A 144,179-nucleotide genomic window follows, 5' to 3' on the forward strand; every position below is an offset into this window, starting at 1 on the left:
CATAAGATCATCATTTATATATACCTGTAACATTTGTTTGATAAGTACCGTAAAAAATATACAAGAGTATAATGTAGGGTTTACAATAAGCTTTAGTAAAATGAATTCCTAGGGTTTTTGAGCACAAAACATAGACATCATTAAATTTATTTCTTGCCAAGGATTTCCATACTACTTACAAACCTTAGACATTATGAGACAGGGTTTCTAAAGGGGAACAAGCGGATGGGATTTTCATATGTACGATTTACAATCCCTAGATATAATCTTGTAAACCCTAGTATCATACAAACAACCAAACCTTAAGACATTAAATTTAACAAATGAATGTGTTATACATACCTCAAGGATTACATACCTCAGTGTTCTATTGAATTTATTTTTCTCCTTGCAAAATGAAGACATATTAGATGATTGATACATAAAGAACAAAACAATACTTAAATGACTTTTTATACGATCCTCAAAGCTTCTTCCACAAGCTAGTGCAAGACAAACAAGTTAGTAATTGTTGTAGACTTCTTCCTTCTTTGATACTAGGATGCTAAGATTTATCTTTCTTCAATGATAGGTTATGTACTAAATACTATTTTTATTGTTCCTTCTCAATTTCTGATTAAGGTAAGTCCTCAGATTCTTCTTTGTGTTTAACAAGAGGGTTTGATCCTTTAAGGCTTTTAATACTCCTTCAAAAGGATGCGAACTTGATCTTTTTCATAGTGATTTAGACCTTGTCAAATAATGATATGTCTAAGTATGACCATTTGATTAGAGTTTCTTGGTACCTTCAATTGTGAGGTGATTGTAGATTTGTAGAAAACCTACAATGTCTTTAAATAATTCGATCTTGATCCTTTTCTTTACTAGTTATAAGGACTAACTCTAGATCATAGAAGGTGCCTAAGATTATAATTCGGTCATCCACATAAAATTTATGCACAAAAATTTGATTGAGGTGATAAGTTCAAACCCTAAATTTTATGTATATATTTTTTCTCTTCTCTTCAAGGGTCTCGATCTTGACTAGGCATGCATCCTAGCTTCTTAGATTTATCAAGAATATGCTTTTTCTTTTCTTTAACTTCTTCACTCCACTATTCCAAGTCTGTGATCCTAATTGCAGAGGTATATACTAATATTCATGTGCAGAAATTTGACACTTCTTCTGGATAGCTCAAATTTTAGGACTAATTACAAATAATGCCTCTTTCTTCATACACTTTTGATCTTCAAGCTTCAATCATGATTTTGACCTTTGCTCTGATACCATGTTGAGAAATTATTTAGGGAAACATTATGACATATTATTCTCGATTTCTCTTACTTGACATTTACCTATGATATTATATTTGTGTTTTGTTGATTATGTCAGTGTTCTTATCATCAAATAAATTCCAAAAACATGAAGATCACAACCATACAAAATGAACACCAGATGTAGGCACTCAGCTAGGGAAATTTTTTTTTTGGGGAAAACCCAAAGAAATTATTCTCTTCTTTAGAATTATATCAAATGAGATAACAAAGACCTTTAGACCAAGACAATGACCTCCTCCAATCCATAAAGTCAACATATTCAAACTTTAGTCAACATCAACAAAAATCAAAGTGAAAGTCTTCATGATTGAGGTCTCGTCATTCCTTCTACTTCAGAGATTTTTAGCCTGTAATAATTGGGTCCTGTAATAGCATTATCTTCGCATAAGAACGTATAGAAATTTGTTTCCTTTTGCTTGGCAATAGTCTCTTCTTCCGTTGTTGTGAAACTTCTTGATCTTCCAATGAAATAGGCTCCTTATACTTCCTTTTTGCATTATAAACTTTAGATTGAGTTCTTATAAAGAGCTATAGATCAAATTTCTTGCTTATATGGTCGAGGGAGGAGGGATTCTAAAAATTTGGAAATTAGAAATGAAAACAACAGTATATAGACAATGAGGTTTCAAGTAATCAAAAATTTTTGAATAGTAATGAATAAAGTTGCTTAATTCCTAAACCTAATTCATTTTTCTTATTCATGGAATAATTTGACTACGAAATTAATTTTCATAACATAAAACAACCCTATGATAGTTTAACTAATCATATTCAAGGTCAATTTCCACAAAGCTATATCATTAATTATATTCCACCAGAAAAAGCTCTTGAATCTCCTCATCTTGATATATCTAATAATATGTTTTTTCCTTCATTTTTTTATTACTTGAACATGATGACATTTTAAATAATGTTTCCTATTCATATTTATTAGAAGAGAATGGATGGAAGTTGATCAATTGACTATTAGAGAAGAAAAATTTAAATCAGATTTGAAGGGTAACGATTCAAGAGATGTATTTCATTTTATTTGATCTTGCACCCATTATTCATTATATCTTGATTTATTTAATGATTACGATTATCAAGAAAATATTTTAAATCCTGTAGTTTTTTATTCTATTGAATCATAATTTAATCAAGTGTAAAATGACATTAATGAAATCTTTTCTTCCTCTCAATTTAAAATCTCTCAACCTTCTAGACGGAAAGAAGTAATTTCTGTAACAAATAAATTTTCCAAATATTTTCTAATGATTCATTTTCTTTTCCAATTAATGAAGTCTTGTGATTTAAATAATTAGTTTAGTGATATAATTTTTTAACTAATCAGATAATGTTAATAGTTTTCATTCTACTAATAACAATTTGTCTTCTACATTGAAGGATGGAAATCCATATACAATATTTGATTCTACTAAATCACCACTAGATGATTGTTTAACATTTCATTTTTCAGAGACATGTCAAGATGAGACACTTCAGTTGCAACCTATCGTTGTGACAAATTCTCATGATCTTGCCAACATATCTGATGGTAGTCAAAACAAGATTTTTCCAGTAATATTCGATCATAGTAACTTTACACATAATCCATATTCATTTGTAAATTGTTTTCCATTTGTTCATACCAGTCATTGTATATATCAGGAAAGAATAAAAGATTATTTAGAAGAATATTTCCATTAAAATTTCCTTTAAATATTCACATATTTTCTTATACATGTTTGATTTAGTTCTACATTTGTTAATTTTTCATTGTTTATTATTGTTTCAATTTTTGTTTTTGGTATCAAGTATATATTTGACTCTATGATTTATTTTTCCCAACAAACTTTATTGTTATGTGAGTGCTAACAGTTTAGTGGGAAGGGATGAATTATTGATTCAACCAATTTCCTTCAAAATGATGAAATATAATTACAATTTCTAATCATGGTAATACTTCATCATCTTCTTGTTTCTTTTAGAATCCATTTTCATGATTCCACACATAATCTGATACTTGAAATCAGTCCTAGTTATTCCTACCAGCCAAATTCTTCATCCATAAGCTTTTCCCAATCTCTAATATGATCTAGGTGGATATTGGTGGTCACCCGGCTATTCCACTTGGATTCCCACCATTGTTTATTTCAATTTCCTTAATTGTAGCACATTTTACTATTTTTGGTAGTTTTTCGGGTCTTGAACATATGAAGCCTTTTTGAGGCCCTAAACGATGTTATTTTTGGAAAACAAGCAAACCAAAAGTCTCCAATAAGGATTTACAAGCAACATTTTTATTTCTCGAATATATATTTATAACTAGGTATCATACATGTGAAACAAAGATCGTATGCCAAAGTTATGAACTTGGGAAGTTGATGTACCAATTTACCCCAATGGAGCCCACAAACTTTTGGCGCTTCATCTCCTAGGGTTAGGTTTTTGGATGTTCATTGGTTTCCATTCTTTCTAAATAATAAATAGGACTCCAAGCCTCATTGTAACACAATTTAGAAGGCTTGTAGCCACCACATTTCTTCTCAGAGATAAGCTACCACCGCTTGAGCTAGTTTATTTCTATTCTACATGTAAACAATTTTTCAGTACTTTTTTATTAATGAATTGAAGTTATATTTTCGTTGTATCTCTCTATTTTTATTTATATATGTATTCCATTTCGTTCCTTCATAAATATGGATTAGTGGTGTCAAAGCGATTTTCTCTTTCTTTGTTTTTCTGTGCATGTCTCCAACGAGGTCAGGGTATAAGGAGTTGGGACTTGAACTGGTTGAGCCTTTGCAAGATCGTCCCCAATGACACTGATGACCTTCCACGGTGGCAGAAAATAAATATGAGGTAGAAAGAGATCCTATCAAACTATTGCTTGAAGAAGCCCTCGAGTGGAAAAGGAATGCGATGATGGAAAACTTTTCCCAGATCCTTCAGGGAATGCTGACCAATGATGCATCTTCATCCAACAGTCACTTTGGATGCATCACCCCCTTCAAGGTACATGTGACCTTTGATATCCCTATATTCGAAGGTAAAATAGATATGTTGTAGATAAATGGTTGAATATGTTAGAATGTTATTTTTCGATCCATAGTTTCTCCGATAGGGAAAATATTACTTTTGCACTGCTTAAAGTGGCCCCCATGTAAAGGATTGGTGGGAGACTTACTATGAGAAAAGGGCCAAGGAACCCTCTCTATTTATAGTTTCCCCCTCTTGGAACTCTTTCTAAGACACTGTTAAGGAATAATATTAACCCGTGGGGAGCTATGAGGACAAGTACATACAATGGACCACATTACAACAACAAAGAGACCAAGATGTGCATGAGTTCACAAATATTTTTCATTCTCTATGCACAAAGTTGGGTATCAAATATTGAACAACATATGGTGCTCAAGTAACACGGCTGTTTGCACAAACACATTCAAGAATAAATGGAGTTCCTGGACATATCCTCACTTGGTGCAACATACCGATATGTTGCCAAGATTGAAAAAAAATTTAAACAAAAGAAGCACGACTTTGGATATATGAATCAAAAGTAGGGGAAGAGTGCCGCCAAACCACACAACAAAGGAAAAAGCCAAGTTGAAGTGGCCTAGGACAACCCATTAAAGCCACAAGAAAATATTGGCACCATGAAGACAAAGAAGGACACAGGAAAGTGGTGTGAGTTCCACAAGAGCCTCACTCACAACAAAAATGAGTGTCACACCAAGAAGTCATTGGCGGTCGAGCTGAAAGCTTTAGTGTTTGGTGGCTGGTTTGATTCTAAGCTAGAACCCAACAAGGGGAACAAAAAGGTGAAGCATATTATTAACACAGAAACCAGTGCCATCATTGCCACCACCAAGTTCTAGAAGACTAAGCCCGATGATCCAAAGGAGGGGGAGTGTCTCTTCCACTCACAAATGTGGGTGAAAGATTCTCCGTTGCAATTCATTGTCGACAGTGGGAGCCAAAAGAGCCTCATTTCAGCAGAGGTCATGAAGTGGTTGGACCTACTGACCACACCATGCTCACAGTTGTACATCATCGGGTGGCTCCACCGAGGACGAGATCTTCGTGTTAGCCAATAGTGCTACCTTCCCTATAGCATCAAACCCTTCACATATGAGGTATTATGTGATGTTGCTCCTCTTGAAGTTTGTGATGTGTTATTAGGCCAACCATACTTGTGGAAGTGTCATGTTGTGTATGAGTCCAAGCCTCACACTATTATTATCACTTTGGGCAATAAGTTATATAGGATTCCAGAGGTAGCCTTGTCTACCACCATCTCTTTTATCTCTACTAAGGTATGCAGTAAGATCATCTCCCAGACCAATAATTTTGTTTTATTTCTAATTTTCTCTCAAAGAAAGGGGAAGATAGTGGCCACATCCATGGCCCCCGAGAAGGGTTCCCTCACGTAGCAGAAGTAGGTGGATAAGGTCATGGAAGAATACAAGGATATCTTCTCCTCATCCACATGGGTACCTTTGCATTATCAGGTCAAGCATTTGATCTATATGATTCCTGGATCACCTCTACGCAATGGGCCAATATACCGCTGCTCCATTTTGGAAAATGAAGAAACCAACTGACAGATCCAAGAATTTCTGCAAAAAGGGCACATTCGACCAAGTTCCTCACCTTGTGGGAGCTAAATTGTACTTGTACATAAAAAAGATGAAACCTGGAGGCTCTGCATTGATTATCAAGCATTACAAAAAATCACTATCAGGAATAGGTATGCAATCCCACAAATTGATGACCTTCTTGACCAACTCAAAGGGGCCAAGTATTTCAACAATATCGATTTGAAGTTCGGCTATCACTAGGTGCCAATAGAATCGAAAAATGTATGGAATACCACCTTCAAATCTAAGGAGGGATTTTTCGAGTGGTTGGTCATGCCTTTCAGGTTGACAAATCCCCCTGCAACTTTTATGAGGCTGATGGATGACATCTTGCAACCCTTCACCAACTCGTTCATGGTGTATAACTGGACGACATCCTCCTCTTTAGCAAGAGTTGGGAAGAGCACTTGCAACACATTCGAAAGGTCCTTCAAACCCTACAGCAACACAAACTATGTTCCATCTTAGATAAATGCACTTTTTGCATGAGCTAGGTCCAATATATGAGCTATGTCATTTATGAGCAAGGTGTGCATGTGGATATGACTAATATCCAAGTCTTTCAGGATTGGCCAACCCTGACCACTCTAACAGAGTTTTGTAAATTTTCGGGCCTTGCAATTTTTTATTGGAGGTTCATGTTAGGATTCTCTCATATAACTTGGCCTCTAAGTCAAGTTGCCATGGGGGGGAGAAAGCAAAGTTTTTCTCATCCGAGTCCCAACAAAAAGATTTCGTTGAGCTGAAGCATCGCCTCTGATCTGCACCTGTACTCACATTGCTAGACCTACAACAACGATTTGAAATTGATATAGACACCTACAACTATGCTATTGGTGCAGTTCTCACCCAGAAAGGGCATTCGATGGCCTATCACAGTGAGACACTTTCTGATACAATTTGGAAATACAAAACCTATGATAAAGAGATGTATTTTATCGTGTAGGCATACAGAAAATTTAAACATTACATTATGTGGAATGAGATGATTATCCACATAGATCATCGACCGCTTTAGTTTATCCAAACACAAGGGAAGTTGCAGAATGATCGACATCAGAAGTGGTCTACATATCTGCAAAAATTCCACTTGAATATTAAATTCAAGAAGGGAAACAATAATCATGTTGCAAATTGCCTCAGTCAGCCGCCTATTGCATCACTAACCACTGTTCTCAAATTTTGTGGCCACGAGACCTCCAGATGGATACAACTGTACAAAAATGATCTAGAGTTCGCAACCACATACTAGATGATAGTGGATGACAAAAAAATTCTTGATTTCCACCTCCAGGACACATTATTATGCTACTTTGACCACCTTTGTGTTCTTTCAAGCGAGTGTGCCAAGTTGATTTGGGAGGCATACTACAATCGGGTCGGAGGACACTTTGGTGTGGAGAAAATCGTGGCCGTATTATAAAAGTATTTTTATTCGCCAAAAAGCTGATAGGATGTTGGAAAATATATCAGATCTTGCACTGCATGTGCCATCGCCAAGCCAACCATCAAGAAGCAAGGCTTATACACTCCTCTGCCTACTCCCAACTAGCCCTAGCAATCTATCTCCATGGACTATCTATTAGGCCTCCTTTCTACCAAGCATGGTAATGACTATGTGTTTGTGGTCACAGACATATTTTGTAATATGGATATATTGGTGGCTTGCAAGAAGAGTGTCGCAGTAGAGGACACTGCCAAACTATTGTTTGAATGAGTATGGGTGCATTTTGGAATCCTGCAAACCATTATATCTGATCAAGATAGAAGGTTCTTGAGCACATTCTGGTCGAGCCTTTGGACATTGTTAAACACCAAGCTCACCAATTTGGTCACAGAATGATGGCCAAACAAAGGTCGTCAACAGGATGATAATTAACATACTACACATGTACAAATCCAAGCATCCACAAACCTGGGATAAGCGCCTTCCTTATGTGCATCACAATTATAACAAATATCTCCATTCCTCAGCTGGTCGCAATCCTTTTCAAGTGGGTATGGGATTTCAACCATTGTATCTAATTAATGTTTCCATGCCTCATGCGACTACACAGAAAAAATCCACACATGTACAGAGGAGTTTGATAAAGAAACCCTATTTATTGAATGCATCCAACACATCCACCAACAGGTGCAAGACATCGTGGATAACTCCAATGCCAGGTACAAGCAACGACCTGATCAACATTAGGTGCCACATAAGTCTTAGGTGGGTGATACACATGGGTGATAAAGTTTGGTTGCATTTGTAGAAAGAACTCCTTATTGGAGCCCATCAAAAGATTAAACCAATCCACTATGGGCTTTACACCATCACCAAGGCTACGGGAGACAATTCTTTTGAGATGAACATTCCCCCATTCCTTAGCCCGCATCCAGTGTTCAATTGGAGTGCTTTCGACCATACTTTCCACCATTGATGGACACATCGAACATCACAGAGAAACTAACACAACCAAAGCTAAACCCAGATTGCATGGAATGAGCCACAACTGATTAGATCATGGACATGCATATCAAGAACATTCACCAACAAAAGATCCAACTATATCGAGTTGTCAAAGTTGGCTAACTCTTGCACCAAGGAAAGTGGCTCACTAGGGACTAAGTTCAATAGAAGTTTCCCCATCTCATAGAGGCACTCAACCCAATGGGGACCATTGATTTCTAAGGGGGGAGGATTGATCTAGGTGGATGTTGGTGGCCACCCTCATATTCCATGTGGACCCCCACCATTTTTTCTTTTAGTTTCCTTAATTGTAGCACATTTTACTATTTTTTACAGTTTTTCAGGTCCTGAACTTCTGGATTGTTTTGAGGACCTAAACGACGTTATTTTGGAAAACGATTAAACCCATAGACAACAACAAGGGTTTTTAGTTGAAATTTGTAGTCCTCAGATAAATATTTTTAACATGGTATCGACGTGTAAAACAAAGACCGTATGCCAAAGTTATGACCCCGGGAAGTTGATGTACCAATTTACCCCAATCGGGCCCACATACTTTTGACGCTTCATCTCCTAGGGTTATCTTTTTGGATGTTTAGGGTTTTCCAATGTTTCTCAATAATAAATAGGCCTCAGAGCCTCATTGTAACACAATTCAGAAGACGTGTAGCGATCACATATATTCTCAAAGATAAGCTACCATTGCCTGAGATTGTTTATCAATTTTTCAGTGCTTTGTTATTAATGAATTGAAGTTTTGTTTTCACTGTATCTATGTGTTTCTATTTATATTTGTATTCGATTTCACTCCTTCATAAATCCAAATCATAATATCTCTTTAACTTCATTCTAGAAACATAACTAATTTTCGGTTGGAAGAACTATTTATGAAGGAATGCTTATTACATAATGATTTTCATGGTAGAATTGAATCATGGTTGGAGGAATCCTTTCAAGCAAAGTTTTTTATAAATAGAAATGAGGTTCTATTAAATGTAATGCATACAATTGTAAATAGTTCAATTCTTTTTTTCCTCTTATTATTTTAATTTTTCTTCTAACACTAATTTTTAATGTACATATTTTTCCAGACTTAAAACAACTTGAATGACTAAACTGGCATTATGATTTCATCTAATTATTTTTCAAGAAGTATAATGTAGAGTAGGGTTATGAATAGATTAGTTACTCTTGTTTTTAAATAGTTTTTGCACAATTGAGTTTTAATATTTTTTAATTTATGAATATGCATGTATGAATTATTTTGTTAAATCTTCATAACATGTTCAAGACCTTTGAAAGGAAGAAGATGAATTGACTAAGGATTTTCATATATATATTCATTAATTAATAAGAATTCTCTAATTCGACTTGTTGAGAATTTTTTTTTACATCTTAATTATCTTTCTTCTGGACAAGATTTTCTAGAAACTATTGAGTTAATATCATATTCATATGTTATTCACAAGAAAATTCCTATCTTGTTTGTCCATATACATTTCTTTTGATAAACCATAGATCTCTTGCACATAAAGTTTGAGATACTTGATTATTCAAATCCCTCAGGCATAACTAGTTTTGGAAATTAATTCATTTTGATGATGGGGCATTTCATTCCCAACCAATCATTATGTTGGGCTCTCATCATACACATTTATCTATAAACTATAATGAAAACAGGAGGAGGATAAATATCTATCTAAAGAACTAAGAATCGATGTCATCCCTGTGAAGGTTTGACAATTACTTGGAAGATTTTTGAGGGAAAATCATTCTCTTGTAATCAAAATTCTTTATTATAATATTATTATTTTGTTCTAATTCTAGTAAGTGAAGATGATTTTTTTTGAAATTACAGTGATGGACCTCTCTAATGACTGTCTCTTCAAAACATTTCTTGAGCCTTATTATTTTGGAAATTTTGATGATATGCCTCTATGCTCTTCAACTACTTGTGAATAAAATCTTTACTTAGATAATCTTTTGAATTTTAATGTATTAAAACAACATGGGGAAAAATGTTTAATTAGGAGAAGAAGTTATTATAGATGTACATGATATTAAACATTTTTTATCTTGTCTAGGAGAAAGTAGAATTGATTTTGATAAGATTGACAATGCTAAAATATTTCCTAGATCAAAGTGTTATGATGATACAACTAATAATCGTGTAGGAAATGATATTTATTTTGAAGAGGTATTTTGTAGGAAAAGTCATATTACTTTGATCTCCAATAGCAATTACTATTCATATCATGATATGTTTGATGCTTCTCATGCACAAATAATTGTACTAAATATTCTTATGAGAAGCTCACTGTCTGTGATATGCAATTTGTAAAAGGGAAGGATGAAATGGTGACATTGGAATCATTTCAACTCATGATCATTAGAAATAGTAATTGCAAGATAATAAGGAACATTGGTGTCATGTCAATTCCTTATTTTCTCATTTCAGAAACAAATGGCATTCTTGAGAAAGATGTATCAAGTTGAACATGAAACATCATCAGGATGCTTTCATGGAAGTTTACTTCACCTTTTCATCTCTCTTAGTTATTCATCATCTTGCTCATGATTACATTCATTAAATATCTTATGTTTAAGTCCTACTTTTCACTTTTCATTATCAAGGACTTGGTTATGAAATGTCTAGTTGGATCAAATTTATGATTGTGAAGCAAGAATCATTTTGAGAGAATTGATGAAGATTTTAGTAGTTGATATCATAGCTGTGCCTTTAATTTGGAATTTATTTTCAGGATGAATTAAATTTTTATTTTCGACGCATTTGTCTTATTTGATTTTAATAAATACATCCTTGATTATCTCAACATTCACAACATTAGTACTATAATTTTTATCTAACTCAATCTTAACAATAAGGAAGCAAAGTAATTCAAGGATTTAATAGGGAAAATGCTTCAAATTTACAATTCAAATTCTCCTTTAGGATATAATTTCTCCTTTCTTTTTTGAACAATGGTTATGATATTTGTTTACATTTATTGGATTTGGACATTTCGGGGTCCTACTTTAGTTCATTTTTTAACAAATAAAATTTTGAGTTTGTTTGAACTTGCTTGGTTTCTCTCTTTTATACTTTATGTTTCTAATTTTAGATGTATATATATTTGCAAGTTTACATCCACATGGATGACATCATTGGAAGTTTATTTTTTCTTAATTATGGTCATCCCTATAGAATAAAATAGGTTTAAGAGTAGTTTAATCTATTTTTGTTATCTTTTACTTCAATAATGCAATTATGAGGACACTCAAGCAGAGAATGAGTCATTATTAGGGAAGACACTCAACTGTCCTTTAGCTTTTATTTATCATCTTGCTCATGTTTAATTTCGTTAAACATTTCTCTTAAGTCTTATCCTTAATTGCTAATTATTAAAGACTTACTTAATGTTTAATTTTATCAATTTGATCATGAAGCAAAGAAATCTAAAAGAGTATCTGATGAAGCTTTAAAACTTGTAGTCATAGCTGCATATCTAGTTTAGAAATTTATTTTATTCGTTTCTTAAAATAAAAGCTTGATTAACAATTACTAAGATTGGACAAAATTATCATGAGTTGAGCATAAAAGGACATACCAAAATCAAAATAATGTGTTTTTACTTTTATGTTAACATATTTCTTCATAAATATTGTCTTGCGGTAATTTATTTTATTCATGGCCTTCATTTTAAATTTTTCCCTTCTTTCGAGATTCTTGTTTGCAAGGCTTCCTATAGCTTGAGCTTATGTCAATAATCGTGCACAATTTCTTGCTTTACTTTAATTTCATTTTTAAATTTCAATTTCATGATGTTTTCTAAGTTTATATGGGGAATAGGTTTAAAGCACTACCATTTGGCAGCCCGGGGAATCTATAATCTATCATTTGAATGGGATTTTTATTTATCTAAGAACATATTTATCAAATTTCCATTGTTTTGCATTGGCTAGTAACTATGGAGGAATACTAGGACATGTTTTAAATACTATGATTCTATTTTGTAAAGGAAAGAGTCCACTTTAGTATTTCTCTTTGAATCCCAACCCTTATCTCACCACACTAAATCCTCTACAATGATAATTAAGGGAAGGATTTTAGAGTTAAACTCATAAAGTATTACATCTATTTTCTTTTAAATAAAAACATCTCTCGTACCATCCTGCTCTCTTCACCCAGTTGCTAAACTCTAAATTGCAATTCTCAATCAATCAAACCTAAATGGTGGAACTAAAAATAAGATAGTTGGAAACACTACAAAGTGTGGGAAGTACAAGTAAACCCGTCAGAGCTATGGATGCTCGTTGGCAACGAGGCTATGCTTGTATGGTACCGAGACATCTTTGTCAGAGCACTGAACAAGCTTGTGGACAACGAAGCAATGCTGGAAAAAGTGACAAACTATATATACATACTAGATATTTGCTAATCATAAAACTACACAACTCTAGCTTTTCTATTCAACCATATGAGAATAATATAATATAAATCTCCCTATTTTTTGTATTCATTGATTAGATATTGAATAGATATTGAGTACTCTTATATTTAAAATTATTTTAGTTTGAGAATATCATGGAACTTATCATTTACTTTTTAAATAAATTCAAGCTCCATTATTATTTAAAAAGAAAAGAAAACAAAGATATCTACTTCGTCCTAGTATGTCACGATTTGTTGTTGTCCAAACGACCCCCTTTATTTTTTAAAGAAAAATAAAGAGCCCCTCATATAAAATTTTGAAAATATGGCTTTGCTTTGCATTTGGATTAATATTTTTAAGGATTTTTGGTTTTCTTATTTTTTCATTTTTTATATGTGCATCGTCTTCCCCTCATTGAGATGTTTCAAACGATATAAAACTTGCAAAATTTCAACTCCCTGAGCGAAAGTTATTGTTGTTTGAAGTTTTGAGTTTTTTTTTTAACTATTTTGATAAAGTGACATTACACATGGCAACCTACTGGCCTATCACGTGAAAATCTCACTGTTTTACTTGTATATTGCATTCTAGATTTATTTTTATTTTATATATATATATATATATATATATATTATTTTATTTTTTTAATTTAAATAATTTTTTATCCACCACAGTCGGAGTTAGGGATGATATATTGAATTTTCATTTATTATTATTTACTTTAATTTATTATTATTATTTCATTATTAATTAATTTGTTATTTTTAATTAAATAATTTATTATTATTTTATCTTTAATTATTTTATTATTTTAATGGTCAGAGGAGATGTTTCTATTTAAATTTCCTTATTTTCCTCGTACATTATTTAATTTTAGGCATAGTCTAACTTGTAGACGAAATGACCTTTTTTCACGACATTTTTTCTGGTTATCTTTAATCAAAATCCAGCACAAGTTTTTAAAAACTTGAGTTTAAATTGTTTAATCTGCATAATTCGAATGCCTCGAGGGTTTTTCGTGGTGCTGAATCCATTTATGCATTCAAAAATACATTCTAAAGAACACAAATATTGAAATTGTATTGCCTTTAATCTATATAATTTGAATGCCTCGGGGGTTTTTCATGGTGTTGAATCCATTTATGTATTCAAAAATACATTTTAAAGAACACAAAATCTTGAAATTGTATTGCCAGATTTTGGTGAATTTGTGTGAAAAAAGCTATTTCATCTATATATTAGACTATTTTTTTTATTTTGTTTATTTATTTATATTAATTAATTAATTTTGCTATTATTTTAGTCCAATGATTGGATGTACGATGATTTATTCATGTTCAAATTTTATTTTTACTCTCAACTTCTGAATTAATTGGGATTTAATTTGGGTTTAATTTTGTTATATTAAAAAATATTCCATGGGTCCCTCCATTAAAATTTATTTTTTACTTTACACATTAAAGTGAACTAAGAAAATTATACATACACTTCACTTTTTGTGCACCTGTGCACATGGGATAATCATTTTAGCATTTAAACCAACATATGAAGTTTGCCCACAAATTAAATCAACAATTACTGAGCGTAAAATTCCGGGAACCATATTTTGAGTTCTACATTTCCAAATTAAGTGCTAGATAGCTCGTTGGAAAGAGGAAATTGAGAACAACAATGTGGGAATATTTATTTCAAAAAAAATTAAATCTAAATATCTTAAAAATTCAGTATAAAAAAAGGTTACATTTTTTTTTTATCAAATCGAGATTTCTGAGTTATTCTTAGAAGTGAAATTGGATACCAAAACATTTTGTTGATTTGATATCATCAGTATATTGATCATCTTTCAAAATTGAAACAACAAAAAATTATTTGGCTCAGATTTTGGAATTTGTTGCCAATTTGCAGGAATCAAAATTTTCTTTGAATAATTAGTTTCGATTATTTTAAATTGGGGTTTTGCTTTAAAGTTTAAATGGATTTTTTAATGATAATTTTGTGAATGTTTTTGGTATAATTTATAGAAGGTTGTTACCACTTGGATATTTAGGATTTATGAATGGAGTAGTCTACCTAGGTGGAGGAATGGCCCAGTTTCCGTCGTCGCCTGGAAAAACCTCCGGCTCCGGCCGCTGGCAATTCCTCCGCCCAGCTCTGCCACCCTCCGTGAGCTCCGCCCAGCTCCGCCGCGAGCTCCGCCCAGCTCGATTCCGTGAACTTCCAAAGACTAATAAACAGGGATCCGTGGCGCAATGGTAGTGCGTCTGACTCCAGATCAGAAGGTTGCGTGTTCGATTCACGTCGGGTTCAATGTTGCCAGTTCGTTTATTCTTCGCCCAGATGTTCTTTGTCGGCTGCGTCCCAGTCCGGAAGTCCTTTTGGCACTTCGCCTTTCCACTGAAAGATCTCTGACAGCTCGCCTACCTCCCCTACCTGCGACAAAGGAACAAGGTACATCAGTTAACCAGAAAATAATCTTTAGGAACAGTTGCGATAACAAATTTGGAGGAACAAGGTAGGCAACGTTACACTTAAATATTTGCAGAAGAAAATGGCCGAGTTCTTAAGGGGGCGAGATTGGGATCAATTTCACAGCCCTCGCAACCTAGGCAACATTACACTTAAAGATTTGCAGAAGAAAATGGCCGAGTTCTCAAGGGAGCGAGATTGGGATCAATTTCACAGCCCTCGCAACCTTCTCTTGGCTCTCGTATGTTATTTTTGCTTTGCACTCCGCAGTTCGTAAAGAACTTTGAGTTAGAGATAATCCTCTGCTAAAATTAGCGGAGGCTCCAAATTTGTTATCGCAACTGTTCCTAAAGATTATTTTCCGGTTAACTGATGTACCTTGTTCCTTTGTCGCAGGTAGGGGAGGTAGGCGAGCTGTCAGAGATCTTTCAGTGGAAAGGCGAAGTGCCAAAAGGACTTCCAGACTGGGACGCAGCCGACAAAGAACATCTGGGTGAAGAATAAACTAACTGGCAACATTGAACCCGACGTGAATTGAACACGCAACCTTCTGATCTGGAGTTAGACGCGCTACCATTGCGCCATGGATCCCTGTTTATTAGTCTTTGGAAGTTCATGGAATCGAGTTGGGCGGAGCTCGCGGAGGGTGGCGGAGCTGGGCGGAGGAATTGCCGGCGGCCGGAGCCAGAGGTTTTTCCGGGCGGCGACGGAAACCGGGCCATTCCTCTGCCTAGGTAGACTACTCCTTTATGAATTGATATTGTAGATGAGAAAAAAGGATTATTCATATCTTAAGAAATCAGAAAACAAATTTTCTTGAAGCTATTAGGAAACAAACTTCTGTTTTTAAATTGAACTCTGTGATTATAAATAAAGGGTTTGTAGAAGAATTGAAGGAGGCTGAACCAAAGCAAGAAGGAACTTATATTCTTTTTGGATCTTTCTTATCAAATCACAATCCCAAGATGGTTGGAAATTGTTGCACTTTAAGACTTCGGTTTTGTAATCATCCTTTTTTATAGTGAATTTTTGAAGACCAATTATGCATTGATGTTTATTGAATGAAGTGATCTAAGTAGCGTATGATCTTTTAATTATTTAAAAGACATTGATGGTATTTTCCTCTTATTGTTTTTCTTTATATTGATGCCTGTTGAATGTTGGAATGCTCTTCTATCATTTCTTTTGAAATGATAAAGTATATGCAACTTTGACTTATTTTATTAACACAAATTTATCATTTGTTTAATTTGAGTGAATCGACATTCATTTTCTGATATTCGAAAAGATAGTTAGCATTATTTCTCTGGTTATCGAGATAGATTTATTGTCTACCATTTAGATTAACTTCATTATTTGCAAATAAACATAAAAAAGCATAAAAAATATAATGAAATTTTCATAAGCTCTTTAAAATAGAACCCAAAAATCAATTTAAGTGGCTGATTTGACCCACATTCCAGTAAGGTTTATCACCAATTTAAACACCCACAATGTTTTCTAAAAATACTGTGTTTGGGTGATCCTCCATCCCATGTTGTTCAAATTGTTCAAGCCAGATTCAATCATACACAACAATTTCTATTTTTTTTTAATATTTACTTGTAAATATTTAAGATGATTAGATTAGGTTAATTTTCTTTTTAATTAGATTTTATGCACATATTTTTAGGTTATATCACTACAGGAAATCGAGCTATTGTTCGGAGAGTATATAGCCACACCAATTGAATAAGAGTTTAATTGGGACCCTGATCGGGCCATTACTCACTTGTTGCAGGAGGAATTCTTTCGCCTATCAACAATAGGTTAATGGCTTAAAATCTTAGTGGAATATTTGAAATTTAGGGATTGATCTCCTTGATTTGGGTTGATTTGAGAATTTTAGGATTGAGCGATTTGAGCCCCAACCCCTAGTCATATGGGTTGGTAAGGGGTTGTGATTATGCACTAACCATGAGAGGGATTAAGTGAAAAGGGGGTAATTGGATTAGGTGAGCATCGTGAGTGGAGTTATTGTGTTCCTAGTGGGAACGTGGGGCAGTTAATCAAGGCTCCTTAGTTGTTGGTTAACGAATCATTAATTAATTAAGAATGTTTTGTTAAATGTTGTCTAACAACCAGATCAGGCTAACCCTTATGGAGTCCTTTGTTATCTTTAAGTGGCATGGTGGTTCGATGATTTGTCCACAAACTGAACACGGGAGAAGGATTAGATTATGTTAAGAGTGGTAAATGGTTTAGTAGATCTGTCAAGTAGCAGAGTCTGGGATTAAGAATCTATCGAGATCTAGATATTGAAGCATCTAAAATATTTGGTAAATTGATTCTAACAAAAACATGAATACTTAATGCTAATGTAGCAAGCCACATAGATATTACATATAGTCCATGTCAGCACTATTAGGCACTATGGGTAGGCAAGAACTGATGTGGAATGATGATGTGTCATGCTAACATGGGACATAGGCTAAATTTGGATGACATGGGAAATTTGGTACGAAAAAGCTGACGTGGTGGCTAACATGTTGTGTGCCATGGCAAGGGAAGTGGAATCTGAAAATCTAGAATTATGGAGATATGTGAAAATAATATTTTTTGGGTTTTCTAGATCTATATGGGTTCTAATCTCCATTATTTGAAAAAGATGTTTTTATCGGTTGATTTCCATCAAATAAACAAGGAAAAGGTGAAAGGATCATTTATAAGGTTTTTTGGTGGCCAGATTGACAAACATTTGAATTGACAAGCATTTGGGTTCTAATGAAAGATGAGAATGGATATCCAAGATCTATAGAGATCTAAAAGACCAGGAATCCAAAAAAGTACTACAATGGAAATTATTGGAAAACCCAAATTTGGATGGATGCCTCAGGTTTATGTGTCACTTTAGGGTGTGGCCCTATGCGATGCTAACACGTAGATAACGATTACATGCTTATGCTATGTGGAAATGTAGGATCCTAACATGGTGCTTGGAAAGGGTATATCTTCAAAAGGCCATAACTTTGCATGAAAATCTTGGATTTTGATGAAACTTGTCTCGTTGGGAATATCTTAATAAGAAGAAGATGATGATGGTTATTAAAAATGAGTTTCAAGGTGAGTAAAAGAAGGAAAAAATTTACAACCTCACCTCTTTATAATGACTTAGGGGGTTGGGTATGTTACAAATCATATTCCTCCTCATTTAGCTCTCTCTTAAACTTGATCCTTAGGTATATTCATTGTAAACACATTTTGACCTCCTAGTCTTGGTGAGATTTCTGCACTCATGTTGCCTTCTCGCTAAACCCTTCAATATTTTCATCTTTAAATTAAGTATGTGTTTATTAAGCATTGAAATTATCACACATAAATTCAACCTAGGAAAATAAAAATTACATATTGGTACATAAATTCACATTAATCACATGAATATCAAAGTGACCATAATGAGAATATATAAATAACATGGTCCATAAATAGATAACTAGCCGTCACAAATTCAAGAGGGATTTTAGGTCACAAAACTGATAAACATCTAAAATACTTTTCTAATGCCACAAAATTATGTGCTAAGCCACCCAATGTTACCTGAATCTTGCATGTGTAATGCTTGTGGGTTCATTCATGTCCTCTTCTTATAAAAGAAATTATAAGTGATATAGAAGTGGCTCACTTGCTTCATGCATTTCCTATCCTTTATAGTGTTTGATAAGCTCTACTGCCATGTGGGCTACCCAAGTTTCCATGTCTCTATTTACCTCTATGTATGAAGCTGTATGTCTTATAATGGGAACCCTCAGTGGTCTGTATATGCCATCTAGAGTGATCATCATGTGCAAAGGTGGGACTTAGTTTCCTACTCACTAATCAAAGCTTGAAATAGATCTTAATTACTCAAACCACCATAGCCCTAGCATGCTTAATTTTTCTAGTGTTGCTACCCATTCACCTCTCACTTTGTTGTTGATACTTGACATACCAACTCCCCCAAAAATGTGTTAACTACTTTTAGTTTGTTACCTATATTATGTGTCTCATTTGGAATCTCTTTAGGGTTTCTTCAACCTACTTTAGCCCCTACAGAAGCACACAAAAATATCCATCAATAAAGGCATCAATTAAGCTAATGCAAATCATCATCAATTTTAAATACTTTATTAAATTCTCATCCCTTTCCCCAGGGAAAATTTTAAGAACCCCCCCTAAATTTATAAATATAATAAATGGGCGAATCTCCATGGTATATAGGAAAAATGGAAGGCGATTTTATCAATAATATAATATGTATATATAATTTTTTGGCGAATCTCTCACCAGGCATGGCGAATATTTTACTCAATTATAAAATCTTGTAAGATCTTGGCCAGTCTTTCACTAAATAATAAAACTTTGTAAAGTCCTAGTGAATCTTAGCATAGGCTACATGCTGGTTTAATTCCCCCATTTAAATAGGCTACATTCCAGGTGAATACCATGGGTCAATACCATGTTCCATTTTGGTGAATACCATGGGTCAATACCATGTGCCATTTTTATTTTTATTAATTCTAATATTAGGGTTAATAATGGTTTTTTGCATGGTATTAATAACAATCTAGTCCATGGTATTTGTCCCATAGTATTTTGGCCATAGGTTTCACCTAAATATAACCCATTTTTTGAGTGTTCGTAAATATAAGGTGACTTATGGAGTAAATATAAAAAAAATAAAAAATTATTTGTTTACCATACCTCTCGTTTATTTATATTTTTATTAATTTACCATACCTCTTTTACAAATATGGTATTTGGCCCATAGGATTCACTTAAATAAAACCTCTTTCTTGAGCCTTCATAAATAGAACGAGGGTTATGGACTAAATATAAAAAGAGGTTTTATTTATTTACGATACGTCTAGTTTATTTATATTTTTATTTATTGACCATACCTTTTGAGTAAGTATAAAAAGACATTTTATTTATTTACCATACCTCCACTTACTTATATTTTTATTTGTTTACACCCTTACATGTATATAAGGTGACTTATGGAGTAAATATAAAAAATGTTTTATTTATTTACCATACCTCTCATTTACTTATATTTTTATTAATTTACAATACCTCTTTTATAAATATGGTATTTGGCCCATAGGATTCACTTAAATAAAACCTATTCTTGAAAATGGGCGAATGGATTCACTTAAATAAAACCTATTCTTGAAAATGGGCGAACGGAAGGTTGTAAGTCCTAATTTCAAGGGCTAAATTTACCTTTTTTACCCTCTCCCTTAAAATAAGGTGGGCTATTTGAGGTGATTTGTAAAAATGTACTATGATACAAAATATTCGCCCACTAAAAATTTAAAACTCCTTAATTTCGCCAAAGGGCGAACATTCGCCCCTAAAATTATCCTTGCCTTTCCCCCTATGCTTTGGATTTAAGCTCCATGCCCCATATTATAGAAATGGTAATGCAATTATGTTTCATGATATCATAAACACTCATTGGATCTTCTTTCTGTCTTCAAATTTACTCAAATAACAAGAGTCCAAGTCACTACTTTCTCATCCTTACTTGCTTATTCCTCTTTCTAAAGGCTCTTGGATTATTCCTGCCCTCTCTCATTATATTATAGCTACACAAATAAATCAAAAACATGTCTTGAGCTAATGTCTCCTCCACCACTTTAGTGCTCTTGGGTTGCTTGCACCTACAACCTCCACCTCTTCCACAATCTTGCGTTACTTGCACCTGCTACTTGTAGGACCTCTATAACCACTTCTTATGATTAACTTGGATCCAACTCCAAAGTCTTGTTGATTAATCCTCTCGAATCTTCATTGGAAAATTTATACTCATCTCTTGGATAGTTTAACCACATAAAATCAAATGATGTTTCATCATAGCGAAGGAAATGGAGGTACCATTCCCCTTGAGGGAAGTTGGGTTTATTTTCTCAACAATTTTATTGATTTATATTTTTTGGTAGTCTATCTACTATTAATTGTGCACGTGCACGTGCACACACACACACATACATCACTAAATTGGAGATTGGGTACAAGCTTTCTTTCATAGGAAAATTTCATTGCATGTTTAAGATCATCGATATATGGATCACCCTTGGAGACTTGCCTATCTCTATTTTCATACTAAGAATTTTCATCACCTATAATAATGAATTTTGGGTGAGTTACTTCCATACTTGTGTTTGTATTTTTCATGATTAGAGTTCCATATTACTAAAGGACTCTTCATTTAATTAACCCTACATTATTACTTTACTTTCCTTTTCTAATGTTCTTGTAAAATAAAATATGAAATCTAAGTGAATTACCTTAATAATCTACATACACAGGTTAACATCAGGAAAATTTTAAGAACCCCCCCTAAATTTATAAATATAATAAATGGGCGAATCTCCATGGTATATAGGAAAAATGGAAGGCGATTTTATCAATAATATAATATGTATATATAATTTTTTGGCGAATCTCTCACCACGCATGGCGAATATTTTACTCAATTATAAAATATTGTAAGATCTTAGCGAGTCTTTCACTAAATAATAAAAATTTGTAAAGTCCTAGTGAATCTTAGCATAGGCTAATAGCCTACATTTTAGGTGAATACCATGGGTCAATACTATGTGCCATTTTGGTGAATACCATGGGTCAATACCATGTGCCATTTTTATTTTTATTAATTCTAATATTAGGGTTAATAATGGTTTTTTGCATGGTATTAATAACAATCTAGTCCATGGTATTTGTCCCATAGTATTTTGGCCATAGGTTTCACGTAAATATAACCCATTTTTTTAGTGTTCGTAAATATAAGGTGACTTATGGAGTAAATATAAAAAAATGTTTTATTTGTTTACCATGCCTCTCGTTTATTTATATTTTTATTAATTTACCATACCTCTTTTACAAATATGGTATTTGGCCCATAGGATTCACTTAAATAAAACCTCTTTCTTGAGCCTTCATAAATAGAATGAGGGTTATGGAATAAATATAAAAAGAGGTTTTATTTATTTATGATACGTCTAGTTTATTTATATTTTTATTTATTTACCATACCTTTTGAGTAAGTATAAAAACACGTTTTATTTATTTACCATACCTCCACTTTACTTATATTTTTATTTGTTTACACCCTTACATGTATGTAAGGTGACTTATGGAGTAAATATAAAAAATGTTTTATTTATTTACCATACCTCTCATTTATTTATATTTTTATTAATTTACCATACCTCTTTTATAAATATGGTATTTGGCCCATAGGATTCACTTAAATAAAACCTATTCTTGAAAATGGGCGAATGGATTCACTTAAATAAAACCTATTCTTGAAAATGGGCGAATGGAAGATTGTAAGTCCTAATTTCAAGGGCTAAATTTACCTTTTTTACCCTCTCCCTTAAAATAAGGTGGGCTATTTGAGGTGATTTGTAAAAATGTACTATGATACAAAATATTCGCCCACTAAAAATTTAAAACCCCTTAATTTCCCCAAAGGGCGAACATTCGCCCCTAAAATTATCCTTGGTTAACATAATCAAGATATGAAACCCTATTTAATGTAATGGATTTTCCTCTCTTTTTGGTCATTTCTTTCCTTACCCTAGGGTTTCTCAATTTATCCTAAAATTCATTGGCAACTCCACTCCATCTCTCCTACTCTATAGTAGTGTCTCTTTGATAGGACATTTCTCCATATTGACCTCATGTTGCATGTGGTGTCATGAATCCATTTGTTTACTACATTTTCAATATATTATTAATTCATATAAAGCATTGTTATGAATTAATAGCTTATTGTGGCTAATAAAGCTAATTGGAATAATCAGGGAAAATTTGACAAGTCAGTCAAAGTGGAAAATTAGAAAAATTAGGTATAACTAAGAGAATTTCGAGTTATTATGAAAACTAGGGATAATTGTGTCAATCATGCCAATTGGGGATAAATGGTAGCTTGGTTAATAGTGAAATTAGTGCTACTAGTAACCAATTGGACCAGTTTAAGTAATCGGAAATTGGGGAAAAAATTGGAAAATAATCAAATTTGATTAATAACACTAGTTGAGTTAAATTGGGATAATTGGGAAATTGGGACTTATTATGGAAATTTATGTGTGTAAAGCTAATTATGGCCAATATATCTAATTGGACAAATTGATTAATCATGGAAATTAGGCGAATTTACAAAAATTGGGCTAGTTGATCCAATCACACCATTTGGAAAATTGGGATAGTTGGGTCTAGCCCAGGAAATTAGGGATAATTGGGTCAATTGAGTCAATCATAGTAATCGGGATAATGGGGTTAAATAGGAAATTAAGGATAACTTCAGAAAATTAGGTAATTGAGATTCTTTAACTAATAGAGAAATCAAGCAATCACGGACAATTGAGATAAGCCAAGAAATTAAGGATAATTAAGGGAATTTGAGAAATTGGGGCAAACTAGGAAAAAGTGGGAAATTGAGGTAATAGGGGCCAATAAATGAATCTAACATATTTGAGGCTAGTTAGTAGATGGAAAAATCACGATAAGTATGACCATTCAAGTTAGTTTGGAAATTGGGGTAGCTGAGTAAAATTAGACAAATTAAGATAATTGGACCAATTAAGTTAATTTGGAAATTGGGATTAGTTGGGGAAATTGGGGCTAATTAAAGAAACTTGGAAACGACTCAATCAAGCGAATTGGGTAATTGGGGATATTAGAGAAAATTTAGAAAAAAAATGGAAATTATGTCTATTTGGAATCTTTGGATAGTAACTTTTACAACTATTAAATCTCCTTTTTGCATGGGTGAAATATTTGCCCTAAATCCTTAATAAGCATGTGGAGGTATTTGAAAAGTTGAGACTTTAATTAAATGGCAGATCTCTTGATTTCATATATAAACAAGGTCAAAGGATTAATCTCGTTCTCCAGATTAATATAATAAGGTCAATGGGATAGTTCGTAAGGAGGATATAACCTTTTCTTTCGATATATTGATGATTGGTTCCGCATTGAGTTCACATGTTTAATACCCACAAAGGTCATGGTTATAGAGATTAATTAAAGTTAAGTTTTGAAGGACATAAGGAGACATTCCATACCATGAAGAAATACTAAAACAAATGTCTCATGGCCTTTGTAAATCTCTTGAATTTCAATAAAAAGAGATATGTGGGGCCATGCTATTTGTCCATGGGTTTTCAAGGAAATGTTTATGAAAGTCAAAAATCAAGTCTTACATGTCATTGGATCACCCCAATATTGAATTATTCAAAAGTATGGCGAGACCAAGGTGAAGAAACATGCCCAACTTCTTGAATATGTAACACCCTCATCCCACATCTACCCAAGTAACCGTCCAACCGGGGAAAATATGCGACGAGAGACCACTTTAAAGGGATTCAACCTCCTAGGTGACCTTAAGGAAGTGGAATTGAAGGAAACCCACAACACAGACCTTCTATACCTACTACAGAACTCCCAAAATCCTTCCTAGTCATCCCCATGACCAGTCCCTGGGTCCCACTAACTTTTTAGACCATCAAACCCCTGGAAACTCCCTTGATATGGACAAGGGTGCGTCTGGGAGGCTCCAATCACTCCCACAACAAGGCATGGGTGCGTCTCAGGACATTTCTTCTCAGGCCCGTCAAACTTGACTAGATCCTTACTAGCCATGATAGGAATTTCATCAAACATGTCACAAATATGTAATCTACATGTTTAAACAACATATCTCAGCATAGGGGTCTTAGGCTTGTCTGAGAATCACTAAGAAGCATTGTTCCCTTATATCATTAGCTACAGTATAATCTATTAGATCATAGATACATTGTTCATTCAATAACAAATCAAAACATGAGGAGATCCATACATCATCACTATCATAATACATGCTTATAAATAACTTAATAACAAAAGAAATATCAAGGATACATCAACCATATAATCCACATATAAACCAATACATTTACACATAAGATACCAAGGAAAGAACCTCTTATTAATGAATGTGAAAGAAAACCCGATATGGGACTACCAGTTTCCACCCGACCATAGATTGGCAAAGCCAAATCTCTCTTCAACCAATCAACCCCGTGCCATATTCCAAACATCAATGTGGGACTCAAACCAAAAGAACCAACTAGGGCATCCCGAGGCTAAACCACCTCACTCTCATCAATAGAAACTAGGTTTTACTGCAATCCACACCAGATAACTAGGCCAAAACAATAAATATGTAATAACAGGCTTTACCATGATCTCCACCAGATCACTAGGACAAAAAAAGCATGGATGCCACCATATTTCTCCACCTACACCGCGAGGAATTTTCCTATCTCCTAGTCTCTATGCTTTACTACAATCCACACTGGATCACTAGGCCCTAAGCGAGACTCCATTCTCCAGGATTTATCGCATATAGCATCACAAGATTGCTAGGCCTAATGGAGAGCACCCACCTCTAGGCTTTATCATAAATCCATCCATTAACCGATTGAGGATTCCTAGGCCCACCGAGGCAACACAAAATACAGCTTTACCACAATCCACAGTTTAGTTCAAGGGTTACTAGGCAATGTGTTCTTTTATTTAGAGATCCACCTCACTCAGCTTCAAATCCTCCAACAATCCATCTCAACCAAAACACGAGAATCCTATCAAACCACGACTATTGAGAAATGGCAAGGCTAGGCTAAAAAACACTGTCACAGCTGGAAAAACCCATGCCAATGAAAAAAATAGAACCAAGAAGACACACGCAACACCATGCATGCCAAATATAGTAAGGAAAACACACATGTAATTCGATACCTACAAAGAATACTGATGTAGCTGCTTGATCTTGCTCTTCCTTGCTTTATCTCTGCTTCCTCTTTGCCTCATTTTCCTTTCTTGATCCATTTCAAATGCTCCAAGAAAACTCTAGGTGTCCAAGAGTGAGAGAGAGAGAGAGAATAATGAGAGAGCTACAAAAAGAGTTGACAAAAGGTTACACTAACCAAGCCTGAGAAAAAAACTTGCCAACTGGTCCTCATAAGCCTTTTTATCAATGAGGCCTCTATTGTCTTCATTTTCCATTATTTTCCTTCAATTTCTTGCTCACATGCAACATGTGACCTTTCAACTTCCTTTTCTCCTAATTTCCATTCTTTTCATAAATAAAATGCCAATAAATGCCTCGTGCCTTTCCAAAGCCTTTTCCATTTTCATTATCCATAATAAACCAAATGAATGCCTACTAGGATGTTTTTCCCACCATTCAACTTGGAATACTTGTCCCATGACCGTGGTCTTGCATTTTTATATTTACATGGATTTTTTTAACCAGGGCTATTACAGAACCCTCCCCCTTGGGGGAACATTGTCCTCGGTGTCAATGACACCTATAACCAACAAGACCGCTGAAAAAAAAAACATACTACCATGGAGATTTATAACATAGCTCGTTGCAGTATTTATAATGACCATCTACTAAAACATGACAAACATATCATTTACTAGAGCTTTATAACACAACTCATTACTGTATTTACAATAATAACCACATATACACACATACACATTTGCTTCACCCAAAAAATAATCATACTGTCTATGGAGATTTATAAATCCAGTTCGATACAATATTTACAATAATACACACATATACACATATGCACATTTTCTCAACCAACAAATAAAAGGATACGATTCCTGCATCCGCAACAAGGGAATCCAGAGGCTCACACCTCCACCCTCAAAGTAATACTAGTATTCACCTCCTTCCTAGGAAGTCTAGAATCCATTGCAAGGTCAAATCTACATCTAATGTCTAGCGTTATAATCCTGCGCCACTTGTCATCTTAGTTAACAGTTTCCGTCTCATTGTTCCAAGGCACACTCCCAATGTGCATTTGATTCCATCTAGAAATGCTAATTACCAAAACAAATATATCCCCAACCTTCCCTTCTTTGATACACAGTTGCTCAGGCAATCCGTTCAGCCCCTTCTGTGCAGTGACACACCTTCCAAGTTCCGCTAGCACTCCCATCCTATGCAGTCCATCCCTCGGTAAGGTTTCCTTGCATCGAAAGCTACAAAAACCAAGGAATAACCCTTCCTTAAAACCATCATACTGGTCATAGCATGCTCATGGCAATAAATGGACACTATTGGCTACCAGTGTCCCATAATGGCCATGCTATTGAATGCTTTACCAACATACTACTGCTTGTTCTAATTCCTTTTATTGTTGTTGCAATGCTTGCCATCTGTTTCGACCACCTAATCAGGCATTTCATTCTTTCCTATACCAAGCACATAATTTCCATTAGATTCAAAATACATTGAAATAACTTCAAATCATACCTCAATGGTGACTCATCAACAAGGTACACTTGCAATTCTATTTGCTTCCTATCACAACAAGTCAAACTAGCATCTTTGACCAAATCATCATGTATAAACTTATCACATTAGGTTAGCTCAAAACACAACCATGATAGATCAAAATCATAAATCACATTTAACCATCATAAACCAGAATCATATATCACGTGTAATCATCATAGACCAAAACCATCAATCACATGCATAATAAAATTGAAATAAAATACTGATACTTATCCTTTAATCAATACTTAAATTCTACCTTTTTACTTATTCCCTACGCCAAATGGATCCATTGCTACATTCGAAAAACACCCAATGCCTTCTCCTTGACCATGTGCACATACACATAGTGTGCATCACACACATACAACCACACATGACATACAAAATCATGCAATACATGCACCTACACCTGAAATATCACATATACACCTACACCCAATGTACAACACAATATAATACATACTACTACATCTGGTGTACACCACAACACAATACATACGCTCACACCCAGTGTACAATACAACACAAAGACGTACATAGAGTAAAACACAATGAATACATATGTCATGATACCATGACTACATAATGCACATACATAGTAATGCCTGCCCACAACACAACATGTACGACATGCACACAATACCACATGTACACCAATACCATATGTACAACATGTACCCAGAACCACATGTACACAACACCACCTGCACAACATGTGCATATTATCACATGTACACGACACCACGTGCACAACACGTACACAATGCCACATGTACACCACACCACCTATACAACATGTACACAATAACACATGTACACAGTACCACATGCGCGACATGTACACGACACCACATGTACACAACATCACATGGAGGACATGTACACAACAACCCTTGCACACAAAACCACATGTACAACATGTACACATCACCACATGCACACAACACCATATCTACAATCATGCACACAACACCATATGTAGATAATACCGCTTGTACGACATGCACACAACACCATATGTACATTACATTGCATATACAACATGTACATAGCATCATATGTGCACAAAAATGCATATCCAACATGCACACAACACCATATGCACAGAACACCACATATCCATCATGGCACATTATGATATGTACACAACACCGCATATACAACATGTACTTAACATCATCTATACCCATCATTGCATATGTAATATGCACATAACACCATAGGTACAATCACTGAATATAAAATATGTACAACATATACACAACAATAGCACTGCACATCCAAGACCACACTGCCTCTATCAAGAAACCTTGGTTCCAATGTCTCTCTGCCATCTATGCTTATCCTAGCATGCCGCAAATCACGCTATTTTCATTCCGCTGATGTATCTCTCAACATTTGCCTTTCCAAAACATAAACATAGACATAGTATAATAACATAATATCAATTCATATCCACATGATACCGACCTCAGAGATCTGTCAGCATACTCTTCTCACTTGATTCCTCATTAACCAGGAATCTCTTCATGTCATTCACCTACATAAGCAATGTTTCCTCCACAAGAACGATTCCTGATAACCTTGTCAGACACCAGTATGCATACATACATATATACATACATACATACATACATACATACACACACACACACACACACACACACACACACACACACAAACATATATATATATATATACATAAACACACACACACACACATATATATATATATATATATATATATATCAACATAAAACAATCATGATTCTATCAGACAACAACATACATACATACATATATGCATGCCTATATATAAACATTAGCATAAACATGATCACAACATAATTACCAAATATCATAAGGTAAAGTTTAAGAGAACTCCCTTTATCAATTCACAACATGCATAACATTGAGAACAAATGCTCCCAACATAGCCAAGGAATCAGATGCCTCACATCCATTCACTTTACCTTTCCTATTAGCTTTCTCATGATTGTCCTGCCACCATCCATTTACACTAATGGACCCAACCAACTTAGTTGACTATCATACTCTTACCTTTAGCTGCCCTTACACATGCACCAACTTCATCTAAGTCTTTCATTACCTATTGGGTTCCACACAACTCTCCCAGAGTTCCATCAACTTTATTCTTTCCCAACCAATTCCCAAGGCCCTCAAAACATAAAAGGAAAGAACAAGAAACAAACAAGAAGAAAATCATGAAAACCAATAACAATACGACACCGCAAACAAAGTGGCATGATCATGCACTAGACATAACAAAATTGCAAATCAAGCGCAAGAAAATGACAAGGTACCAAAAGCACAAGACTCTCAACAGACACCATGACTCAATCTCCATGGGTTCCCAATGCTTCCAAGGGAAAGCTCAACCTAATCCTTCTTCAAGATTCCATGGAAATTTCTTTTCCATTCAATTCTCTCTATCATACTGCCATAACACATAATTGTCAGTGCATAAAAAAATGTAACAATATACCAATTATCTTACCTTGTTGTGCCAATCACACTTCCTTGTAACTGAACACACATGTCAACCACATGTTCCAAAGATCATGTCAACATATCTACTAATTTGAAATTAACCTTTACCAACACTAAAAATCATGTCATAATCCATAGTCAACTCGTAGTCATTAGACATAATGATTCAACTGTCACGTACCTACACTCAAGTACATATCATCTATTTTAATACATATGTGTGAGTAAAACTATCTTAAAACAAGATCATTCCTTCAAGCAATATTACATACACATGGTCATATTATGCAATTCATCAAACATTCAACCAACTTGCAAACATACAATGTTAAATAAATCAACTAGATGGCATAATCAAACACTCAAAAATCAAATAGATGACATAGTCAAACTCATATCTTAATATCATAACCCTAACCATCTGCATAGGTCAATCCAATTTAGCATGATACATGTAACATAAAGTTCTTAATGTAATAACCCTAACCATTAACTAATATATAACAACAAGTTAACATATAACATGCTCATCAACAACATATAACATAATCATCAAGTTAACTATCATAAAATGACAATAGCAATGCATACAACCACAGTTTAATATCATTCATAATTATCTGATACATGTGCATATGACTACACTAAGCAACTAGCATTTATCATACATGTAACCATAATAATAATATAATAACAAGCATATCAGTAACCCTAATGCTTATAACAAACATTAACCAACATACCTGCATGCCAACCATACAAACCTGTATGGTGATCTTCTCTTACCCCGAATTCCACTGTTGAAACTTCACTTTAATGATATGCATCTCCTTCTCTATCTCAACCAAGGAATTAGCATCATAACAAACAATATCATCATGATGACCTAGTTGCATACAATGACCTTATGCATAACAACCTTCACCATGAGAATGCATGCATAACAACATATACACACCAACATGCATAACAAATGGATATACAACCATACACTCATGATGATACATCCCACAACAACACCATCAACCTTCACATGATGGCATCACTACAACCATGATCAACACCATGCACATGCAACAAGCACATGGACTACAAGCATAAGGAACACATATGAAACCGACATGAATGCATTACCAACACACCGCCCATCTAGTCCGAGGGCTGAACCATGCTCTTATACCACTTTGTGGTATCAAATATCAGACAAAGAGAACATAAACCAAACACTACCCAAAGAAAACGAAACTCGCTCTGATACCACTATGTGGTATCAAATATGACCCAAAGAGAGCGCAACCCACTCTCATACCACTCTGTGGTATCAGATATGACCCAAAGAGAGCGCTAGTCACTCTGATACCATTGTGTAATACCCTCATCCCACATCTACCCAAGTAATTGTCCAACTAGGGTAAATATGTGATAAGAGGCCACTATAATGGGATTCAACCTCCTATGTGACCTTAAGGAAGTGGAATCAATGGAAACCCACAAAACATACCTTTTATACCTACTACAAGACTCCCAGAAGCCTTCCTAGTCATCCCCATGACTAGTCCCTAGGTCCCACTAAGTTTTTAGATCATTAAACCCCTGGAAGCTCCCTTGATATGGACAAGGGTGCATCTGGGGACTTTTCTCCTCAGTCTTGTGCCCATGATTATGAGATTTGTGCCACTTTTTTAGGCCTAGATCCCAGGTCACTGCCGAGAACTCCATGACACTTTCAAAACTAAAAGATAGCAACAAAATATTAATACAAATACAATTACTTGAACAAGGACTTGAATGGACCCCTACTAGCCATGACAAACATTTCTTCAAACATGTCACAAATATGTAATCTACAGGTTTAAACAATAGATCTGAGCATAGGGGCCTCATACTTATTTGAGAATCACTAAGAAGCATTGTTCCCTTATATCATTAGCAACATTATAATCTATTAGGTCATAGACACATTGTTCATTCATTTACAAATGAAAATATGAGGAGAGTCATACATCATCACTGTCATAATACATGCTTATAACCAACATAATAACAACATAAATATCAAGGATACATCAACCATATAATCAACCTATAAAGCAATACATTTACACATAAGATACCAAGAAATAACCTCTTATTAATGAATGCAAAATCCAACCCAGAATGGGACTACCATGTTCCACCCGACCATAGATTGGATGAGCCAAATCTCTCTTCAGCCAATCACCCCCATGCCATATTCCAAGCATGAATGTGGGACTCAAACCAAAAGACCCAACTAGGGCATCTTGAGGCTAAACCACCTCACCCTCATCAATAGAAACCGGGCTTTACTGCGATCCACATCGAATCACTAGGCCAAAACAATAAACATGTAATAACATGTTTTAAGAAGCATTGTTCCCTTATATCATTAGCTACATTATCATTGATTAGGTCATAGATACATTGTTCATTCATTTACAAATCAAAACATGAGGAGAGCCATACATCATCATTGTCATAATACATGCTTATAACCATCATAATAAAAACAAAAATATCAAGGATACATCAACAATAGAATCCACATATAAACCAGTACATTTACACATAATATACTAATGAAAGAACCTCTTATTGATGAATGCAAAAGCCAACTCGGTATGGGACTACCACGTTCCACCCGACCATATATTGGTTGAGCCAAATCTCTCTTTAGCCAATCATCCCCATGCCATATTCCAAGCATGAATGTGGGACTCAAACCAAAAGAACCAACGAGGGCATCCTGAGGCTAAACCACCTCACCCTCATCAATATAGACTAGGTTTTACTGTAATCCACACTAGATCACTAGGCCAAAATAATAAACATGTAATAACAACATTTACCATGATTTCCACTAGATCACTAGGTTATCCGAATTGGATCCATGAGCAATAATCAAAAGAACCACGACTGTATTAGGTTGGGATAGACATCAAAGAATTCAAAACAGCGATAAAAAACACCTCTAAACCAGTGGTAGTTGGCAGCCAGCGTGGAACGACGAGGACCTCAGTCAAAACGCACTGACCGAGGCCCATGGAGACTACATGGGAGGTGAAATTAGCCCCTGGGAGGCCTAGATCGGGAAACAGAGGGAGTTTTTGATGTGCAATTAGCGCTTAGTGCTACGCTAATCGCACATCGTTGGGTGAAAACCCTCGAAATGGAGAAGCCTCGAGTGCTTGGTCGCATGGAGAGTCGGGAGAATTGTGGGGAAAAAGCTAAAGGACAAGGCGAGACCCGCGCTCTGAAAACCGGCGGTATTGATCGAGGGCACCCTCAAACGGTAAGCGGAATTGGCGAAAATGGAGCGATTCCACTCAGCAGACGACATGTGGCAAGCGAAGGAGAGAGAAAACCACCGCTCATCACGCACTAACAGTCGAGCAAGTCAACTGCGCGAAATGAGCGGATGGCGTTGGATCTGGGGGATCCAGATCTGACGGTTGACATCATGCCCGATGGTAAGACCAGATTTAACGAGGGAATAAGCCACGATTTGGAAGAATTTGAGGTCCACTTTGAACGCCAAGGTGGCAGAAGACTCATTCCACAACGTAATCGAAGAATTGAACCGACGAAGCAGGTTGATTACAGGAGGACATGTGGTCACTCCTTGTGAGTCTGATGATGACGCCGAATAGGGAACTCCAAGCACAACCACAGTAGGCGATTCGACGAAGGTGGAAGAGGAACCGAACAACCATGAGCTCAAATGGCCTTAAAGCCATGAATAGAGAATAGAAGACACAAGGAGAGGAGGAACCAAAGAAAGAAGACAGAGAAGCAATGAAGGCAGTGAAGCAAAAAGGAAAGAAGACAGAGGGCTGAGCTAACCAAAGGTAGCGTCAAGCACCATAGATCTTGAGAGATTCAAGCCATCCCTAAGAGGATCCATCAGACCAGAGAGGTCAAAGAGCTGGTAGGAAAAGAGTCTGTGCACTCTAGTGGCTTGGGGAATCCAAGTACCACCCTGCCAAACAAATCTGCTTCAGGAGACTCATATTGAGCTCCTACATTGTAATTCTCTGCTTAAGACACAATAAAATAAGGCCACCACTGAGAGTTGGACCGGAGATGTAGCCCTGGAGAATAGGGTGAACTCCTTATTAATTTCTTGTGTTCTTGTACTTGCTTACTGTATTTTTCTGTTGTTTCTCATTCCAAGTGTCTGTGTATTTGCAATCTGATTGATCCGTTGCCTAAATAACATAGACACACACCAGCATATGAGTCTGTAACACCTTTATCCAATAAATCTTTAACTGAGGTCACTCATAGGGTGATTATCAGATCAAGTGGTATCAGAGTTTAAGGCTGTAAGGTTAGACAAGCTTGTGTTGGTTTCGCTGTTGAATGCTCACTAGATCAAAGCTTAAATTAGGAGAAGGAGATTTGGTCGAAACTAATCCTGAAATTGGGAGAGTCTATCCTCGGAAGACAATGTCAGAAGAAGGTTCTGTGGGGCCAGACCCTCAATTCATAGAAAGTTTCCTAGCTATAAAGTCTATGGTAGAAGAAATGTATAGGGACTTTAGAAAGCATAAGGATGAAGATTCCTCAGGTTCTAAACAAGATAAAGAAGAAGATGAGTCTCACTTCCATGACCACTCCAAGGGAAAAGGGAAAGAGGAAAGCTTTCTCACACCTCCTAATAGCCCTGTGCATAATAAGAAAGCATCTTTGATCAAGCTAGATGTTAAATTTGACTTGCCTATATATGATGGAGAGTTAAATGCTGAAAAGTTGGACAACTGGATTAGACAAATTGATGTGTATTGCAGAGTACAGAACATAGACTCAGACAAGAGTAAGATTCAGCTGGCAAGCCTACGCCTAGGAGGCACTGCCTTGGTTTGGTGGGAAGGAAGAACCCAAGCTGATATGAAAAGATATGGTAAGACTATCTCTGTCTGGAGTGACTTTGTTTCTGCAATCAAGAAGCAATTCTATCCATTGGCCTACATGCAACAAGCCATGATGAGTTGGCAAACTCTTCAGCAGTTGAAAGGGCAAAGTGTGCAAGGGTACACTCAAGAATTTAGAAAGAGAGCATTGATTATAGGGATCTCATTAGACTCACCAAAGACTCTTTTGAAGTACGTTGGTGGTCTACACAGCTACATGAGGCATACCATCCTCATGTTTAATCCCACTAGTATAGATGAGGTATCTGTACAAGCTACTCATCTAGAAGCTAGAGGAAAGAATGGAAATCCAGAAGTTGGGGGACCATCCCAACCCATTGCAAGCAAGAGCAAGGAGAAAAGAAAGCAGAAGTGGAAAGCAAGGAAGGCTAACACTGCACAGAAAAGCAAAGCTTCATGCACTCACTGTAAAAAGGATGGGCATGATGATGAGCATTGTTGGATTTTGTATCTAGAGCTGAGACCTAAGAAGTTCGAGGGCAAGAAGAAGAAGACTGTTGCAGCTATTCATAAGGTTTTGCGGTCAGACTTGGGAGATGAAACAACCATTGCAGCCACAGGTATAAAAGGTAGGAATTCTGAAGGATCTACTAGTAATTCTGCTCAATCTGTTATTGTTGAAGAAAATGAGAGAAAAAGACATGAGCTTTTCCATATTCGAGTTGTTTCCAAATATCAAAAGATTGATACTTTGTTTGATAGTGGCTCACAAGTAAATCTAATTTCTGAAGCAATTGTAAATAAATTTGGATTAACAACTACACCTCATATGAAACCATACCCATTAGGATGGTTGAATGATAAAGCACAACTACAAGTGACTAGACAGTGCAAAGTCAAGTTTTCATTTGGGTCAGCATTTGTAGATGAGGTTGAGTTAGACATAATTCCTTTGGATATATGTGGAATTGTTTTAGGAAGTCCTTACTTGTATGATAGGAAGGCTATCTTCTATAGAGCTGAGAACAAGTATCTACTTGTTAAAGATGGAATTGAATACTTTGTAAGAGCTCATAAGCTCAAGAATAATTATACTCTCATAAACTCGGGGCAGATGAAAAGAATGATAAATTCATGCAAACAATTCTTATTGATGGTTGTAAAGGAAAAGAAACCTGATAAAACCAATGTATTTGAGGGCTGTAATGCTGGACAACAAGCTGATATAGAAAAGGTTGTTTCAGAGTACGATGTATTATTTCAAGAACCTAAAGGTCTGCCACCCAAAAATGGAATAGTACATGATATTATTTTGTAGCAAGATGTTCCATTGCGTAATATTGGAATGTATAGGTTGTCTGCTTTAGAGAATGTTGAAATCAAGAAGTAGGTGTAGGAGTTGCTCGAGAAGGGGTTCATCAGGCCTAGCACATCACCATGTGGGTCACCAATCGTTTTGGTGAGAAAGAAAGATGGCTCATGGAGAATGTGCATTGATTACCGAGCACTGAATAAGATAACACTAAAAAATCATTATCCCCTTCCTCGCATAGATCATTTTTTAGATCAATTGAAGGAAGTTGTTTATTTCACCAAGCTAGACTTGCACACTGGATACCATCAAGTCAGAGTTGCAGAACAAGATGCATGTAAGACTGCTTTTAAAACAAAGCAGGGATTGTATGAGTGGTTGGTTATGCCTTTTGGCTTAACTAATGCTCCTGCTACTTTCATGATATTAATGAATGATGTACTCAAACCTTTTCTTGATGATTTTGTTATTGTGTACTTGGATGACATTCTGATTTTTAGTAAAACATTGGAAGAACATTTAAAGCATGTTAAGCAGACACTAGATGTTTTGAAAAGAGAAAAACTTTATGTTAAACTCTCAAAATGTGAATTTGGAAAAACATCTCTAAACTACTTGGGACATATAGTAGGGGGTGGTGAATTGAAAATATATCCCTCTAAAGTGGAAGTCATTGTGAACTGGCCTAAACTCAAGTCTGCTACAGAAGTGAGAATCTTCTTAGGAGCAGCACAATATTGGAGGAAGTTCATTTCTAACTTTTCCTCAATTGCATCTCCCTTACATGATTTAATAGGATTGAACAAGGTGTTTCAATGGGGATGCAAACATCAGAAAGCCTTTGACACCTTGAAAGAAAATATTAGTACAACCCCTGTACTAGCACTCCCTGATGTGCAAAGACCATTTGAGATCTAAATAGATGCCAGTGACTATGCCATGGGAGCAGTGTTGACACAGCACAATGAACCCATATTCTATCATTCTGAGAATTTTAATCCTGCAATAGTTAACTATCCTACATATGATAAAGAATTGTGTGCATTAGTTCAGAGTGTGAAAAAGTGGAAACATTACTTAATGGGCAAAGAGATAGTAATACATACTGATCATCAACCACTTCAATATCTGCACTCCCAAACTAAGTTGCAACAATCAAGACACTGCAGATGGATGGGTTTTCTACAACAGTTTCATTTAGTCATCAGATATAAAAAGAGCATACATAACAAAGTTGTAGACATATTATCTAGACCCATTATAAATGCATATACTATACTTAAGCATAATTATGTACTACATGAAAGCTACATTGAACAATATGCTCAGGATATGGACTTTAAAGATGTATATGCAACTTTGAGTCAAGGCAAAAGAGTAGAAGAATTGGATTATCATGTAAAGGACTGACTCTTATATCATTGTGGGAAACTCTGCATTCCACAAACTGAGAGAATAAAGATAATTAGGGAAGCACACACTTCTCTGGTATCAGGTCACTTTGGGGTAAGTAAAACGGTTGCACAACTGCAAAGGTTTTGTTATTGGCCGAAAATGAATGAGACAGTTTCTAGATATGTAAGAGGGTGTGCTATGTGTGCTAAAAGCAAGCCCAGTAACAGAAAACTAGGCTTGTACACTCCATTGCCAGTTCCTTCTCACCCTTGGGAAAGTGTTTCCATAGATTTTGTTGGAGGTCTGCCTAAATCTAGGAAAGGTCATGATTATTTGTATGTTATTGTGGATAGGTTCAACAAAATGTGTATTTTGATACCTGGTAATAAACAGATTATAGCTGAGCAGACTAAAAAATTGTTCTTTGAACATGTATGGGTTCATTTTGGATTACCCACTTCCATTGTATCTGATCGAGACACTCGATTTGTGGGGGAGTTTTGGTCAAGTCTGTGGGAACTGATGGACACCAAACTGAAGAAAAGCATAACTTTTCATCCACAAACTAATGGCCATACAAAAGTAGTTAACAGGACAGTGATCCAATTACTGAGAGGATATTGCAGCGAACATCCTAAACTTTGGGATGAACATTTGTGTTATGTGCAGCATGCTTACAACAAAGAAAATCATTCTTCTACACATAGATCTCCTTTTGAGACCTGTTTTGGTTTCACACCAAGGTCTCCTTTGGATTTTGTCTTTGGTAAAGATACCGTGGTTTATGGACACAGTGATGTGGATAGGGAAACTAGGTTCATTGAACAGATCCAGGAGATCCACCAGGCAGTACAGGAACAACTGGAAAAGAGCCAAGCCAAATACAAGGCTAGGCATGACAAGCATCAGATGGAGCATAGTTTCCAAGTTGGTGACCAGGTCTGGCTGTATATTAGTAAGGACAGGATGCAAGGTGAAGGTAAGAAGCTAAAGCCGATCAGGTATGGACCCTTCAATATACTTGAGAAGATTGGTGAAAATGATTTTCACCTTGATCTACCAGCTTACATGCACATCTACTCAGTCATAAATGTAGATTGCTTCATATTGTTTGAACCTTTGATGATTGAGGACCTTGAAGAGTAGAGTCAATTGCCTTCTATCGATGACCTACTACCTGAATATCTTAATGAATTGTAGGAAGACACAGTGCTGGACAGGAAGGTGAGGACAACATGTAGGGGAGATGTTGAGTACCTCAGGGTTGGGCTCAAGGGTTCAAAGCCAAGCAGTGCAAAGTGGATTGAGATTGGACAAGTGAGACAACAATACCCTCACTTAGTCGATGCTTGAAAACCAACTTTTGGTGGTCCAAAAGCTTTTCAGTGGGAAGGCTGTGATCCGAATTGGATCCATGAAGAATAATCAAAAGAACCATGACTGTATCAGGTCAGGACAGACATCAAAGAATTCAAAACAGCGATCAAAAACACCTCTAAACCAGTGGAAGTTGGCAGCCAGCATGGAACGATGAGGACCTCGGTCAAAGCACGCTGACCGAGGCCCATGGAGACTGCACGAGAGGCGAAATTATTCCCTGGGAGGCCTAGATCAGGAAATAGAGGGAGTTTTTGATGCACGATTAGCACTTAGTCATGCATCACTCAACCAAAACCCTCAAAATGGTGAAGCCCCGAGTGCTCAGTCGCATGGAGAGCTGAGAGAACCGTGGGGAAAAAGCTAATGGACAAGGCGAGACCCGTGCTTTGAAAACCGACAATATTGATCGGGGGCACCCTCAAACGGTAAGTGGAATTGGCGAAAACAGAGCGATTCCACTCAACGGATGACGCATGGCAAGTGGAGGAGAGAGAAAGATGCCGCTCATCGCACCCTAACGGTTGAGCAAGTCAACTGCATGAAATGAGTGGATGGCATTGGATCTGGGGGATCTAGATCTGACGGTTGACATCATGCTTGACGGAAAGATCGGATTTAATGAGGGAATAAGCCATGATTTGGAAGAATTTGAGGTTTTCTTTGACTACCAAGGTGGTGGAAGACTCATTCCATGACGTAACCAAAGAATTGAACTGACGAAGCAGGCTGGCGCAGTTTACAGGAGGACATGTGGCCACTCCCTGTGAGCCTGATGATGACACCAAACAGGGAACTCCAAGCACAGCTGCAGTAGGCGATTCGATGGAGGTGGAAGAGGAACTGAACAACCATGAGCTCGAATGGCCTTAAAGCCATGAACAAAGAACAGAAGACACATGGAGAGGAGGAACCAAAGAAAGAAGACAGAGAAGCAAAGAAGGCAGTGAAGAAAAAAAAAAGTAGAAAGAAGACAGAGGGCCGAGCTGACTAAAGGTAGAGTCGAGCACCAGACAGCTTGAGAGATTCAAGCCATCCCTGAGAAGATTCGTCAGACCAGAGAGGTCAAAGAGTTGGTAGGAAAAGAGTCTGTGCACTCCAGTGGCTTGGGGAATCCAAGTACCACCCTGCCAAGCAAATCTACTTCAGGAGACTCATATTGAGGTCCTGCATTGTAATTCTCTGCTTAAGACACAATAAAATAAGGCCACCACTGAAAGCTGGACCAGATATGTAGCCCTGGAGAAGAGGGTGAAATCCTTATTAATTTCTTGTGTTCTTGTATTTGCTTACTGTTTCTCATTCCAAGTGTTTGTGTATTTGCAATCTGATCAATCCGTTGCCTAAATAACATAGACACACACCAACATATGAGTCTGTAATACCTTTATTCAATAAATCTTTAACTGAGGTCACTCATAGGGTGATTATCAAATCACTAGGCCAAAACAAGCATAGATGCCACCAGATTTCTCCACCTACACCATGAGGAATTTTCTTGTCTCCTAGTCTCTAGGCTTTACTACAATCCACACCAGATCATTAGGCTCTAATCAATACTCCACTCTCCAGGATTTACTGTATATCCCATCACGGGATTACTAGGCCTGATGGAGAGCACCCACCTCTAGAATTTACCGTCTATACCACCATTCACTGGTCGAGGATTCATAGGCTCACCAAGGAAACCAAAAATCCGGCTTTACCACATCCCATAGTCTGGTTCAGGGGTTACTAGGCCATGTGTTCTTTTATTTAGATATCGACTTCACTCAGCTTCAAATCCATCCAACAATCCAACTCAACCAAAACATGAGAACCCCATCACATCATGACTATCTAGAAATGGAAAGGCAAGGCTGAAAAACACTGTCACACCTGGAAAAACACATGCCAATGATAGAAAGAGAACCAAGAACACATATTCAACACCATGCATACCAAATATAGCAAGGAAACCACACATTCAAGTCAATACCTGGAAAGAATCCCACTGTAGCTTCTTGATCTTTCTCTTCCTTGCTTGATCTCTACATTCTCTTTGCCTCCTTTTCCTTTCTTGATCCAATGCTGAAATGATCCAATAAAACTCTAGGTGTCCAAGAGTGAGAGAGAGAGAGAGACTAATGAGAGAGCTCCAAAATTGAATTGATAAAAGGTTACACTAACCAAGCCTGAGCAAAAAATTTTCCAACTGATCCTTAGAAGCCTTTTTGTCAATGAGGCCTATATTTTCTTTATTTTCCATTATTTTCCTTAAATTTCCTCCTCACATGCAACTTGTGACCTTTCACCTTCCTTTTCTCCTAATTTCCATTATTTTCATAAATAAAATGGCAATAAATTTCTCATGCCTTTCCAAAGCCTTTGCCATTTTCCTTAGCCATAATAAACCAAATGAACAGCCACTAGGATGTTTTTCCCACCATTCAAATTGGAATACTTGTCCCATGACCGTGGTCTTATATTTTTATATTTACATGAAATTTTTTAACCAGGGCTAGTACAAAACCCTCCCCCTTGGGGGAACACTATCCTCGGTGTTCAATGACACCCATAACCAGAAAGACGCTGAAAATAACATACTTCCCATGGAGCTTTAGAACATATCTCGTTGCAGTATTTATAATGACCATCTGCTAAAACATGACAAACATACCAATTACTGGAGCTTTATAACACAACCCATTACGATATTTACAATAATAACCACATATACACACATAAACATTTTCTTCAACCCAACAAATAATCATACTATATATGGAGCTTTATAAATCCAGCTTGATACAATATTTACAATAATACACACATATACACATATGCACATTTTCTCAACCAACAAATAAAATGATATGATGTATGCATCTAGAAAAAGGGAGTCCAAAGGCTCACAACTCCACCCTTAAAGTAATACCAGGGTTCAACTTCTTCCCAGGAAGTCCAAAATCTATTGCAAGGTCAAATCTGCATCCAATGTCCAACGCTTTAATCCTGTGCCACTTGTCCTCTCAGTGAACAATTACCAACTCATTTTTCCAGGGCACACTCCCAATGTGCATTTTATTTCATCTGGAAATGCTAATTACCAACACAGGTATACCCTCGGCCTTCCATTTTCTACTACACAGTCCCTCGGCCAATCTGGTCACCCCCTTTTGTGCAATCACATACCTTCCAAGTTCCGCTAGGGCACCCATCCTGAGAAGTCCATCCCTCGACAAGGTTTCCTCATATCAGAATTTCCAAAAACAAGCTATATCCATGCCTTAAAACCATCATACCAGTCATAGCATGCTCATGGAAATCAATGGACACTATTGGGTACCAGTGTCCAATAATGACCTTACTCCAAAATTCTTTACCAACATACTACTTCCCGTTCCAATTCCTTTCGTTGTTGCTGCTAATGCTCGCCATTAGTTTCGACCACCCAACCGGGCATTTCATGCTTTCTTATACCAAGCACATAGTTTCCATGAGATTCAAAATAAATTGAAATAACTTCAAATCATACCTCAGTGGTGGCCTATCAACAAGGTACACTTGCAATTCTATTCACTTCCTATCACAACAAGTCAAACTTGCATCTTTGACCAAATCATCATGTATAAACATATCAAATCAAGTTAGTTCAAAACAAAACCATCTTAGATCAAAATAATAAATCACATGTAACCATCATAAACCAGAATCAGAGATCACATGTATTCATCATATACCAAAATAATAAATCACATGCATAATAAAGTTGAAATAAAATACTGATACTTATATTTTAATCAATCCTTAGCTTCTACCTTTTTCCTTATTCTGTACACACACCAGATCGGTTGCCACACCCAAAAAACACCTAGTGCCTTCTCCTCAACCATGTGCACATACACATAGTGTGCATCACACACATACAACGACACACGACATACAAAACCATGAAATACATGCACCTACACATGACATACCACACATACACCTACACCCAATGTACAACACAACACAATAAATAATACTACATTTGATGTACACCACAACACAATACATACATATACACCCGATGTACAACACAACACAAATACGTACACAAAGTACAACACAATGAATACATATGTCACAATACCACGACTACAAAATGCACATACGTAGTACCGCCTGCCCACAAAACAACACGTGTGACATGCACACAATACCACATGTACACAAGTACCATATGTACAACATGTACATAGTACCACATGTACACAACACCACCTTCACAACATGTGCACAACATCACATGTACACGACACCACTTGCACAATGCATACACAGCGCCACATGTACACCACACCACCTGTACAACATGTACACAATAACACATGTACACAGTACCACATACATGACATGTACATGACACTACATGTACAAAGCATCACATGCACGACATGTACACAACACCCCCTGCACACAGCACCACATGTACAACATGTACACAACACCACATGCACACAACACCATATGTACAATCATGCACACAACACCATATGTACATAGTACCACTTGTACAACATGCACACAACACCATATGTACATAACACTACATATACAACATGTACATAGCATCATATGTACACAACACTACATATCCAACATGGACACAACACCATATGCACACAACATTGCATATCTATCATGCACACTGTACGATGTGTACACAACACTGCATATCCAACATGTACATAGCACCATCTATACCCAGCACTACATATGCAATATGCACACAACACCATAGGTACAATCACTGAATATAAAATATGCACAACATATACACAACAATAGCACTGCACATCCAAGACCACACTGCCTCTACCAAGCAACCTTGCTTCCAGTGTCTCTCCGCCATCCATGCTTATCCTAGCATGTCGCGGATCACGTTGTTTTCATTCCGCTGATGTATCTCTCAACATTAGCCTATCCATAACATAAACATAGACATAGTATAATCACATAATATCAATTCATATCCACATGATACTAACCTCAGATATTTTTCAGGCTACTCTTCCCACTTGATTCCTCATGAACCAAGAATCTCTTCATGCCATTCACCTGCATAAGCAATCATTCCTCCACAAGAACGATTCCTGATGACCCTGTCAGACAACGATATGCACACACACACACATATATACATATAAACATCAACATAAAACAATCATGATCTTGTCAGACAATGACATACATACATACATACATACATATATATGCATATATATAAACATTAGCATAAACATGATCACAACATAATTACCAAATATCATAAGGTCAAGGTTAAGAGAACTCCCTTTATCCATGCACAACATGCACAACATTGAGAACAATCGTTCCCAACATAGCCAAGGAATCATATGCCTCACATCCATTCACTTTACCTTTCCTGTTAGCTTTCTCATGATTGTCCTGCCACCATCCATTTACACTAATGGACCCAACCAACTTAGCCAACTATCATACTCTTACCTTTAGCTTCCCTTACACATGCACCAACTTCATCCGAGTCTTTCATTACCTGTTGGGTTCCACACAACTCTCCCAGAGTTCCATCAAATTTCTTCTCTCCAACCAATTCCCAAGATCCTCAAAACATAAAAGGCAAGAACAAGAAACAAACAAGAATAAAATCATGAAAACCAATAACAATACGACACCACAAACAAAGTGGCATGATCATGCACTAGACATAACAAAATTGCAAATCAAGTGCAAGAAAATGACAAGGTAATGAAAGCACAAGAATTTCAATAGACACCTGACCAAATCCCCATGGGTTCCCAATGCTTCCAAGTGAAAGCTCAACCTAAGCCTTCTTCATTTCTTTGCCATGCAATTATTTGTATAATACTTCCATAACACATAATTGTTAGTGCATAAATAAATGTAACAATATACAAATTATCTTACCTTGTTGTGCCAATCACGTTTCCTTGTAACTGAATAGACATGTCAGCCATATGTTCCAAAGATCAAGACAACATATCTACTAATTTGAAATCAACCTTTACCAAGACTAACAGTCATGTCATAATTCATAGTCATTAGACATAATGCTACAACTGTCACAAACTTACACTCAAGTACATATCAACTATCTCAACACTGTATGTGTGAGCAAAACCATCTTAAAACAAGATCATTCCTTTGAGAAATCTTACATACACATGGTCATATTATGCAATTCATCAAACATTCAACCAACTTGCAAACATACCATGTTAAATAAACCAACTAGATGGCATAATCATACACTCAAACATAAAATAGATGGCATAGTCAAACTAATACCTTAATGTCATAATCCTAACCATTTGCATAGGCCAATCCAATTTAGCATGATACATATAACATCAAGATATTAATGTAATAACCCTAATCATTGACTAACACATAACATGCTCATCAACAACATATAACATAATAATAAAATTAACTATCATAAAACAACAATAGAAATGCATACAACCACATGTTACTATCATTCATGACTATCTGACACATGTGCATATGACTACACTAATCAACTAGCATTTATCATACATGTAACCATAATAAGAATAGAATGAAAAGCATATCAGTAACCCTAATGCCTATAACAAACATTAACCAACATACCTACATGCCCACCATACAAACCTGTATGATGATCTGCTCTTACCCCGAAGTCCATTGTTGCAACTTCACCTTAATGATCTGCATCTCCTACCCTATCTTAGCCAACAAATTAGCATCATAACAACTAATATCATCATGATGACCTAATTGCATAAAATGACCTTATGCACAACAACCTTCACCATGAAAATGCATGCGTAACAACATATAAACACCGACATGCATCACAAATGCATATACAACCATATACTCATGACAACAAATCCCACAACAACACCATCAACCTTCACATGGAGACATCACACAACATGATGAAAACTATGCAAATGCAACAAGAACATTGACTACAAGCATAAGGAACACATATTAAATCGACATCAATGCATGATCAACACACTGCTCATCCAGTCTGAGGGGTGAACCATGCTCTAATACCACTTTGTGGTATCAGATATCACATAAAGAGATCATCAACCAGACACCACCCAAAGAGAACGAAACCTTCTCTTATACCACTATGTGGTATCAGATATGTACCAAAGAGAGCATAACCTGCTCTGATACCACTCTGTGGTATCATATATGACCCAAAGAGAGCGCAACCCACTCTAATACCATTCTGTAACACCCTCATCCCACATCTACCCAAGTAACTAGGGTAAATATGTGACGAGAGGCCACTATAATGGGATTCAACCTCCTAAGTGACCTTAAGGAACTGGAGTCGAAGGAAATCCACTACACGGACCTTCTATACTTGCTATAGGACTCCCAAAATTCTTCCCAGTCATCCCCATGACCAGTTCTTGGATCTCATTGAGTTTTTAGACCATTAAACCCCTGGACACTCCCTTGATATGGAAAAGGGTGCATCTGGGAGGCTCCAATAGCTCCCACAACAAGGAATGGGTGCGTCTAGGGACTTTTCTCCTCAGCCCCATGCAGGCGACTCGAAGATTTCTACCACTTTTTTAGGCCTAGAGCCCATGTCATTGTCCAAAATTCCATGACACTTTCAAAACTAAAAGATAAAAACATAATAATGATACAATTGCAATTACTTGAACAAGGACTTGACTGCACCCCTACTATCCATGACAAGCATTTCTTCAAACATTTCACAAATATGTAATCTATAGGTTTAAACAACATATCCAAGCATAGGGTCCTCATACTTATCTGAGAATCACTAAGAAGCATTGTTTCCATGTATCATTATCTGCATTATCATCTATTAGGTCATAGATACATTGTTCATTCATTTACAAATCAAAACATGAGGAGATCCATACATCATCACTGTCATAATACATGCTTATAACCAACATAATAACAAAAAAAATATCAAGGATAAATCAACCATAGAATCCACATTTAAACCAGTACATTTACACATAATATACCAAGGAAAGAACCTCTTATTAATGAATGAAAAATCCAACCTGGTATGGGACTACCACATTTCACCCGACCATAGATTAGCTGAGCCAAATCTCTTTTTAGCTAATCACCCCCGTGCCATATTCCAAGCATGAATGTGGGTCTCAAACCAAAATAACCAACCAGGGCATCCCGGGGCTAAACCACCTCATCTTGATCAATAGAAACCAGGCTTTACCGCAATCCACACTGGATCACTAGGCCAAAACAATAAAAATGTAATAACATGCTTTACCATGATCTCCACTAGATCATTAGGCCAAAACAAGCATGGATGCCATCATATTTATCCACCTACATCGTGACGAATTTTCATGTCTCCTAGTGTCTAAGATTTACTGAAATCCACACCGGATCAGTAGGCCCTAACCGATACTCCACTCTCCAGTCTTTATCGTATATCCCATCCCAGTATTAATAGGCTTGATGGAGAGAACCCACCCTCTAGGATTTATCGTATATCCTGCCATTCACTGTTCGAGGATTCTTAGGCTCATTGAGGCAACACAAAATATGACTTTATCACAACTCATAGTATGGTTCAGGGGTTACTAGGCCATGTGTTCTTTTATTTAGAGATCCATCTCACTTAGATTCGAATCCATCTGGCAATCTAGATCAACCAAAACATGAGAACCCCATCAAACCATGGCTATCCAGGAATGGCAAGGCTAGGATGAAAAACATTGTCACACCTATAAAAACCGATGCTAGTCACAGAAAGAGAACCAAGGACACACATGCAACACCATTCACACGAAATATAGCAAGGAAACCACACATGCAAGTCGATACCTACAAAGAATCCTGTTGTAGTTTCTTGATCCTGCTCTTCCTTGCTTGATCTTTGCTTCCTCTTTTCCTCCTTTACCTTTCTTGATACAATGTTGAAATGCTCTAAGAAAAAGCTAGGTGTCCAAGAGTGAGAGAGAGAGAGAGAGAATAATGGGAGAGCTTCAAAACTGAACTGACAAAAGGTTACACTGACCAAGCTTGAGAAAAAAACTTGCCAACTGATCCTCAGAAGCCTTTTTATTAATGTAGCCCATATTTTATTCATTTTCCATTATTTTCCTTCAATTTCCTCCTCACATGCAATGTGTGACCTTTCACCTTCCTTTTCTCCTAATTTCCATTATTTTCATAAATAAAATGCCAATAAATGCTTCATGCATTTCCAAAGCCTTTGCCATTTTCCATAGCCATAATAAACCAAATGAACACCCACTAGGATTTTTTTCCCACCATTCAGTTTGGAATACGTGTCCCATGACCATAGTCTTATATTTTTATATTTACAGGGACTTTTTTAACCAGGGCTGTTACAAAATAAATCTAGTATCCAATCCAAGACGTACATGTAGCATGTAAGGAAAGCCCCAAAGGTTGTCAGGTCATGTAAGGTTGGTAGGCTCCAATGTTTATTATTCCCATGAGAAACTATGTGCAATGATTAATAACATGAGATATTTGGTGGATGTGTGGCTTGTGGGCCATATAAACAAATTTATCATCATTTTGAGATATAAATAATAAATTAAAATAAAATGAATAAAAGTCTCATTAAGAATAATGGCTCATATTTTTATGAACGCTAATATACAAATGTACAAACACAAAACCACTACATAAATTTGTTAGCATTCTCTTTTAATGATTCAATAGTGTTACCATCACCATTAAAATAAAAATAAAAATTGTTTTTTTATTTTATTTTTATTTTAATTCAAATTTTAGAAACAAGATTACTGAACTAGAATGGTAAATTATTTGTTTGAAAGTAAAATAAGTGGAAACACAAGGCGTCTAACACCAAATAATTAGGTTATCAACATATTTATTTCATTTCTATGTATTGATAACTTTCAAAACATGGTTTATTTTTGTCAAACAAAGTCCATATGTGAAAGTGATATCCCTGCTAAGGTGAATATCTAATTCTTATAGCATGTTCGAGTTCTATCCATGTTGGATTCCCATAATTCACACAATTAGAGGTAATGATGTATGGGATTTGACTATTTACTTCTAGAAGCATCATGGAATATCTAAGAGAGTTTCAAAATCATAAACCTAACCATGATTCTTTGGATAAAAAATCTAGTTGAAGGAAGGAAATAGGTTCACATTTTAACCAACCTTGCTATTCCATGGTATGGTTAGTGTTTGTGGAGGAAATACTAATAGAATAGGGATGGAGAAGCATACAATATATATTGTAATCTCCATAATATAAGAAAATTAAAGACTTAGTCCTTCATTCTTGCTTGTTTTCATGTATTGGGTTTGATGGTTTTATATTTGTGTTATAGTGTATTTGTACTCAATATTGTAATTTCATTTCATGTCATGGTAGTTAAAGAATTGGGTTGGTCCGTTTTATTTCTGGTTTAAATCACTAAAAATACAAAAAGGAAAGACATGTATTCAAGCATAGTCTCATTATCATCATTGTAATTGTAGGTTTGCTTTGTTGATATGACCATTAGAATATCTAAGGGAATTTATTGATCAACATTTTTTTGTCCTACATTATTTTCTTACTTTTCTAAAAACACTATCTTTTTGACAATTTGTTGGCTCTATTTGGTGGACTAAGGTCCAATAAGGTGCCCAACAAGGTATTGTGTAGTCTAATGTTAGAATATTCAATTTCTACAAGTCAGAAGGTCTTATTTAACGCATAATGCTAAGACTTAAGATAGGGAGATAAGTTGCATGGTAAGGTTTCATCATTCTTCCTAATAATTAACTATTAACCAATTTTTTCCATTATTTTCTATAGATATGTGACTTCCAATCACACATAAACTAGTAAGGTTCAAAACATAAAATATAGAGATTTGGCTACATACCAATCATCCATATATAACATCTTAATGGAAGTCTATATAGCATGGTGTCTTGTAATAATTCTATCCAATACAATCATTAAATAAATCATTTACTCCATAATTAGAATGTATTGTTATAAAATTATATATTACAGAGCAACAGAACACATAAAATATATTGCAGAAATACAAACACAGAAAATGCATAAAATAAGAGAGACACAGATATACGTGGTTCACCCAATTTGGGCTACGTCCACGGAGAAACAACCAGTCCTTCCTTTTATGTTATCCAACAAACTGAAGAGATACAACCTACAACAGATCTGTTGTAATTCCCTCTTCGCTCTCAATCTCCTCTCTCTTTCTCACTCAGAATAAAGATCTACATAGACGTAATACAATTCCCTCATATATAGCAAGGGGTTGCCTTCTAGGGAAAAAACCCTAAATTAAATATAACTTCTACCGCCAGATCTCCTCCTAATGAACGACCCAGATTGACTACGAAATTTAAAAATTTGACAAGGAAATTTTACATCTATTTTACAAGGCAGCTGCACCCCCTAGACCCCCCCTGCAGCGAATATTTTATGGGCAGCGTTGCCCCCCCATTACGAACTGGGGTCCAATGTGATGATATCTTTGAATACAGAAGATAATCAGGCTCCACACCCAACAATCTCCCACTTGGAGACTGATTATATCAACTCCATCGCTGCTTCATTTGTTGGAAAATGACTCCAGTTTGGACCTGGCTGTTTCTCATCTTCTTCATCATACTTGAAGACCAATTAAAATTGAGTAGATTCTCAGTTTCTCCCTGGTTACAACTTTTGTTAACATATCTGCAGGATTCTGGCTAGTGTGTATTTTTTCCGGCTTCAACTGTCCATCTTCAAATGCTGACCAATGAAATGGTACTTGAGTTGTATATGTTTAGTCTTGGAATGAAATGCAGAGTTCTTTGCAAGATGTATAGCACTCTGGCTGTCACTGTATAACCTACCCAATTCCTGCTTCTTACCTAATTCATCCAGAAACCTTTGTAACCAAATCATTTATTTACTAGCCTCTATAGTAGCAACATACTCTGCTTCTATTATTGAGAGTGCAACAACACTTTGCTGTTTTGAGACCCAACTGGCAGTCGTTCCACCTACAGTAAACACATACCCTGTTGTGCTCCTCATGTTATCTCTATCACCTACCATATCTGCATCAACATATTCCTATAGAGCAATGTTTGAACCACCAAAGCATAATGCTTGTTTTGTGGTACCTCTCAAATACCTGAGAATCCACTTCACCGCCATCCAATGTCATTTTCCTGGATTGTTCATGTACCTGCTTACAACTCCCACTGCATGTGCAATATCAGGCCTTGTGCAGACCATTACATACATTAAGCTTCCAAACACTGATGCATATGGAACTTTAGACATACAAGCCATTTCTTCCTGAGTCTTAGGGCACTCTTCCTTACTTAATTTGAAATGGCTAGCCAAAGGTATACTAACTGGTTTTGCATTCTACATATTAAATCTTTTCAACACCGTTTCTATGTACTCACTTTGAGGCAATGTTAATTTGTGATTCTTCCTATCTCTAGTTATTCTCATACCAAGGATTTGTTTTGCAGCACCCAAATCCTTCATTGCAAATGAGTTCGCCAATTTTCTTTTGAGCACATTTATTTCCTGCATGTTAGAACCTACAACAAACATGTCATCTACATACAATAACAATATAATATAGCTTCCATCATTTTTCCTTTTGAGATAAACACAATGATTAGAGTGACATCTAGTATAACCTTGTTCAGACATAAACTTGTCAAATTTTAGATACCACTGCCTTGGAGCCTGTTTTAAGCCATACAAGCTCTTCTTCAACTTGCACACTAGTTTCTTCTTCCCTTTTACCTCATATCTTTGTGGTTGTTGCATATATATCTCTTCCTCCAAATCCCCATGGAGAAAGGCTTTCTTTACATCTAACTGCTCAAGATGCAAATCTTCAGCTGCTACTATACTTAAAATAGTTTTGATTGAAGTCATTTTAACAATAGGAGAAAATATCTCATCAAAGTCTATACCCTTATTCTATGCAAACCCTTTCACCACAAGTCTAGCTTTATACCTTTTTCTACCTCCATCTTCTTCCTTTAACTTGAAAACCCATTTATTCTGCAATGTTGTTTTACCTGCAGGCAACCTGACTAAGTCCCAAGTCTGGTTATGTGCTAAGGAGTCCATCCCTTCTTTCATGGCTTGCTCCCACTTCTTCCTATTTTCTACCTGTACTGCTTCTTCATAACATTTTGGTTCACCAGAATCAGTCAACAATACATAATATAATGAAGGAGAGTATCGTTCAGGGGGTCTACTTATCCTAGTAGATCTTCTAACACCACTTTCAGGTGTTTGAGGTGCTTGTTGCTATTGTGGTTGTTGTTCTGGATATTGATCATTATGATTTTCAGGCACCATCACTTTTTCTGTGATCTCATCAAGCACTGTGTATTCTCTGTTTTCTTTTTCCTGTTTCTTTTCCTGCAACTAATCCTTATACAAAACCTTTTCATTGAATATGACATCTCTGCTCCTAATGATTTTGTGTTTTTCATAATCATAAAAGTGATAACCAAAATCATTAACACCATATCCAATAAAGGTACATTTCTTTGATTTTGCCTCAAGCTTTGTTCTATTTTCTTTATTAATGTGGACAAAGGCTTCACAAACAAAAGTCTTTAAAAAAGAGTAGTTTACCTTTTTACCTATCCATGCCTCCTATGGAATCCCACCATTCAAGGAACTTGAAGGCCCTCTGTTTATTAGATAAACAATAGTATCTACAGCATCTGCCCAAAATTGTAAAGGCAATCCTACATGCAATCTCATGCACCTTGCACGCTCCATGATTGTCTTGTTCATCCTTTCTAACACGCCATTTTCTTGTGGTGTTCCTGGAACTGTCTTCTCTTTGCGAATTCCATTCTCTAAACAGTACCTATCAAACTCTTTGCTGCAATATTCACCTCCATTGTCTGATCTGAGACACTTCAACCTTTTTCCTGTCTCATTTTCAACCAAAGCTTTCCATTTCTTGAAAGTATAAAATACATCAGATTTATTTCAAATACAATAAATCTAGGTTTTTCTGGTTGCATCATCAATAAAAGTAACATAATAATGAGAGCCACCAAGAGATGATACCTGGGCAGGTCCCCATACATTTGCATGCACAAGCTCTAATTTTTCTCTTTTCCTTTCTTTCCCAACTCTGAGGAATCTGACTCTCTTCTATTTTCCATGAACACAATTCTCACAAAATTTTAAATCAACATGCTTCAAACCTGGCAAAAAATTTCTTGAGTGAAGAATCTGCATCCCCTTCTCACTCATGTGCCTGAGCCTATGATGCCATAATGCCGTATCTTCTCCTGTAGAGGTTAAAGCATTAACAAAATTAGAAATATCATTGCATAAATACAATGTACCAACCTTTTCTCTTTTTGCTATTACTAGGGATCCTTTAGTGACCTTCCAAGTTTTATCTGTAAAATTAGTCACAAAGCCTTCACCTCCCAACTGCCCTGTTGAAATCAGATTTTTCTTTAGATATGGAACATGCCTTACCTCCTTCAATAGCCATTGATTTCCATTCTGTTGTTTTATGAAAACTGTACCCATTCCAATGATTTTACAGGGTTTATCATCACCCAATTGAACCTGTCCAAAATCTCCTTGAACATAATCATGAAAATGTTTCCTATCAGGTGTGGCATGGAATGAGGCCCCTGAATCTACCACCTAGGCATCAATAATATTTTCTAAAGAAAGAATCAAAGCATCTTGCAACACATCATCTGTCACATTCGCTTCATAATTATTTTCTTGTTGCGTGTCTCCTTCTTTTCCCTTCTAAGACTTGCCGTCTTTCTTTAGGTGTCCTTTCTTCCCGCATTTACAACACACTATCCCCGATCTAGACTTGGATCTGCCTTTTCTTCACTTACTGCAATATCCATGGCTCTTCCCTCTTTCCATTTTTCTTTCCCTAGTCTCTACAGTCAAAGCATTACCTGATGTCTCACCGGAGCTTTTCCGTCACATTTCCTCGCTAAGGATTGCATCGACAACATCATCAAACTTTAAAGTACTAGATCCAGAGACAAAGTTACTAATGGCCATAACTAAACCATTCCAACTTTTTGGCAATGAGCACAGAAATAATAGAGCCCTAATTGCATCATCAAAAGTTACCCCTACAGAACTTAACTCACTAGTAACTGTATTAAATTCATTTAAATGATCAGCAACAGATCCACCTTTTGAAATTTTCATATTAAATAAATGCTTCATAAGAAATACCTTATTTGAGGCCGAGGGTTTTTCATATAGTTTGGACAATGTCGACATTAAACCCTTTGTTGTCGTTTCCTTTGAAATATTAAATGCTACCGACGCCACTAGGCAGAACCGTATTGTTCTAAGTGCCTTTTTGTCAAGAATATCCCATTTTGTGTCTATCATACTCGTCAGCTTCTTTGCCTTTCCGCTCAATGGTTGGTACAGATCTCTCTGATACAGATAATCTTCCATCTGCATCTTCCACAGATGGTAGTTTGGGTCGTTGAATTTTTCAACCCTAAACCTACCATCTTTCGCCATTGCTCCCACTCGAACCAGGAACCCTTTTCTCTTGCGAGTTTATCAGCAAAATAGATCTTCAGATCTGATACTAGTTGTTAGAAAATTATATATTACAGAGCAACGAAGAACATAAAATATATTGCAGAAATATAAACACAGAAAATGCATAAAACAAGAGAGACATAGATATACGTGGTTCACCCAATTTGGGCTACATCCACGGAGAAACAGCTAGTCCTTCCTTTTATATTATCTTGCAAACTGAAGAGATATAAACTACTGTAATTCCCTCTTCACTCTCAATTTCCTCTCTCTTCATCACTCAGAATACAGATCTACATAGACGCAATACAATTCCCTCATATATAGCGAGGGGTTGCCTTCTAGGGAAAAAAACCCTAAATTAAACATAACTTCTATCGTCAGATCTCCGCCTAATGGATGACCCAGATTGACTACGAAATTACAACATTTTACAAAGCAATTTTACATCTATTTTTAGCTTCAAGGGCGTAGCCCCTCGATCCCCTCGCCAGGGGGGGCTCCCAAAGGTCGCAGCCGCCCCCCTAGACCCCCCCTACAGCGAATATTTTACTATACCTTTGAATACAAAAGATAATCAGGCTCCACACCCAACATGTATAGATACCAAACATAAAAATACCAATTACCATAGCAAAAGTAGCATTGAAAACAATCATTGGAGAACATAACAACTTAGCCACCAAACACCACCATTAACAACCTTTCTGATACTACTTAAAGGGAATTTATACATTTCCAATATATGATCATTTAAGATGATGCCAAAACTATGATTTAAAAAACTTCTTTGGCTATATAAATATGGTCCATCATTTGTTAATAAAGCTAGTCAATATAAACTACAAAAACACAAATTCCTTTTTTTTGTCTTTTTGATATTTTATGTGATTGATTTGGTTTTGTCTTTTGTTCCATGCCATACTTGTAGCTGTCCAATTGTCATGATGAATCTATTTCACCACACTATTCAGCTCTTAAAATTTAGGGGACAACACGCCCTAATCACATGTATTGACTCAACCTCAAGTCAATTCTGTTGTCCTTTACTTCAACCTATTTTTTACTCTTCCCCCCTAAATAAAGAGTCCAACTTTGGTACCAATTCAGAGAATGAGTTCAAATTTACCAAAAATTTTATGCCTCTTTATTCCATTTTCCTAATAAAATGAATATCCTACAATATAGGCATAAGATTGCTCATTATCTAATGTCAAAGGTTGCATATGCATGGCAACCAATCACTCTTAATATACAAAAGGCTTAAACTATTAGATGTATAGATAGGTGCCTTGCACATCTAAGAAATTTTTTCTCAAGGTAGCATTATTCACCAAGGCATTATTGTGGAGGGTTGTTAGCTTGTCATTCACCACTTGAGTCCTATAAAATTTGGTCCTCTTAGTCTAGAGGTTTTATGGTATGAGATTCAATGTTCATATGTTTTATTTGAATTATAACATTATTTATTAGTCTAAATAGTTGGAATGCGAACTTGATCATATCATCTTGAATGATTGGAATTACAACTCCATGACCTTCCTGACTATGTTAGGTTTCTCATACATTCTTGGTTCACCCTTCTTTTGTCCATGCTTTTTGAGCTCCTACAAATCCTTTTTGACATTCTTTCCATCCATGAATATTCCTATAAACATATTTATATCATAGGCATGGATGGGGTATGCCTTGCCTAATCATAGACTATTACGATATACCTAATTGACGAGGGAATGATATGCACTAGGTGACCTCACTAGTCTTAACAAAGGTGGGGATCTTTAGTAAGTCCATAAGCATTAAGTCCCACACAAAATTGAACTTTGGCCTATATTGTGAGGTAACTTCACCATTTTCTATTGCAATTTGCTATTTATATATTGAGTATCGTAGGTTTGGGAATATATCCTGATGCAAGAGAATCCAGACTTAGCCAACAATGTGGTTATATGTTCACATGTTGTGGCTAGCAAGGGATGAATTGCATTGACCTGAGTGGTCAAAATCAGTTTTAGTAGAGAGGGTTGGATCTCTTGAATTAATCTTTATCTCAATTATTGTAATAATTAGAATATTGTATTATTTTTATACTAGAGATAAGTTGTTAGTATAGGTGTGTAACAGAGCTTAAGAATAGAGATTTAATTATTAGATTGATTAAAATAGGGATTGAGTTGTTAATCTAGTTAGGATAGGATTCGATTCATAAAAGAGAAAAAGAATGTAATGATAGAGATTAGACGATTGAGAACAGAGTGAGTAAGCGAGAGTTTGTGTGATAGAGATAAGGTTTGAGATTGAACAGAGGTCAGAACACTGTTGTAATCGAGCCGAGAGGGCCAAGACTTTGTAATTTCCATTTTGTTGAATAAATGATCAAATGTGGTGTTGCGTGTTAATCCTGGTATAGAAATTCATTCGTATTGGTGTATCGGCATTCAGGACTTATTCGGGTATTTTTCTCTATTTAAACACTTTATTCATAAGTCACAGTCAACTAGCATTAAGTGTTAATACTGAGCTTAAATTGTAAAAACCTTTCCTTAAGCGCTTTTTCTTAAAGAATGAAATAAAGCACGTGGGCTATATTTGATAAGCAGGAAGCGGTATCTCGCGTGCTTAAGAAGAGGTAAATGGTATTGTTCCAAGTCTGCACGATTAACCTTAACGGCTGACACGTAGCTGAGGAAAACCACTTTTCTCGTGCGCTCTCGATTTGATATCGACCATGCAAGAATCCGCACAAGATTGCGTGACAATCGTTCAATTGGACGGGTCACTTTGATGGTGGATATTGTCCGACTAGTTTGCGAGCGGATGATGCAATATCTGTTGGATTTGGGGAAGTGAGATGAATGGTGCAGATTGAAGTGCTCGGTTTGTGGAAAAGTCAAGGTGGGACCGACGGTGATTGGTCAAGATAAGTGGGACCCTTAGAAGGAAAACGCACATACATAACTTGTTTGTGCACAACTGATTAGTTATAAAGTTAACCATTAGTCTAATTAAAGACTACCACCTCATTTTCATCAACCTCCTGCATCATTTTGGTATCAGAGCACAGAGATTAAGTTTTGCTACAACAAACATGCCATTGAGGAGAGGAGTTGGCATAGGTCGAGGGAGACCTGTAGCAAATGCAGTTCTGCTGGATGAGATCCGGAGTCTACGTACAAGGATGGAGACAATGGAGACTGCTCAGAGGAGAGCAACTGATGAAGGAGATGCCAGTGCGATAGAAGAATCTTCTAAGGAAGAAGAAGAGGTTGAAAGTGAAGCTGCCAAAGTTCTCAAGGTGTTGGCCAAAGCAAGTGGAAGACCAAAGATGGAAATACCTTTGTATGATGGGAATCTCAATGTAGAAGAGTTGATGGACTGGATCAGTTCATTGGATAAGTATTTTGACTATGAGGAGGAGGTTGATGACAAAAATAAGGTGAAATTTGCAGCTACCAGATTGAAGGGTCATGCAGCTATCTGGTGGGATGAATTACAAACATCCAGAGAAAGAAAAGGGAATTCCAAGATCAAACAATGGGATAAAATGGTAGGTAAATTTAAAGCTAAATTTATGCCAGAAGATTATCAGTTAAAACTTTTCAGGCAGTTACAGAATTTGAGGCAAAAGGGAATGACTGTCAAAGAATATACATAAGAGTTTTATAAGATGAACATTAGAGTAGGACATGTAGAGGATGATGAAGAGAAGGTAGCCAGGTATATTAATGGCTTAAGGTATGACATACAAGATGAAATCAGCTTGCTGAGTCCGAAGACAATTGAAGATGCCTATCAAGTTGCTTTGAAGGCAGAAGAGAAGATGTTGAGGAAGAAAAATCAAAGGAACAGAGGGAAGGGTTCAGCAAGAGGTAGATGAACTACTAGACCAAGATTTCAGCACCATCAAAGTGAAGCAGGAAGTTCAAGTAGTAGACCACCACAAAGAGGATACTTTAGTAGAGGAATATTTGCACCTAGAGGAAGAGGTCGAGGAAGAGAAATTCGGTGTTATACATGCGGAGAATGGGGACATGGATAATGGGATTGTCCTCATAATAAAGCAACAAATCAGAGGAATGTGAATGTGGCTGAGGCAAAGGAAGAAAAACCTCAAATTGCAGACAAGGAAGAATCACTTGAAGTAGGAGAATCCTTGTTGTTGAAAAGAGTATTGCTTAAGGCAGAGAAAGAGAAAGGAGAACCAGCTCAGAGAAAGAGTTTATTCAGAACTTCATGTAAGTCCAAAGGAAAATGTTGTAAAGTGATAATTGATAGTGGAAGCATTGATAACCTTGTTTCTACAGAAATGGTGGATAAGTTGGGACTAGTGAAAACAGTACACCCTACTCCTTACAAAGTATCATGGCTACAAAAAGGACATCAGCTTATTGTAACAGAAGAATGCAAGGTAGAGATATAGATTGGTACTTATAGGGATGTGATATTGTGTGATGTAATGCCAATGGATGTATGCCATGTATTGCTAGTAATACCTTGGAAGTTTGATCAAAAAGCTATTCATGATGGGAGAATAAATACTTACACTCTGGAGAAGGATGGAAATAAACACACACTACTGCTATTGAAGGATGAAGCAGGAAAAGAAGCGTCTGGAAATAGTGTTATGCTGATGAGTGGGAAAGAATCACTGCAAGAAGTCAAGAAGGATGAACAAATGCATTTCGCTGTCATAAGGAGACCTAAGGTAATTTTAACTTCCACAAACTTAGAGGATTTACCTGAAGAAATCAAAACTCTGTTGAATGGTTGTTATGATATTATTGTGGATGAGTTTCCAAATGCATTACCACCCATCAGGAGCATTAGTCATCATATTGATCTAATACTTGGAGCAAGTTTGCCAAACAAAGTAGCATACAGATTAACTCCTCAAGGGAATGTAGAAGTTGGAAGACAAGTGCAGGAACTCATGGATAAGGGATTAATCAGAGAGAGTCTTAGTCCATGTGTTCTACCAACAATACTCAGTCCAAAGAAAGGTGGTGAATGGCGTACGTGTACAGATTCCAGAGCCATAAAAAAGATTACTATCAGGTATAGATTTCCTTTACCACACATGGATGATTTGATGGATTGTTTGAGTGGATCAAAGTATTTTACTAAGATAGACCTGAAGAGTGGATATCATCAAATAAGGATTAGAGAAGGAGATGAATGGAAGATTGCATTTAAAACAAATAGTGGGTTGTATGAGTGGTTAGTGATGCCTTTTGGACTCACTAATGCACCTAGCACATTCATGAGATTAATGAATGAAGTCTTGAAGGAATATGTAGGCAAGTTTGTCATTGTTTATCTTGATGATATTTTAGTTTACAGTAGAATCAAATAAGAACATCTGGAGCATCTTAAGTTGGTTTTAAGAACTCTGCAGAAAGAGAAACTGCTGATAAATATGAAGAAATGTAGTTTCATGAAAGAAGAATTAATCTATTTGGGATTTGTAGTTTCTAAAGAAGGTTTGAAAATGGATCTAGAGAAAGTCCAAGAAATTTGGAACTGGCCTACTCCAAGAAACATATTTGAGGTAAGAAGCTTTCATGGTCTTGCAAGTTTTTATAGAAAATTTATCAGAATTTTTAGTCAAATTTGTGCACCAATTATTGAAACAATCAAAGAGACTAATCAACCATTCAAGTGGACAGAAGCAGCAGACTGAAATTTTAAGTTGCTGAAGAAGAAAATTATAGAGAAACTAGTTTTAGCTTTACCTGATTTTGGGAAAGTTTTCCAAGTTGAAACTGATGCTAGTGGAGTTGCAATTAGAGCAGTTTTGAGCCAGGAACAGAGACCAATAGCTTACTTTAATGAGAAACTAAATGAAGCTAATAAGAAGTATTCTTCTTATGATAAAGAATTCTATGCTATTGTGCTACCAAAGGAGTTTGTATTATATTCTGACAATCATGCATTACAATTCATAAACAACCAACCAAAATTAAACCAGAAGCATGCCAAGTGGGTAGAGTTTTTACAGAGTTTCACTTTTGTGATAAAACACACAAGTGGTAAGTTGAACAAAGTTTTTGATGCTTTGAGCAGGGTAAATTTCATTGTGCAAGAATTAAAAGTTGGCATTGTAGGATTTGAAGAAATGGTTGATATGTATAAAGATGATGCAGAATTCAAAGATATTTATGTAGTTGTACAAAATCCAATAATTCATAACAGAAGTCAGTGGTTAGATTATCTTATCCAAGGAGGTTTACTGTTTAAAGGTAACAAACTGTGTATTCCCAAATGTTCTATGAGGAAAAACACAATCAAGGAGAAACACAATGGAGGATTATCTAGTCACTTTGGACAAGACAAAACCTTTGCTCAGGTAAATGCTTTTTACTATTGGCCAAAGATGCAAATTGATGTTAAGGGATTTGTTGAGAAGTGTAGGATATGTCAGCATGTTAAAGAGAGAAGCCAAAATACAGGATTGTACCAACCATTGCCAATACCGGACCAACCATGGGATGCAGTCAATATGGATTTTGTTTTAGGGTTACCTAGAACTCAAAGAGGGAATGATTCCATTTATGTTTTGGTAGATAGATTTTCCAAAATGGCACATTTCATTGCATGTAAAAAGACTAGTGATGCAACACATATTGTTAATCTGTTTTTTTTAGAAGTTGTAAGGTTACATGGATTGCTTGTAAGTATTGTGTCTGATAGGGATACAAAGTTTGTTGGGAATTTTTGGAGAACTCTTTGGAAGAAACTAGGTGCCAACCTTAGTTTCAGTTCAGCATATCACCCTCAAATAGATGGACAGACCGAATTAGTAAACAGAAGCTTGGGGAACATATTGAGAATTTTAGTGTATAACAATCCTAAGAAGTGGGATTTAGCACTTGCTCAAGCTGAGTTTGCTTATAATGACACTCCAAACTGAAGTAATGGAATGAGTCCATTTCAGATTGTTTTTGGAATGAATCCAAGAGGTGTGTATGAACTCAGAAATTTGGGTAAACAGGAGACAAGAAGTGCAAAAGCTGAAGAGTTTGCAGAGCAAATGCAGAGAATACAAGAAGATGTAAAAGATAGATTGCAGGAAAGCAATGGAAAATACAAACCAAGAGCTGATATGAAAAGGAAAGAAAAATAATTCCAAGTGGGATATCTAGTGATGGTATACTTGAGAAAGGAAAGATTTCCTGTTGGGACTTACAATAAACTAAAGATGAAAAAGATAGGACCATGCAGAATTGTGAGGAAGTTTTCAGCTAATGCTTATGAAATTGAATTGCCAGAAGGAATTGGAATATGACCTATTTTCAATGTTGCAAATTTGTATCCATACAAAGAGATAGAGATATATCTACATAAGGAACCTACAGAAGATGAAGTTCAAACTTTAAACTGGGAAGAACAAATGCCAAAGACAGTCAAGAAACAGGTGGAAGATGTTTTGGAGAAAAGAGTATCCAAAAGAACCAGAGGACAAGTTTATTTTCAGTATCTAGTCAAATGGAAGGGTGATCTGAAAATGGGGCACTTAGGCTTCTTGTCTAATTTTCAAGAACCTCTCCCACTTCCAAAGCTTCAAATATTCCCAAGTCTTCATGATTAACTAATGCGGATTTAAATATGTGCTTGAAATAAGGTGTATGCTTATGTTTATTGTTGACTATTTATGTGTTTTTAAGTATATTTGCTTGAACTGATATAACAACAACTAAAGCAGCAGATATAATGCAACAATAAAACAACACACATAAGACAACAATTTAATTAGGAGTTCACCCAAAACTCTTGGACTATGTCTCCATGAGCTCTAGTCAACTCAACTAGGCTCTCTGGGATTATGGTAAAGTCCTTTTACAAGCTCTTGGCTCAACTCCACTGTTTTACACAGAAACAATGGGTTTAGACACCATTTTATCCCTAGCTCTTGAAGCTCTCAGCTCTCGCTCTAGCTCTCGGCTCTAGCTCTGGCTCTTGTCTCTGGCTCTTGTCTCTGGCTCTTGGCTCTTTGGATTTGACTCTGGCTCTAGCTCTTAGCTCTGGCTCTGGCTCTTTGGCTCTGGCTCTGGCTCTTCGGCTCTAGCTTCTTTGGCTCTCTACAACTCTCTAGCTTTTCACTTGACCTCCAAGTGACTCCCTCGGCTGCTTTGCGCAGTAGCTTTCCGCTCTCTCTACTCTCTCAACTTTGTAACTGCTTTCAGTATTCAGCTCCTCCTCAATTGAGCTCTCTGGGCTCCTTTGAGGCATTTTCCCAGCTTTTCGGCTTCCCTAGCCATTTCCCTGCATTCAATCATTCCCTTGCGGCTCTATGGCCTCTTTGCACTGTCTGTTTGACTGGCCATCTGGCTTTGTGGCTCTGTGGCTTTCAAAATGCCTCATCGTCTGCCAAAACGCTTGCTTGTAGCATGGAATGATGATTAGGAGTTGTTACAGAAGGAATCGAGGCCATTTCATAGGCAAAAACCCAAAAATGGTCGTTCTCTGTTTACATAGAGAAATACGCAAATACACAGGAAAATTCACTCAAATGCGGTCTATCAGACTTCAAAAATTGTTAGTTCCTCCCTATATTCCCTTCGGATCTGTCTTTGGGAACAATCGCAAGTGATGTTGATCAACGATTGTTATTGATTTTGGGTGGCTAACGCACATGGGGATTACCCGCCCGAAAAGGGTGGTTTTCCCTCTCCAGCGCCTAGTCACGTGGCAGCGAGTGTATGGGACGCCCGGAAAAAACCACTTACCGCCTACGGCCTGCCCGAAATCCCACTCATTTCATGGTTTCCCTTTGTATTTGAAAAATACATTAAAACACTGAAAACATCGCAAAATGGCTTTATGGCAGACTTCAAATATTATCAATTCTGCCCTATAATCCTAGCGGGTCCACACTTTTATCGCTATCGCAAGTCGCAACGGCTTGACGCTTCCCCTTTAGGTGTGCCGATCGCTGATCCGCCCATCGACTGAGCGCAATCTCAAATCGCAAGTTGCATGGCCCGGGGGTCCTTCCCCTTTGGGATCGTCGACGCTGATCCGCTGATATCGGCGATCGGCGATATCGCATATCACAATATCGCATCACCTGGGACCTTTGCCTTGGGTATACACTGCCTGCCTCTGATCCAACCCGTCGATTCAATCATCGGAGGTTGCTAATCGGGGGTTCCTTTCGCCTGACCTTAAGTCCTCCTCTTTGCCTCACGCGATGTGATTTTCCCTTATAAGGGTTTTTGCTCATTTTAGAGGATTTTTCCTCTTTTTCTAAAGAACATAGGGCATCTTCTTTTGGTGATAACTTCTGCATCCTAAGTCCATTTTTAACCATTCAAGTTGCATTAGATTCAAAATGAAAATATTTCTACAATGGGCTATGTATAGGAACTTCCTCGGACTTTCATTTTCCTCTGTGATGAACACTTAGACTTAGGAGTCTATCCAAAATCCATTTTGGATCACGCCTTCCCACTAAAATAAATTTTGGTCTCCAAAAGACTGATATACTGATCTGAACAGTACTTGAGAGTAACAACACCCTCTTCTTTTAGGCTCCACACACTTGCCTTGCATGGTGCCTCTGAACCAAATTCTCTGACCACTTGCCTTCCTGGATGGGCTGGTCTTCTTGGGAAGAACTGTCTTCCTCCTTGCCTTCCTGCAGAACTTCTTCTAAAATGGTCATAGAAGGTGGTTTGAACTTCTTTGCCTTGATCATTGATCCAAGGTGGTTCAAACAAATGTGAAGTACATCTGCTCCACAAAACTTTCATTTGTACCTGTTTGAAAATCTATCAACAACAACTGTTAACAACAACAGAAACACAGACAACAACTGGATGGCCTAAACTCCTGCTTCAATAAAAGAAACATATTTTCACATCTTGTGAACACCTCCATGTCTTATATCTGCATACAAATGATGGACTAGATAACAAGCCCACAAAACATGCCTTTAAACAATGACCCTTCAAGTCAAGCATGTAGAAAAAGACCATTAGGACTCTTTTTCAAAAGATGAAACACTTCATCATTATCTCCATTTGGAGACCAAGTTAACTTCTCCCAAGCCAACATGGCATCACATGCATGTCAAAGAAATCAACCCTGCAAGTTAATTACACATACATGTTCAAAAACAAGGAAATCATCAACATCCCTGTGTTCATGCATCTCCTGCTCATGCATGCATTTCATACTTCAACTTTCACTTAAGCACACTGTACTTTCGAAGCTGAAATGAAATATAATGTAGATGCATCAATAGACATGCAATCTTAATCGGATAAGAACTCTAACCGTTTCTTACCAATCCTCTTCAAAGGTACTACCTTTGTCTGCACATCAACATCATCATGTGAATCATCCTGAGACACATCATTCATGGAATCTTCCTTTCCATTTCTGCCATCTTCTCTTTCCACTTTCTTCAGCTTTTGTGGAAGCATTGCTAGATTCAGAGTCCAACATTTTGCAGCAAGATGTCCTTGCTTATGGCAGTAAGTTCATTGCATGTGCATCCTCTTGACAACATGATTTTCCTTGTCCAATGGACCTTTGGCCTCTTGCTTCTTTTCCTTCAAAAGTTTCATGTATGTGGTCATTCTATTCCAACATCTAGAAACATGACGTTATCCAAACCACAAAAGGAACATGCAATTCTTTTCCCATGCTTATGTGGAAATTTACTGTGCTTTGCAAAATAAAAAGGAATATGTTTAGAACCATATTTATACCTTTCTCTTTCACCTTTATGGCCTTCACGAGGAGGTGAAGTAAATGAAGAAGTCGCTCCCTTTGGAACACCATCAATCTCTTCAAGGCTATTAGAGTCTCCCCAACTCTTTGGCTCAAGTGTGTGCTTATGAACACCTGCATGCTGCAAATGATGTTTCAAGCTATTGCATTCCTCCTAAATCCAATCTTCACACTTTGTAATGCAACTCCTTCTTGGAGCTGTTTCAATGGCCTTCATGGCAGCTTTGGAACTGTCTCCATAAGCTTGTCCATAGCCAAGACCCAAATACTTAGGCCTTTCCTCAATCATTATTGGCTCAACAATACCTTGTGCATGCTTACCCAAGCCTTTTCCTTCATATCCCATCTTGGACATTATCTTGGAACCTATGCCTCTAGTATGTTTTTCAAAAGAACCAATAAAGCATCCTTAGAAGAATTTTAAGACAAACTGGAATGGTTTACCTCTTCTTCAAGTTGATACTTGACTAAGGCTTCTTGGGCAACAAAGACCTGCATCTCCAACTCATGCATCCTTTTCAGGTTCATATTTGCAATATGAAGTTGCCTCTCCATTTCCTGCAATTTGTCAAAAAGCAACTGCTTCTCTTCCTTCATGGAATTCAACTTCTCTCTAAGTCTACTGCTCTTCCTTCCATCCTCATACATTTCTCTCACCATATCCATCATGGTGGACAAGTCTTGCTTCATGTCTTCATCAAAGAGTCTTGTGATGAAGAAAGAAGAATTTGAGGACTCACTTGTAGAAGTAGTCATTATACCAATGAACAAAAGAACTTCAAACAAGATTAATAAAGAGCTTATTTAAACAACCTTTAGCAACAAACCTCTTGTGCTTCAAGGATTGCTTTGTGGTCCTTTGGGATAGAAGAATGCCTTCAACCCTTCTTCCTTCTTGTCTTTCCTAGACTGACTATCAATAGCTTTCCTTTCACCTCTGCAAACTCAAACAATAGTCAGTCTGCAATAAGCATAAAATCAACCTCTGACTATTTAAACACCTTTTAGACAAACAATCTTTGCTCTATCAATCAAGCATTCTGATATAACCTCCTTTGAAGGCGTGGTTAATCAATCTCAAGCTCTGATACCACCTGATCTGAAAATGGGGCACTTAGGCTTCTTGTCTAATTTTCAAGAACCTCTCCCACTTCCAAAGCTTCAAATATTCCCAAGTCTTCATGATTAACCAATGCAGAATTAAATATGTGCTTGAAATAAGGTGTATGATTATGTTTATTGTTGACTTTTTATGTGTTTTTAAGTCTATTTTCTTGAACTGATATAACAACAACAAAAGCAGCAGATATAATGCAATAATAAAATAACACACACAAGACAACAATTTAATTAGGATTTCACCCAAAACTCTTGGGCTACGTCTACATGAGCTCTAGTCAACTCAACTAGGCTCTCTGGGATTATGGCGAAGCCCTTTTACAAGCTCTTGGCTCAACTCCACTGTTTTACACAGAAACAATGGGTTTAGACACCATTTTATCCTTGGCTATTGCAGCTCTCGGATCTCGGCTCTGGCTCTGGCTCTTAGCTCTGGATCTTGGCTCTGGCTCTGGCTCTTTGGCTTTGGCTTTGGCTCTGGCTCTTGGCTCTGGCTCTGGCTCTTTTGCTTTGGCTTCTTTGGCTCTGGCTCTGGCTCTGGCTCTTCTGCTTTGGCTTCTTTGGCTCTCTGCAGCTCTCTGGCTTTTCACTTGATCTCCAAGTGACTCCCTCGGCTACTCTGTGTAGTAGCTTTCTGCTCTCTCTGCTCTCTTAGCTCTGTAATTGCTTTCAGTATTCATCTCCTCCTCAATTGAGCTCTCTGGGCTCCTTTGAGGTATTTTCCTGGCTTTTCGGCTTCCCCAACCTTTTCCCTGTGTTCAATCATTCCCCTACGGCTCTGTGGCTTCTCTGCGCTGATTGTTCGACTGGCCATCTGGCTCTGCGTCTCTGTGGCTTTCAAAAAGCCTCGTCATCTACCAAAACACCTGCTTGTAGCATGGAATGATGATTAGGAGCTGTTACAGAAGGAATTGGGGCCATTTCATAAGCAAATGCCAAAAACCCAAAAATGGTCGTTCTCTGTTTACACAGAGAAATACACAAATACACAGGAAAATTTACCCAAACGCGGTCTATCGGACTTCAAAAATCGTTAGTTCTGCCCTATATTCCCTTCGGATCCGTCTTTGGGTGCGATCGCAAGTGATGTTGATCAACGACTGTTATTGATTTCGGGTGGCTAACGCGCACGGGGATTACCCGCCCAAAAAGGGTGGTTTTCCCTCTCTAGCGCCTAGCCACGTGGCAGCCAGTGTATGGGCTCAGGCGGAGCTTGGCCAAAACCACTTACCGCCTACATCCTGCCCGAAATCCCGCTCGTTTTGTGGTTTCCCTTTGTATTTGAAATATGCATTAAAACACTGAAAACATCGCAAAATGGATTTATGGAAGACTTCAAATATTGTCAATTCCGCCCTATAATCCTATCGGGCCCGCGTTTTTATCGCTATCGCAAGTTGCAATGGCCCGGGGCTTCCCCTTTGGGTGTGCCAATTGTCGATCCGTCGATCGCAATCTCAAATTGCAAGTCGCATGGCCTGGGGGTCCTTCCCCTTTGGGATCACTGACGCTAATCCGCCGATATCGGCAATTGGCGATATCGCATATCACAATATCGCATCACCCGGGACCTTTGCCTTGGGTATATCCCGCCTGCCTCCGCTCCGACCCGCCGATCCGATCATCAGAGGTCGCTGATCGGGGGTGCCTTTCGCCCGACCTTAAGTCCTCCTCTTTGCCTCATGAAATGCGATTTTCCATTATAAGGGTTTTTGCTCATTTTAGATGATTTTTCCCCTTTTTCCAAAGAACATAGGGCATCTTCTTTTGGTGATAACTTCTGCATCCTAAGTCCATTTTTACCGATTCAAGTTGTAGTAGATTCAGAATGAAAAGATATCTGCAATGGGGCTATGTCCAGGAACTTCCTTGGACTTTTATTTTCGTCTATGAGGAACACTTAGACTTAGGATTCTATCCAAAATCCATTTTGGATCAAAGGGACAGCCAATGGAGGATGCTAGTTGGTTGACAATAGCAGAGTTGCAGAAGTATGGAGTAAACCCTGAAAGTATGAGGGATGATTCTTTTATTCCCCGGGAGTCTGATGCAGGAGCATCCAGACTTAGCCAACAATGTGATTGTATGTTCACATGTTGTGGCTAGCAAGAGATGAATTTCATTGACCTGAGTGGTCAAAATCAATTTTAGTAGAGAGGGTTGGATCTCTCGAATTAATCTTTATCTCAATTATTGTAATAATTAGAATATTGTATTATTTTTAGACTAAGAGATAAGTTGTTAGTATAGGTGTGTAACAGAGCTTGAGAATAGAGATTTAATTGTTAGATTGATTAAAATAGGGATCGAGTTGTTAATGCAGTTAGGATAGGATTCGATTCATAAAAGAGAAAAAGAATGTAATGATAGAGATTAGATGATTGAGAACAGAGTGAGTAAGCAAGAGTTTGTGTGACAAAGATAAGGTTTGAGATTGAATAGAGGTCAAAAAACTGTTGTAATTGAACCAAGAGGGCCAAGACTCTATAATTTCCATTTTGTTGAATAAATGATCAAGTGTGGTGTTGCATGTTAATCTTGGTATAGAAATCCATTCGTATTGGTGTATCGGCATTCAGGACTTATTCAAGTATTTTTCTCTATTTAAACGATTTATTCATAAATCACAGTCAATTAGTATTAAGTGTTAATAATGAGCTTAAACGCTAAAAACCTTTCCTTAAGCGCTTTTTCTTAAAGAATGAAATAAAGCATGTGGGATGTATTTGATAAGCGGGAAGCGGTATCTCGCACGCTTAAGAAGAGGTAAATGGTATTGTTCCAAGTCCGCGCAATTAACCTTAGCGATCGACACATAGTCGAGGACAACCACTTTTCTCGCGCGCTATCGATTTGATATTGACCGTGCAAGAATCAGTGCGAGATTGCGCGACAACCTTTCGATTGGACGGTTCACTTTGACAGTGGAGATCATCTGGCTAGTTTGTGAGTAGACGATGCGATATCCGTTGGATCTGTGGAAGTGAGATCAACAGTGCAAATTGAAGCGCTCGGTCTGCGGAAAAGTCAAGGTGGGACTGGCGGTGATTGGTCAGGATAAGTGGGACCCTTAGAAGGAAAACACACATACAAAACTTGTTTGCGCACAACTGATTGGTTATAAAGTTAATCATTAGTCTAATTAAAGACTACCACCTCATTTTTGTCAACCTCCTGCGTCATATCCATGTATATTAAGTTGTGATCCACCAACTTGGTATTCATTCTACCCATGAGGTCACCCATGAGCTCCATTTGAGGGTTGACTATTTTCCCAACAAGGGGTCTTTTTCCATTTGGATTCTTGATATTTATGGTTAGTGGCTCTTTAGATACCCTCTTCTAACTAATAATTCCCCCTTGACTGCTAGCTTCTACTTCTTTATGTGTTGGGTACGCTTGAATAGTGGATGGCTAAGGTTGAGAAGCAACTTGTTCATCTTCCATTTATATTTCATTTGCTCCGAACTCTAGTATGTATGAAAATCAATAACCATAAAAAAAAATAAAAATAAAAGTGAAAAATGTAAGTTTTAAACTTTGGCAATGAGCACAAACATAGAAAAACATAGAAAACACATAAATCATGGACAAATAAACACCACATTTTACCCTAGAAATCCTTAATCGGGAAAACCAACAAATGTGTAGAGTCACACCTCTAACTCTCATTACATAAAGTCACCATTTACAATACAATATATTGGATTCTGCATCATCCAAAACCTTTATCAATTTTCCCTTTTATTCTTTAACCAAAATTATATTACAATTGTCCAAAATACCATTCGTTGAAAAATACCAAAAACCAACCAAAAATAGATAATAAAAAAGTAGCCCAATTTTTTGTTTCTTTTTTTGGCGTGGGGGTGGGGGGATGTGTTGCAACTTGGAACCCATGGGCATGGGGGCTTTTCCCCCCCATAACTCACCCAAAACAATATATAATGTGTGGATCTAATTGTGAAAAGAATATAACAAATATCCAAAATCGTCCTACTTGATGTTTTCTTTGCATACAAGGGACCCAAGGATTACACACCCAAAAATTCAAGGCAACAATGCCCATTGCTTCTCTACACTGAGAGAATTTCTCAATACTAACATACTTTATCAATGAGTAACAACATTCTTCAAAGTGTCAACCTTCACTAACAATACCTTCTTGTCTTCAACCATGTCTCTCACAAAGTGATAGTGAAACATTAATACGCTTTGTCTTAGAATGATAAGAAGGGTTCTTTGTGAGAAAAAATTCATGATGGATATCATAATATAACCTTACATGTTTTTGTACGAACCCAATACTTGAACACAACCTCTGTACATATGACCTCCTTTCTTGCATGAGTGGCTACCATGTATTCAACTTTTGTAGTTGAGAGTGCAAGTATAGACTATATATTGTTCGTACAATTGATTTCTCCTCCAAATAGGTTAAACACATAACCATTTGTAGATCTTATGCAATCCATATTTCCATTCTGATATACAACAATAAATCCATGCACATCTAGTACTCTATATGATCTAGGTCTATGTTGGTAGCAAAATCAGATAATCTCTAGTGCCACACAAACACACGAAAACCCTCTTTACAAATGTTTAATTCTCCTTCCCTAGTTTTGACATATACTTGCTAAAAAATCCCACCACATGGGAAATGTATAGTCTAGCATAAAAAATTGCATACATCAAACTACCAACAATACTAGCATAAGGAACATCGAGACATGTCCTTTTTCTTTTCATGTCTCTTGGGACATTGATTTTTAGATAACTTTACACCTATAGGATTATCGACCTTGACTAGTTTACTTTCGTACATATTAAATCTCAACAACAATATCACCACATACTTTGATTTAACCATATATTCTTGTTTACTTGATCTCTTTCAATTTCCATGTCCAAAAAAAATCTATAGCACCAATATCTCTCATATCAAATTTAGAAGAAACTTGCGCTTTGTCCTTGATGATTTCTTTTTTGTTTCTAATACAAAACATATCATCAACATAAAATATCACACAAATGAAATTATCACCAACTAAATTGGAATAAACATAGTGATAAACTTTTCTCCTTGGAAAACCAAGTTTCAATATATAAGTATCAAACTTTTGATATGACATCCTTGGAGACTGTTTAACCCATGCAGGGAATCTTTCATGTTGCAAACTATCTCTTTCTTTTCCTTCATTGAAAAAACTTTTAGGTGTTTCATGTAGAATTCTTCTTTAAGATCCGAATGTAGGAATATTGTCTTTACATTCATCTACTCTACTTCAAGATTAAAACAAACAAGAATAAACAAAAAATATAATAGAAGTTAAATTAGCACAAGATAAAATATTTCACGAAAATCAATTCACTCTACCTAGGAATATCCCTATGTTACTAAGCGATCTTTATACTTCTCTACTTCACCTTCTATTTTCAAGTATTTATTAAACAACATATTGATGCCAACGAGTTTTCTTTTAGCTAGCAACTCAACTAGATTCAAAGCCTCATTCTTATTTAAGGCCTCCATTTCTTTAACCATGATCTTATTCAAGAGTTTATCAACCTCTGAATCAATTGCCTATCTAAAAATTATGGAATCATCATCATTAATAAATAAAGCTAAACTATAATGAAAATCATGTGGATTATACCTTTTTAGTTTCCTTCTTTCTAAAGCTAATCTCCTCAATAGTCGAGTATGGGGTTCTTCTCCCTTTTTTTATTCATGTTCTTGTGTCGAGTTAGATTCTTCATCCTCCAACTCAATCTCTATTATCTCTAGTTGTTTTTCCTTTGGTAGGTCTTCATGTTTGGGAACATATTATACCTATCTAAAGATAATATCGTCTTCGTAAACAACCTTCTTAGCTAATAGTTTCTAGAGTTTAGATTTTATACAATCTTTATAACCAATAGAGATGACATTTTCTAACTTTATTATTTGTCCTATTCCTATTTTTGTTTGGAGAATGTACAAAAGTATCACAACAAAAATATTTGGGATGTTTAAGAGAGGGTATTTTAACCAATCCATGCCACATGGGGATTTTTGTTAATCAATGTCGATGACAATGGTTGACTTACTAGGACACACATAGTATCCAACACCTCTTCCCAAAATTCCTATCCTAACATGGCACCATCAAGCATGGTCCTTGATTTTCCCATTAATGTTGTATTCATTTTTTTTGAAACCCAATACAATTGGATTGTGTATGGAGTAGCCTTATTCCTTTATATACCACAATTTTACAAAATTCCTTAAATTCATTCCTAACATTCCAATAATATCTATCCTCAACACCTTTATTTTATTCTATATTTGATTCTCCACAAGAGCCCTAAAATTTTTAAATTTACCAAAGACTTTAAATTTGTTTCGTAGGAAATAAGTCCATGTATATTTGACCATAAATATTTAGACTCAAAAACATTATTTGAACAAAAGCATGTGTCATAGACTTTACAAAATTTTAAAAAGGAGATAAATGTTGGTAAAACCTAATTCAAGGCTTTGATTGGACAATGTAGAAAAGTAATAAAATAGAAATACACAATTACGGCTAGAAAAGAAAGAAAACCAAAATTTATATGACTTAACCTAAGAAAGTTTGAATAGGAAAAACATATGAATATGAGTTAGAAGGTAAAAAAAAAGTGCTTTAGGTGGGTTTTATTCACCCATATTAGCTAAATAATGCCAATAAACTAAGCCACACATACAACATGAGAATATCTTATGTATACGACCAATAATGGAACCAACAAGTGGATATGTAATATGCCTAGATGCTCCAAATACTTGTTGCATAAAGTAATATTATATCTTCCTTGGCAAAGATTTTGGTCTTTGTGTGTTAATCATACCATGCCCCCATGGCTAGATTTTTTTTATTATTGGAGGGAAATTTGATAAAAAAAGGTTTTCTTCCTTTAGCTACATCGATTTTGTTAGTTTTTGTACAAGTGCCTCTTCCTTGAACATATATGTAACATGAAAAATGAGTAGACTGGGAATTAGAAATTATGCTAAAATAATAACATCCCAACCACACACCAAATGAAAGGAAATTTTTTTGGTCAATTTCTTAGTTGTATTTCTACAATCCTATAGGAGTATGGAAATTGACTTATCCCAATCAGGATGGTTCGTTGAATGTACCTTGGTTAATCAATGTTCCAAATATTTATTGAAGGATTTCATGATACCATTTAGTTCTAGATGATATGGCGAGTCATATGATGTTGGTTCATGAACTTATGATTGAGGGTTGTAATTATAGCACTAATAAATCAGTTGCCCTAATCATTGGTTAATCTCTTAGAATCAGGGAATTGAGTAATTATTTGTTAAAAAATGAAAGAGGTTGTGGTATCGATTAAGTAATATTTAACAAGTCTATATGGCTCACAAGGTTTTTCTTCCCTTTATTTTGTTCAAGAAATGATTCCTTGCTTATCAAGGACACATCCTATAGTTCAAAATCCTTTTTTTTTATTGGGGGGAGTGGATTACAAAACTATTTATCATCACTAGTTGGACTTCAGCCCAATATGGTAAGATATCCTTATGCATGACCCACCAATTGGTTGGAGTACCCCTCAATGCTATGTCTGATGCCAATACCATATGATCCTCCATACATATAGGAAGTCTTAAACACATCTAGTTCCATCATAAATGGGAGAGTCTCTAAGGTTTTCGTTGATCGATCTAGCTATGTTTACTAAAGCGCAAAACTAAGATGAAATATCATGGTTACAGTTCTACCAATTATATAGTTTTTCTTTACAACCAATGTTGAAGGAGTGGATACTATACCAACTAACCAAACCATTTGTTCTAGGGTTCACATTGTCTTCTCTCTTTCCAATTATTAAATTATACCTATTATATATTGTATTCAAAGGTATCTCTAGTAAGCTTATCATACTAGGGGCCTTAGTATGCATCTAATGGTTGGACCGCCTAGGTACCATATGCTTCAAATGACACACCCAACTTTAAACAAATACTAACATAATTATTAAAGGCCTATTAAATCTCTGGAATTAAACGACAAGGACCCTTCCCATCCATTATATCAATTGCATCAAAATATGTAAGTGTTTTCACCCATGCTAAGGTTGGTTAGGGCTAGTAGTTCAACATTTTCCAACCTTTCAAGTAAAAATATGTGATAATAGTTAGCCAATTTCAATAGAGTTGGGGGGTATGCTAGCACAAATATTTTCCATCATCTCCCATGAGTTCTTGGGTTGAATGTTTACTTTTTAAACAAAGTCAAATATTAAATATTTATTGCCATGCCTAAAGACCTATACATTCAATATGATTTATTTTCTTATTCAGACATTATTCTTCTTAATTTGTTGAGAACTCCTTTTAGGTATGTGGGCATTAATTGGCATAGACTCCTCATCCCCACCCTCAAAAAATGTTGGAATAAAGTTTGTAACCTCTTGGCCAATAGTTTGTCCTTCAGGATGTTGGCAAACATAAGAATTTGTAAAAAATTAAACCAAATTCCCCTTTTTCTCAAGTATTTCCATTCTTTTGCAACTATATCCGCTTCATATGGGCCCCAAAATGTGAACTTAGGGTCGAAGAATCCCTTTTGTTTTACTACGTCAAACTTAAGTGCTTTTGTGTCAATGTTATTAATAGTTACTAGTGTTTGATTTTCTATTATCCATATATGCTTGAGTACCATCTCAAATAACCACTTTTATAATGGGGTCAACATCTTCACCTACCTACCTAGGTTTGGAATTAACTAGGCTAGATGTCTGCTATCTTGCTCAGATTTCCCACTTCTCTTTTAGGTTAGGGTAGTTTAAGTAGCATGCTAATTTGAACAATAATAACTAAATCTTGGCCATTAAGGGGGTGGGTGATGTCAAGAGATATGTCCCACCTCCTCACATTTGTAGCACTAAATTGGATGCTATTTTCATCAACTTATCCATTATGGTTACCCCTTCGTCGATCTCTAACTTCAACACCTTTTGGTTGGGAATTCCCTTCAACCCAGGTTGTGGTTTCACTATCCATTCCACCAGGGATTGCAAAGCCCAACATTTTTCTATATTATATTTGCTTGTTATAAAAAACATGCATCACACATGTATATGTACAAAGGAATACTTTTGTAAGATAAGGCAATGTTACGAAGGGTTCTTGTACCCATTGAAAACCTCACAGTACTCTCTTATCCATAGGCATATAATATGGACAAACAAAGGCCCTTATGTAACTCCACCTAAAGGTCTACATGGGAAAGATTTGACTAAAGGGCCATGATCAACACCACCTCTCACTAACAGGAACTTGTTCACATTGTGTCTCTCCATCTTGCAACTAGTATACCAAACTTGCTCTATGCCTATTTTTTTCCTTTTGCCAATTTCTTGATCTAATATGTTCGTACTATCAACTAAGTTTGAAATTTGGCTACGTAGTGTGTTTAGATTGGTGTAACCAGAGGGGAATTCCTTAAGTACCCTTCAAATGGACTCTATATTCATTGCTTGTTCCAATGCTTCTCTCTAAGTAGTGATGCATTGCTACATCAAAAGAACCATAGTAAATGGGAACATGCCCCCTATAAACCATTGCTTATGTTATGTATCATGGATATGATAAATTAAAATGAATCATAAAATATATCAAAACCTATAAACACACTCCCATGAATTTTATCCCACTATATACTTGAATGTCTTTGAGTTTTACATTGATTTTTTGTTCAAATTTTGGCTTCTCAAAATTACTGATGATTTTTTCCTTCAATTCATCTTAAGGTAAGAGTCACCCCATTTGGTGTATAATACAAAATTTAATATACCACTATAAATATCTACCCCATAAAGTTGTATGGATCTCCACTATTTTCAAGCTTGGGGTAGTTCCTTAATGTTCAAGATATCCTCATACAAGAACCAATTATGTTTTACATCTTTATCTCCCTTCCTATAACACTAAGGTAGTATTAATGAGGACCCCTTTAGATTCCCTCTCATATTAGCATTATTAGGATTACAAACCATAATAAAAACTCTTGGACAATGTTGGAATTTAAGGTTTTACATTTGACTATGGGATGTGTTACTGCTCCCTTTGTTTACTCTAGACTAACTACCACCACTACCATTGCTTTGACTTATGTGACCATCATTTTCACCCAATTATTGCTTACTATCGTTTAAAACAAAATAAGAAACGACAAAATTATTTAAAAATATCTAGGTAGTTTTGAAAGGAATTTGGGGTGTGTTTAGAGCTTGGTTGGATTCATTGTTGATCAACAATATCATGTCACTTAGGGGGGTATCCTTTACTTTTAACAAGTAAAATAAATTTTTGAGTACATTCCTTTATTATGCATCTTCTTATTTGTCTCTAATCTCAATTTCTTTAAAATTTGACTCAAACTTGACTTCTTTTTGGTAAATCCACCCTCTATGACTAGTCTTCATCATCCATATCCTATCTTGTCTATGTTTGTCCCTTAGACCTAGTCAATGTCCCCTCATCACTTTATAATTTCACTAAAATCCCATCTATAATTAGTCCTTAATCTCTCAATAATTATCCGACCTACTTCCCTTCTTCTTGAGTTTCTTCAACTCTTGTAAGCTTCCTTTAGTGCTTCTTCAATCATTGATCTCCCTCTACAATTACTCAATCCTCTCCATAGCAACACACATTTAACTAATCCACCACTGATCTTTGATATTTTCCCTTCTTTGAACACATTCAACCATTTCACAACTTAGCTTCCTACTTAATGAAACCTCAAAATTGTGTTTCAAACCACTCCTTCAACTATGATTTTGAAAACCTTTGTCTAATATTACAGTGGTTCCTCTCTCATGCTTGGGTCTTGTTTCACATAGCCATTCTATATCCAAATTGAAATATTTGCTTGATGGCAAGGCCAACAAGTTCATTTGAAAGACATGCACCCATAGACCATCATGCATTTTCAGGGAAACATCTTTCAAAAGTTCCCCATAGGCCATTGGGAATACTTGAAAGAGCATCTTCCAAAAGTCCTTGATGAACTATTGAGCCTCTTCAAAAGAACATCTTCCAAATCTCCTTGATGAATTATTATGCCTCTTTGAAAGATTGACATCACATATTTTGAAAGTTTGCAATGAATTATTAGGTGCCTTAAAAAGATCGTCCTAACATCTTTCAAAAGTCCTTAATAAACTATCAAGTGTCTTTGAAAGACCAACCTCACATATTTCGAAAGTCCCTAATAAACCTTGAGTATCTTCGAAAGAGAAACCTAAAATATTTTGAAAGTCACTAATGAAGTGTCAAGTGCCTTTGAAAGAAAATTTCACATATGGAAATGAAGCCATTAGACCTCTTCCAAAGATGAGCTTGATTGGTCAACTTTGAATATATCACTTCATAGTGAAACATAAAGACTTTTAGTCCATTCAAAAAACGTTTTCACACTTGGTAAACAATCAACTTGACTAAAACTCCTTCAATTATAAATGACTTATTAGTTTGTTTTGATTACATCCTTTAAAATTCAAAAACATGTGTTAGAATGACCATTGTTAAGTTAATACTTTGAAATCTAATTGAATACAAGCATTGGCCTAACTTCAATAATGATACTTTGAGGTATGGCTCTAAGATACATTTTTAGAATACTTTAATTTAAACATCATAGACCCATAGGGTAGAAGGGTCTTGAACTTGTGATGGTGTTTGGCCTATGACCATCCCATTAGGCATGGCAACTCAAATTGTACATGGCCATAGCCACACGAGTTTAAACTCATACATAACATCAAATTCACAAGAAGAACTCAAGCCAAGTAACTCTTAAGGAAAATTTTAATTTGACAATTACATTGAATAAGACATCATAGAAAAGTTGGTAGATAACATCATGCAATAATAATTTAATCCTAATTCATACATGAAATAAATACAACTCAATCAATTGAATTATAAATATGAAATCAAACATAGAGTTGGAACACTTATCTTTAAACAAGTGTGTTTTCTACCTCTCGCATAAAGAAACCATAACCACCTGCCACTTTCCTTGAGAAGTCGAGGGTTCCTTTACCCCTAGGTCTAAGATTATATTTGGAGGATTCTTAGGGACTAAAATCTTGCAAAGGTGTCCATGCCTCGATTCCTTGCATACAAGATGCAAATGTCCCTACTTGGAAATTATCTTTTTCTAAAGGAATAAGAATCATGGAGGTTAGTGATGAGCTCCCAGTTTGGCACATTTTCACCCCTTCTTGTTTGTTTGTTTCTATAATCTCTCCTTATTTTGATGATTAAAGTTACTTGTGGTAATAGGTATTAGTAGGCTGCATTTTGTCATCTTTTATTTATATTAGATAGTAGTTTGAATCATAATAATACTTACCGAAGTTGGTGAATCACTATAACTCTTTGTGTAGTACAAGTGTTCCTACAACTCAATCAATAGCAAGATATTGCAACAAAATTAACAACCGACTGTAAGGAATATGTAATACGCTTGTGGCCTAAGATTGGGAGAAATTTTCAAATAGCTTGCTATCACCAAGTTGCGTGATATGAAGCTAAACATAACAAACTAGAAGAAATATTGTTGGAGTTTGAAGAGAAGGGGATCGAGACCCATGGAAGATTGAGATTCATATACGGAAGGAAATTTGATTGAGCTTGCTAAAATGGTGATTCCAAATAATCAAATGATTATATTCACAAGTTCATACTTTAAATCTAATTATCAATCTGATCTTGAGTTGTTTTCCTTATATGAGATTAGGACAGCCGCATAATCGGTTCTACAATCGTTGTAACTGCCTTTGTATAAGTTTGATTAGTGTAATGAAGGGCCACCATAAAAACGTGTGTTATCCCTAAAATATTAGGAGGGGGGTTGAAGGATTTTGCACTGTAATGCTATTAGGTTGTAAACAGATCTTTGATTAATACAAAACCTATATGAGTTATGTTACCTCCATCGTGGTGTGAATGACGATTTAATCAAGAAGACTCTCTTCGTTTCCCAGTGCCTCGTCTAAAGAGGCAAGGGCCCATCCAAGACAAGGTAACACTTTTTATTAGATTTAATAGTTTCCACTTAATTAAGTTATGTTTCCAGCTTCTAATGCTATGAATGTTTATAAGAACATCATTCATTATTGATTGAGTTTGCTAGGTTTAAAATATATTTTAGTGGGATGTTTTGAGAAAAAGTATTTAATACAATTAAGGAGTCTCATACACCGATGATGTAGAACTTGACTATGATCTTGAAATTAATTATGATCTATAACTTGACCATGATATTGAAATTAATTTTTTATTATATTATATTATTATTAGAATTGTTTTCAATAATTATAGAACTCAAATTCCTTTAATGCCTCTTCATAATACTTACAATATTATATCGATGTATATGCTACTCATTTTTACCCCAAGATTAATATGACTTCCTTTTACTCTCTAAAAAGTTGCTTCATTCGCATAAAAAATTTACACACACACACACACACATATATATATATATTAGCTCCAAGTGTTAGCTCAATTGGTTGGAGTCCCTGTCGTTAAATCACCTTTGCTATTGAGAGGTCATAGGTTCAATTCTCTCGACACCATCAGGGTCAAGCTTTGTGGTTGAGCTAATAAGAAGTGATTCCTTCGAGTGGATCTGCTTGGTACAAATATTTCATGAACATAGTGGTCACCAATCTTTGAGGTCCTTGAACCCCATATATATATATATATATCCCCTATTTTATCCTTGTCTGCATATATATATATATATATATATAGTTGGCAGACAAGAATAAGATAAGGGTAAATGCCATATGACAACAAGACTTTAAGTCATTACAAAAATACAAAAATATATTTGATATGAGTTCAACATATTACTTGTAAGAATTGAATTTAAGTGAAAAAATAACAATCATTCCTACTAACTATTTTAAATAAACCCAATTAACACAAAAATTATTTATATATATATATATATATATATATATACACACACTATACTATACTATACTATATTATAATTGTATACATATTTTATACTTCTTACCAGTATAAAAAATCATCATATATATATATATAGTTGGAAAACAAGAATAAGATAAGGGTAAATGCCATATGACAACAAGACTTTAAGTCATTACAAAAATACAAAAATATATTTGATATGAGTTCAACATATTACTTGTAAGAATTGAATTTAAGTGGAAAAAATAACAATCATTCCTACTAACTACTTTAAATAAACCCAATTAACACAAAAATAATATATATATATATATATATATATATATAAAATTAAGATACTATACTATATTATAACCGTATACATATTTTATACTTCTTACTAGTATAAAAAATCGTACATATTTGTCACTCATCTTAAACTCAAGACTCATACTTTACTATTTAATTTAACATGAGCCAAGAGGGATCAAATTTCTTCATGTGCAAATTTCTTTAGAGTGTAAAATAGACTATGTAATTTTTCATTGTTTAAATTATAATTTTCATTTAAATATTTTTATATACAACATTAAAACATTTTATTTTAACAATTTTTTTTTTCTATATATAGATATATGTGAAGTTGTTATTGATATAAATGAAGTTGATGTCGATATAAATTAGTTAACGTAGATCTTAAAATAATTTATTTAAATTATAAAGTTTAAACATTATTCACACATTTCTTTTTGCAACATATTCATTTTTTTTATTATAGCTGATATTATTTTTCTATTTAAAGCATAATTTATTTTAATTTTAAAGGGGCACATGTGTCAACTTGATAGACAAAATGGCAAAATGACGAACAAAGTTACACATCTTCTCATACCAGACATCTCCTCATACCAGACTGTGATAAACCTCTAAGCACAATCAATCACTTAAACTTAATACTAATATGGCCTCCTCCTCTTAATAAATCACCTTAATTAGGCTTCTTAAACTCTATTCTTTAGAGTGTAAAATAGACTATGTAATTTTTCATTGTTTAAATTATATTTTTTATTTAAATATTTTTATATACAACATTAAAACATTTTATTTTAACAATTTTTTTTCTATATATAGATATATATGAAGTTGATATTGATATAAATGAAGTTGATGTCAATATAAATTAGTTAACATAGATCTTAAAATAATTTAAATTATAAGGTTTAAACATTTATTCACACATTTCTTTTTGCTACATATTCATTTTTTTTAATTATAGCCGACATTATTTTTCTATTTAAAGCATAATTTATTTTAATTTTAAAGGGGCATGTGTGTCAACTCCATAGACAAAATGACGAACAAAGGTACACATCTCCTCATACGAGACTCTAATAATAAAATTCTCAGCTCAATCAATCACTTAAACTTAATACTAATATGGCCTCCTCTTCTTAACAAATCACCTTAATTACGCTTCTTAAACTCTATTCTTATGAAGTTGATGTCGATATAAATTAGTTAACATAGATCTTAAAATAATTTATTTAAATTATAAAGTTTAAACGTTTATTTACACATTTCTTTTTGCAACATATTCTTTTTATTATTATTATTATTATAACTGACATTATTTTTTATTTGGAGCATAGTTTATTTTAATTTTAAAGAGACACGTGTGTCAACTTGATAGATAAAATGACAAACAAAGTTACACATCTACTCAGCACAATCAATCACTTAAACTTAATACTAATATAACCTCCTCCTCTTAATAAATCACCTTAATTACGCTTCTTAAACTCTATTCTTTAATCATGCAAACAAGATCAAAACTCAATGTATTATTAGGCTGAAAGACCTTCTTTTAAATCAATCACTTAAACTTAGTACTAATATGGCCTCCTCCTCTTAATAGATCACCTTAATTACACTTCTTAAACTCTATTCTTTAATCATGCAAACAAGATCAATACTCAATGTATCAATGTATTCTTAGGCCTGTAGGCCTTCTTTTAAATCAGTTAGTCGCCTACACTTTTATTTTCTTATTTGCAAAACATGTCGCTATGGTATCTATGTATTGAAAAAGAGCACTGCAATTAGGGGCTTTAAACAGCCCTGACATCTCCATTTTCGGACGTGCAACTCCATTTTTGGCAACTTCAATCGCTGCGGATTTTCTAGTACACGACCTAAGGAAAACTGGACGCGCAACAAGGTTTGAACGTGCCATACAAAATCAAAATCTTGGAGTGGGACCACCTGCGCCGTGAATGTGCCCTGTAGGAAATCCCGCATTCGGAGGTAAATACTCAAAGACGAATTTTATCTCAGGTAAACCACATGCAGAGGAACCCCTCGCGCCGTGAATGCCTTGTAGGAAATCCCGCATTCGGAGGTAAATACTCAAAGACGAATTTTATCTCAGGTAAACCACATGTAGAGGAACCCCTCCTGATCTATGAGTACATTCCCAACGGGACCTTATTTGAACATCTCTACATGACCTCCGGAGGAAGGTTCTTGGACTAGAGAACTCGCTTGAATATTGCTCTTCAAACTGTAGAAGCACTGGCTTATCGCCATTCCGCTGCCTACCCTCACTGCTTCAGTTTCCAAACCCAATGCCTCTGATATTATCCCCAACCGCTTGCATGCCAAACCCATAGGGGATTCGCTGTATTTCTCCACAATATCCCTGCAAATACACAACTTAAGTGTCTAATCAGATAAAAATCACACTTTGAATTAAATGAAGGAGTTGCAGCTCACAGGTGTGTACGGCACCTGGGAGACTGCACTCAAACAAAGAGGAGACTCTCACTCTTGTTCACTCTGCCTTACATCAAATGAATATTACAATATTAAATACATCACTAAAAAATAGGTAGTTGTAAACAACCTCCTAAACTCTAGGAACTAATCCTAAACTAAGGAGATACGTTACAACCATATAACCATTTCTCCATTATTTTTAACTCCCCCCCTTAATGGAAAAAGGGTTATTCTGCACTCCTAACATCCCTCTAAATAACTCAAACTTTACTCGCCCTAGAGGCTTAGTAAAAATATTAGCTAAATTATCACAAGTGTTACAATAATCCACACATATTTCTTTTGACTGTATCTTTTCTCGAACAAAATGAAACTGAGTGTCAATATGTTTAGTATTTTTGTGGAAAACTGGATTGTATGCAAGCTTTATTGTGCTCTGGTTGTCAGTTTTGATGCTGGTTTCTTCTTTCTGCCCTTCGCCTGCATCACTAAGCAATCTCCTCAACTAGATGGCTTCGCATGTTGCTGCACACAATACCTGGTACTCAGCTTCACATGATGATAATGCTACAGTGCTTTGCTTTTTGCTACTCCACGAAATAACCCCAGATCCAATACTAAATGCATAACCTGTGATGGATCTACGATCATCCAGGTCACTTGCCCAATCAGAATCTGAATAACCTGCTAAAGTAACATCAGAATTGCCAGTGTATAAAATACCATAATTACAAGTACCACTAAGGTACCTCATCACACATTTTGCTGCAATCCGGTGACTTTCAAGTGGTTTGGACATAAACTGGCTCAGCACACTAACAGAATATGCCAGATCAGGTCTAGTTGGCGTGAGATATATCAAACTCCCCACTAGTTTTCTATACAAAGTGGCATCCACCTGTTTTGTGCCATCATCACTACTTAACTTGAGGTTCTACTGCAATGGTGTTGCTGCTGTTTTACACTATTCCATTCTGAATCTTTCCAACAGGGTTCTGGCATACTTTCCTTGAGTTAGAAAAGTTTGACCAGAATCTTTCCACACCTCCAAACCTAGGCAATAATGAAGATCTCCAAGGTCTTTCATTTCAAATACCTATGACATTTGCTGCTTGATTTCTTTGATGAAATTATTTGCATTTCTTGCTATAATCATGTCATCCACATACAAAGAAATCAAAATGATTTGCCTCTGTTTATTTATCTTGGTATACAGGTTTGGGTCGTTGAGGCTCCTATGAAAACCATGCTGTATAAAAAATGAATCAATTTTCTCATACCATGACCTGGGTGCTTGTTTCAAACCATAAAGTGCCTTATGCAATTTACACACTAAATGCTTCTGCCCCTTTTTCACAAAACTAGGAGGTTGTACTAAATAAATTTCTTCCTTTAATTCTCCATTCAGAAATGCAGACTTAACATCTAGCTGGTGTAGCTTCCATTTATGTTTTGTTGCTAAAGAGATTAGCATTCTGATTGTATTTAGTTTAGCTACAGGGGCAAAGGTGTCATCGAAATCTATGCCTTCTTGCTGTGAATAACCCTTTACTACCAGTCTAGCTTTGAACTTTTCTACACTCCCATCTGCATTTATCTTAGGTTTATACAGCCACTTACAACCTATAGGGGTTTTTCCTTCAGGAAACTCAACTAAATCCCAAGTACGATTTCTATATATTGATTCAATTTCCTCATGCATTGCAGCCCTCCATTCATCTGATTTACTTGCTTCTTCATAATTTGAAGGTTCTACAATGTTTAAAATTTTGGACATTAAAGCATAGCCTTTCAATCTTTCAGGTAGTCTAGTCTTCTTACCTGATCTTCTAGGTAGAGGACTTACCTTAACTCTTTCTGTTTCAGCACTTTCCAGGCCTGCATCATCACTTATTACACTATCTACTGCTACTTCTTCCTGTTTCTGCTCCTGCTCCTGCTCTTCATCTTCGTCACTGTTTATCTCTATCAGCAATGGAATGTGGCTGTCACTGTTAGAGTCTTCCTTTCCATCTTCAATCTGTTCATGAAAAATAACATCTTTGCTTGCAAAAACTTTATGAGTCACAGGATTATATAACTTGTATGACTTATACTCTGTGCCATATCCTACAAATATACATTTCAAGGCTTTGGGGTCTAACTTCCTTCTATCTGCTTTTGGTATATGAGCATAAGCTTTAGATCCAAATATTCTTAGATGACTCACTGCTGGTTTGAGTCCAAACAATGCTTCAAAGGGGGTTTTGAAGCCTAGACATTTAGTAGGACTCCTATTCTTTAAATAAATAGCAGTATTAATGGCTTTTGCCCAAAGACCATTTGATAGACCTTTACCTTGAAGCATACTTCTGGCGCACTCCACAAGAGTTCTGTTCTTGCGTTCTGCTACTCCATTCTGCTGTGGAGTGTGTGGCACTGTGAATTGCTGCATAATCCCATGCTGCTTGCAGAAGTTCATGAACTCTCCTAACCTGTATTCTCCCAGTTGGTCCGAGCGGAGAATCTTTATCCTCTTTCCTGTTTGGTTCTCTATCATAGATTTGAATTCTTTAAAGTACCGAAAGGCTTGACTCTTTTTACTTAAAAAATACACCCATGAAAACCTAGTGCAGTCATCTGTAAACAACAGAAAATAATATGCACCTCCTAGGGACCTAGTTTGCATGGGTCCACAAATATCTGTATGCACTAGTTCTAGGATGTCTCTTTCCTTTCTGTTGACATGCAAAGGGAACTCTTCTCTATGCATTTTCCCTAATGCACATCCATCACATTCCAGCTTGACATTATGAAAAACAGGGAGTCCATCGACCATACGTTTCTTCTGAAGTAAGATGAGGTCCTGCAAATTGAGATGTCCAAATCTCTGATGCCAGAGATTTTCGACTGTTGATCCAGTTGCAACCATTGCTTGTCGTGGCATACTATTTGCATCCAATCTATACAAATTCCCCACGCGCACTCCTGTTGCAACTGTTTCCATCTGGCTATCCTTAATGACACAACCATTCTTAAAGAATTGCACCTGCATGTCTTGGTCTGTAATCATTGAGACAGAGATCAGATTTTTCTTAATTCCTGGAACATATAATACATTTTTAAGATGTTTAATGTCGCCACTAGGTAGCTTCACAGGAATATCTCCACATTCTTTGATCTCATACCCACTGTCATCTCCTAGATAAATTTTTGATCCACATGCAGATTCTTCAAGAAATTCAAAACAGTCCTTCTTACCGGTCATGTGCGAGGATGCGCCAGAGTCGACATACCATATGTCGTCCTCATCTCCCTTTGATGCTGAAAGAGCACAATCGACTGTGAATAGTCGAAGATCATGGCTGTGGTCCTCCTCTTCTCCAGCAAAACAGCCCTGATGTTTCCTCTGTTTGCCTTTTCTTTCATCCGCCTTCCTCTTATAGCATTCTTTAATCTGATGACCAGGTTTCCCACAATAAAAACATCTCTTAACATAATTATCAGTCATACCTCTGAATGGTCTCTTTTGAAAAGAGCTGGCCCCCTTCTGCTGCTGCTGCTGCGGTTTCTGGTGCTAATGTTGGTGCTGCTTTCCTCTGTACTGTCGCCTCTTCACCATCAGAGCTAAGTCATTTCTCTGAGTTTTCAGATTCTGTCTTCGCTCCTCCTCCTAGAGCAGAATCGCTGTCAGCTCATCAAATGAAGGGGCTTTCTCCCTCGCTGACAGTCCTGTGATGAATGTCTGATATTCATCAGTCATTCTGTTCAATGTGAGTGTAACTAAATCTGAGTCGGACACCTTTTCTCCAATATCTCCCAATTTGTCTCTCAGATCCTTGACTCTGGCCATGAATCCACCAACGGACTCATTCTCGTCCATCTTCAATGCAAACAACTTTCCCTTGAGTGCCAGAACACGATTTGTATTCTGAGTCTCGTACAGGTTCTTGATCGTTGTCCATAGATCAACGGCTGACTTGGAATCTCTGATATGTAGGATAATATTGTCCTTAATGAACATCTTTAGTATAACTTTTGCTTTCATTTCTCTTTTATCCCAGTCTTGTTCTTGGGTCGCTGTTCCAGATTTCGGCTCATTTCCCTCAACGATTGCCCATGCATTTACGCTTTCCAGCAAAGTTTGCATTTTGAATTTCCAGTTGGAGAAATTTGTTCCATCGAGTTTGCCAGACTCGTGGAGGTATGATTCTATATTGTTGTTCATTTTCGCCCAACTGAACACTCCAATCGGCCACCACCGGGCAAGTCTGATCTGCCACCACCGAACAGATCAGGGACTTCACTGTGCCACCACCGGGCAAGTCCGATCTCCTACCACCGAACAGATCAGGGACTTCACTGTGCCACCACCGGGAAAAACCGATCTGCTACCACCGAACAGATCAACAAGCAAGCTCCAACACGCCACCACCGGACAAAGGCGATCTGCTTCCACCGAACAGATCAAGGAGCTACACTGCGCCACCACCGGTCAAAAAACCGATCTGCTTCCACTGAGCAGGTCACAGAGCTCTAATTCGCCACCACCGGGAAGGTACGATCTGCTACCTCCAAGCGGATCACGGAACCCCAATTCGCCACCACCGGGCAGGTCCGATCCGAGCGGATCAAGGAACCTCAATTCGCCACCACCAGGCAAATCAAATCTGCTGCCGCCGAGCAGAAATCTCCACGTGCCACCACCGGGCAACTCCGATCTACAACGAAAAATTGCAGATTTCCATAGAGAAAAAAAAGGTTGGCTCTGTGGCGCTCTGAACAACTACAAATCCGCGCCAATTGCTGAAAAGAAAAATTCACGATGTCCACGGAAATTGGCGCGCTTAACAGCCACGGATCCGCGCCAATTTAGTTATAATTTCGTTGGCGCTCTTAACAGCCCCAAACCCGCGCCAATGGGTGCTTCTGTTCTTTAAAAAATCGCGCCTTTCTGTTTTGTTCTGGATTGGCGCGACTGTCTGCAAAAAATCCGCGCCAATCTGCTGCTGCTTCTAAAAAAAATGTGCTCCAACCCTTTCTTCGACTCAGAGATGATCAGTCATCTGAGATCCTTCGCTCCAGGTGTTACTGCAGTTCCACCTGATCACACAAATACATTTACATGCACTCCTACCACTACAGAAATGTAACTAATGATACATCCCTAAAAAAATTGAGACTATCTCTACCCTAAGCTCTGATACCAAGATAAAAATCACACTTTGAATTAAATGAAGGAGTTGCAGTTCATAGGTGTGTACGGCACCTGGAAGACTGCACTCAAACAAAGAGGAGACTCTCACTCTCGTTCACTCTGCCTTACATCAAATGAATATTACAATATTAAATACATCACTGAAAAATAGGTAGTTGTAAACAACCTCCTAAACTCTAGGAACTAATCCTAAACTAAGGAGATACGTTACAACCATATAACCATTTCTCCATTATTTTTAACTTAATCCATATGAAAAAAAATTGAAATCAATTTATAAGGGCATGCAGGGGATGGATGCAGGGTACCTCTAGCCATTGGGCTTGACAAGCCACCCGGTGTAATGGTGAAGGGGATAAGAGAAGTAAGTGCAGATTTCTCTCAAGTCGAGAACGACTTCCCCCTGGAGATGGTTGTTCACCACAGATACTCCACGCTTTCCACCTCTTATGTCGTATTTATCTCCATTCCGCTGCCTACCCTCTAATATGTCACAGAGATGTCAAGTCCACAAACATCTTGCTTGACAATAAAGTGAATGCTAAGGTTTCAGATTTCGGGCTATTCGGTCTAACAGAGTCAGACCTGTCACATATCTCCACATGCACTCAAGGGATAGTGGGTTATTTGGATGCCGAGTATTACAGAAATTGCCAGCTCACTTTTATAAAAGTGATGTGTATAGCTTCGGTGTGGTTTTGCTGGAACTGCTGACATCGCAGAAGGCCATTGATCTCTGCATGGAATCTGATGATGTGAATCTGGCAGTGTATGTGGTTAATACATCGGAACAGTGAAGGATCATGGATGTTGTCAATCCTCAGTTGAAGGAGAACGCTTCACAAGCTGTCCTAGAAAGCATGAAGGCAGTGCTGCTTTTAGCGATAAGTTGTTAGCAGGAGGGGAGGCAAGAGAGGCCCACCATGAACCTCTACCATAATTTTGTAATGCAGGCAATGCGACTAAAATTCCCGTTGTCCTTTGGCCAAACAAGGATTTGAGTTGCTGGAGTTATGATGGCTTCGTATATGAACATGGTTAGGATTTTGGATAGTTGCTTTCTAGATTCACAAATTTGGTTATAACTATAAACCTGTAAAATCATAAGTTCAGTATGCTCTATTTGCACCATAGCGAACGTGACAATTTTCTTAATTTGAAGCATATCATTATTTAAGATGCTTAAAATTGACTGTTGGAATCATGACCTTATAACCTGAAATTCTTGAAGAGGACAATAAATAGGTGTCCTTATGGTCGATATAAGAATAGGGTCAAACTGAAAATCACTTATGTCCTTTCTAGATTCACGAATTTGGTTATAACTGTAAACCTATAAAATCATGAGTTCAATATGCTCTATTTGCACCACAGTGAACTTCATGACAAATTTCTTAATTTGAAGCACATAATTATTTAAGATGCCTAAAATTGACTGCTAGAATCATGACCTTATAACCTGAAATTCTTGAAGAGGACAATGAATAGATGTCCTTAGGGTCGACATAAGAATAGGGTCAAACTGAAAATCACTTCTGATCAGTGCAGTGACAAGCTTGTTATTGCTTTCACATATTGGAGCTTCTCCTTAATCATTTATTTCCAATCCTGTAGACTATTATAGCAGCAAGGGAGCATGTAGTAGGAATGATTGGAGACTCTAATGGATTGGTTAAAGAATAAGCCTTCTGCAGATCTGTTCCAAGACATACTCCATTGTAGCATTCTGAAATTGAGTTTGAGGGAAATGTTAGCATAAGAAGACATTCACATATGCATCTGTTTATCTACATGATTTGCTGGCAGCATTATTCCCATATCTCATGAAGCAAACCGGCCCACTACTTTTAAGTTTTCTCATATTAAATAACGATCAGATCTAAATTTTGAATCTTGTGAAGGGATACTGCACAACTATTTCTTCCTGTAGTGAAGAGGATACTCTGAATGCTTTCCCATTTCATTATCAGCCTTTGATGCACTTAGATCTAACACTTGTTTGTCCTGTTTGAGGAACGCCCTGCCCCAAGGGATGGCAAACAACATGCAAAAACAAGTTAGATTCGATTTATAAGCAGTTCATTGGACATTGGGCGAAGAGAATTCAAGTTTGAGGGCACATATGATGAGGAAGCTTGTCTTGGGTTAAAATTGTGCAATTTCCTATCTTTCAAACCATGAGGAACTTGTAAAATTTCACTAACAAATGTTGTCAGGAATGCCACAGAGAATAAAGCTTGAGTGGGATATTTCTTCGAGATTTGTTGTTTATGGTCACTTTCCCTTACAATACTATTATTAGTGAATTCTAATTTTGGCCAAGGAATAGTGTTTTGGTACCCTCCCTCTTGGTTTTGTTCCTCCCTATGCATTGTTCATACTGACCAAATTATTCGTTTTGTTGTGTCACTGACAAAATGTAAGATCATGCCCCGTAAAAACTGAATTTTTTCGTTTATATGATAATGTGAGCTGAGTTGAGGCAACTCTGTAGAAATAATATATTTTTATTTGTGATATTAATGAAGACTAAGTCAAGATTATACACTATGTGGAACTGGGAACGAGAAAATTTTGAAAGGATACGAGGACACAGAAAGAAATTGGACAAAAACTAGATCATTTGTCTAAGGAAGTTTGTCAATAAAATAAAATGCACGAGTTGAAGCTTTATTTCTATTGAGATTTTCTGTTTGTAGCAAAATAGGAAAAATCTCAGCTGATGACAACAATAGAATTCAGGTCCTAGATTAACTCCAGGTTGTTGGGAGGGAGTTAATGCCTCCTATATTTGATGTGAGGGAGTTAATGAGGCTGTTAGATTTTCTATGCTATATAACAGGCAACCATTCGGATGGTTTGCTGAGAGGGTCAGAGTTTTGTGAGGATTTCACTATGTAATCTCCAGTTTGAATAATAAATTCCTGATGCCTATGTTTGGTGGACGTAGCCCAGATTGGTTGGGTGAACCACGTTAAAAACTGTGTTTATGTGCTTGATTTATTCTGCTGTGTGTTTAATTAATATTGTTGTGCCTCTGAATTCCAACAATTGGTATCAGAGCATGTTGGAGGTGCTGCCTGGAGGAGCTGACTGGAGGCGCTGCGTGCGTGACTGCGTTGTTCGCTGTTAGCGCTGGCTGGTGATTTGCTGTGCCTGAAATACCAAAAACCTGAATGCGTGGAGCTGTTGGTTGCGGGAGCGCTGTAATACCTGGTGTCTGCGTTCATACATTACAAAACGACGGTTGCGTGGGTATGTATTTAATACACTGCGTGGATATATTATAACAAATGCGTGTATATATTTTTCAAAACAGCACGGATATATGTGATCAACAACGTGGGTATGGATTTGAAAAACAGCGTTGATTTATATTTGAAAAACGGCGTGGATTTTTTTGTTTTTTAAACCAGCATGAATATATAACATAACACGGCGTAGTTTTACATATATGCGTTGTGAAAAAAGGTTGAAACGCATGTGATATATACCATGTTAACATAATGGAAAGTGTAAATGGTGGATTAATTTAAAGTGGGTGAACGCATGTTAAATGGTGGATTAATATTAATGGTGGGGTGTTAAAATATATTGGGATATATATTTTGGGAACCAGGGTTTTTCAATACCGTACTCCCACGACATTTCCAGGACATCCATCAAAATACTTGAAACAAAAGTTAATAAAACAAAAATTTTTGTTTTTGGTGGAGGTCTACTGTAATAAGGCAGTTCAAAGGCATAGGCAGAATTTTTTTTTTTTTTTTTTCGTGAAGGGAAGATATTTTTTGTTTTAAAGGCAAAGGCAGAAAGGCATAGGCAATTGTTTTTTTTTTAATTGCTGGTTGGATATTGGAGATTATTGTGTTTTTTGATACAAATGGCGAAAACTCAAAGTGCCCGGTTTGAAATTGAGAAATTTAATGGCAAGAATAATTTTGAGATCTGGAAGGTGAAGATGCACGATCTGCTGGTTCAACAAGGTGTGGCGAAAGCACTGTTGGGGAAAAACAAAAGGCCTCCTTCCATGACGGAGGATGAATGGGATGAGATGGACGATAGAGCTCTGAGCGCAATTCGGTTATGTTTGGCGGACAATGTTCTGTTCAACATTGTGTCAGAGAAAACCGCCGCAGGCTTGTGGTCGAAGCTTGAGAAGCTCTATATGACGAAATCTTTGACAAATCGGATTCTCCTGAAACGGCAGCTTTACGGTTTGCGGATGAAAGAAGGTACCTCAATTGCTGATCACCTGAATGTTTTTAATACCTTGCTGGTGCAATTAGACAGTCTAGATGTGAAATTTGATTTAGAGGATAAGGCAATAACTCTATTATGTTCTTTTCCTGAATCCTGGGATCACTTTGTTACTTCCATAAGTTTTAGTACATCAGAAATTCTTGAGTTTGACGATGTTGTTGGAGCCTTGTTGGCTGAGGAGACGAGGAAGAGGTCGAATGCAGACACCTCTACATCAGAGGTAATGATGGCCAGAGGTCGCTCACAAGAGAGACACTCCGGGGGAAAGCATAGCGACTCTCGCTCAAAGTCCAAAGGAAAGAAGCCAAAGGTGAAGTGCTGGCATTGTGGCAAGGCTGGACATCTGAAAAAGGATTGCTGGAAGCGAAAGCAGGCTGCTAAAGAAGGCTCTTCGACAAAAAAGAAGGAAGCCAACACCACAGATACAGGTTCAGTATCTGGTTCAGGTATGAGTGATGAGGTATTGTCTGTTAATGTTTCAAAACATGATTAACATTGGTTGTTAGATTCCGGGGCATCTAACCACATGTGTATTCATAAAGATTGGTTTAAAACATATAAATCAATTGATGATGGTGTTGTGTACATGGGTAATGATGTAACATGTGATATTGTGGGAATTGGGAGCATACAACTGCAAATGTTTGATGGGACAACAAAAATATTAACAGATGTGAGGCATGTACCAGATTTAAGGAAAAATTTGATTTCATTAGGAGCACTTGATTCAAATGGATATAAAACTGTAATTCAAGGTGGAGTAATGAAAATTTACAAAGGCATCTTACTAATTATGAAAGCTAAGAAAGTAGGAAATCTATATCAGTTAGAAGGTAGAACTGGTTCAGATCATGTGTCTGTGTCTGAACATGACAGTAATTCCATTCACTTATGGCATCAAAGATTGGGGCATATGAGTGAAATAGGATTGAAAATTTTGGCTGACCGAAAGTTACTTCCTAATCTAAGATCTGGAAAATTGGATTTCTGTAAACATTGTCTGTTTGGTAAACAAAGTAAACAAAAGTTTAAAACAGGCAAACATACTAGTAAAGGCATACTTGATTATATCCATTCAGATGTTTGGGGTCCAGCCCCTACAGCGTCATATGGTGGCTCGTCATATTTTGTATCGTTTATTGATGACTTTTCTCGGAAAGTATGGGTCTACATGTTGAAAAAGAAGTCTGATGTTTTTACAGTTTTCAAGCAGTTTAGAGCATTGGTAGAAAACAACACTGGTAGAACTATAAAATGTTTAAGAACTGACAATGGTGGTGAGTTTTCCTCCAAGGAGTTTGACAGCTATTGCAAGGATGCAGGGATCGAAAGACATAAGACCACGGTTTATACTCCTCAGCAGAATGGAGTTGCTGAACGCATGAACAAGACTCTTCTAGAGAGAGCAAGGTGTATGCTGAGTAACGCCGGGTTGCCAAAGGAGTTGTGGACGGAAGCGGTGGCAACAGCTTGTTATGTGATAAACCGATCTCCATCAACGGCCATAGACTGCAAGATTCCGCAAGAGGTATGGAAAGGACACCCTTGTGACTATTCTAAACTCAGAGTGTTTGGTTGTGATGCATATGCTCTAGTGCCTAAACATCAGCGAACTAAGTTAGATCCAAAGTCTAAAAGGTATATCTTTGTTGGGTATGGTGTTGGAACAAAGGGATATAGATTGTGGGATCCTACTACCCGCAAAATCATCATCAACAGAGATGTAAAGTTTGATGAATCCTCTCTTGTACAGTTAGATGTAAATAGTAGATTGAAACAGGATGATGTATCTGATTTCCAGCATATTCAGTTTGACAGCATTTCTAATGATAGTCATAACGACCATAGTTCAGATTCTAGTCATGAACAGGTTTCAGAATTAGATTATGAACAGGGTTCAGATGGAGGTCATGAACAGGTCTCAGATGGCGATCATGAAGAAGTTCCTACGGATGATAGACAGCCAATTGTGGAAGCACCAGAAACATTCTTAAGGAGGTCTACAAGGATCAAACGCCCTCCGAGAAGGTATGATGATCATGTTACTTCAGTTTCTTTGATCGCTAATGATGATGAACCTTTGTGTTATCAGGAAGCTGTAGAAGGTTCAAATAGTGACAAATGGAAAGCAGCCACGAAGGAAGAAATGATGGCCTTAGGTAAGAATGGCACGTGGGATCTGGTTGAACTTCCCCAAGGCAGGAAAATTGTGGGATGCAAGTGGGTGTTCAAGGTGAAACGGGGTGTGAATGATACGGAAGACAGGTACAAAGCGAGGCTGGTTGCAAAAGGGTTTTCTCAGAAAACCGGCATAGACTTTCATGAGATATTTTCACCAGTGGTTAAAATTGTTTCAATTAGAATTGTGTTAGCATTAGTGGCTTTGTTTGATTTGGAGTTGCAGCAGTTAGATGTTAAGACTGCATTTCTACATGGTGATTTAGATGAGGAAATATATATGGAACAACCGGAAGGGTTTGTTCAGCATCGCAATGAGAAATTTGTCTGCAGGCTCAAGAAGTCATTATATGGCCTGAAGCAGTCGCCTCGGCAGTGGTATAAGAAGTTTGATTCTTTCATGTTGAGTCAAAAATATGTAAGAAGTGAATATGATCATTGTGTTTACTTTAAACAGTTAAATAATGGCATGTTCATTATCTTAGTGTTATATGTTGATGATATGCTTTTAGCAAGAAAAAGCATTGAAGAAATCAACAGGTTGAAGACTCAGGAGTCAGATGGCAAGGACGTTTGATATGAAAGATCTAGGAGCGGCAAGACAGATTTTGGGCATGGAGATTTTCAGAGACAGGAGTAATGGTAAGCTGTGGCTATCACAACAGAAGTATGTTGAGAAAATACTTTTGAGGTTTGGTATGAATAATGTGAAGCCTGTTTCAGTCCCTTTAGCTTCCCATTTTAAGCTTTCTTCGAGTTTATGTCCTAATACAGATGAAGAAAAGGATTATATGTCTCGAATTCCGTATGCCAATGTAGTAGGATGTTTGATGTATGTGATGGTGTGTACGCGACCAGATATTTCTCATGTAGTTGGGGTTGTCAGCAGGTACATGGCAAATCCGGGTAAAGACCACTGGTCAGCAGTAAAATGGGTGCTTCGGTACTTGAGAGGCACAAGTAGTTATTGTATTTCTTACAATAAGAGTAGTGAATTTGTTTGCGGATATGTTGATTCCGATTTTGCAGGTGATTTGGATAAGAGAAGGTCAACTTCAGGGTACGTCTTTACTCTTGCAGGTGGAGCTATCAGCTAGATGTCAAAGCTACAGAACATTGTTGCTTTGTCCACTACTGAAGCAGAATACATTGCTTTTTCTCATGCTTGCAAAGAGGCGGTTTGGTTGAAAGGTTTGCTTGGTGAGTTTGGTAGGTTACAGGACAACATCAGGTTACTTTGTGACAGTCAAAGTGCAATACATTTGGCTAAGAATCTGGCCTATCATAGTAAATCAAAGCATATTCCAATTAAGTACCATTTTGTAAGACAGGTTATCACTGAAAGGGGAGTTTCTCTGGAAAAGGTGCATACAAAGGAGAACTGTGCAGACATGTTCACGAAACCAGTTTTGTTAGAGAAGCTACGCTGGTGTTTGGCTTCTCTTGGCTTGCAGAAAAGATAAAATAATAATAACAGGGCATCAGGCGAATTGTTGTCAAGGTGGAGATTGTTGAGATTTTCTATTTGTAGCAAAATAGGAAAAATCTCAGCTGATGACAACAATAGAATTCAGGTCCTAGATTAACTCCAGGTTGTTGGGAGGGAGTTAATGCCTCCTATATTTGATGTGAGGGAGTTAATGAGGCTGTTAGATTTTCTATGCTATATAACAGGCAACCATTCAGATGGTTTGCTGAGAGGGTCAGAGTTTTGTGAGGATTTCTCTATGTAATCTCCAGTTTGAATAATAAATTCCTGATGCCTATGTTTGTTGGACGTAGCCCAGATTGGTTGGGTGAACCACGTTAAAAACTGTGTTTATGTGCTTGATTTATTCTGCTGTGTGTTTAATTAATATTGCTGTGCCTCTGAATTCCAGCAATTTCATCTGATATTTGTGATATTAATGAAGACTAAGTCAAGATTATACATAAACTATGTGGAACTGGGAACTAGAAAATTTCGAAAAGATACGAGGACACATAAGGAAATTGGACAAAAACTAGATCATTTGTCTAAGGAAGTTTGTCAATAAAATAAAATGCACGAGTTAAAGCATTATTTCATCTGATATTTGTGATATTAATGAAGACTAAGTCAAGATTATAAACAAACTATGTGGAACTGGGAACTAGAAAATTTTGAAAAGATACGAGGACACACAAGGAAATTGGACAAAAACTAGATCATTTGTCTATTGAAGCTTGTCAATCAAATGAACGAGTAGAAGCTTTATTGCATCTGATATTACCGGGAAGTAATAATTGATGATTCCTTGATCCCCAAATTAGAATGCCTTCATTTGAGTTTCACTAGAAATATAGCCATATCTAAAATGACGACTTCATTTGAGTTTCACTAGAAATATAGCCAGATCTACAATAACGAAAGTGGGATTGGTTTGGGACTCAAGCATATGGAAGGACTGAGTTCCAGTTCCATTACTTATAGTTGGAGTTCAATATTAAGTTCTTTCATTTGCCATAGATATGTGTTAGTTATTCTGTTAATGACAGATCCAGATGTTATGATATCCTTGGATCCATGTTCTAAATTGAATAAAGATTTAAAAATTTCATGATACCTCTTCAATCAAAATTATTTGTTGTTAAATAAATAGCTATATTACTTAAGCTTTCACTTTAAAAATAAATATTTTTTTATCCATAAAGACTCAATTTCGAAATCGAAAGAGACTGAACTATGCACAGAAGAACAACGTTGGACAAAAGAAAATTAAGCCAACTTGGAAAAAAGGGAAGGTGGGTTTGGCTTTTTCCCAACCCACATCATTATTTATACCTCACAATTAAGGCACATCTCCACAAAGCGATTTCCTCTTACAAAGTGAGCTGCCTCCTTCTCAAAGTGACAGTTATTTTCTTTTCGCTGCAACTTTCCGTTGATTGATATAATATTATAATTCCAAAGCTGTAATAAAAACTAAAATGGCCATAACTTTCCTATCTAAGGAAATTGATGAAATGTTAATACTTTTTCTGCTATCTTTAACTAAGTCGTTTTTAAATTTATTTTAGCTATCTGAAAATACAATTGATGCGTGCACGTCATAACCATTAGTTCTTGAACACTAAAAGCCATGATTAATGGCTAAGCTTGTATTTTTTTTGCTAGTTTATTTCCTTCAAAGTTCATTTGTATTTTAAGGCCCATGTCCCATTTTTAGAGTAGTGAGGAGAACATTATCGGAGAACATTATGATAGATAATGGATTTTTTTATATGATCTTGTGTTAAGGTACTACAGATCTTTTAATGATCGGTAATCGAGTTATTTCTTTTATGGATCATCTTACATTAGAGTGAGTGTATATATGGCAAGTTAGTTGAGCCGTGGAATAACGAGCTGAAATCGAATTTCGATTACATGTGAGGAAGTGATGAACATCAAAGTGGGGTTGGAAATGTTAGTTTTAGTTGCATGGGAAACATGTGAGGAAGTGATGAACATCAAAGTGGTGTTGGAAATGCATGCTAGTTTTAGTTGCATGGGAAACATGTGAGGAAGTGAGGTTGAAAATGCTAGCATTAGTTGCATGGGAAAATTGTTGAATACTAGTTTTTAGTTGTATGGGAAAATTGTTGATAGCCATATTCTATCACCGAACTCGAGGGGTCTTGTAGGATGATTGATTAGTTCTATCTCATATAAATTATGTAATTGCATTGCATACTACTTTTAACTTGAGCACTACATTTTAGGTATAGGGAGATTATATGTAAGAATTGCATCAAAGCTCAAGAAAATAAATTCACCCCTTGAGAGCATATTGTCCCAAAACTTAATGGCAAGTAGAATCTCAAATAATACCTAACTACAAAGCACTTTTGAGGCAATTACTAGTGTTATTCAAGATATCTATGTCTTAATAGAGTTTAGGCTTCTGTGATCCATATTAAGTTAGAGAAAGATTTCGGCGAAAATCACATGGAATGTCATTTGTCGACGCGTTTCGAACCAACCAGTGTGGTTCATCGTCTTCTCTCATACGTCATCATTTTAATATTTCAAATATAAATAATGATATTATTAATATATAAATTTAATTTCACGATTAATAATATGTTAATGATTATATAATATATATTAATAAAATTTATAATAAAATTTATTTTTGTTATAAAAATAAATAGATAATAGAATAAAATTTAAATTTATGAATAATATAATTAATTAATTTTTTATACATTAAAAAATAAAGGAACATATTAGTTATAAATTAAAAATAATTATGTATATTTCAATTTAATTTGGAAACAAAGTAATATTTTTGCTAAATGTTTTTTTATTTCAACTTAAGGTAGATGAGAATTTGTTGCTTTTTTCCCACCCATTTCCTAGGGATTTGAGATTATTCCAATTTTAATAAGTTAATCCATGATAAGTTCCTCATTATTATTTATAACATTCAATTATATATAATAAAATTTTATTTAGCAAAATGGTCCATTACCTTTAATAAATTTAAAAAATTATATTCGTGCCACGTGGCTCCCCACCCACCTATTTCCTAGGGATTTGAGATTATTCCAAATCTAATAAGTTCCTCCATGATAAGTTTCTAAATATTATTTATAACATTCATTTATAATTCCTTTTTTTTCTTCTTCTTAAGTTAAAGTTTGCACATAACCTTTTTATACATGGTTAATCAGGTAAATGTGTGCATTAGTAAAGCATTCTTAACCACACAATTACCATTTTTGCACAAGGCTTCTTATTTCAATTTAAGTTGGATTAGGATATGTTGATTTTTTTTATTTGAGGGCCTAGATTGATTCTCAAGGGAATATGCTCAGCGTATGCTTAGTTTTAATGCTTATCAACTACGGTAGTGTATTAAAGAGTTTGTTAGGTTGCATTGAATTTTAAGAAATTTAAAAAATTAGATGTAATGTATTAAAAAGTTTATTAGGTTGCATTGACTTTTAATAAATTTAAAATTTCCTAGGGATTTGAGATTATTCCAAGTTTAATAAGTCCCTCCATGATAAGTTCCTCATTATTATTTATAACATTCATTTATATATATAAGCAAATTTTATTTAGAAAACTGGTCCATTACTTTTAATAAATTCAAAAAATTAGATTCGTGGGCCACAACTCCCCACCCACCAATTTCCTAGGGATTTGAGATTATTCCAATTCTAATAAATTCCTCCATGATAAGTTCCTTATTATTATTTATAACATTCATTTACAATTTCTTTTTTGGTAAGTTAAAGTTGATCCATAACCTTTTTATACATGGTTAATCAGGTAAATGTGTGCATTAGTAAGGCATTCTTATAGTTGCAATAGTTTTTTTTGGTTATATTTATGAAGTCTTTTGCTATATCAACCACATTAATATATTTAATGTAGTTGTACTAATTAGTAAGTTAGTCAACTTCCATTTCTTGTAAATAATCATCTAAAACAATAGTATTTATTTTGGGTAATCATTTATTTTGGGTAATCATTAAAAACAATGGTATGAGGTATGAGGGGGTGACTATAAATGTAATTAAATATTTGAAAGTGGTAGTGTTTCTCCAAATTTAAATATATTTAAAATAGTGCATATTATAAAATTTGGAAGTTAACTATTTGATAATGGTAATGTATGAGAAATTTAAAATTGATTATGTGTGATCATCTTGAAGTAACATGATTTATAAATTTGATATGGTGCAACCCTAAGGCTGCACAACCAGTATACCTTATCTGGGCTTAATTTCCCCTTAATGGTCCTTTAAAGCTCCATGCCCACATGTATGCATATCGGAACCCAAAACCTTTGGAAAAGCTTGAAAACAAATATTTTTCCCTTCCGGGACCGGAATACCCTTTAAACTGCCAAAACAGAGCTTTAACGCCTTTTTAAACCAAATATATGTGTCAAGCCGTAGATCTAAATTTGGCCGATCGGACAACGCAGATTCAATCCCAAAATTGGCAATCGGAGGTCTCAATGGTCAACAACTATCGACGCCCCCCTTATCGGAGGTCCGATGCGATATCATATCACTGTCGGTGATGGTAATAGCTTGGTTTACAATATATAACTCTCGCTCCGATATGCCGATGCGATTTACATCGGTAATTGCAATCGCAAAGGGTTTGGGGACAAGCTTTGGTCATGCACCCATACAATTGCACGATGTGATAGATAAGCCGAACCCGATATGACTCAAAGTTTCCGTGTATAAATTTTGATGTCCGTTGCTTCAAATCCGCTAAAGATTTAGCATGATTTCCCTTTGTAAATTGCTTTCGGTGATGCGACAAGGAAATACACAAGGCTATGTGATTCGGGGTTCTACGAACTCGATAACGTTCAAAATCTCTGTCTAAAGGATTTGAGATCCAGATTCTCAATCCAACTGTGTTTTACGCCCGATACTTAATGTATTTGGGTTTTCTGCCTTCAAAACCAGTTCAATGGAATGCACCCGCCAAACGATCCTTTAACACAGTAATTCCCTTAAAACATATGAAAAACACAGGCTGGCATTAAGAGCATTAGAATATAGATAGAAAAAACAAGCATTCAAGCCTCCACAGGCCAGTTATGTGATTATGCATGCACATTGATTATTCACGGTAACAACTAACAGAGCTACGCCCTTCGGCCTGATCACACAGGTAAAGCGCTCTGTCCCAAAATAAATGCATTCAATCACACAGTTCTATCACTCTAATCAATCCTCTGTATACAAACATAATTACAAAATATATTTGGGGCTCTCTCCCTTCTCTGTCCTGATTAACCTAATTAATGGCCTCTTCCTTCTACACAGCCCGTAGGCTTACAGTACTCTCGGTCCTCTCCCTCTCTGTCTCTCCTCTCGCTCCCTTTCAGAAAACAAAGGAAATTGCATATATGCTAAGTTAACCATCTCCACAATTGAAGGAATACATTATACATTTAGAATTCAAATCCTATCCTAATCTAAATAAACTAGACTACTTGGCTTGATCTCCATGTAGGGAGGATCATTTGCCATTTTTTCCCAATTCTGTTCAGAATTAGGCAACAAATTAACCACTTACATAATTGAAATTAATACAATTTTTCTTCCTTTAACCTTTCATTAGCCACAACATGTGACCACTCCATCACATTTCTAGCTAGGTCTAGATGCTCTTGCATCAGAATCCCAAGGTTTAAATTAATCATGATCTCTTGATCATGTGCTTCTGATCTGTGTCCTCTTGGATCCCATACTTGGTATGGTAGTCTACCCTTGGTTAGTTCTGTTGTTGGTTGTCCTTTAGGTCTCCCTCTTTTATGTTGTATTGTGCCATTAGCTATGTTATCACTGTTTGCTGTTGTCCTTTTCATGTATCTTACTGTTTTTTTGCTCATCTTAATTCACAGTTTTCCATTCCCTTCACCTGTACCATCCCTTCCAGCCAATCTCCCTTTCTTCTTTTGTCCTTTATTTGTTTTATTGGAATGTTGTTGTATGAGTTTCCACAACTCATCCAATTCTTTGTCCATTTCACTTCTCATATGTTGAATACTATTCCCTTGCAACAGATTGTGTTCTTGAAATAAAACATCATAATCCCTATGCCAATAACCTTCCATATACATTTCTGAAATGTACAAATGTCTTCTGCATTGATTCTCTGCAATAATTCCATGTCCTTCTTTTGGTTTCTCATTCATGAATTCATCATTCCTTACTTCAAATTCCAGCATACCTGTAACTCCACAAATTTCTTGAAAACTCAGAATTCTTCTTGCTTGTTTAGCTACTTGGAATATTTCTTCTTCTAGTAACTTCGTTTCTGCACTCTTAAGGATTATGGCATTATACTTGTCTACTCTTGAAATGTCACTTCCAGCCTCTTCTTCATCAATAAATTTTTGTGGTATAATAGTAATTCTGTTACTATTATTTCTTGTACTCATCTCTAGTTCAACAGTTTCATACTGTAGATTCACCACCATTTCATCATTCTGAGGCATTCTAATCTCACCCTTCATTAATTCGATCTGTTCTTCAGAATTTACTCCTTGGTTCAGATTGTCTTCACATTGCCTTGTACCCGCATATAAATCTTCATCAGAGTTAATCAATTCATTAAACACAATTACTCTACTTTGCTTCCTCATTATGCCACCACTTCTGATAACTTCTTCCTCATATTTGTCATCCATGACAACTTTTCCATTCTCATTCAGTTCTGGTTGTACAGTCTGATCCCTTATTCCTTGGTTTTCTTGCCTCTTTAACTCATGCCACCAATCTGCCATTTCATTTGGAATTTCTTCCAAAATTTCTACACAATCTTCATTGTCTGCATCATTTGTCTTTAATCCTTCTTTACTCTGGCTTCCTTCAAGGTCAATGATCCTCAATGACTGTTTAATATCTACAAAGTCTTCTATATCAATCTTCAATAGCTGTCCTCTTTTGGCTTCAGTTTTAAACAGTTGTCTAATATCTACATAATTTACTACAGCTATGTTTAACAACTGCTCTTCCCTTTGCATCACATAATTATGTGAGTTTCCTTCACTTATGACAACAGTAAATAGTCGCCTTCCCTCAGTGTACCCTTTGATTTCAATAATTCTTTTTCCATCCTCCTTTTGACTTATCCTTTGAATGTCATCTGATTGGACATCTTCTTTCACTTGGCTATAACTCTTCTCCTTATTCTGCATATGACTGTGAGTAGTCATTTCCTCACTTGTTAATATAACAGTTCCAATAATTGCATGTCTTTCCTCAAGTCTATATGACCTGCAAACACACAACAACTTTCAATTTTCAAAATACAATACCTTTCATTTTCTTTTGATGCTTCAAGCACCAATCCTCCATCATAGATCTTTTGGATTTCAGTAGATCCTTCTTGCTGTGACTCCATTTCTCTGAGTCTTTCCTTCTTTAACAAATCAATATGAATTTGTTCAAGTTCCCTGAACTCGTTCATCAGCTTGCCATTCCACCTCTGTTGCAATAGCTTCCACTTGACTCTTTTCTTCATTCTCCATATGTATCTTCGGTCTTCTCTTGTCTCTCTTTGTATTGCCAGACTAGTCTCTTTGCTTCATTCTACTGCCAATTGCTATACTTCTACAATCTAATGCCTTCCTCAAATTCATTCTCATGTTGCTGATCATCCTTTTCAAATTGTTGGTTCTTTCCATCTTCATCTTGCTGGATTAATACTTCTATCTCCTTCATGTCTCTAAGGACATAACTTCCTTGTTGCTCCTGATCTTTCATCTCACCTTCAAATAATCTCTACTCAATTTCTCTAATTTCATAATCATATTTATTAATGATGTCTTCCACACCATGCATAGTAACCATATCCTTTTCTCCATTGGGTTATGAAAGCTTCATTTATCTGTGGATGAAAGGTTGTGCTTTTCTTCAATCTGGTGTCCATTAATTCCCACAGACTTGACCAAAACTTCCCAAAAAATCAGGAGTCTCGATTAGATACTATGGAAGTGGGTAACCCAAAATGCACCTAGACATGTTGAAAGAACAATTTCACTGTTTGTTCAGCTATAATCTGCTTATTACAAGGTATTAAAATACACATTTTGCTGAACCTGTCCACAATAACATATAAATAGTCATGTCCCTTTCTAGATTTTGGCAATCCCCCAACAAAGTCCATGGAAACACTTTCCCAAGGATGGGAAGGAACTGGCAGTGGAGTGTACAAGCCTAGTTTTCTATTGTTGGGCTTTCTTTTAGCACACATGGTACACCCTCTTACATATCTAGAAACTATTTCATGCATTTTTGGCCAATAACAGTATCTTTGCAGCTGTGCAACTGTTTTACTTCTACCAAAATGACCTGATATCAGGGAAGTATGTGCCTCCATAATTATGTTAATTCTCTTTGTTTGTAGAATGCATAGCTTTCCCAAATGATACAAGAGTCAGTCCTTAACATAGTAATCTAATTCTTCTACCTTTTTGCCATTACTTAAAGCCGCATATACATCTTTGAAGTCTATATCTTGAGCATATTGTTCAATGTAGATTTCATGCATTACTGAGTTATGCTTAAGTATAGTAGATGCATTTATGATTGGTCTAGGCAACATATCTGCAACTTTATTGTGTATGCCCTTTTTATATCTGATGACTAAATGAAACTGCTATAGGAAACCCATCCACTTATAGCATCTTGATTGCTGCAATTTAGTTTGTGAGTGCCAGTACTGAAGTGGCTGATTATCAGTATGTATTATTGTTTCTTTGCCCATTAAGTAATGTTTCCACTTCTTCACACTCTTAACTAATGCATACAATTCTTTATCATATGTAGGATAATTAACTACTGCAGAATTAGAAGTCTCAGAATGATAGCATATGGGTTTACCATGTTGAATCAACACTACTCCCATGGCATAATCACAGGCATCTGTTTCGATCTCAAATGGTTGTTGATGATTTGGAAATGCTAGTATTGGTGTTGTATTAATTTTTTCTTTTGAGGAGTCGAAGGCTTTTTGCTATTTGCCTCCCCACTAAAACACCTTGTTCAATCCTGTCAAAGCATGTAAGGGAGCTGCAATTAAGGAAAAGTTAGCAATAAACTTTCTCCAATATTGTGCTGCCCCTAGGAAACTTCTGGCTTCGGCAGCAGACTTGGGTTTAGGCCAGTTTACAATGACTGCAACCTTAGAGGGATCTATCTTCAGTTCACCACCCCCTACAATGTGACCCAAATAATTCAAAGATGTTTTACCAAATTCACACTTTGATAATTTAACATAAAGATTTTCTTTTTTTAAAACATCTAGAGTCTGCTTTACATGCTTCAAATGTTCTTCCCATGTTTTACTGAACACAAGAATGTCATCTAGATATACAATTACAAAATCATCAATAAAAGGCCTGAGAACATCATTCATTACTCTCATGAAAGTGGCGGGAGCATTAGTTAAACCAAAAGGCATAACTAGTCATTCATACAGCCCTTGCTTTGTTTTGAAAGCAGTCTTCCATGCATCTTGCTCAGCTACTCTGATGGTAACCACTACATAGGTCCAACTTGGAAAAGTAAACAACCTCTTTCAGCTAATCCAATAGATCATCAATGCGAGGAAGGGGATAACGATTCTTGATCGTTATTTTATTTAGTGCTTAGTAATCAATGCACATCCTCCAAGAACCATCTTTCTTTCTCACCAACACTATTGGGGATCTGCATGGCGATGTGCTTGGTCTTATGAACCCTTTCTCGAGCAGCTCTTGTACCTTCTTCTTGATTTTTGCATTCTCTAAAGTGGATAACCTGTACATTCCGATGTTAGGAAATGGAACATCTTGCTGCAAATTAATATCATGTACAATTTCCCTTTTTGGTGGCAGACCTTTAGGTTCTTGAACTCAGATATCATATTCTGAAACAACCTTTTCTAAATTAGCATTTTGTTTAGCATCACAACCCTCAAATACATTGGTTTTTTCAGGTTTCTTTTCCTTTACAACCATCAGTGAAAATTTCTTGCATGAATTTACAATCCTTTTCATCTTCCCTGAGTTTATGAGAGTATAATTATTTTTGACTTTGTGTGCTCTTACAATATATTCTATTCCATCTTTAACAAGTTGATACTTATTTTCAGCTCTATAGAAGATGGATTTTCTATCATACAAGTAAGGACTTCCTAAAGCAATTCCACATATATCCAAGGGAATTACATCTAACTCAACCTCATCTACAAATGCTGAACAAATGGCAAATCTAAGTTTACATTGTCTAGTCACTTGTAGCTTTGCTTTATCACATAACCAACCCAATGGATATGGCTTCTTGTGAGGTGTAGTTAGTAATCCCAGTGTCTTTACAATTGCTTCAGAAATTAAGTTTACTTGTGAGCCACTATCAAATAAAGTATCAATCTTTTGATGCTTGGAAATAACTCTAATATGAAAAAGCTCATGTCTTCTTCTCTCATTTTCTTCACTATCAATAGTTTGGGCAGAATTACTAGAAGATACTTCATAATTTTTACCTTGTATACCGGTGGCTATGACGGTTGTTTCATCGCCTAAGTCTGACCCTAAATCTCTCTGAACAGCAGCAATAGTCTTCTTCTTCTTGCCATCAAACTTCTTGGGTTTCAGTTCCAGATGCAAAGACCAGCAATGTTCATCATCATGTCCATCCTTCTTGTAGTGAGTGCATGAAGGTTTGGCCTTTTGTACAACATTGGCCTTCCTATCTTTCCATTTTCACTTCCTCTTTTCCTTTTTTTCTTGCAGTGGGTTTTGATGACCCCCCAATCTCTGGGTTCACATTCTTACCTCTAGCCTCTAGATGGGTAGCTTGAACAGATACCTCATCTATGCTAGTAGGGTTAAACATGAGAATGGTGTGCCTCAAATAACTATGTAGACCACCTATATACTTCAGCAAAGTTTCAGGTGAGTCTAAAGAAATGCCTAGAATCAAAGCTCTTTTTCTAAATTCTTGGGTGTAGCTTTGTACACTTTTCCCTTTTAATTGGCGAAGAGTTTGCCAACTCATCATAGCTTGCTGCATATAAGCTAGTGGATAGAATTGTTTTTTAATTGCAGAAACAAATTCACTCCAGACAGAAAGAATTTTACCATGCTTCTTCAAGTCAGCTTGTGTCCTGCCTTCCCACCATACCAAGGCAGTTCCTCCAAGGCGTAGGCTAGCCAGCTAAATCTTACTCCTATCTGAGTCAATATTTTGCACCCTGCAATACACATCAATCTGCCTAATCCAGTTATCTAACTTCTCTGCATTTAACTCTCCATCATATATTGGCAAATCAAATTTAACATCTAATTTAATCAAAGATGTTTTCTTCTTTGTATTTTCAGGGCTATCAGGAGGTGTGGATAGAGGAGCCTCTTTTCCTTTCCTTTTGCCTTCAGAATGGTCATCTCGAAGAGATTATTATGTTCCTTTTTCTTGTTTGGAAGTTGAAGAGTCTTCACTTCAACCTTTCTTAAATTCTCTATACATTTCTTCTACCATGACTCTCATGGTCATGAAACTGTCCATGAACTGAGAGTCTAATTCCAAGGGATTTTCTTTTGCCATTTTCCTCCTAGGATAGACTCTACCAGTTTCTAGGTTAGCTTCAACCAATTCTCTTTCTCCTAATTCAAGCTTTGACCTAGTGATCATTCATAAACAGTCCAACACAAACTTGTCTAATCTTAGCAACCTAAAGCTCTGATACCACTTGATCTAATAATGAGATCTAAGACAATAATAAGGTATTACAGACTTATGTGCATGGATTAGTCTATGTCATTTTATGCAATGGATCGATAAGATTGTGAAATGCACAGACAATGAAGCAGTAAACAAAAAACATAATAGACAACACATGACACAACAAAATTTAATAAGGAGTTCACCCAATACTCCTGGGCTACATCTCCTGGTCCAGCCTTCAGTGGTGGCCTCTCTATTATGTCTTCAAGCAGAGTTATTTTTACAACAGTGAGCTCAATTTGAGCCTCACACACAACATATTACAATAACAAGAGCTTTACTTGATCCTCTCAAGTTTCTCTATGAGTACACAGACTCCCTCAGTGCTCTCTGTCTCTGTGCAAACTCTGTCTCGGCATTTGCTTGCAATATTGCCCCCTGCTGCGCTCTCTATCTGTGGCTTTAAAGCCAATGCTGCCTATTCGTTTTGGTTCCTGTCTCTTGGTCTCCTCGGCCTCTGCACACTTTGAATCCCTCTGCCAACGTTATACCATCATTGCTTAACGCATGGAGAGGAGGTGGCCACCCATTCTGAAACGTAAGAGTGCCGCGGGCCTCTACAACTCCTGAAACGGCCGCGCTCTATTTTCACAGTGAAAATGTATTTTCACAGAGAAAGTCCACCAAAACTCAATATCTCAGACTTTAAAAGTCCTTAACTATGATTCATTCCTCTATCGGGTCCACCCACAAGTTGCTATTGCATATCAGAAGGGCCCATCCCTTTGCATTTTGGAAATATATTACAACTGTGAAAATGCATTAAAATGGCTTTCCTCTGGACTTGAAATTATATAGAATAGCCTTAAGGCACCCTTTCGGGTCCGGCTTATCGCATCGACATTTTCCCCTTCGCATTTCGTTTAACAAATGAAATTGTGACAATACATTAAAAATGGTGTTTATCGGATCTCAAGATCCCTACAATATGGCCTATAATATTATCGGGTCTGGTCCATCGGATCACATATATGCATATGTACCTATAACCCCTACTCCTTTGTATTTGTCGACTGCGATTTGGCGATGCAACGTGGGTCGTCAATCTGTGTGCTTGATCGATGGTCCTCGTTGACCCCACCAGTCACTATCGCATTGCCCATGAGATCTTCGCTGATCATCGTCGCTCTTTTATGTGGGTTCTTCTGATAAGCGCCAATAGCGATCTGCCGATCGGATCAAGACCGTTGATCGGCCAGATCCGACGGCTACTGTGTATTTCACTATTCCGCCTTCGATAGCTCCATTTTCTCTGTTTTCACGGGTTTTGGGCCTCCCGATAGTGTTTCTCTGCCTTGCTAAGGGTGTTCCTCTTGTAATAACTTTTATATTTTTAAAAGATTTTGATCTTTCGCACGTTTTTTAAAGAGTTTATGAAGACTTAGAGAGCATTCTTGGATCCATTTGGATCATCCCATCCTCAGCTTCATCCTTTTTCTGGCAATCCTCCTGAGTTATCCTGTTTTTTTCACTATCATATTGCAAATCTCTTTCATCAATTTCATTAAACAAATTCAATTGTTTACCTTCTTGTAGTACCACTATGGCATTTTCATTAGACTTCTGGTCCATATCAACTTCATCTCACTATTTCACACCAAACAGAATTTCATCTATGAACTCCATCTGCAGCAATAGATCAGCACCTTCCTCCTCTAAAAGGCATTCTCCATCATAATTCACCTTAAAAGCTTCATTCCTGGTTGTGACAGCTTCACCAGACTTTCCATCATCCTCTACATATCCTACAAACATACACAAACTATGAGAATAAAAATCACAAGGCTTCATTGCCTCATCTGCTTCCCTTGTCAACATACCTTCTGATTGTTCTAAACTATGCCAATAGTTCATGAGATCTTCAGCTGATCTCTCATTATCCTCTTCACCCAACATTTCACCTTGTTTTGGTCTACAAATGGAAACTTCCATTTCTGCTTCTGCTTCTCTGAGTTCCTCTAGTTTCTCTTGAGCACTCAATATCTGCTCAGTCTTCCTCAACTCTTTTGCTATCTCTAATTTCACTTGTTGATTTCTCTTCTCTTGTAGCTTCTGCCACTTTACTCTCTTTCTCATGGTCCAACCATGCCTCTGGTCTTCATCACTTCTTTGCAACATCTCCATCAATATTCCAATCTGGAAATCTATCTCATCTCTCTCTATCAAACACTTCTTGACTCATCCTCATGCCATTTGCTTTGGCATCTTTCCTTCTACTGTGGCTTCTTTCTCAACCAATGCTATAACTATCTGTAGTCATCTTCTTCTCCTCTCTTTCCATGAGCTCCTCACTCCTCTGCAACAAGCCTCTACAACAACAAGTCCTCCTTACTACGATCTTACCTCACTAAGCTCTCCTCACTCAGTCTTTTGGTAAGCACAACCCTCTATCTGGAACCTTCTCTTGAGCAACACCTTTGCTCCTTCTAGGCTTCTGTAATCTCTCACTCTCTCTTAAGAATACTTCAGTTGTCTCCTTTGCCTAACCTCTTTTTGGGTTCTTTAGGTTCACTGCCACTTCAGAGTGCTTTCCTTGCTCTTCTTTTGAGAACACATCTGGTTCTTCTCTCACAGCTTCTCTTAGTCTATATTGCTGCAGTCTTCACACTTTCTTATGCTGTCACCTATGTTTGAATGGATTTCCTCTGTCTCTTGCTTCTGCACGTTCTGCTACAATCTCTAAGAACTTCCCCAAAAGTTCTTCTACAGTCTCACTGCTGTAATCTAGTGCCAAACTTCATTCAACATGTTGCTGTTTTCATACCTCTATAGTCTTAAATCTTCATAAGCGAAACATCCTTCTCGTAGGAAATTTTCTTCCTTTTCCTGCTCTGATACAAAAAATGGTGCAACCCTAAGGCTGCACAACCAATATACCTTATCGGGGCTTAATTTCCCCTTAATGGCCCTTTAAATCTCCATGCCAAAATGTATGCATATCGGAACCCAAAACCTTTGAAAAAGCTTGAAAACAAATCTTTTTCCCTTCCGAGACTGGAATATGCTTTAAACTGCCAAAACAGAGCTTTAACGCCTTTTTAAACCAAATATATATGTCAAGCTGCAGATCTAAATCTGGCTGATCAGACGGCGCAGATCAATCCAAAATCGGCGATCGGAGGTCTCAATGGTCAACAACTATTGGCGCTCCCCTTATCGTAGGTTCGATGCGATATCATATCATTGTCCGCGACGATAATACCCCGCTTTACTATATATAACTCCCGCTCCGATATGCCGATGCGATTTACATCGATAATCGCAATCGAAAAGGGTTTGGTGACAAGCTTTGGCCGTGCGCCCATACAATTGCGCGATGCGATAGATAAGCCGAACCCGATATGACTCAAAGTTTCCGTGTATAAATTTTGAAGTCCGTTGCTCCGAATCTGCTAAGGATTTAGCATGATTTCCCTTTGTAAATGGATTTCGACAATGCGACAAGGAAATACACAGAGCTATGTGATTCAGGATTCTATGGACCCGATAACATTCAAAATCTCTATCTAAAGGAATTGAGATCCGGATTCTCAATCCAACTATGTTTTACGCCTGATACTTAATGTATTTTGGGTTTTTGCCTTCAAAACTAGTTCAACGGAATGTGCCCGCTAAACGATCCTTTAACACAGTAATTCCCTTAAAACATATGAAAAAAATAGGCCGACATTAAGAGCATTAGAATATAGATAGAAAAAACAAGCATTCAAGCCTCCACAGATCGGTTATGTGATTATGCATGCACACTAATTATTCACGATAACAAATAACAGAGCTTCGCCCTTCAGCCTGATCACACAGGTAAAGCCCTCTGTCCCAAAATAAATGCATTCAATAACACAGTTCTATCACTCCAATCAATCCTCTGTATACAAACATAACTACAAAATATATTTGGGTCTCTCTCCCTTCTCTGGCCTGATTAACCTAATTAAGTGCCTCTTCCTTCTACAAAACCCGTAGGCTTACAGTGCTCTCAGTCCTCTCCCTCTCTGTCTCTCCTCTCGCTCCCTTTCAGAAAACAAAGGAAATTGCATATATGCTAAGTTAACCATCTCCTCCATAATTGAAGGAATACATTATACATTTAGAATTCAAATCCTATCCTAATCTAAACAAACTAGACTACTTGGCTTGATCTCCATGTAGGGAGGATCATTTGCCATTTATTCCCAATTCTATTCAGAATTAGGCAACAAATTAACCACTTACATAATTGAAATTGATACAATTTAATTAACCAATTCTTCCTCCAACCTTTCATTAGCCACACCATGTGACCACTTCATCACATTGCTGGCTAGGTCTAGATGCTCCTGCATCATGATATTAAATAAAAATTATATCATATAAAAATAAAGATTGATATGTATATGTGTTAAATACAAATTGATATTAAATTTGATATGTATATTGAAATCAATTCGTTACAAATTAACATGGACATAGAAATCAATAAATATGTTTTTGTATTAAATATAAACTTATAGATTAAATTCATAGTTTCATCTTAGAAATATATATAGACAAATTTCATCTACAAATTTAGACTATCTACACAAATAGAAATTTGTGGATACACTGAAATCAATGCATTGATTTTAGTGTACATTTTCATCATTCAACATGGCTACATTTAAAAGAAGCAATGTATGAGGAAATTAAAAATGATTATTTGTGAAGATATTGAAGTGATATTGATTTTAAAATGTGTAGATTTTAAACCAACCTAGATCTTTCTTAACTCCAAATCTATCAAATAACAATAGGGGTCAAATCTTTCAAAGTAAATTCTTTTTTAGAAATTGAAAAAATTGAAAAGACATGTACTCTAATGTGTTAGAAATTGACATTTTTTTCCCATGTAACAAAGCACCCTACCCCTGTAGGCAAGGGTAAGATATTCTTCAGGGTTCAAGGCCATTCAACAATAAGGCTAGAAGCCATTATAATAATATACTTGATATGAACTCATCATGCCACTTATGGGAATTGAACCTAGATGGAAAGGATAACAAGAACATTCTTTCCAGCCACTTGAGATAAACCTAATTGACATGTACATAAAATCAACAATTTATGTATATCTATACTGAATAGACATATAAATTTATATCACACTAAAATCAACAATTATATATACGTGTAGCATTAAACAAGCACTGGGAGGTTGGTAGGTCACTGAATCTATAGATGGGATAGACCGCCAATTCCAACATCCTTGTTTCCTCTCCAGTTAACATTCACAACCATGGTTTCCCCTCAGACTAAGGGATTACGTTTAGTTTCATGTTATATTCAGTTTACTTCTCCATGTCTTTTGATATGACACTGGATATATCTATGAGACAAATTTATTGCGCCTAGAGGCACTCTCCATCCCAGTATGGAAGAGATGTTGTAAGATTATGTTATGTTATGTAAACATTTGACTCAGTGAAATTACATAACAATACAAATAAAAATAAAATACATTTTATCTCTTAAGATGCAAATCTCTATCACGTCTTGTTATGTTATGTAAACATTTTACTTGGCCAAATAAAATAAAAACAAAAATAAAATAAAATAATATAATCAATTTCCGAAGGCTGCTTATTTCAAATTAAGGTGGATGAGGATCTACTGATTTTCTTTAATATTTTTAATTGAGGGCCTAGATTGATTCTCAAGGGAATATGCTCAGCATATGCTTAGTCTTAATGCTTATCAATGACTTTAGTGTATCAATTTCTCACAAACTATTGGGTGTTTGAGGGCAAGTGAGGGCTCATTAGAAAGAGGAAAAAATCCTCTTTAAGAAGGTCTAGGGTTCATTTCGAAAGGATGCCTCCAAGGTGTCGAATTTTAATTGTTTTGTGACTATGCATGAATTTTTTTATGCAAACAACCCTCATCACAGTGTGTCATCATCATGACACCAAGCTACTCATCACAATGTTCCTCATCATGGTGTTCCATCTAAGTTTTCCATGCGATCATGGTGGCATTCATGTCATCAACCATGCATCATCCTTGGTGACTTGCAACCATGACATCATATGTCATTAAGTGATTCATTATAGTGTCAACATGTAATAGTGCAACATTCATGTCATCTTATGTAATGTGTTGTCATTTTTCTTCAATATAGCTATTAGGGCAAGGGCTTGTATATAAGGATTAGGTCTCCATATTTTTTCATTAGGATTAGGCATCCTTATTAATCAAGAAGGGCTTGTCATCATGAGCAAGGACATCACCATGGTTTTAGGGCTTTATCATCAAGAGCAAGGATATCATAATATGCATGATACTATGGCATCTTCATGGTTAGTTCAAAGACATCTAGGGTACTATGATCAAAGGGAATCTAGGGCAACATCATAGCTCACAAGAATTTTCCATCACGAACAATGCCATATTAACATCAATGACAACCTTGCCTAACAGCCTCCCCCTTTGTCATTGATGGACATATTCTTGCTCTTCAACATTCTCTCCCCCTTTAACATCAATGGCAAACGGGGTGCCCAAGTACTCCCGCTATCAAGCTGCTTCTCTTCATCATATTTTCTTCATCAATAATAGTTCTTCATAGGCATGTTGTTCCCCCTGTCATGGTTCTCTTCCTTTTGGCAATGTGGTCCACAATAGACATGTTTACATTTCTTCATGTGATGAACCAACCCACCCTACCTACATAAACTCCTTTAGCTTCTTTAGACAAGAAATATTTCTGCCTTATGATCAAGTGGAAGAAATCTTCAACAATAGTCCATCAGATAAGTAAGGAATCATGTTCTTCAATGGAGTTTCTCCCAAGAGATGATCTATCAAAATATGATTGTCCATGTGTGACTCATCAAGAATTTCATAGGGCCCATTCACGGATAGCTTCTGCAAGAATGATTAAGAATCATAAGCTCCCCCTAACAGTATGCATGATCTCCTTTGGTAGAGTCTCATTATCAAACACTTGGAACATCAAGGATGACTTCATCAAATCAAAATGTGTTGTTGACCAAGAGAATTTCGGATCCAATTTGCTTCTTTCTCCATACTTGTGTAACTTTCTTTTCTAGCTTGGTTGTCATGGTTCTAGCTTGTGTAGGGACTCAAGTCGAGTTACAATCACGTGCCATATGTTCAATGTTAGGGAAATTGAAGCACTCCATCTTGTTTATGAATGAGTAATCATGATTTCTTCTTGCAAAATTGCTTCTAGGAGATTGAAGGGGACCATTATATATGTCTTTGTGATATTACCTACAATCCTTTGCCATGTGCCCAAAGTTTGTAGAAGAATAGAAATAACCAAGAAATATATTTTGGTACCTTGGAGATGAATATTTCCTTGATGTACTTTTGAAGTCTTTTTGCCATTAGGTTGCATTTACTTTTAATAAATTAAAAAAATTAGATTCGTGTCATGTGGCTTCCATCCACCAATTTCCTAGGAATTTGAGATTATTTCGAAGAGTTGTCTTTAGTGATACTTTTTGGAAGCTTTTCCCGTGGGTTTTTCCGATCTAATTTCTCTAAAATCTAGCAGGAATTTATTGAAATAACAAGTTTGATGGGTAACCCCTGCACAATCGAAGTGCCTTAACGGTTTTTCAAGGTGCTAAATCCATATATACAGTAAAAAAACCAGTTTAAATAACACAAATCAGGATTTAGCAAAATGGTTCATTACTTTTAATAAATTAAAAAAAATATATTTGTGGCTCCCCACCCACCAATTTCCTAGGGATTTGAGATTATTCCAATTCTAATAAGTTCCTCATTATTATTTAAAACATTAATTTATTATTCATTTTTTTTAGTAAGTTAAAGTTGGCCCATAACCTTTTTATACATGGCTAATCAGGTAAATATGTGCATTAGTAAGACATTCTTCCTGTTGCAATAGTTTTTTTGGTTATATTTATGAAGCCCTTGGCTATATCAACCACATTAATATCTTTAATGTGGTTGTACTAGTAATTATATTTATTAATAAAAATAAAAATAACCCTAACTTAAACATTTTTATTTGGTCAAAAATAAAATAAAGAAAATAAAAATAACTCTACAATAAAATAAAATTAACTTTAAAATAAATAATAAAGTAAACTTGATTCGGTCAAATTACACTGGTTTTTGACACCCAAATTTATTAGAACCCATGACATTGACCCATGGTATAATAAATTTTATTTTATATATTAAAATATGTTAATTTATTTATATTTTAGTTTAAATTAGGTTGTCTAGTAAACAATAATGAGTTCCACGTCATGGATCCATCTACCAAAAGTTCTCAATACCCAATGCATTTTTATTTGTATTATTATTTTATTTTTATGAGATTATTTTTATTTTTATATTTTTAGCCGAAGGCTACCTATTTCAACCCTCAAGTGGATGAAACAACGTTAACTTTCTTTTATAAAAGAATTTGGACGAATGAGATTAAATCTTGGGCAAATACGCCCTCCTTCTTAGACCTAAATTGACGACGTAGGCCTAGCTTAGCATGAAGCATTACAATGAAAAATATTTTGAAGAGATATAAAATTAAAAGATTTGGCGACGTTACAGGGGGTTAATCGTGAAGCGGTCGTGCAATTAGATGATGGCGTTTCCATTGTCCGGGAGTTAGATAATGGTCGAAGGCCTACGATTTTTGTGGTTTCTGCAAAGGCCATGAGTGGTTATACAGGCACAATCTCATTTCTGTTAAGTGGAAGAGCCACCTGTTATATCACTGTGCCTTCTCCTTCTCCCTTATTTATTTATTTATATGCACGCAGGAAATTGGAAGTGGAAGAGCCATCGGTTATATCATGGAGTTACCACAGTGGATTTAGCAGTGGTAAAATTCTTTTTATTTGAATGAAAATTTTCATTTATCTAGGTTCTTATTCCTGTTTCTTATATGATTGTCGTTTGAGATAATCACAACTCCAAGTTTTTATGGAATCATAAATTTCTTAATGAAGGTTGTTTCAGCCTGTTTTTGAATATTGTGTGTATATACAATCTTCTATGCCATTTCTCCAGAGCTTTGTATTTTTTACGGATTTGTATCGCAGGCCAGTGTACTATTCACGTTTAAGCAACATGGCAATAGTTTCGAAAGCAATTTCAGACATATTTTCGCTTTAGTGTTCTGAATGACATGGATTATTTAAACTTCACATTCAACTAAAGACCACTCACTCAGAGCTTTCCAAGTAGGTTGTCAAATGATGATTTTGGACTCTAAAATATTATATTAATTTTTGGAAATTATCTTGACAACTCATGGTGGTGAAGGGAAACAACCATAAAGAGAAACTTCTTGTAAAATGAATTATTATTGGCCATCGATAATAATTATTTCAAACGTTGAGTTTAAGTTTCTATCATTTGAGAAGATGTTTAAGTGTAAATCACATTCAAATGCATTTGTCGAGGCCTTTCGAACCAATGAGTGTGATGTTAACTAAATAACAATTCTTTAATGCGGAATAAACACTAAAAAGAATTGTAAACTTGAATGCCCAAAAAAACATACCTCCGGCCATTGATACTACTCACACTCTGATGCTATGCTTGAGACACTCTGCTTCCCCTTTGTTTTCTGTTGTTTACTGCTGAAGCCGAAAGGCTGTCTGACAGGTAGCTTCAAGGTTTGCCCACTGTCTCTAAAAAGTTCAGAAACGTTCCGGAAAGGCAACGTTAAAATTCAGGCTGATCACAAGCCACACCATACTAGCTTAATGGCTTCATATCATTCTTTAAATTGTTAATGACTTTCTTGTGTCAAGCCCGTAAGGATTGATCACAAGCTGCAAAACCCTTTGCGGAGCCACAAAACGTCGTTTCTAGAGATTTATCTCAGATGGGAGAGTACTCTTAGATCCTCCTATTTCTGCCATTTAAAAGAGGGAGCAAATCAATTGAATACTAACGCTCTCCTTAATAACTCAAAAACTCTCATCCATGTGGCACTTCCAAGCTCTTCTCACTCAACTTGATGATGTAAGACTAAAGGGGATTGAGTTAGTGAGCTTGGGGACCAAACAAAAGTATTTATAGCCAAGCTTCCATCAAGTTTCTGTTGGCTATGTGTCAAGTGTTCCACAGATCATGGTAGAGAACTGTAGAGGGAGTAATGGACCACTCTAGGAGCTCCCAACAAGAAATTAATTTAACTGCAGTTAATTTCCGTAATTTAAGGAAATGACTGCAGTTGGTTTCAGTAAATGAAGGAAATAATTGAAGTTGTTTCCAAATTATTGGTGGAAGTTGAGGAGCCGTTAATAGCCGTAAAGGGAGCTTACATTCTCCCACTTGGTCCATACTTCCAATCTTAATGTTTCATCTTAAAACCCATTGATAATCTGTATTAAGTAATAGATACATGAATCATGGCGATAAGTCCTCTAATCACAAGTATTATCTTCTATGTGTTACTATGTATTTATTTTTATTATAATTTATGTGGCAACAATTTCTTAATGAATAAACCCTATGTTTATTCTTGGTCCTACATAGATGAATTTTCTCAAATCAAATTAAGGTGCACATAAATATGAGAAAAACATCACAATAATTAAGAATCTCATTAAAATAAAATTTTTCATACAATGAGAAACTATATAATGGAATCAAGTCCCATATTCTTTACATGATCCTTGAATTTAAACGGTGGCATGCCCTTAGTCAAAGGATCAACGATCATCAACTCAGTGCTAACGTGCTCAATAACCACTTTATTTTCTTTAACATGTTCCCTTATAGCTAAATACTTAATGTCGATGTGTTTATTTCGACTCCCATTTTTGTTGTTTTTAGCCATAAAAACAACAACTGAATTGTCGCAATACATTCTCAATGGCTTAGAGATAAAATCCATAATTCTAAGCCCAGAAATGAAACTCTTAAGCCATACACCATGTAAAGTAGCCCCAAAACAGGAGACGAACTCGGCTTCCATAGTGGAAGTGGCAATCAAGGTTTGCTTGGCACTCCTCCATGATACAACTCCACCAGCCATCATAAAAATGTATCCTGATGTTGATTTGTGTGAATCAACACATCCAACAAAGTTAGAATTTGAGTAGCCAATTACTTCCAAATTGTCCATCCGTCTATACATAAGATTGTAGTTTTTGGTTCCTTGAAGGTACCTCATTACTTTCTTTGCAGCTCTCCAGTGGTCTAAACTTGGATTACTCTGATATCGTCCCAACATTCCCACAACAAATGCAATGCCAGGTCTTGTGCAGACCTGAGCATACATTAGGCTTATGACAGCAGAAGCATATGGAATGTTCTTCATTTGTTCCCTTTCAAAGTCGTTCTTCAGGCATTGGTTCAAATTGAACCTATCACCCTTCACAATGGGAGCTACACTTGGTGAACAATCCTTCATCCGAAATCTCTCTAAAATTTTATTAATATAGGTTTCCTGAGACAGACCCAAGATGCCTCGAAATCTGTCTCTATGGATCTTAATGCCAATGACATAAGATGCCTCACCCATATCCTTCATATCAAAATTTTTAGAGAGGAATTGTTTCACCTCATGCAACAAACCCTTATCATTGGTTGCTAGCAAAATGTCATCCACATATAAAACAAGAAAACAAATTTTACTCCCATTGACTTTCAGGTATATACATTGATCCATAATGTTTTCTACAAAACCAAAAGAATAAATTACATTATGGAATTTTAAATACCATTGGCGGGATGCTTGTTTTAAAATGTATAATGATTTCTTGAGCTTGCAAACCAAGTGCTCACCATCACTAGAGGGGAATCCTTCAGGTTGTTTCATGTAAACCTCCTCCTCTAGATCGCCATTGAGAAATGTCGTTTTCACATCCATTTGTTGCAACTCCAAGTCAAAATGGGCTACTAATGCCATAATAATGCGCAAGGAATATTTCTTAGATATAGGAGAGAAAGTCTCCGTGTAGTCGATTCCTTCTTTCTTAGTGAATCCCTTAGCAACAAGTTTTGCTTTGTATCTCTCAATGTTTCCCAATGAGTCTTTCTTTGTCTTAAAGACCCATTTACATCTAATGGATTTTGCACCATAGGCAACTCAACAAGATCCCAAACTTCGTTACTCTTTATAGAATTCATCTCTTCCTTCATGGCATCGTACCATAATTCTGATTCTTTGCAACTCATGGCTTGTGAAAAAGACTCGGGATCATTTTCGGCTCCAATGTTGTAGTCAGATTCTTGCAGATACAAAACATAATCATCAGGAATTGCTGATCTCTTTGGTCTAGTAGATCTTCTTAATGTTGTACCATCATCTTCCTGAGAAGTATATGGTTCAACTCGTTGTTCAAAAGTTCTTGGCAACTCTTGAACTACCTGATCTACTGGAATGTCTTCAACAGCTTGTGGAACTTCAACAACTGGTTGTTCAACACCAGTTTGTACTTGAGGGGTGCTGTGAACAATAACCAATCTATCACTTGGGGTGGAAGGTTGAGATTCTGAATGATCCTTTTCAGAAACTATGTTCTTAGTTTGATCGCTCCCACTGATCAAGTCATTTTCAAGAAACTTTGCATTTCTTGATTCCACAATCCTAGTGTTGTGAGATGGAAAATAAACTCTATAACCTTTAGACCTTTCAACATATCTAATGAAATACCCACTAATGGTCCTTGGGTCTAGTTTCTTCTCTTTTGGATTATATATTCTTACTTCAGATGGGCATCCCCAAATGCGCATGTCGCAAACTCGGTTTCCAACCTTTCCATAATTCAAATGGCGTTTTAGGAACAACCTTGGTTGGAACTCGGTTTAATATATACACTTCCATCTTAAGTGCTTCAGTCCACAAGGATTTAGGAAGATTGGAGCTGCTAAGCATACTCCGCACCATGTCCAATAATGTTCGGTTTCTTCTTTCTGCTACATCATTTTGGTCGGGTGAACCAGGCATGGTGTATTGGGCAACAATCCCATGCTCTTGAAGAAATTTTGCAGATGGCCCAGGTGCTTGTCCATCTTCTGTGTATCTACCATAATATTCTCCACCTCTATTTGATCCCACGATCTTAATTTGCTTGCCGCATTGTTTCTCTACTTCAACCTTAAAAATCTTAAAGGCATCTAATGCTTCGTTCTTTTTATGAAACATGTAGAGATACATATATCGTGAGTAATCATCTATAAAAGAGATGAAGTATCTCTGACCATGTGAGTCCATGTCTGGACTACATATATCAGTATGTATGATCTCTATTATGTCTGAACTCCTATTGGCACCTTTCTTTGACTCGTTGGTCTGCTTTCCCTTTATGCAGTCCACACAAGTCTCAAAATCAGTAAAATCTAGAGTATTAATTACCCCTTCATTTCCCAATATTTTAATTCTTTCTATGGAGATATGACATAGTCTTCAGTGCCATAATTTAGAGGAATCTTCATTAATAACATATCTTTTAGTGCTAGTGTGAACATGCATTGAATGATAAGTGACATTGTTTTGTAAATTAATGCAGTAAATACCATTTAACAAAACACCATTCCGAGCACAATCAGATTTATAAAATAAACTAAAGGATGTTTCTGAAAAGTTAAAGGAATATTCAAAAGGTACAGGTCTTGAAACTGAAATCAAGTTTCTAGAAAAACTTAGAACATAAAAGGTCTTTTCTAATTCTAAAACAAAGTCACTACTTAAAGTTAAATAGCATGTTCCTATAGCTTCCACATGCGAGCCCATCTTGTTTATTGATAAAATGCTTTGCTCACTTCCCACTGACTTCCTTAGGTTTTTCAAACCCTGCAAGGAATTCGAAATGTGAATTGTTGATCCAGAATCAATCCACCATGTGTTAATATTGACATTAACCATATTAGATTCATAACAAACAAACGAGATTGGATTACCTTTGTCCGTAAGCCATTTCTAAAATTTGGCGCATTCCTTCTTCATGTGTCCCTTATTTTTACAGAAGAAACATTTGGAATTCTTCTTGATATTAGCTTGGGGAGGTACTTTACCTTTCCCTTTCGGATTGGCTTGAGATTTTCCCTTTCCTCGCGTTTCCAGCATTGCACTTTCTCCTAGTTCCATCACCAGTCTCTCTTCCTCTTGAACACACATGGTCATGAGTTCATTAATTGACCATTTATCCTTATGTGTGTTGTATGAGATTTTGAAGGGTCCGTATTGGTGTGAAAGGGTGTTCAGAATGTAGTGCACCAGGAAGGACTCCGATATTTCAACCTCGAGTTTCTTCAATTAAGCCACAGTGTCCTTCATTTGCATGATTCTTCAATTAAGCCACAGTGTCCTTCATTTGCATGATGTGCTCGTGCACACCTTTCACACTGGTGAGCTTTAGGGATGAGAAATTCATGATTAGGGTGCTTGCTAGTGCCTTGTCTGAAGTGACGAATTGATCATCAATGGCTTTTAGCAAGTCTCGGACCTTTTCATGCTGATCAACAGAACCATGAATACCAGCTGAAATTTTAGTCTTAATGAACATCATGCTTAGGCGATTAGATCGCTCCCATCATTCATAAAGCGTGATGTCCGATGTAGTGCTGGTATTAGTGAGTGTTGGTGGTTCATCTTTCTTAATAGCATAATCTATGTCTGTCCACCCCAAATGAAGGAGATTTCTCTCCTTCCAGACCTTATAGTTATCTCCCTTAAGTTCAGGGATATCACAACGAATTTCAGAGAAATTTGCAGGTTGTACAACAGCATAAAATTAAATATCACATGCTTATGTTAAAATTGAGGCCTAAAAATAAAATTTCATGCTTTACTAATGTAAACCATGCTTAAAATTGAATCTTATGACATAAAAATTGCTTGTGGGCAAAATTTTCAATTCAAGCAGATTTAATTATTCTTTATGATAGAATTTATCAAATTATTCACTTAATTCATAATTCTAAAGGGTATATTATGATTATAATTTGATATAAATTCTATCTTAGATTTGAACTTTTATGATAAAACTATTAATTCATAATTTCTGTGGGTAAGTTATGAATAATTTAATATTTTATCCTAATTAATTACATAAATATAATAAAAATTCCTGTGGGATAAAATTTATTATATTTAGTATAATTAATTACAATTAATGTCTAAATATTCTTTATGTGATCCTAATCAAACATAATATATAATATTATTTAATTAGAGATGTTGTGGCTATTCTCTAATCAATTAAAATTATATGGATCACTAGACATTATTTCTTTCATAAAAAATTAACTTGATATGAAAATAATGGTAATTTGCATAAATAAAACTATAATATTCATGCATAACATTTAACGATGGGTCTCCTATACTCATCCAAAACAACATGTTTTAATTAGAGCGGAAATAATCAATTCATGCAAATTAAATACGAGCATAATTAATAAATTTTGCACAATAATTATCCAAATTGCATATAATTAAACTAAACAAATATTATAAGAATAAATATTGAGCAAAAATTAGACATATTTTCAAATAAATGTCTTAATTTAGAAAAGTCTCAAAATATGATATTTAGCCAAATAGAACATGTCTATAAACACCAAGGCAGAGATAAAAATGGCTTTGATACCAAATGAAAATTAAATAACCATTCTTTGATGTGGAATAAAAACTAAAAAGAATCTTAAACTTGAATGCCCAAGAAAACATACCTCTAGCCATTGATGCTACTCACACTCCAATGCTACGTTTGAGACAGTCTTCTTCCCCTTTGTTTTCTGTTGTTTATTGCTGAAGTCGAAAGGTTGTCTGACAGGTAGCTTCAAGGTTTGCCCGCCGTCTCTCAAAAGTTCAGAAACGTTTCGGAAAGGCAGCGTTAAAATTCAGGCTGATCACAAGCCACACCATACCAGCTTAATGGCTTCATATGATTCTTTAAATTGTTAACGGATTTCTCGTGTCAAGCTCATAAGGATTGATCACAAGCTGCAAAACCCTTGGCGGATCCCCAGAACACCGTTTCCAGAGATTTTATCTCAGACAAGAGAGTACATGCAGATCCTTCAATTTTTGTCGTATCAAAGAGGGAGCAAATCATTTTAACACTAACGCTCTCCTTAATAACTCAAAAACTCTCATCCATGTGGCATTTCCAAGCTTTGCTCACTCAACTTGATGGTGTAAGACTGAAGGGGATTGAGTCAGTGAGCTTGGGGACCAAACAAAAGTATTTATAGCCAAGAGAATTAATGTTAACTAAATAACAATTCTTTAATGCGGAATAAACACTAAAAAGAATCGTAAATTGAAGCTACTCACACTCTGATGCTACGCTTGAAACAGTCTGCTTCCCCTTTGTTTTTTGTTGTTTACTGCTGAAGCCGAAAGGCTGTCTGATAGGTAGCTTCAAGGTTTGCCTGTCGTCTCTCAAAAGTTTAGAAACGTTCCGGAAAGGAAGCGTTAAAATTCAGGCTGATCAGAAGCCACACGATACCAGTTTAATGGCTTCATATAATTCTTTAAATTGTTAACAACTTTCTTGTGTCAAGCCCGTAAGCCTTGATCGCAAGCAAAACACTTGGCGGAGCCACAGAACACCGTTTCCAGAGATTTATCTCAGACGGGAGAGTACGCGTAGATCCTCCAATTTCTGCCGTATCAAAGAGGGAGCAAATCGATTTAACACTAACGCTCTCCTTAATAACTCAAAAACTCTCATCCATGTGGCACTTGCAAGCTCTGCTCACTCAACTTGATGGTGTAAGACTGAAGGGGATTGAGTTAGTGAGCTTGGGGACCAAACAAAAGTATTTATAGCCAAGCTTCCATCAAGCTTTTGTTGGCTATGTGTCAAGTGTTCCACAGATCATGGTAGAGAACTGTAGAAGGAGTAATGGACCACTCCAGGAGCTCCCAACAAGAAATTAATTTAACTGCAGTTGATTTCCGTAATTTAAGGAAATGACTGGAGTTGGTTTCAGTAAATGAAGGAAATAACTGCAGTTGTTTCCAAATTATCGGCAAAAGTTGAGGAGATGTTAATAGCCGTAAAGGGAGCTTACATGTGATTCATCCTAGGACAAGTTGAAAATTCAGATTCAATCTTCCATGCATGTCGTCATGAGTAGTATCACGATAAGAGAAAACTTTTCTCTAAATATTCATATATTTTATCTTTGAGTTATTATATAGTTAATGTTCTCTATGCAAGAGGTAGATATTGACTAAAACCAAGTTACCTTCTATGGGTATGAAGAAAAGAGATATTAGTTAAAAAAAAGTAACATGGCATTGATAAAACGATGCACGATGTGTCATGGATAAAGTGTTAGGTGGTATCCTTGGTTCAGGGTATCAAAATGAATGAAGTGCAATGTAGATAATGTTTGCAATTTTAAGGTATTATATTTTAAATTATGAAAAAAGAAGTTTATAATCTCTTTATTAGTTGGTATTCATTTATTATGCGTTGAGATTTTATTAAGTGACAAAAATATATATAGATAAAACAATTATTAACATTCCTCCATCAAAAGGCAAATCTGTCATCTCATATGCATTTTTGCTTAAGCCCATAAATCTTTGAGATTGGCACAAATATATGACACTAGTGAGTAAATACAAGCAGCGAGATTCGATTTACATCTATCTATTTTGAAGAAATGATCGAAAAGATTAATAATCTGACTGTTGTAAATCATTTTAGCCATAGAAACATCCGTTTTCCTCATTTTTATAACTTTTTAGTTAGTTTTGCGAAGTTATTGCCTTCATAAATATTTTTTATCACAGGAAGCGTTGTCCCAATCAAATGTTGTTCGCTTAATTCGAAAACAATTTATCTGAGGACAACTGGGATGAAAATTTTGTCCAAAATTCGAATTTTCCACTGTAATCCCACATTAATCAAGTATAAAACTCTATTCCAAAAGTTTTGGCTTTACAATTTTGTATTCATTAAATTATGTTTCTATATTTGTAATAATTTTAAGAATATCAAATTTATTTATATTTTAATAAGTGTGATTCAACGAAGTGATTTTTTAAATTTTTATTGAAAAAATTATTAATAATATTAGATTTGTTTATAAATTAAAAAGATTTATTAATTATTTGAATAAAATATTATTGAATTGACACAATATTATTTGAATGGACTACAAAATTATAGAAATGAGGAAAACAGATGTTTCTATGGCTAGAATGATTTAAAACATTCAGATTGTGAATCTTTCGGATCATTTCTTCAAAATGGATAGATGTAAGTAAAATCTAGCTGCTTGTATTTAGTACCGTAGAGTTGTCCCAACCGCAGATTTATGGGCTCAGGCAAAAATGTATATGAGATGAAAGATTTGCAGTCTGATGGACGAATGTTAATATATATATATATAAAATCTCAACGCATAATAAATGCATACCAACTAGCAACGAAATTGTAAACTTCTTTTTTCACTATTTAAAATCTAATACCTTAAAATTGAAACATTATCTACATTGCACTTCAGTAATTTTATCTACGTTGCACTTCAGTAATTTTGATATTGTGGACCAAGGATACCACCTAACACTTTATGCATGACACATCGTGCATCATTTTATCAATCCATGACACATCGTGCATCGTTTTATAAATGCCATGTTAATTTTTTTTAACTATTTTCTCTTTTTTTTCATGCCCATAGAGAGTAACCTGGTTTCAGTCAATATCTACATCTTGTATAGCTATGATAAATGTTAATTTGAAGAGAACACTAACTATATAATAACTCAAAGATAAAAATATATGAATATTTAGAAAAAGGTTTTTCTTATCGTAATACTACCCGTGATAGCATGCATGGCAGACATTTATAATTCTTATCAATGGGCAACAATAATTCATCTTACAACAAGTTTCTCTTCATGGTTGCTTCACTTCATCACCATGAGTGGTCTGATATCAAAACCGTTGACTGAAATGTGAATATGACACATCAGTAAAAAAGACAAAATATTGAAAAACAGGAAATCGGAAACAACCTTTGTTAGGAAATTTACGATTACATGAAAACTCAGAATTGTGATTATCTCAAACGACAATCCAGAACTACACTGAAAAACAAAACTAAGAATATATATAAGAAACAAGAATAAGAACCTGGATAAATGAAAACTTTACTTCAATTTTTTTCTTTTTTTTACAACTGCTAAATCCACTATGTCGAGGCCCATTCGAAGGAAAAACAACCGTGAAGAAACATATTTAATGCAGGTGATGCAGGTATGCGTTGCAAGTGACCACAACCTTAGCCTCATTTAACAAAATTTCAGGTGGAACCAGGCATGATTAAGCATGGAAGAGCATGGAAACTCCATGATCTAACCGTTGGCTCTTCCACTTCCAATTTCCTACAGGCATATAAATAAATTAAAAAGGGAGAAGGAGAAGGCACAATGATCTAACCGGTGGCCCTTCCACTTAGCGGAAATGAGATTTCGCCTGTAAAACCACTCGTGGCCTTTGTAGAAACCACAAAAACTGTTGGCCTTCCACCATGATCTAACTTGTTGACAATGGAAACACCATCATATAACCGTCTGACCACTTCACGATTAACCACCTGTCAACACCGCAAAATACTACTACCCTAGGCTTACGCCATCGATTTAGGTTAAGATTAAGTATATTCAGGGCATATTCGCCCTAGATTAATCTCGTCCGTCTAAATTTTTCTATTGAAAACAGTCAACACTGGATCCACCTTGGGGGTTGAAACAGGGGAGCTTTAGTTAATCAATTTTAAATTAAAATATAATTTTCTATCTTTAAATTTTTCCTGTTGTTGTGGTTAGTTTGGATCCACCTTGGGGGTTGAAACAGGGGAGCTTTAGTTAATCAATTTTAAATTAAAATATAATTTTCTATCTTTAAATTTTTCATGTGGTTGTGGTTAGTTTGTAATGGCCATCTCATCCAACAATATATGAGAGCTTTGTTGAAATGTGATTGGAACAAGCATTATGAAAGGAGGGAAGGAAACTGATGAATTGTGTTTTTTGTCATTTAATCTCCAAGTTTATGAGAACCCATGGTATTCATGTGGAATATATCTTATTTAAAGGAGGAAATTACATAGGGATAAATTTATTATAACTATGAATCTACCAAGCCCCAAGAGGGGTTAAATATCTTTTCACCCTAAAAGAGATTTAAATCTCAAGAAATTTAATCCCTCTTGGTCTTTTGTAGATCTAAAATTAAGATAGATCTATGCTCGTTTATATGAATACAATAAATATATTTTTTGAGATTATTTATCAATAGTCATTCTTGTACGATATTTTTTGGACATCTCTAACGAGATGGCTACAGAATAGCCAAAAGCTTTTCATTGACCTTTTTAGAGGATCTATGGTAATAGACCCTCAGCCTATCTAATTATGTAACTTTATATTTTCCTTTTAAGGAAATAAAAATTTATGATATAATGAATATAATTAGAAATTAATATCTACAATAAAATCAATACGTTCAAAATTGAATATAAATTGAAATGAAAACAAAAATCCACATTGGATAGAAATCCACGTTGAAATAAAAATACAAATAAAAATTGAAATTGACACATATACCAAAATCAATGTAGTAGAAATTGAGATGTACATTAAAATAAAAATATGTTTATGTAAATTGAATAGCAATTGAATAGACTATATTCATTATATCCATGTCATACCTATACATAATTTTGATCCTTCATAAATTTGGACTATTAATAGAAATAGAAATTTGTGATGTATTTTAAAATCAATGCATTGATCATGAATCAATATTACATCGAAATCAATGCATCTAGAGATTTCTTAACCCTAGAGAGTATAATACAAACAATGCATTAACATTGATCATTCTCAATAGTACTCTCTATACTTTCAAATAAGGAAATCAAGAAATTGAGGAAACATTTACAAATTGTTTCACTATAATAAAATTCTAAAAAAGATAAATTGACATTGTTCCTCTTGATAACCAATTGAGAATAGTGAGTAAATTTCAAATGGTTAAATTAATCTTAGACACGCAAACACATATTATTTCATCATTTACAAATTTTGTGTGACTGTCCATGATTGAAATTAAGTTAAATTTATCTCAACCCCAAATATATTAAGCATTGAGAGGGATAAAATCTTGGTCCTTGATAGATTTAGGGTTAAAATGGGTCTAGGCTAATTTTAGTCATGTATAGTCACACATAGTTTATAGATGATCAACATTATATATATTTAAAACAATTGGATAATTTGATTTTTTTGTTGTTAATTGGTTGGAAATACAAAAAGTATTATAAAAAATATCAATATCAATCATTTATATATATATATATATATATATATATATATAGAATTGAACAAATAAATGTGATTAAAAATTTACAAAAAGATGTATTTTCATTTATATTATGCTCATAATTTATTAAACCAAATATTCTACCCAAAATATCCACCTTCAATTCAAGAGAGAGTGGCACAAGGATGCCTAATCTTGGTTAGACCATTGGGAAATAAAGAAGGATATCTTAATTAAGATAATATTAAAAGTATAATTACTTCCAAATTTAAAGAGAAATTGTGGGGAAATAAAGAGTTGGAGAGAAAAAGAAAACTACGGAATTACAAGGAGGTGATCAACTCCATTCTCAAAAACCAAAATTATATCTCTGTCTTGACTAGTGTTAGGAAGAAAATAAACATTCCAATATTAAAACTAATAATTATATATATGTCTTGACTAGTGTTAGGAAGAAAATAAACATTCCAAGATTAAAACTAATTCCCATGAGTTTAATACTAAAATTGGGCATTGACCCCCGAAAACATCATGGGATGAAATAAATTGTCACTTGTACGATCCTAGGAAGGTTGAAGATGAAAATAAATTTCTCTTACATTATATATCTTACTCACATTCTATCTAATTTACAAAATATTTGTCACACTACCAACTTTCAGATCTTTTAACTCAATAAAATTATAATAATGTGAAAATGTGTCTCTTAATTCTTTTCGAAAATATAATAAAATCTTAAAAAAATCAAATTAAAATATATAGATCCTAGTAAACATTAATCATTATAATTTTCGTTGTGAATAGAAATTTCTTAACCACAGAGAAAATCGAATTGTCGGATGTGAAAATTTACGGAGGAGCATCTAATAGCCAACTAGTTAACTCCAACGTCAAAACACTACATAGCACATTCTAAATCGACGGAGTGGCTCCGACTATATATGGTGTTTGCTTTACTTTCAGGTAACGTCACGAAATCAGATTAACCATTGTGAGCTATGTCGTTTAACCCATCTGCAATTGTTCAATTTGAAATTTGAAATTTGGGTTGGATCTCATCATTTGTTCATTTCTTTAAATTCTCTTAACAAAAACCATTTTCATGGTGAGATTTTTTGTTACGAGAAGACTAGCTTCGATGAAATTTCGATGGAAATCAACACAAAGATACGTTATTAGATCAACGCTAAGGGGTTTTTCCAATGATTACGAGTTTGATTCGGTTTCATCTTGTACACATTTTAAACTCCATGCTACACATTTTAAACTCAGATTAAGCTTTGAAGACTACAAGATAATCCAAGTGAAAGAATCAACCATTAATTTCGACTATTGTGACTCTGAATACTCACCTTCAAGTCCACGCCAGGAAAACTATAATGGCAGGAGCCAAGTTAGGCGTGGCCAAAGCGAAGTCAAGAGATGTATCCTTCAATCCCATTAGTAAGAACGATTCAAATACACAAACACTGTAACGGTTGACAATCTAACATGAAGTAATGCCAATCATGAGGATGCAAGATGTGGAATTCAAATACTCAAATCACCCTCCAAAAGAAAACAGAAATAACTTTCCAAACAGAGTTAAACTCACTATTGTTGGTCGATTCCTCCTGCATTCCAGACACAAAACCGTGACTACGAATTGTTTGGAATTAAAACAATGCTCAACACTTCAAAGTGGTTAGGAAAGAAGGAAAATGGGGTAATACGCGGTGCTCCAACCACGTCGAAATAAACTATGAAAGCTAGAGGATTCATCCCCTTTGGTAACTCATTTCCCATAACAACACCCATCACTACATAACTAATATGGATGTATCCCATGGAGGCATGGATGTCCAACTCTTCTACGCCTACAAAATTGGCATTGGTTAGAGTACATTTTGGATCAGGTCTTCTTATATTCCCCTAACCTTCAATTTTTCACATAATAGATAACCATGTCTGCGTTATGAGAAAAAAATGGTTACAAACTCCATGCAAGTGTAAATCTGGAGCATGAAGAATTTAACGCATGTTGTTCTATAGATCCATTATGATTATTCGGTTTCTGATAGCTAAATTCAAACTTTTGGAGTTCTTTTTCTGCATAAGTTAAAGACAACGTAAGGCCACATTTCAATTCTATGTCTACTTAAAAACTCGTCAACCAGTCAAGTATAGCACGTGGATACCTTATATTCACTCGAGCAGAGGAAAATAACTTTGAGAACAACTCAAAATAAATTAAGCCAGTCCATTTTACAAAGTCTTCCAAACAAGCCTCTATTTTTTAAATGAAAGGAATCTGGTTTAGAAGATAAGAGTGAGGTTGCTAAGGGTAACTTATAATTGTACTTATTTAAGAATAAGTTTAGAGTCTAAGCCATTGAAACAATATTTATCAAGGAATCAATGTTCAACATGTCACTCGCTGGTAGTTAGGTGGAAGGATAATAAATGTTCCATCCAACTACCCAAAATAACTCTAATTGACAAGTTGGTTAAACAACTATCTAACTGAAAGAGGAATTTGGCAGAGACACAACTCCCAAATTTCATAGTCTTATGAGTGAAAAGATACCTGCTCTTGCTTTTCATAGTCTTGGATGCCCACCTCAAGTCACTTTATGTGCTTTGTAAATGACGAGATGATGACCTTAATTTTTCATTTCTTTTTTGTTAGGATATTGTTGCTTTCCATTAGAATTGATTGAGAAATCCTGTAATAGAAGTCGTGTTGTTTTCATTTATGATTGAGAAATCTTGTAGTAGAAGTCTCCCATTCTATCAAACTGAACTACTGTGTTGATAAAGTCAATACTACACAATGACAAGCAAAGTATATTTTGGGATCTTTGGAAGTAATGTTTTGCTTTATTTTATGACAATATTGTTCATTGTTTGGATTCTTTTGGGATTTTCGGATTGTTGCAGAAGTACACGAGAGTTTCCATCACTATAACAAGGAGTAGCTGCAACATAGTTTCAACAACGAACAACTACAACTTTGTTGTGGAAATTCTCTGAACAACAACATAGAGTTTCCACAATGCAGTTGTCGCTTTTCGTTGGTGAAACTATGTTGGGACTACTCCATGTTATAGTGGTGGCAACTCTCTTGTACTTCCACAAATCCGTTGTGTGTTGTTGAAATTATGTTGCAACTACTCAATGGTGGCAATGCTCTCATACTTTGCGGCAACTCCTTTGTAGTTTTTCTTAGCATTGTTGTTAAAAAAAAGTATTTTATATGAAAATTAATATTTATAAAATCTCTTTATAATAGATGTATAAAAACTCTTTGTGCATCATTCCAACTACTTGCTTGCCTTTGCCCCCACTGCTTGAAAATTTGTTCAATTTAAAAAAAAATCATCATTTTACTTTAGCAAGCGTTATGTGCCAAAATAACAACATCAATGTCGGATCCAAGAAACATTTGTGCAATCCCGTTGTGTTCATTTTTATATGTGTGGACTAGAGTGAACCAGGACAAATCAATAAGAAAGATGAGAATTAATCACGTAGGCTGAATGAAAATGGGAAAGTCTCCAAGTTTCAGTTGAGCTGATCAAGATGATGATTTGACTCCTCCTACAAAGTTTTTTTTTTTTTTTAATATCCATTTATCTACCAATAATTTTGAAGTGAAGTCTATGAATATATATGTAAATGGCCACTTCTCTTCTCCTTGTTCCAAACAAATTACAAAACAAAGTCATATGAGAAAGTGAAATAATTTCAGTTTCCAAAACAAGTAAGCGTTTCATAAATTATACTTTCAAATTTTTAGGACATTGGATAAGGCTCTATTAAAATATATGAAAATAACTATTAAAATATATGAAAATAAATAAAAACAACTTCAGAATTTATTATAACTCTAGAAAAATAAGGTTTTTTTTATTTTTTTATTTTTAAGAATTTGTTGTTGTATTAGGGTTTATTTACACCACAAAAAATCGTGTGGGGTCCTATTCCCACTGGAGTAACTTTATTTTTATTTAATTGCATCATTTCTTGCATTTTTTAGACTGTAAGCATCCTGTAATTGTTTCCAGAGAGGAAATGGGACCAATAGTTTATTGTAATATTGGTGCAAATTTTTTAACTATTAAGACTATTTTAGCAAGCAATTTAATGACTTGCATATAATTTCTTGCATGTCATCCTAAAGCATAAGTATTTTGAGAGCATAGTCAATAATATGAGAAAATGTGCTCCACCAAGGGTTTTATCCTGAACATAGTTATAACTAATATGAATTCCATTATAATATTTTCAAGCTACTCATGGAACAAATCATAATTTGGATTGGGCATACAATCAAAGATATACACTCCCTTATGACAATTTGGGAAAAAAATTTGTTGATACACAAGTATCCCAACATATTAGCAAGCAACACTTTCATTAGTGAAGGGATCTTTACAAACAACTAATGTCACACAATCCTAATGGCAATAAATACCATCATCATCATATGGTAGGCATTATCATCATGATGTTGTCAGAATATCATAATGTTAGGATACTTAGCAAGTGCAACACATAATATAATATCATCTTATTAATGTCTAGAAGTAGAAAGTGAAAAACAGAGGTCAAAGGGACTAAAAAATACAGGAATCCATAGTAGTGACGTGGGAATGTCCAAGGAAACCCTTAAGTAACAAAAAAAAACAAATGAAAATAAAACTTATGGTAAAGTTAGTGGAACTTTGCATTGTCCCTCATTCTCTTGTTCAAGGGAAGTGACCTACTCATACAAACAGAACCACTTCAAAACTTGAGCCATCATCAAAGTGAGATAAGGTAAAGATAGAATACAATTATTTTATTAATATCCAAAAAATGACCACAAAAACAAGTCAATGGGACTGTTGAGTTCAACAGTGCCAATTCAATGCAGGAGCATAAAAATGACACCTATATAAAGAAAGATGCAAAATGTAAAGCATTGATCTAAAATAAAAGCTTGAAACTAAATCGTAAGAGTGCAAAAGGAAGAAAAATTTAGCAGGAGAGTATATTCAAAATCCTAAATAAAAATAGTGTATACATATCAAGGATTTCTAGCACTAGTTCTCCTAACATTCAAGGCCAAATGGAGTAAATCTTGTCTAGAGGACTGTGAGGAGGAAGAATTGGACCGTGCAATGTATTGTTGTTTGGACATGGCCCTTGAGAAGAGTTGTTGCCTAGAAGAGGTGGCCCAGTACTAAGCCTTTGAAGGACTTTTCTAACTACTAGTGTGAATCTAGAACAACATTGTCGTTGAGGTCTCTTGGAAGTAGGGACATCCTCCACCCTAATCACCAATTTAGGACAAGAATAAAGGCTGTTATCAATCTCATTTAGTACACCTGGTTAATGGGAGCATCGTACAAAAGGAAGTAATCCCCCGAGCCCTAGGTGGAAATCAATCTAAGGGTTCATTAGAGGATCTAGAAACAAAATCTAAAGGCCTCCCTCAAGTGAAAGGCTAGATATCTCTAGTTTAGATACCCAAAGAAACTAGAGAGGATATGTGGCTTCTTGAATAGGCAATGGAACCACCCCCATATTGTAATAATTGGGTTAGAGGAATATGAAAAGGTCTTCTATTTCAACCTTATGAAGATGAAAAAACACAGATCCTACCCAAACAGTCAAGCTAGTTCCCAACCTCAACAAAAAATCTATGTAAACCCACTTTAAACCAACCTAAGGGAATGCAAAAGCATGAATTAAATGATGATGGGTGAATAGAGGTATAATTATGAGGTTATCCCTCAATTCCATGAAGTTCTCTACAAAGAAGACCACCATTACCTATAACCCACCTAGTGGGTTTGTCCAAGTAACTTGTATGGACTTATTGTAATATCAGCCAATTGATCTTGTTCAACTACTACTTAGAAGGTAGGAGGTGTCAGAGTGCATCACTCTTGAGTGTAAATCAACAGAGTGAGGCGATCCATCAAAATATCCAGGAACTCCCAAAGATCCAAGACCATTACAAACCGATAATGTGCTCGTCCAAGGGAGGGACTCTAATTACCAATAGGTGAAGAACATATAACAATCCTGACATGTAGTTCAATCAACAAAAAATTGAAAATGATAAAGGAATGGGATTTAGCTAAAAAAATCTCTAGATCAAGGAAGCAACCACCAAACTATATAATAACAATGGGTTGAGGGATTCTAAATTTTCATTTAATCATTTACCATAGGAGAGGTTTGAACCCTCTCAACATTATCCCTATCTAACTCGATCAAACAAGGCCAAAAAATCCCTGACCTGTAAATCACTATAGGCCAGATAACTGGTTCCATGAGAGACAAATTGGATGATATATCACAAAAGTGGTGTTGGAAATAGTATCCTAATCAAAGTAAGGAGACATATCCATTGTTGAATCATTGTTGAAGATCATGCCTCACACTAAAACAAGGCACTGAAATGTACCCCCAATTATCTATGGCCAATTATGATCTTTATCATGTTTCCCTCTAATGAAGAAATGATAGTTTGGCCATACCTTTTTCGATCCATCAAATATCATAATCTCGGTTTTGCCCAAATTGACCATCCACCAATGAAGGACACAAAAATTGGAAATGCATCCAAATATCTTTATAAGCCCTCCAAGATGAGGCCAAGAGGATCACATCAATAGAAAAAGCCATAATGTATATTAGAACATCATGAAGACACATTGTCACCCTTGATATGCTCATGGAGGAACAACTCCAACTCAGTAATGTAAACCACAAACAAAGAGGGACAAGGGGTAACCCTATTTGACCCTAGTAATGCTCTTCATAAAATCTGACACCCCATGAAGTGTGCAAAGAATACCAAGGATAAACTCAAAGGTGCATGATGGTAGTCAGAATGGTCTCAAAAATACCAATGTCTTTAAGTCTCTAGAGCAAGGGCTCCCATGAGAATGAGTTGAACAATTTTTAAAGGTCTATAAAACAACACTAGGCTTATGAAGAGAAATGTTTCACCTCATCAATTAAATTTTGGAGCGTAGTGATGAGATCACTGGTCTAATCCATGGGTCAAAATACCACATGTACTCTAGCTCTAAGGTTTCTCCACTCAAGCTCATTAGAAAGCTTAAGTCCAAGTTGTGAGTTGCACTATCCAAAGCAACCTAAGTCACATGGCATGATGACATGAGACATGGCAATCCCAGAAACAAGATACATGGGACATGTTACATAGACACAAAAATTTGTTATATATATATATATAACAAATTAGTAAATTACACACAAAAATGAAATATAGACAATGATTCAATTTTCTTCATAATTTAGAAATTATAAACATCTAGAAATTTACATGACTGTGATACAAATTCAATCATAAAAATTTTGTTATTTAGCCTTTGTCTTGCTAAAACAATGTCTTTTCAACCGTTGAAGCTACTATTACAACCTCACTTCTAGCGGATGGAGCACTAGCATATCCGGAAGAAAATGGAGGGGGAACAACACATATATGAAACAACATACTTAGAAATCATCTTCACAAATATATGGATAGAGAGTAGAAGAAAATTTTTCAACCAATATGGTTTCCTTAATACTCACAAATTGATTTTTAAATTCAATCATAACTATAGACCATTCTTTAGGAAAAAATGGCTTTTCAACTTTTGAAAGTGGCATTTTCATCCATTTTAATTATATGAATTTAATGAGAGGTTTGACTTTCGCTGTTCAAATGGTTAATTTATTTATTTTCTCCAGATGAATGTTTTCAATATTAAACCATTTTTCCTTGCAATGTTTCTCCTTCTATTGTCGTAATTCTCATTTACTTTGTAATATGACAATTTGTTGAGCCAACGATTAATCCTTAGCTGAAATTTGAAAAAAAAAAACATTTTTTTCATCGTTTATATGTTCGAAGGATGTAACTTATATGCATGATTCATTATTAATTCATGTAACATTATCTTATTTTTCTTATGCCGAAACAACAAATATTTACTCGGAAAATATTTCCAAATTAGGGGGAAAATATTCCCGAATTAAGTTTTCATTTATGATGAACTCGAAATTATGTTGTCATTATATTATGTTAGTCTTACTCTCATGTGATGGAAACAATTCTAAGTCCAAAATAATTAAATTAATTAAAATCAAGAAAGCTGGATTTAATTCTACTTTTCTAGCTTGAGTTTTTTTGTCATGTAAGAAGTCATTTTGGGCCTAGTTGGTTGAAAGATTCTCTCCAACTAGTTAGACTCCTAGATTAATGTTTGGTTAAGATATTTTCTTAACCATAGTGTCCAAGATACACTTACAATCTTGAGACAAACTTGCTCATATATTTATTTGTACTATTATCATTATTTGTACATGGCATTATGAGAAAGAAATACAGTAAGGCTTTCAAGCCTTTTTCGCCATTTCTATATTTCTGTCTCTGGTATTTTTTCATGTGCATTAATTTTGTTTAATATTTTACATGATATGAGAGCAAAGTTGAATATTTTACGTGATATGAGAGCGAAGTTGAATGGGAGAGTCTATGTGTGATTGTTTGTCCATGAAATCGACTGTGTGAGAATTTTATGGCTAAGATGGGAGACTGCATGCGAAGCGATTGCATTCCAACCAAGGGACGAATTTGGAAGATAATTTCTTTTGAAATCGGACGTTGCATTTGATTTATCTCCATGGAATGAGTCCGTTTGTACGACGACATCGAATCCGCGATAGCCGGATTCTCATAGAGAGTTTATGGTACTTAAATCTAAGTTTAAGCGGCGATGAATCCTAAATTCAATTTTGATTGAAGTGCAAACCTCGAAGAACTCGCTTGGCTTTGAGTAGGTTCATTGAAGATCGCGCTGTGTGTAGAGTAAGGCAAGAGCTAACCAGCTTATCATAGGGCATTAAATGCCTATTTACATGCAGGCTGGTTAATTGCAGGCTATTTAAATACATATTGTGGAAGAATGACGGTGACTTTTGCCCACCACAAAATTTTTAACCAACCTACATGTAAACAGGCATTTAATGCCCTATGGCAGGCTGGTTAGCTCTTGCGGTAGAGTAAGGGATTTTAGAGCGTAAATTGGTTCCATGTAAACAGGCATTTAATGCCCTATGGCAGGCTGATTAGCTCTTGCCGTAGAGTAAGGGATTTTAGAGCGTAAATTGGTTCTATGTTGGTATTGGGTTCATGGAGTAGGTTGTCCGAGACTTGCCACAAGTCTCCGTTTCTTGAACTTATGTAACCATCTGTTTTGACATTACAAGGCATCATGCGGTTCCTTTATTTTCTTAAAAGTCTTAAAAGTCATCACGCGGGGCTTCTTGTTTTATTTGTTTTAATATAACGGGTTCCTGTAGCTTCTGTGAACCTGATCTTCTTGTTGAATCCTGTGCTGAAATAGGATCAACGCTAAATAGGAGTTTTGCAAATTAGTGAACAGACGCTTTTGTAAAGGATGATCGTGCTGGGATTGTGATAGTAGAGACTATTTTACACAGGAAAAATCATTCAGCCAAAGGAATGCGCAGATCAATGAATATTGATCTTCTCGTACTGAGTGATTTGGAGATCAAGTTATGTTGTGTGAAGTGTGCAAATTTCGATCCCAAAGAAGTTTGCTTCCAGCGCAATTCATTGATCTTCTCGTACTGAGTGATTTGGAGATCAAGTTATGTTGTGTGAAGTGTGCAAATTTCGATCCCAAAGAAGTTTACTTCCAGCGCAGTACGAAGACAAACCTTGTGACAAATCCTAAGAAGAGTGCAATTATACCTCTGAATTTACGCTGCAGAGAAGAGGTACGCCGAAAGGAACAAGAAAGTGTCCTTACTTCGCCAATGGTGGGAAATAAAGAAATAGCGTGGAAGAGTTTTACACCTAAAACGGCTACACTTTCCTCCCTTTCCAAACGCTGACACCCAAAGAAGACGTTCTGACCTGCAAACAATGATTGTAGCTGCCTCCATCCATTTGCAAATCATGGGCGAAAGTTGAACTTCAAAGCCTTGGAAAAGCATAAGGTAATACTTTATTGCTTTTAAGTCATTAAAGCTGTAGTTGGAAAAGGATAAGGCAATACTTTATTGATTTTAAGTCATTAAAGCGTGATTTTTATTTATAAAGGGTTTGAAAATTTTGAAATTACTTTTGTAAAAAGGAGTAGCCTTCATTTACTTTTTGAGAGATAATATGTGAATGAGTTTTTATTGAGAGATAAGGTGTATTAAATGTTTTAGAGAAATAAGGTGCATTAAAGTTCTTTTTATTGGAGAGATAAGGTGTGTATTTAATATAAACAAAATTTGAGCTTTGGAAAACAATTCACCTTATAAAGTGATTTCATAAAATTGTTTTGGAAGTAAAGTGAATCTTTTGTAATGGAGTGACAAGGTACAATTTGTATTTTGGAGTAATAAGTGGATTTGTGGAGTCATAAGATGTATATTTTGTAAATTTGGAGTGATAAGAGAATATTTTTAAAAGAAAAAGTCATTGTTGTAATTCAAAGTAATGTTTTACTTTGAGAGAGATTGAGTCAGTGAACATCTAGTTTTTGAAGGCAATTTGCTTCTAAGGAGTTCTGGAACTTTGAGAAGTTTCAACGACGACGTTGTAAAGATAAAAGGTTGATGTACTCAATAGTTAATAAAAACATATCTTTTTTATAGTGATTGTACCTTAGATCCCCCTGAAATTAAATAAGGGGATCTTAGGTACACCTTGTGTAGTGATTGATTGTGCATGTTTTGTGTCTAGTTTTGACACTACAATTATCTTATTTAACACAAACAAGAAGTCTAAAGCCAGTGAATGAAACAAGCACATTAATTAAAGCACTTGAAATTAAAAAGCTGCAACGAGCATTCAATCAAGCACAAACAATCACATGCATTTGTGCAACTACAACACATAATCAAAGTTGGCAACATCAGCATTCTACATCAACAAGCAAATTCATGCAAGGCAATCAAGTTAATGCAACTACAAACTCATGCATTTCAAAATACTACGTCAACATTCAACGTCAATTGGTCATTGTGTAACTTGCAAAATCATAATTTTTAAGTTAACTTGTAAACAAATTCAAATAAAATTGAGTTGAATTATAAAGGTGCATTCTCGGTTGAAACCGACACCCAAATTGTGAATTTATAGGAGGTAAAGTGAGTCAATTCTCCTCAACTGAGTCAATTAAGTGAGTCAATTCTCTTCAAACAAGTCAATATCATCTGAACTTGTTATTGTAAACATTGGGTGCATTTTCGGTGGTATCCGACACCCTCATCCTAGTATAAAATTCAAGCGAGCATGAGTTCAACCATTCCATTGATAATCTAAATCAGGCACACAAGTTCAAGAATTCAAGCAAGTGAGATCTTCAAATTCCACAAGTGTTACAAGAAAGCATCAAGAAAAATCAAGCAAGCAAGCGAGCCAGTACAAGCGAGCGTGTCAAAAGTCATAATGGGTAAAGGAGGAAAATGTCTTCAAAGTGCAGAACTGGAGATTAAAGATTTGCAAGATTGTAATCATGAGTTACAGAACAAAGTTGAAATACTAGAATGGAAGTTGAAGCAAAGTCAAATCTTAATCAATCAAATGACCAGTACATTAGAAGCAGCGAATGAATTTCAAATTGAGCTCAAAGTAAAAGAAAAACTCATTCATGCACTCCAAATTAAGTTAAGTGAAAAACAAAATTTACTTGATGCACAATGTGCAGGGAACATAGATGCAAGTTGTGACATAGAAGACCTCATCACAACAAAAATGAAAGTTGTGATACAAGTGATCTTATTCAACATATTAATGAAGGTTGCAACACATATGATCTAATCAAGCAAGTTGATATAAGTTGCGGCACAGATGAACTAATCAAACATTTTGATGTTAGTTGCAACACAAGTGATCTTATCCAACCAGTTGTACTACTTAATGATGTAACAAGTAGTATGAAATACCAAATTGATCAGTTTGATGCAGCATGTCAAACAAATGCACTGTTAATGCTTGATGACTAGTGTGACACAGAAGGTTTAATAAATCAAGGACATAATGTTAGTGACAACAACAAGTATGAAGAACAATAATAGATAGCCTTTCCAAGAAAGTGATCAGATCTTGGGAAGAAATACCCTTTAATAAATATCGACATGGCCTATGATACAACAAAGAAAACACTTTGTCTGTTCCAGTTTTCTCAAAACCAGTTCAGTTTGTAAGTGTTGGTTTTCTCAATAGTGATCAGAATATGGTTAAGTGTAACCATTGTAAGCAGAATGGCCATATGGAGAGTAAATGCTTTGACCTCCATCCTTGTCACCATTGTGGCAAGAAAAATCATTCATCCGAAAGATGTTGTAAGAGAAATCAACCACCCAGAGTGAAGATCAATTATGCATGGATTGATCCTTGGAAGTGGTCATCTATAGTGAAACAATTGTCTATGTGTTACCGAAGGATTCAGTCTCACATGAAGACCAATTCTACAGTAAAATGAAGATGGTGAAACTCTCCTACACCTAAAGGGGAGGAGTTCAGAAATCAAGTGCAAATTATTATTTGTCCTTTCAACTGACAAAGGGGGGAAATGATAAAGGAATTGAAGGTGGTTGTCAGACTGAAAGTCTCGACAACATTAGAAAAGGCAGTCAGTGGGAATTCTTCATCCTCATCAGCCAATGGGCCTCTTCATCAGCCAGTGGACATCGACAAAGAATCCAGTGGGCATCATCAACAAATTTGCCAGTGGGCGATCAAAATTTTTTGCCATCATCAACATCAAGTAGCCAGTGGGCAACTTTGCATCAACAAATTCGCCAGTGGGCGTTCAACAACAAAAGAAGCAACGGGAAGTTTTCAACAAACAACAATGAGAAATTTTGACATCAGCAAATTCGCTAGTGGGTGTTCTCAATATTTTGTCCGTGGACAAAGAAAATTCGCCAGTGGGCATCATCAACATTTTGTCAGTGGACAAAGGATGTTGATTGAAGGACAGATAGATCCTTTTACAGCTTGGCATATGATTGAGTCATCAAGCAACTTTCAGAGATGAATCAGACTTGCAGCTGATTCATGTTCTCTTCAGATTTGAGTTTTTTCAGCATCCAGATTTGGCGGTTTTTCAGGTAGTGTTTTTGAGGATCAACAGTTTCAGCATGAGGGCTTGGAGATGGTATGGGGTTCTTATTTTGGACTTATTGTTGGGGGGGGAATGTTAGCCTCACTCTCATGTGATGGAAACAATTCTAAGTCCAAAATAATTAAATTAATTAAAATCAAGAAAGTTGGATTTAATCCTACCTTTCTAGATTGAGTTTGTTCGTCATGGTTAGGAGTCAGTTTAGGCCTAGTTGGTTGAGAGATTCTCTCCAACTAGTTAGGTTCCTAGATTAGTGTTTGGTTGAGATATTTTTCTCAACCATAGTGTCCAAGATAGAAGTATTATCTTGAGACAAACTTGCTTATGTATTTATTTTTGTACATAGCATTATGAAAGAGGAATACTGTAAGGCTCTCAGGCCTTTTCCGCCATTTCTATGCCTCTAGTATTTTTTCATGTGTGTTAATTTTGTTTAGTATTCTACATACCACATAGATGAGATTTTTTTTTGAAAGATAAGTCTGACATTCATAGAAAAATATTCACAAACAGAAAATCAAATAGTCAAAGGGTATATAAGATAAAATTCATAACTTCTTCCATAAAACCACAAATAATGAGATAAGACCTTAATATGTTATAGAATCTATTTTTGGGGCGTTATTTTTCAACAAGACACCCATAACCAATAGTTGATGGTGTACTTCATCATGCCATGTGGTACAAAAAGTCATACAAAGAGATAACATGGTACAAAAAACCATACAAAGAGATAATCTCATGCTCAAAAAAAGACTTACGCATGATCTTAGAGTGGGAAAATAAGCTTGAGATTCTTAAGCACTGCTAAATCCCAATGAAGGAGAAATTAACTAAAGAGCATGGAAAAATTTAGGGGCTAATATTCACACTAGGTGAGATAATTTTCCATGTTTTGGAACAAGAAGAAGAAAAGTGTCTATCTACATATATATTCATGGCTTCACTTCAAAACTATTGATAGATAAATGGATATTTAAAAAAAATAAAAAATATAAAAATAAATCCTTGTAATAGGAGTCAAATCATCATCTTCATCTCTAGTAAAACCATATTAAAAATATTAATGTGGTTGATATAGTCGAAGGCTTCATAAATATAACCAAAAAAACTATTGCAACACGAAGAATGTCTTACTAATGCACACATTTACCTAATTAACCATGTATAAAAAGGTTATGGGTCAAATTTAACTTAAGAAAAAAAAGGAATTATAAATGAATGTTATAAATAATAATGAGGAACTTATCATGGAGGAAATTATTAGAATTGGAATAATCTCAAATCCCTAGGAAATTGGTGGGTGGGGAATCACGTGGCACAAATATAATTTTTTAAATATTTTAATAGGAATGGACCATTTTTCTAAATAAAATTTCCTTATATATAAATGAATGTTATAAATAATAATGATGAACTTATCATGAAGGAACTTACTAGAATTGTAATAATCTCAAATCCCTAGGAAATTGGT

At 35.9% G+C, this 144,179-nt stretch overlaps 1 non-coding gene and 1 pseudogene across 1 annotated transcript; both read left to right on the forward strand.

The window, feature by feature from the left end:
* Positions 1-15,062: 15,062 nt before the first annotated feature.
* Positions 15,063-15,134, forward strand: TRNAW-CCA (transfer RNA tryptophan (anticodon CCA)). Its single transcript has one exon. It is a non-coding gene; the product is annotated as a tRNA-Trp (tRNA).
* An 18,227-nt stretch (positions 15,135-33,361) lies between these two features.
* LOC149167901 (wall-associated receptor kinase-like 20 pseudogene) lies at positions 33,362-89,600 on the forward strand (annotated as a pseudogene).
* Positions 89,601-144,179: the final 54,579 nt, after the last annotated feature.

This window comes from Pinus tabuliformis, chromosome 5_1 (assembly GCF_031772625.1).
Source record: "Pinus tabuliformis cultivar Carrire ecotype Pingquan chromosome 5_1, CPIR1, whole genome shotgun sequence".
Lineage (NCBI taxonomy): Eukaryota > Viridiplantae > Streptophyta > Pinopsida > Pinales > Pinaceae > Pinus > Pinus tabuliformis.